General features: G+C 32.0%; 4 protein-coding genes across 9 annotated transcripts; 2 read left to right on the forward strand and 2 right to left on the reverse strand.

Annotated features, from left to right (window-relative positions):
- Window positions 1–6620: 6620 nt before the first annotated feature.
- On the forward strand, window positions 6621–14744 carry LOC139529877 (2'-5'-oligoadenylate synthase 1A-like). Of its 3 annotated transcripts, none has more exons than XM_071325823.1 (6): window positions 6621–6748; window positions 9859–10044; window positions 12043–12307; window positions 13121–13290; window positions 13829–14013; window positions 14417–14744. In XM_071325823.1, the coding sequence occupies exons 1-6, from the start codon at window positions 6665–6667 to the stop codon at window positions 14541–14543; spliced, it is 1017 nt and encodes a 338-aa protein (XP_071181924.1). In that variant the 5' UTR covers window positions 6621–6664; the 3' UTR covers window positions 14544–14744. The 3 variants fall into 3 exon arrangements, with proteins under 3 accessions (XP_071181924.1, XP_071181939.1, XP_071181934.1); XM_071325838.1 differs by lacking the exon at window positions 6621–6748 and adding an exon at window positions 6888–7090; XM_071325833.1 differs by lacking the exon at window positions 6621–6748 and adding an exon at window positions 8743–8873.
- A 3206-nt stretch (window positions 14745–17950) lies between these two features.
- On the reverse strand, window positions 17951–37065 carry LOC139529893 (2'-5'-oligoadenylate synthase 1-like). The gene is made up of 7 exons (XM_071325851.1): window positions 37010–37065; window positions 33015–33183; window positions 31231–31370; window positions 30292–30410; window positions 22965–23146; window positions 20072–20259; window positions 17951–19386 (listed from the first exon to the last, which is right to left on the reverse strand). Exons 1-7 carry the CDS (start codon window positions 37024–37026, stop codon window positions 19218–19220), a joined length of 984 nt encoding a protein of 327 aa, XP_071181952.1. The 5' UTR covers window positions 37027–37065; the 3' UTR covers window positions 17951–19217.
- A 13617-nt stretch (window positions 37066–50682) lies between these two features.
- On the forward strand, window positions 50683–100362 carry LOC139529900 (uncharacterized). Of its 2 annotated transcripts, none has more exons than XM_071325863.1 (15): window positions 50683–50802; window positions 51781–51887; window positions 53039–53614; window positions 54468–55046; window positions 55500–55598; window positions 72038–72334; window positions 74322–74525; window positions 75143–75198; window positions 81852–81920; window positions 83007–83036; window positions 94610–94780; window positions 95587–95851; window positions 98028–98197; window positions 99440–99624; window positions 100041–100362. In XM_071325863.1, the coding sequence occupies exons 3-15, from the start codon at window positions 53074–53076 to the stop codon at window positions 100165–100167; spliced, it is 2793 nt and encodes a 930-aa protein (XP_071181964.1). In that variant the 5' UTR covers window positions 50683–50802; window positions 51781–51887; window positions 53039–53073; the 3' UTR covers window positions 100168–100362. The 2 variants fall into 2 exon arrangements, with proteins under 2 accessions (XP_071181964.1, XP_071181971.1); XM_071325870.1 differs by lacking the exon at window positions 50683–50802 and adding an exon at window positions 51103–51237.
- A 1549-nt stretch (window positions 100363–101911) lies between these two features.
- Window positions 101912–117637, reverse strand: LOC139529914 (2'-5'-oligoadenylate synthase 1A-like). Of its 3 annotated transcripts, XR_011665918.1 has the most exons (8): window positions 117516–117624; window positions 112637–112805; window positions 111382–111521; window positions 109125–109243; window positions 108327–108511; window positions 103954–104138; window positions 102719–103096; window positions 101912–102644 (listed from the first exon to the last, which is right to left on the reverse strand). XR_011665918.1 is itself a non-coding variant. In XM_071325884.1 (7 exons), exons 2-7 carry the CDS (start codon window positions 112799–112801, stop codon window positions 102928–102930), a joined length of 963 nt encoding a protein of 320 aa, XP_071181985.1. In that variant the 5' UTR covers window positions 112802–112805; window positions 117516–117637; the 3' UTR covers window positions 101912–102927. The 3 variants fall into 3 exon arrangements, 2 of the variants coding, with proteins under 2 accessions (XP_071181985.1, XP_071181998.1); XM_071325884.1 differs by having other exon boundaries at window positions 101912–103096; window positions 117516–117637; XM_071325897.1 differs by lacking the exon at window positions 117516–117624 and adding an exon at window positions 113577–113667 and having other exon boundaries at window positions 101912–103096.
- Between the last annotated feature and the right edge of the window lie 26542 nt (window positions 117638–144179).

A 144179-nucleotide genomic window follows, 5' to 3' on the forward strand; every position in this document is an offset into this window, starting at 1 on the left:
TTCTATTTCAAAGATGACGACGGACACAAATACGTCCCTGTTTTCAGAAATGTGACCTACAAAATAAGACTTATCACCGGGTTTGTAATTTCATAAGCAACACGAAGGGTGCCGCATTTAGGCGAAGTATCTGATTATCTTTCCAGAGCACATGAGATCACTACCGGTTTTTGGTTGGGTTCATGATGCTTAGTTTTTAGTTTTGTATGTTGTGTTTGTGAACTGTTGTCTATTTTTTGGTTTTTTTTTTCCTTTTTTTTTTGCCATTGCATTGCAATTATGTTTTCTATTTAAGAGTTTGAATATCCTTAAAAGTATCTTTCGCCTCTTTTTTATGTGATTTAGGTATAAAGTGAGTGGTATAAGTAGCCGTTATTGTTTGTCTTGAATAAATGGACCAAGCGAATCATGACATTTGAAACGAAATGAAAAAACCCATGAATTTTGATGTAGCCTATTCCATGTCATGTATAATAATAGATGTGACTTATAACTATAAACAGTTGCAAATTCACTGCATCAGACTAAAAGAAATTAGGACATGGATTTAACGCTGGTATTTTGATTGTCACAATCTTATCTTCTACATCGTTTTATGAACACAGCTCTAACTTATAACAATAACAACTAATAGGTTAGGGTTGTATTCAACACTCAATAGACAACTTTCGAGTTCGATGCATTTCCGTCAAAAACTCTGGTTTTAGTGAACGTCATTTGTGCGTTTAGGGGCGTCGTCACTTACATTCCAATGTTGAGCGAGTGGTTGGAAAACTATAATTCTATATTGTACGAATTATTCGGCAAATTTAATTCTCAAAATTGACAATCAGCATTGCTGTCATTAGGGAATTTTTATTAAGTACCTAACGTGGCGGTACCCAAATTGCACCTATTTTGACAGTTTTTTCACCTACGTTTTTTTATGATCAAGAAAAAAATGTCCATACTGTGATAATTTTGTAGCCCTATCCTTCTTTATTGTATAGGTACACCAATTTAATTTTGAATCCATATTGAGTCATAAAAAAATGGGTTTGAATCAACCTCCAAACTATCCATGATTCTGTCACGAGGAGTACCCAAATTGCATCCATGCTTAAATTCACATCGTCAAAAGTCTAATAACCGAGCTTTTGTTTAATTTCTTCAAATATTTTGAACAATTGGATATTAGTCCATGCTTACTCTTCTCATTTTACGAAATGGATACTTATAATATATTGTATTTGCTAATTTTAAAAAGATGACGTTTTGATGACGTCACATGGTGACGTTTTCGTACATTTTACTTTTTCAGTAAACAGTCCATCTGTTGATAAATACTGTGAACGTTTTGTGTATATCTAAATATGTTTACCTATGTTGAAAGACGTGCATAGTATCAAATCATAAAAATACAAATTGTTTAGTCTCTAGGAAATCTTGTAAGAATTCCGTTGCTATTTTTATCTAAATAGGTGCAATTTGGGTACTCGGTGCAATTTGGGTACCCTTACGTTACAGAACAACCATTATTTCTAGTTTATCCTGCACAATGACGATCACTAAGACGCTTAATTGATGAACGTAAATAGTGCAAGGATACAGGCGACCCCCTCTATCTGGTAAATGACGTCATAAAGGCGCGTATAATTAAAGAGTTTTTTTCCGGTGACGAATGAACTCCAAAGTGGTCTATTGGTATGATCAAAGCTTAACATAAAATTATTTTTTATAAATTAAAGTTCAAAATGAATTTACTTCATCTTTTAACTTACATGATTGTGTCTTTTATTTTTATCTACATTTTATTTATACAGTTTATTGTTACCAAATTATTGTAGTCAATGTATTCATGTAAATATTATTCTGTTTTAATGGGATCTCCCTTACAGGCAAAATATATTTGAACTTTATTTGAATCTTTTAATTTAAGAATAAATTGTACGGTAACAATTACGCATCTATTCGATGTTTCAAAAAATCTACCTGCATGTGTACGTGTATCATCGGTTTAAAGAAATGTAACATGACGTAAATTACTGAAATGTTCAAAATTCTATCATTTTAGTTAAATTTTAGACAGTTTCCTTGTAAAACGAAAGTGGCTGCATTCGTGTTCATCCTTAATATTGAAATGTAAGTTGTATTTTATGATAATACATAACATATATAAAGGTTGTGGATGAACACGGATGCGGCCACTTTCATTTTTGACAAAAACCATCTGAAAAGTGACGTTTTTTGGAATATTTGAGAGATTTTTTATATTTGAGCTTGAATCGGATCGTTTTTAATGACTAAATCAGTTAAAATCTTTCACTTGTACTAATTAAATCAAGTGAAATAGACACTTAAGTCTTTAAAAGGTGGTCAAAATCTTTCGTCAGATATAACTGAAATTTGAGGCCAAAATGAATCCTTACCGGACCTACTCCTTTAATTAAAATGCTAAAATTGTAAAGATTTCAGTAATTTAGCATGACTTGATGATGATAGTACCCGATATATGTGCATTGTATTGTCAAAAAATAGTCCATATTTATGTATTAGAAGCATATTACCTTCCATTAAATAACTAACTTGAAAAGATTTCATTTTAACATTTTTTTTTAACTGCTATATTTTGGGGCCAAAAGGATTCTTACTGGACCTACTACTTTTATAATACGAACCACCATTTTATCGCCAATATCGGTGAAATAATAAGGACCATCTTATCTTATCCTTGACGTTAAACAATTAGTTTAGTTTTTTTGTTGTAAAATTAATTTATCTCAACATAATCCCCTTTACTTCACTTAGCCATGGAATCTCAGCCTTCTCTGTCGAAACATTGTGTGTGTCTCAGTATTGATATCCATTTTACTTGAGGCACTTCATTTCACATACCACATTTTATTTTTATATTGACAATGCGGTGACAAAAAAAACCAACCATATTCTTTGCATAAATTGATTTATATTTGCATCATTCATTGAATTAGCAAAAGTAACAGCTGGAATAATGTTCATTAATTTAAATTTGAATAAGATTTATTCGATTATTGTAATTCTGTATAAATATAATACTCTCGGTCGTCCCAGTGCAATTCATAATCTATCACTAATTCTTCTTTTGAAAATAGTCTCAATTTTATCAATTTTTATAGACTCCAAGCCCCCCTACCCCCAAACAAAAACCCATCCTGTCAACCAACATTGTTGAGGTAAATATGAGTCGATATGTTTGTTCGTTGTTTGTCAGTCTATGGGATTTGTAAGTACAACTACTTGTGAACGGCTTTCTATTGGTGAAACTTTGCACAGTTGTATAACACTACCCATGAGGCCAACATATTTAATAATATGTATGATGAGTTAATGGTAAAGGGGAGACAATTGAAATTTCTTTCTGCAATTATGCATTATGTGGTAATAGTTTTTTAAACGGGAGTCTCCTCCGTTATAACTTGACAACTTCCAATAAGATTACTTATCGAAATTCACAGGAACGATTCTACACAGCAAAATATTTCTTCTGCAGTACCAATGTTCTGAGAATATGTCAGATTGGTAAATAGCAACCTCCTTGAAATGAATAACATGCAATGTCGTTACTGATGTGACCACTCTGATCGACCAAGGCTATTGTAACGGTACTTGTCGCTATGAAGTATTTCACGTATTGTTTCTGATGGCAACGTCAATTATTCAATCTTATAAATCATGGTTATCTGGTGACACTCGTGTTAAAGAATATATGGGAAAATATTATACAAAGCATTCAATAAACACACATTGTCATACAGTTGAAGTGCATTCCGTAAAATAACAACACAAATCATTGAAGAATCGTAGAGTGTCTACCTGCAAACAGGAGCGCTAAATTGCCAACTGTCGTCAGCAAATTTGATCAATTACGTTTATTCCTTCCAACAGCAAAGAAAAATATGGAACTGAAACAAACATATTTTATAACACGCAAGGTACAGTACAAAAAAGTAGCAAGAAAGGAACAAAAAAACCTGTCTATACGATAAGTAAATAAGTTGAAGATAATAACAGATTAAAGTGGCAGATGAGGAACATGAACTGCAGAGGAGACTTTAACAAACGCGACCAGACTGAATGATTAGTGAAAATAGCTATTCTAAATATGGGTTTTGGCTAATACTAGAGCGATTTTTAATGATACATAGAAAGAAAGACCATTTACCACTTGAAAATGTCCAGGAATGTAGGCGTCAAGAATGTTAAAAGAAAATATATTCAAAGATACGGAAAATTACATTTGTTTCAATACAGACGCCATGAAGATACGGTGTCGTCTGGCATACCAGTTGTCGCATTATCTTCAGATTTGATAAACAGCTTAGGATATCTTTCTATATCTATAGGATATTTCAATAGATCTAGCTGTATCATCACGGACGAAAAAGCTAATCTGCATACGAACAATTCAGCACCAACACATTTGGAACTTTAATGGCCCTGAACAGCACTGCACTATTTTTTAATGCAACCTCAAAAATGTTAAACTTTGTTTACCAATACTCAATTTACCATCAATTGAACTAAAAAAAACTACTTCTTCTGGAGTTACGATAAGCTGAGTTTTAAAGATGAATTCCGAGGAAAATTGAAAACGGAAAGTCCCTTATCAAATGGCAAAATCAAAAGGTCAAATACATCAAACAAATGGACAACAACTGTCATATTTCTGACTTGTAATATAGAGAGTGAACCTTTTCGAATTGAATAAAATATCTTTGACAGCAATGCAAATGACACTGTTTTAATATAAACATTTATTTCTTTCGTTGAGAGTTCGAATCTTCAAACATATATGAAACATGACTTACATGCTCACCTCCACACTACTCAATCAACAAAAAAGAAAGCAGATGGATTCTTGAATGCGATAACAAATGCTTAATTGTATAAAATCTGAATATTGTCCGTCATGCAGAACTGAGACTGCAATGCATAATTTAAACTAGTGTCCTTGACACAGACGCAATCATCGTCATCATCATTCGAGATTATGTAATCGTCATTCAAGATTATGTACTCGTCATGATATCTTTATTAATGAACTTGTTTCATTATTACAGAAGTCTGAAGTATACACCATAACCACACGAAACTATATATTAACCTTTTTTGTAAAAATTAATTTTTTTTAGAAACCTCATGTTACTGATACCAGCTCTTACTTTTACAAACTACAAATATGATCTCGTGTATTGCTTATTACAGACGTTCCGGACCATTTACACGAGTAAATGAATTTGAGTCTTTAACGGTTATAATGATCTTATTTATAACATCATCTTATAAGCATAAACAATAGTTTATTCAGTCATATTCTATCATTCTTCGGTCAATTTTCAGACTTACATTGTATTTACTGCGGTAAATTCAATACGGTTTAAAAAACTCGATTGTGGTCAAATCAGGAATATAATATTTTGGACAATGGTGACAATAACACTTTGTGAACTCAACTCCTCTGAGACTATTGACAGAAAACTCTGACTTTTAGTGCAAAATAGAATATATATCTTCCAAGCGATAAATTTGTTTAGGTCTAGTATTTCCTCTGTAGATGGCTGAACAAGATATATAATCTATTACATTAGAACTTTTCATGGAAACAATAATGATTTGGTTGACCGTTATGGCTAAATGAGTCACACATTACCTCGGATATGTTCCATTTTTCACAATCATGTCATATTATTAAAGATTGGGAATTATAAACGGAATGCTTCTCATCACTAAGTTTTTAAACTCCACTAAACTATTAAGTAACACGATTCACATAAGTTGATTAGATACTGCTTATCCTCCTAAAGCATCGAATCAGCCCTGGTTTCAGTGGCGAATCCAGGGGGGTCCGGGGTCGGAACCTCTCCTTTTTTGGACGTTTAATGCATTTGACGGGGAGAATATAGTTGAACCCCCTTTACTCTGGGTTGGAAACCCCCTTTTTAAAATGGCATGATCCGCCCCTTGGTTTTGTTTCAAATGGTTAGTTGTTGAATTTGCCTCAATTTTCAGTGTTGTTTTTAATTTTCATAATTTTCAGTTATTTCTACCTGCAACAGTTTTGCCCTTTGAACATGTGTATTTTATTTAAAACTTTTATATTCGTTCAAGTGATAGGGGTTTCAAATGTAGGTGTACTAATGGTGCATACTATCCATGATCTTTGAGTAAGACTAGAGTCAATCCGTAATTTTATGAAATATAATCGCCTTGTTTGACCTATAAATATATCTAATCACGAACAAAACGACGGTTGTCACCAGATTTGAACATGCATGAAACATTTGCCAAATGCCGATTAACACTAATCTGTAAAAACAAAAAGGTTATTGAACTGTTTAAAATTTCTCACTATATTGAAATCGGAGCTATGTAAATGTGATTTAAATAAAATCCGTGCAATGTCCACATCTAGTTAATAAATAAACATATTAGTCTATAATTATAGTGATTTAGATCGCTTAAAGTACGTGGCAAATGCATTTTTTAATTCCTCCATTGCAATTGTCTAGACGTGAAACATGTGGATGGTTTCAAACAGTTAATCGAGACAAAAATATTGATGCTTTAATCTAAATATAAAACAGCGAGAAAATACAAACTCTTTTTTTAGATTTTGTGCCATGGAAATTTTCAAATCGATGCTTGAATGATTACGTGTAATATAGGAAAATACAAAACGAAATCAGACTATATAACTGTTATTTTTAGACACGTACCTATATTCAAACAGGTAAGTTGACATTTTAATGTTATACTAATATGCTTTAAAAAAAATGTTGCTAAACTGTTTTCGCTACAAGAAATTAAATGTACATCATGGTGTTTAATATTAATATCTCAACTTGTACGATTCGCTCGTGTATATGTATAGTACAGATATTTGTTAAGGGGCCAGCTGAAGGAGGCATCCGGGTGCGGGAGTTTCTCACAGGCAATTGATTCTATCTATTGGAAGGTCGACTATTCATATAAATAGAAGAAGGTGGCTAATTATATAACAAAATTACCATGAAGAGGAACACTGTGGGGGAATTAAAATTTGTTTAGTGTTAAAGGAAAATATTGATAACAGGTATTGCTGCGACTTTTTTTTAATTGGCATCGATTTTATATATATCCTTATTGGTCAATCAATTTTTCCCAAATTAAGTTAAGAGGGAGGTATTGGGTAAGTGAAAAAACTAATACACAGGCAAAATTTGCTCACATGAATTTCACATAAATCTCACATGAAATTCACATGAAAAATTTCACGTGAGATTCACCTTAATCGAGCTTATACATGAAACTCACATGAAAATTTTCATGTGAATTTCACTCGAATTGAGTTTCACGTGAATCTGATGTGTATTTTTTCACATGAGTTTCATGTGAAATTTACTACCAAAAAAAATTATATTTTTCAGGATTTTAATTAAATTTGAAAATTTAGATGTTATTTGAATTACTCTATTTTGAAAATTCATGTGAATTTCACATTAAAACTTTTACGTGATTTTAATGTGAAATTCACACGAGTTTCACATTAGATTCACATGAAACTCACAAAAACTGATTTCACGTGAGTTTCACGTATAAGCTCGTTTGAGGTGAAATTCACGTGAATTTCACGTGAGATTCACATGAATTTAAATTCACGTGAAATTGATGTGAGTGAAATTTGCCTGCCGTGTGTATCTTAATTTTTTTTTTTATTCTACATTGAACTTTTAATGTCCCGAAGATGTATTTATGAAAGAAATCTCTTTAAAAGACTACAAAATACGAGTTTTTAGGTCACGTAGCCCGAAGGGCTTCGTGATATTTTCTCATCATTTTGCGTACGTCGTCTGTCGTTCGTTGCCGTCGTCCGTTGACTTTTACAAAACATTTCTCCTCTGAAACTCTTTGTCAAAATTTAACCAAACTTGGCTACAATCATCTTTAGGGTATCTTGTTTTAAAAATGTGTCCGATGACCCCATCTAACAGCCAAGATGGCCGACATGGCTAAAAATAGAACATAGGAGTAAAATGCAGTGTTTGGCTTATACATATGAAACTAAAGCTTTTATGGTTTAATAGAATATATATCTGCCAGGCAATATATTTGTTTAGGTCTAGTGTTTCCTCGGTAGATGGCTACTGATCACAAAATATATATTATATTACGAGTTTCTAATAGTTGAGCTGAACTTTTTTATGGACACCATAATAATTATGGAATATATTAGTCACAGATTACCTCGGATATGTTCCATTTTTCACAATCATGTCATATTTGTTTTACGATTGGGAGTTTTAAACCTCAAAAAGCACCTGAATCGTCCCTGGTTTTCTTTTAAATGGTTTGTTGTTGCATTTATATTTTATTTTCTTAATCTTCAGTTATATCTACTTGTTACAGTTATGCCCTTGAAAACTTTGTATTTCATTTCAAACTTTTATATTCGTTCAAGTATTAGGGTTTCAAAATAAACGTGTGATAATGGTGCATACAGTCCATAAAGTCTTTGAGTAAGACAAGTGACAGTTATCAATCCGATATTGTATGATATATTTTATCACGAACAGGACGTCAGTTGTAAAAGGGTTTGAATATACACGATCAATTTTGTGAAATGCCGCTAACAAACACTAATCTGTGGGGAAAAAAATCATTGAACTGTTAAAATCTCTCACAGTGTTGAAAATCGGACTAGATACAGCTCAACTGAGACAAACATCTTGATGTTAAACAGCAAGAAAATTCCCACTATATTTTTAGATTCTCCGTCAAGAAACTTTCCAAATCGATGTGTAATTAATATATGAATATACAAAACGAAAGTAGATTATATAACTATTATTGAAAGACACGTACCTATATTCAAACAGGTAATTTGACATTTTAATGTTATGATAATTTACTTAAAAAACAAATATTATTTAAACAATTTCGCTGCAAATAATTAAATTTCCATGTTTATTTTAAATAGTGAATCGAATAAAGCTTCAATTTGCTGCGCATAACAAATTAAAAGACGACATGTACGAGTTTTCTCTTCTTATTGCTAATCTTATGATCAGGAGGTAAAGTAGGATTATATTCTAGATATTACATCTTAGAAATATCTGCGTCGGCATACCTTTATATCCTTGTTGGTACATACAAATGTATTTGACAATTACTAGTACATCCGATAAACTATATTGGGCGAAAACTTTGCGCAGGAATGAACTAACAACGATTTCTCTCTCCGATATGCAAATATAATAAAACGATTGATTTACAACCTGTAAAACAGGAAAGAGAACTGGAAACATGAATCATGCTGAAATGCATTAAAACAATAATTAATTTTGTAGAAAAGAATGTGTTAACCTAAATTCTGTATCGAAACATTATTGTTACATTCCATATCCGCTGACTTCATTAATTTTCCTTGACTTTCTTCTTGACTATGGATATCATAAAAAAGAGGGGCAAAATATACCGATGAGATATATAAACTCATAAGACGAAAAAAAACTAACAGTTCCATGACAAGAACAAAAAAACGATGAGAGTACAAACAAAAGTATGCAAAATCTGTCTCTACATAAATGTGTGTGAGTTATTATTTGAATAGACGGTTATATTAGATGTATTGCGTTTGTACGGAATGTTTAATGTCAAATTTGATCCATCTTTTCGGTTGGTGTCATGCTCGGTCAAGGATATTTTAATCAGTCTTGGGAAAGGGTCTGTGTTTGTAGATATCTTTCCCACGATTTTCAGTGATGTTCGAACATACATTTTTGTAATACAGGAAAGGTGATCAATATTGATTATTATATATTCAATCAATCATTTACATTTAAACTATATGTATCATTGTAGGCAAGCAGTTTTAATAAAATGGTAGATTTCGTAGGACGAAATCCAGGGGAATCCCTTGAGAGCTTCATAGACAGGGTTGTAAATCCTGATTCATCTTATGTTAGTCAGACAAAGTCGGTTATACACACTGTGGCAGAGCTAATGAAATCCAAAAGTGTGGATCACAAAATAGGCTCTACTGTAAAGGTAAAGAATCAGACCTCATAGTTTTCGTATATTAGACCGATATTTATGTGTTAACCGTATCACTGAGCTGCGATTCAAATTTCTGGCATTACTGTTTCTTTAGGTATAGTTTGTGTCACTTTAATTCTATGAAGTTTATAGTCCTGGGACTCGTGCTTCGTTAATGTAAATAACTATCATGTTATTGTCACTTTTTGTTCTTAATTTTTTTAACTCCAAATGTATATGAAAAGATCCAGATGAATTGCAATTTAGTTAATTTTGTTTGCGACCAAATAAGATATTGATGAATATTTGTTATAGAACTAACAAATCCATTGTTTTACAAATTGAACTCTGGAAATAAGACCTTTTTGCACCAGTTACATAGAGATGTTTCACGGAAATCCGCTGAAATCATGAAAATTGTGGTAGGGTTAAAATGTATCTAATTGTGATTGAGTTTACTAGTTTTCATATTTTTAGTGCCATAAATGGCATTTATATTACCTTTTCATAATATGTACAGTTTTTATACGACCGAAAAAATTGAAAATTGTTTGGTCGTATATTGGTATCACGTTGGCGTCGTCGTCGTCCGTAGTCGTCGTCGTCGTCGTCCGAAAACATTTGGTTTTTGCACTCTAACTTTAGTAAAAGTAAATAGAAATCTATGAAATTTAAACACAAGGTTTGTGACCATACAAGGAAGGTTGGGATTGATTTTGGGTATTTTGTTCCAACTGTTTAGGAGCTAGGGGCAAAGAAGGGCCCAAAATAAGCATTCTTCTTGGTTTTCGCACAATAACTTTAGAATAACTAAACAGAAATTTATGAAATTTCAACATAAGGTATATGACCGCAAAAGGAAGGTTTGGATTGATTTTGGGAGTTTAAGTCCCAACAGTTTAGGAATTAGGAACTTGGGGTTCTTTGATATGCTGAATCTAAACATGTACTTAGTTTTTTTATTATGAGCCCAATTTTCAAGTTGGTCCAAATCGGGGTCCAAAATTAAACTTTGTTTGATTTCAACAAAAATTCAATATATGGGGTTCTTCAATATGCTGAATCAAACCATGTTTTTAGAGTTTTAATATTAAGGAACGGTTATCAAATTGGTCCACATTGAGGTCTAAAGGGTCCAAAATTGAACTTTATTAGATTTAATCAAAAATTGATTTCTTGGGGTTCTTTGATATGATGAATCTAACTAACCATGTATTTAGATTTTGGATATTGGAATACCACAAAGGGATGGTAAGAATTGTCTTTGGGAGTTATGGCTCCAACCATTATTGGATAAGGTGCAAAAAAGGGAGGAAAACGGTTTCCAGGTTAATGGACAATTACTTAAGTACAAAACATAATTTAAAAGCAGTGTAAGGTTGGTAATTGAAACTCATTTTAATACCTCACCTAAACTGCTCTTAAATTATGTATATTGGAAATTTGCCAAAAACTTTGTTATTAATAAATTCCATTGGAAATTTGCTAAAACTTTTAGTTTAATAAACTTCATTGGAAATTCGCCAATATAAAATGTTGCATTGGAGTTATCTGTCTTTGTCCAGAATAGTAGTCAAATCAACTTAAATCATGACTGTATGATATTTTATATTTTATGATGTATTTAAATGAGTAGTTATTGTTGAAAACTCCATTAGAAATTATAATTGAGATCATTTTTGGAATAAGGGAAAGGGAGAGGTGAAAAAAAAATTGGTGGGGTTCAATTTTTCTTATTTCAATTTTCAGAAATGAAAAAGAAAATTTCTTCAAATATCAAGGATTAATATTCAACAGCATAGTGAATTGCTCAAAAGCAAAAAAAACAACATTTTAAGTTCATTAGACCACATTCATTCTGTGTCAGAAACCTATGCTGTGTCAACTATTTAATCACAATCCAAATTCAGAGCTGTATCCAGTTTGAATGTTGTGTCCATTTATTTATGCTGTGTCGTTATAGCTATGGTTTTCATGCTAACTGTATTAAAAATCTTTTCATTTTTAAAGGGTGGATCACTTGGAAAAGGAACAGCTGTCAGAGGTCGTTCGGATGCAGATTTATTATTTGTTTACACAGATATACCATCTATTGAAATACTTAAGTCCAAATTACCAGAACTACTGAAGGAACTACAGTCTGTACTAGCGCGTTCTCCACACACGATAAAATCGGTAAAACGCACACCGTTCACGATACAGTTTGACATTGAAGTTAAGGGCCAGCTCAACGAGGTCGACCTTCTTCCTATCATTCAATTAGATACAGGAGATCGTAAGTAAATATTATCTGGGATCTATTAGATAGTAAGAGTGAATTGAAATATTCAAAAGATGGTCTTCAACTAAAGAGAAGTGTTTATACAATACATAATATTCTAATTTACAAGGTGTCTATAAATAGTTGACATCATGTTATATGCTGTCGACACTAAATTTTATGAAGTTGAATTTAAAAATTTGTGTTTGCTTAACATCAATTTGTATGTCGTTCATTTTTAGTACGATTTGAAAATACATTGCATTTTCTGTAATTAGGTTCTGCAAGGTAGGACGGCATTTGTTCATTTTTCCTCATGTCCGTCTTTCTTAATCTCAGAACTTTCTGTTATATTTAGGATAAAGTTGATTTAGGATGATTCTGGCTGTTAAGATCGTTTACTGCTCCCATGCAAACATAATGTTCATTTTGTTTCACAAACCTAGACTCAGCCTTAGACTCTGGCACACCGGGTAGAGATTAATTCAGAAGAAATGTCGTGTGCTATGATTTTTGTTTTTCTTCCTTTAATCGTCGCAAGTTTAAGTATTCTATTCTGGATTTAAATGATAATAATTCAGCCTCGTTTCTACATGTAATAATGATAATTTCTCTAAATGAGAAGAAATTGATAGATATTCAATGAAACTTTATATGATGACAGATAATTATGTCCTATGACATGTAGACCGTTATCAAAATACTTTGCCTTGACGCTTATTATACGATTTCATGTTATCAAGTATAATATTTTTAAGTTATACTATGTTAATAAGCGCATCATTGATACTTTATTGTTTTCTAATTTATAAATGAAAATCTTCAAAGGTTCAAGAGCAAAGATGAATCCAATTTACCAACAAATGAGGGCAAGAGAGGACATGAGAGAATATTACTTCAAATGTTTAGCCCCATTGCAAGTGGACTTCGTAAGCAGGGAGGATGAAAAAATCAAGAGATCAATAAGACTTCTGAAGTACTGGATAAAAACTCGTGCGGTACAGATATGATTCATTCTCTTGCAGTTTTACTCTAAATATTCATATTAAAGATTATATGTTGTACTCATGACACGCGTTTCGTCTACAAAAAGTCTATTTTTTTGGGGTCGTCATTCAGGCTGTGAATAGTTAAGAAAATTGGGGTTTTTTTATTTTCTTTTTTTGTGTCATTCAGGGTAATGATAAACACACCGTATTCTGATATATCGTTGTCTCTCCGCAGTCTGTGCACGTGGTATAAAACTATTTTTAGAAATTTTAAGGTTTGTCGTTCCAGAGTTAGAATTAAACCTATTGGTCAATATCTTATATTCATTACATCTTTATCGACTTCTGATTAAACGCCATTTACCAATTCATAACATTTTTAGTAACAAATTTAATTTGCATGAAATTAGCAAATCATGCGCTCACCAGGCAGCACTGGTTTATTTCATGCCAACTATTACAAATATTAATCAAGATGCTGTGTATAATACTGCAAATATTTTACTATAAATAGAACTATTTAAATGTGAAACATGTTATTTTTCAGCATGTGCTAAAGTCATATGCAGCAGAACTGTTGGTTATAAAGGCATATGAAGAAATGGGTAAACCACCAACTGGTAAAATGAAGACCCTTGATTTGATGAAAGCTGTCTTTGCGAAACTTTCAGACCTTAAAAATTTGAAAGTGTCCTGGGACAAATATTATACACCATCAAGTTTTTATCTACCGTAAGTTTAATATCATCGTTGTACGATGATACAATTTTGTTATGACCAAAAATGTAATTACCTCTATACATCTACGTATGATATTCCCTCTTATTTCCTTGATTCAGTTTAAATGTAACTGTATGCCATATTTTCTTTCAATTACGTGTTGCTTTCTTAGTTAGTGTCATTTATACTAACGATTTTGATATGTCGTGTATTTGTAGTAGTTATGAACCTGATCATTTTCCTTCCGTGTGCCATACACATTTATGTGTGTATAAGGGACAATAATAAATATTAAACGAATGTAATGTCATTATACAAATGGGGATTGAAGTTATGGTAAGCTACTAGTCCTGATCATGTCAGTCTAATTATCATTTAAAACAATTGCCGATAATATCTTGAATTGCATTTTCAGGTCTCCGCCTTACATACTAGATCCAGCCTTTCCATATCATAACCTAACCAGGCAGAAGTCGGGAATTGATGAAAAATACGTCCATCTTGAAAGAGATGCTAAAAAATTCTTAGCAAATTTGAAATAAAAACTTAAAATAAAACTTAACCTTATTTACATGCTTACATGTACATGTGTCAACTGTAAATACTCCTTGAGTTACCTAACGCAATGTGTGCAATATGGCATTACCTTGCATTGACGTTGCTTTTTCAAGGCAAAAACATATCAAGCGCTAGAGATTATGTACTTGTCTGTTGATCTTATAATAAAACACACCTGAGAGGTATATTCGTTGTTCTGTCTATATTTCAATATGACCAAACATTGGTTGATCCGGATGTGTCAATCAGAAAACACAATATTGTTTTCGAAATATGTGTCTCAATCGAGCAAGCAATAGTTAACGATACTACATTTATTTACGTTTACAAGTTGTATGTAAAGTTTTTTAACTCTTGGTTTTTGAGCCATATGGAGTACTGTGAGTATCGGGTATTGATATCAATGATTTTAAGTGCACCTGTTATATAATTACTATTGCAATTGTATATAAACTCATCATATATATCAAGATTGAAATTTTGTATTTGCACCGGACGCTCGTTTCGTCTGCAAAAGACTCATCAGTGATGCTCAAATAAAAACAAGGTTAACAGGGTTGAATAAAGAACGAAGTTGAAGAGTAGATAAAGGCCACAGTAGTATACCCCTGTTCGAAAGTCATAAATCGATTGAGAGAAAACAAAATCCGGTTTACACACTTAAAGTGAGGGAAACACATCAAATATTAGAGGAAAACAACGAAACAACAGAAACACATAAGTGCAACAAAAAAATACGACAACGCAACACAAACATACAGAGAAATGATGAGTTGAACCTGGTTTTGTGGCGAACCAAACCACCCGCTTTAATGGCAATGTTGAATATAACACTAAAATGACAATATTGAATGACGGGACTATAAAACAAATAAATTGAAGAACATACAGAACATACAGAACAGAGAAATACACAAATAAACAATATAATAGAACATTATGACATGCTCTTTGTTATGAAAGGTACCAGGCTTATAATTTAATACACCAGACGCATTTTTCGTCCACACAAGTCGCATCAGTGACGCTCAGGTTAAAAAAGTAAAGAAAGCCAGAAAAAGAGCATTGAGGACCAAACATTTTGAATTCTTAAGTTTGGATAAATACAGCTAAGGTACCTATTCCTTTTTTATTTGTTTATTTATATATGGCCACATCATGCTGTGATAGACAAAGCTGTGGTTAAGAAAGGGATTGTAAATGGTATACAGTTGTATAGAGGTCTTGCTCTTGTTTGATATCGCCATACCAAGAGTGCATATATCTCATATTGTTTTCAAGTTACCCTTCTTATGCATAGTTCTATTTATATGATACCACTGATTTAAATAAAAGCATATTACCAAACTAACATGTTTCTCGTTATTCGTTTTTTTATATAGATAAGACCGTTGGTTTTCCCGTTTGAATGGTTTTACACTAGTAATTTTGGGGCCCTGCATAGCTTGTTGTTCGGTAGGAGCCAAGGCTCCGTGTTGAAGGCCGTATATTGGCCTATAATGGTTTGCTTTTATAAATTGTTTTTTTGGATGGAGAGTTGTCTCATAGGCACTCACACCTTCTTATATCTATTTTAATATGAATAAACAATAGGTGGTTCACGACCAGTGGAATATAACTTGCATATCAACGAAGTGATTGGTTTTTTTAAATCATTATATAAGTAGATTGAATAATAGTTAAAGGTACCAGGATAATAATTTAATACGCCAGACATGCGTTTCGTCTACATAAGACTCAGTAGTGTCGCCAAGATCGAAACAGTTAAAAAGTCAAACAATTACAAAGATGAAGAGCATTAAGGACCAAAAATTCCAAAACGTTGTACCAAATACGGCTAAGTAATCTACTCCTGTGATAAGAAAACTTACAGGAAATTTATAAAAATTACTATATAATTAATTTGCATGTCAACACCGAAGTGCTGACTACTGGGTTGGTGATACCCTCTGGGACGAAACGTCCACCAGCAGTGGCATCGACCCAGTGGTGCAAATAGTTATCAATGGTACCAGGAGTATAATATAGTACGCCAGACGCGCGTTTCGTCTACATAAGACTCATCAGTGACGCTCAGATCAAAATATTAATAAAGCCAAACAAGTACAAAGTTGAAGACCATTCAGGATAAAAAATTCCAAAAATGTGTGCCAAAATACAGCTAAGGTTATCTATGTCTGGGATCAGAAAATCCTTAGTTTTAGAAAATTTAAAGTTTTGTAAATAGGAAATTTATAAAATTGACCACATTATTGATATTCCTGTCAACACGGAAGTTTTGACTACTGGGCTGGTGATACCCTCGGGGACGAAACGTCCACAAGCAGTGGCAGTAGACATTTTTCATTTGTACAGACAGAACCCTAAAACTTTCACAATTCACCTATATGCAGACAAATTGTTGATTCGACATTGTCGGAATTGTAATATTGGCATTTATATTAAGGGAGCATACATAATTATATTGTATAATGGCTGTCGTCATGATAAGGCAAAATGGCCACTATGCAAATTAGCAAAGTACCCCAAATTTCGCCATATGCTATGGTCGTTGATTTTACTCCTAAATTATACACTCTTTAATACTGCGTGTTTTGTGCAGAAGAAACAAATAGAAGTTGATTTATTTTGTTAATTATGTCTAGTAGACCATACTATACCATCCTTTGGATTTTACAATTAAAAGAGGAGGAATAAGTCTGAATCTCCTTTCATATATCAAATTAAAATGACTCTATGTGAACTAAACACGGGAATGTAATTTCTTTGAGACCAAGCGTTAGATGGAAATCGTCCATACTTGGAAGGACTGCCTATAACAGTGTGTAGTTGACCGCACTTTACCGGCATTTTGATAGGGAATTTTTGCAAATTTATGGTTGGTCTTTTACATATTTTATCATATTTATTATATATAAACTCATCATAGATACCAGGACTAAATTTAGTATATACGCCAGACGCGCGTTTCGTCTACAAAAGACTCATCAGTGACGCTCGAATCCAAAAAAGTTCAAAAGGCCAAATAATTTACGAAGTTGAAGAGCATTGAGGACCAAAATTCCTAAACGTTTTGCCAAATACAGCTCAGGTAATCTATGCCTGAGGTAGAAAAGCCTTAGTATTTCAAAAAATTCAAAAATTTGTAAACAGTAATTTTATAAATATAACCATATCAATGACAATTCATGTCAGCACAAAAAGTGCTGACAACTGGGCTTGTGATACCCTCGGGGAAATAAATCTCCACCAGCAGTGGCATCGACCCAGTAGTTGTAAATAAACTCATCATAGATACCAGGACTAAATTTAGTATAAACGCCAGACGCGCGTTTCATCTACAAAAGACTCACCAGTGACGCTCGAATCCAAAAAAGTTAAAAAGGCCAAATAAAGTACGAAGTTTTTTATTTTTTCATAATGATAATTTTGGAACAGAACTCATCTACGATTATTTCACAAAAAGTATGATTGTTTGTCAACTTCTGTAATTACCGACATTTTTCACAATTTGTTACAGTTAACCCTTTTGAATAAAATCATCATAAATACCAGGGTTGAAATTTTGTATTTGCACTAGACGCGCGTTTCGCTTACAAAAGACTCATCAGTGATGCTCGAATTAAACAATATTAAAAATCATAAATGAAGTATGAAGTTGAAAAGCATTGAAGACCTAACATTTCTAAAAGTTTTGCCAAATACAGCTATGGTAATCTATTCCTGAGGTAGAGAATCCTTAGTATTTCAAAAATTCAAAAGTTTTGTAAACAGTTTATTTATAATTATGAACAAATCAATGATAACTCAAGTCAACACAGTGCCATCCTGTGATCATAACTTCCCTAACACCGTTTAACAGAAAGCTTCCAATACTCGTACACACATAGAATTGTTTGAGATTATTTGTAATAGCCTATTATTTACTAAGAACTATTTGAATTCGACTATTTTTTGCTTACGTTTTGTACCATATTTTACCGACATTGTAGACCATATACCATTGTACACTGCAGCGTCGGACATTTTGCTAAAAAGCATTAGTCACATTATACTAACGATGATTGAAAAATTGTTCAATATTCTTAAATCAGGTACATGTTCATATACATGATATAGAAACACAAAATAATATGTAACTGATATCTTTTTCATTCCCGATCATATTAGTTACACAGTGCAGTTGTCCTAATACGAGAATTTTCCGGGTGAATAAAATTCATTTCGATTGAGGCGAAGCCCAAACTATTATGAAATTTACTGACCCGAATAATTCCGTATAAGGACAATTGCACACTGTGTAAAGAATTTATCCTGATTTTGTTATATTGCATTTTATCATAATCAAATTCAATTGTAAGGACAATATCAACCAAACATATTTAGATATTTAATCTAAAACTGTGAAAAATGAAAAATATTAGAACTATAAAACACCTAAAAAATCTTATAATTAGGTCAATGGTTTAAGGGAGATAATTCCAATTGACATAATAAAAAGTACTAAAGATAAGGACAAAATCAGCCAATCGAATTGTGAGAAATTGCTCTAAATCCGGTTAATATCTGATCTATATCAACAAGTTAAAAATTGGAAATAATAAATTGTACAATAATGTTATATTAAACTGTTATGTATGACTGACACTACCACATAACTATTTAAAACTGTTAAAAGCCCGTTCTGCATCACTTTGAAGTCGATTAACTTGCTTCATTACTGCCTTGTCAGCTTCCGGAACATGTGAACCTCCACAATAATGATTTGTTATCTCACTAATTACGTTATTGTAAGGGTCCACTGGATCAAGTATGTATGGTTTTGATCTAAAACAAATAAAAAAGTATTCATAATAGTTATTTATTGTTTTCTATTGCATACTAGTAGCTTAAACATTTAATCATATTGTGTCATTATTATACTATATAGTATTTAAAATGACTTTAGACTAGTTACATTGTGTGTATCTAGTGTAGAGATAAAAGGAATAAAAAGCATACACCTAAGAAAGGGAAAAAAGATATCATGACAAAAAGAGGTACTAAGGAAAGGAACAAAACAAGCCACACAGTTCTACAACAATAGACCGAAAACTAAAGGTTCAGTATCTCGAATGTAAACTTGGAGTGATACAGGTACACTGGAAAGGTCTGCAATTCTTGTTCAAATACCAACTGTCCGTCATAGTCCTGTTAAAATATGTTGTTGAAAAATTGCGATAAGTGTCTCTTGTCTTATCCTTGAAAATCAAAAGATCATATTTCTAAACAATCGCTCTTGTAAATTTTCTTTAACTCTAAGATGAGGAAATATGTGGACCGTTTTTGAATGGTTTTTTATCTTGCGTTGGTCGTTCTTTTGTCAATGTGATTTTCGACTGTTCCTCCAATTTTGTTTTTCATTAACACTTAACTATTCCTATAATGACGGGTTTTTTTACACAAAACACCATTTCTATTTCATGGTTGATTCCAACACTTCAAATGTTACAGTTGCAATACATATACTTACGAAATATCATGTAGATAATCTGCTGGTTCATAATACGTGGACCAGGATACACGTATTTTTCCGAAGTTTCTTAGGTGTTCGAAGACCTTCTTTGATATTTTTTCTTCTGAATCAGAATCTGGTTTTTCGAGATCTTCCCAGGATCGAATAACAAGCAGTTCAACTGCAATCGACTTAATGATTGTGTGCTGTAAATAAAAAAAAAAATTTCAAGTACACACCTGCATTAAGAGTATGATAATTTATTGACGAAAAGCCAAGACGAAAAAAGGACAACTTTATAAACTTTCGAAGATCCACATACAAAACTTTTGATGACCTTAGATGTTCTAGAAGGAAAAGCAAATACTAACAGAACAAGCCCTTGTTTTACAAAAACAATATCGTTCTATACTAGATTTGATAGTAAGACATGAACAGTATAGTAGTGTAACTACGAGCCGTACAGGCATAAACACATAATATATAATGTGACGTTACTGAAGTTCCAAAAATGACTAGAAATTTTAAAGTCAAAAATGTTACCGAAGGAAAGCTGCACTCGTGTGTTGCTAACCACTTACATGTATATATCCCGTGGCTTCGTATTTTTTCAAACGGACAATTTCAGTGACATTCTGAAAGACAATTTACCACAATCTCGTATTATAATGATTGGTCAGTTTTAATTATTAATTAAAAAAATTTGGATGTCCATAGAAAAATTACTGATATTACGAAGGGGCAATGTCCTGGTAGGAAACCTATTATTTTAGTATTAATTTGGTATTTGATACTCTGTACCATATCGAGAGATACTCATATATCGATGACATCCCTACTTTTAACCATTTAATCCTCCAGTATTAACTCCTTCTATCATTTTGAACAAATTGTAAAGAGATTGAATTCCGATAGTTCAGACGTTTTTGGTCTTAATTTATTCTGTTGACCTGCACATTAAAATATATTGTCCTCTTCAACAAAACAATCGAATGCAATTGAAGAGTATGCAAACCTACTTGCATAACATAGCTTGCATGGCTACTAGTACTGTGAGGAAGTAACGAGATATCGCAATATCTTGCTCAGTAGAAAAATATGACGCTGACATCAATGGTTTGATGGGGACAAATTTAGGGTATAGGGGATAAGTACTAGTATGTCAAATTGTCAATCAATCATTTACCAGCAGTAACGTACCCTCTTACAATTTGTTTCAGGTTTACCTATCCTAATTGATACGTTACGCTCACAGTATAGTACTCATGACACAAAAACAAAATGCTCTTTTTTCCTTTTCATTTTTAGCTATGGCGTTGTCAGTTTATTTTCGATTTATGAGTTTGACTGTCCCTCTGGTATCTTTCGTCCTTCATTTAGCAATTAAACGGAAAACATAGTGGAATCGACATTTCATATTAAGCTTTATGGTTTACACCACAAATTTGTTGATCGATAAAAGATAGCTGTGTCTCAAATTTAAAGCGAAATAATTTCGCATTTTTTAAAAGATCTTTTGATACCAGATTAGGCTAGCTGTCTAATCCATCATTCTACCGATTATTTCCTATTCCAGATTGAGACGTTTTCGCATTTCGAATGTTATATGCATAGCAAAGGTTATTCAATGTAGGGTACAGTCCGAAAAACAAAAGAACGATTGGCTTATATAAAAAAGTGTATTGCATCTAGAATCTAATTAATAAATACATAAATCTACATGTAAAATTGAGAATGGAAATGGGGAATGTACCAAAGAGACAACAACCCGACCATAGAAAAAAACAACAGCAGAATGTCACCAACAGGTCTTCAATGTAGCTAGAAATTCCCGCACCCGGAGGCGTCCTTCAGCTGGCCCCTAAACAAATATATACTAGTTCAGTGATAATGAACGCCATACTAATTTCCAAATTGTACACAAGAAACTAAAATTAAAATAATACAAGACTAACAAAGGCCAGAGGCTCCTGACTTGGGACAGGCGCAAAAATGCGGCGGGGTTAAACATGTTTGTGAGATCTCAACCCTCCCCCTATACCTCTAGCCAATGTAGAAAAGTAAACACATAACAATACGCACATTAAAATTCAGTTCAAGAGAAGTCCGAGTTTGATGTCAGAAGATGTAACCAAAGAAAATAAACAAAATGACAATAAAACATAAATAACAACAGACTACTAGCAGTTAACTGACATGCCAGCTCCAGACTTCAATTAAACTGACTGAAAGATTATGATTCCATCATATGAACATCAGGCACAATCCTTCCTGTTAGGGGTTTAGTATCATACCATCATAACATATACATTGTATTAGAAGAACATAACCCGTGTCATGCCAAGAACTGGTTTTTGAATAAATGTATTTAGTTCCGATGCAAAGACCCTATAAGTGAATCAATATTAACGCCAAAATATGCAATCTTTAATGACCTGACAACAGTATCGAAAATATATCCCTTCTTAATAAGTCTATTCAAAGGTTTTGTTAGTTTTTGAGGTGAAAACTGACACCTTTGTGCTTTATAAAGAATATTTTATGTGATATATAAATGTGCTTTTTGGTTTTTGCTAATTGTGTGCTTATAAACTTTATAAACCTGTAAACACCTGCAGCAACTCACACTTAGATCAACTATAAATCATTTTAAGACGTTGTCTTATACTAAATATGATGATTACTATGATGATTATTTTCATTTTTCAGCAATTGCATTTACATATTTTTTGGTAAAAGTCGGTATACCAACATAACAACACAAAATCGGGCCAGACAAGAAGACATTATGATTTACTTATGTAAAAGTGTGCAATTGTATTTACTTTGATTTTTTTTTCTTTATTGTGCTTCAAAAATCTACCTGCATATACCAGAAAATGTTTAGAAAGCTGTTCACTATATAACTTACATCATTCGTTTTAATCCAGTACTTAATCAGCCTTATAACTCTTTTTATTTTCTCCTTGTGGTTTCCAATAAATTTTATTTGAAGTGGTCTCAAGCATCTGTTGTAATATCCTCTTTCTGTATCACCAGTTTTACTCATTTCAGCATGTATCGACTTAATTTCATCATCATTTAAATTGCTGGCTATGAAATTGACAAACAAAATATCTTTACTCCGGCAAAATATACAGGGGTTGATTAAAATGCATAGGACAGTATGAAGTAATACATGTCTGAATATTTTTTACATTTGAATAACATTCTATATTTGAGATCGTGTAACCCATAGTAATTGTTTATTTTCGAGTTTATTAACATAATGTTACTTTAATACAACTTTACATTGGTGGATACATGTAAGCAGAATTAAGAATGGAAATAGGGAATGTGTCAAAGAGACAACAACCTGACCAAAGAGCAGAACACAGCCGAAGGCTACAAAAGGGTCTTCAACAAAGCAACCCGCACCCAGAGGCGTGCTTCATCAGACCCTTTAATAAAAATGTGTACTATTTCAGTGATAATGGTCTTCATACTTAATTCTGAGATATATAAATGAACAAAAATCAAAAATCATACAAGCCTAACAAGGCAAGAGGCAACTGACCTTGGACAGGCACAGAATGCTGCGGGTTAAACATGTTTTGTGAGATCGTAACCCCTCCCCATATACCTCTTGCCAATGTAGAAAAACTAACACACAGCAGTACGCATAGTAAAAAATAGTTCAAAAGAAGATGTCCGATGTCAGAATAGGTAACAAAAGAAACTAAGCAAAATGACTATCAAACCCTAAAATTCTTCAATTCATCACTCATGTTTTATAATTTGAGTTTATTTTAAGTTATACATGAATATGTAACAATTACTTCTTTAAAATGAAAGGAATACCCTACAATTTCGCAAATAACGCTAGTAGGAAACAATGTTGTGGCCTTTTTTTTTTGCTTTTGTTTTCATGTTCAAGACCGGCTATTTAGTTGGTTGTTTTTAAATTTTTTATTTAAGGTCACAACTTTTTTTGAATTTTGGGTCAACAATGCCCTTTAACTTTGTATTTGTTTAGCTTTATAACTAATTTGATCTGAGCGTCACTGATGAGTCTTATGTAGACGAAACTCGCGTTTGGCGTATCAAATTATAAGACTGATACCTTTGATAACTATTTACACCACTGGGTCGATGCCACCAGCCTCATAGTCAGCACTTCGGTGTGGACATGAATAACAAATATTTGGTTAATTTTATAAATTTCCTGTTTACAGGAATATGGTTTTTAGCACACCTGGCCCTCTCATCACTTCGCGTCCGTCGTCGTCCGTAGTCTGTCGTCTGTCGTCCGTCGTATGTCGTCCGTTGTTAACTTTTACGAAAATCTTCCTCTCTGAAAATACTGGGCCAAATTTGATAAAACATGGCCACAATCATCATTGTGGTATCTTGTTTACAAAATGTGTGTGGTGATCAGGCCAACCAACCAAGATGGCCGCCATGACTAAAAATAGAACATAGGGGTAAAAAGTAGATTTTGGCTTATAACTCTTAAACCAAAGCATTTAGAGTAAATCTGACAGTGGTAAAATTGTTAAGCAAGTCAGCATCTATCTGCTCTGAACTTTTCAGATGAATCGGACAACCGGTTGTTGGGTTGCTGCCCCTGAATTGGTAATTTTAAGGACATTTTGCTGTTTTAGGTTATTATCTTGAATATAATAAAGATAGAGATGACATTTAACAGCAATAATGTTCATGAAAGTAAGATCTACAAATAAGTAAACATGACCAAAATGGTCAGTTGACCCTTTAAGAGCTTTTAACGCTGAAACCAAAGCATTTAGAGCAAATCCTACATGTACTACTAATTTTTTTGTTAAGAAATTTTGCCGTTTTTTGTTAATATCTTGAATACTATTATAAATAGAGATAAACTGTGAACAGCAATAATGTTCAGCAAAGTAAGATCTAAAAATAAGTCAACATGTTCAAAATGTTTAATTGACCCCTTAAGGAGTTATTGCCCTTGATAGTCAATTTTTAACAATTTTCATTAATTTGGTAAATTTTTGTAAATTTTTACAAAATATTTTTCTCTGTATATAAAAGGCCAAGTTTATTATAGATAGAGAAAATTGTAAGTAGCTAGATTGTTCAGTAAAGTAAGATCTACAAACACATCACCATCTCCAAAACACAATTTTGTCATGAATACATCTGTGCCCTTTGTTTAATATGCACATAGACCAAGGTGAGTAACACAGGCTCTTTAGAGCCTCTAGTTTTGAAATACTAAGGATGTTCTTATCCAAGGCACAGATTACCTTAGCCGTATTTGGCACAACTTTTTTGGAATTTTGGTTCCTCAATGCTCTTCAACTTTGTACTTGTTTGGCTTTATAACTTTTTTGATCTGGGCGTCACTGATGAGTCTTATGCAAAAGAAGCGCGCATCTGGCGTATTACATTATAAGCCTGGTACCTTTGATAACTATTCTATCTACTGAGGACGCAATTTCATTAGCGTTGATATTTGTTTAATATACCAATCCCCGGATGCGAAAAGTGCAAGTATTCTATATTCGCTGTTTAAAACGTCAAAAGTATATCCAAATTGTGTTGGGTTTAATATAAACTAATGCGACATTTTCTCGTTCTCGGTCTTGTCCATCTAATAGTGGAGTGACAAATCAGAAAAAGTCGCTTATTTAAACAGTTAAATGGACCGATATACCTCACGGAGTAAACATTATACTTTTGAGCTCAGTCGTAGAGTTTTACCACGGTGCATTTTTTTGTTGAATTGCGAATGTATATTTTTTCATTTTCAAACATTGGAACGCTTTTAATCAATTCTCACGAATGAAGATATCATTACAAGGTTGTTATCAGATGAAAGAGTAGTGTATCAACTTTTATTGACATCAGACTTTCCTATCGTATGATCATATACAATAAGTGAATTGGACGATTTTAAATATGTGTGACATGTTCTTCTACTCTTTGTCATGTTTGCCTTTCTGTAAACCTAAAGAAGGTCCGCCTAGATGTACCGAACCATGCAGTCAACCAATATATGTGACGTTGCTGATATGGCTCGGGTATTGCTACGATCACTTACACGCGACATTGTAAAGCAACCAGTGTTTTCAAAATGATCAAACAAGTAATTCCTTTTTGGACAAGCTTCCGTAAAAGACATTCCGTAAAAGACATTCCGACCGAAAAACAGTTCATGTCGCCGATGTATATCGGCCAATCATAGACGCAAAACCTGCTGACATGGCCACAGTGTATACGACAATGCTGAAATGCCTAGAAATGTCAAAGGCCGTATGCCAGAATAACCAAATGCAGACTTTTGATCAATAGCTTCATGCCATTACCCATCAAGTAAAGTTATCTTTGCCTCAGATTTTTCACTCGCACGATGTGAGACTAGGCAGATCCAACATGGTTTCGTGTAACATTTAAGCAATAGGCAAAATATGGGTTTCGTGATTTGTTGACCGATTCAGGTGCATACGCAGGATGTACTGTAGATCAGATACCTTTAGGCAAATAGTTAAACCACGGTGTTAGAGCTTACACACTAGCGAATAAAACTGTAATGGCACTATGGTTTATGATTTTTTTCAGTGGTGTTAACATAGACAAATAATTCTGGGAAACAATGCTGAATTGTCATGATGCATGCAGTGACCTTAATACAAACGTAGTAGATCTCTCTGAATTTTTAAGTCTTTTTAGGGAACAGATTTTGAGTTTTGAGAGTTTTTTTAATATAGCAACTTCAACTTTAAAATTTTGGGAAATGTTTTTATGATCCGTAGAAGTTATGCTTATGAATGCCAGAGCAGAACGGGATGGAGATGGGACTACACATCTCCAATCCGTGTCTTTTATGTTGCCATATTTCTTTATTGCAAACAAGACAAATTATGTCAGGTTGACACCATGGCATATGGAGTGATATGGCAACAGAAAAGTCTATAATAAAGGATTCGAAGGGAAGTGGCGGTAGAGAAGGGCTGATCACGCTAAAATCTGCTCTTCTGTGATGTACTTTTACTAGGCACACTCTTGCAAGGTGCGCTTCTGAGATGAGGAAAAGGTCTGGTGTTGCTCTGGGCTCATAAGAAAATCTAGAAGAGAATAGATCGACAGTGACGAAACGCAACGAGCAGCAAGTGAATGATCTCATTGTGCATGTTCAAAATAATATGACAGATCCATTCAACATTAAAGAATATCCCAAATCACTAATTAACATTGTGGCAGATTTTGCAAGGCTCAATCAGTACATGGTGATGGTCAGAGCTATCTAAGGATACTTCCGTAGTTAGACTTCTTCCTTCAGATGCGTCTTTTAGAAAACCCATGTTTAGAGTTTCCTTCCAAGTGTACGTTTGGGTGAATGCCAATATCGCCAAACCACCAAACCACCACCCAGATCACCTCTAGAATATGGATAGACAATGGGGAATAGCTCCATAGTTCCAGTATATTTTGAAGGGCCAATATCTTCTGATTATTTACAGGACCTTGTTTTCAGATGTAAAGGCAAAACTATGTGTGACAAATCGTGTGTATGTTTTCAACAAAACTTGTCATGCACAAACATTTGTGGTTTTCAGCCCAGTGTTGATTGTAAAATCCAGCTTACTCGTGGACTGTTTTAGGAGATTGCAACGATGAGTATGAGGATTTAAGTATGTATTCTTAAGCCCAATATTTCAAGTATTGGCTACTAGTGTCTTTTTTCTCTCTTGAAAATTCCGATTAAAATAATTTAAAAAAAAAAAAAAAAAAAAAAAAAAAAAATTTAAATAATATAAAAACAAATACCAGTGATCTCCGACCTTGACGTGGTTGGTAGGCTTGTACCAACTGGATACTTTATCGAATATTTTAGAAGTATAACATGACACCGAATCGATACATTTTTGTGTTAACTTTCCAGTACTTTTCAAATGGACAATGCATAATGATGTCAAATAATACTGAAATATACACAAATATCTTCATTTTTATCATAATCTCTGTGTATCGTGTTGTTACGGTATATATCGGGCTTAAAGATCGGTAAAGGTCAGAGGTCTGTTCTTGATTTTATTGTTTGCGTTGTTTAATAAAAATGGGGACACACATTTTCAAAACGCTTTTCTAATATGATGTGTTTCTTTCGCTTTGTGAATAAACCCATGCTCTAAATCCAAAAAAAAATATTCTATTCATGCGTATATTGACTACTGCAGAATAATGAATTTTATCAAATTCAAATGTTGCACATGTTGTTACTAATTCATTTATCATGACTGTTATGAGTTGCAATTCGAAGTTGACATATTTGACCTAGATACGACAACCGTTTATGCTGGCTGTTCATGTTCATGATGGCTGTTCATTACTCCTCCCTTTAAAAAAAATCACATTGCCAGTCGTTTGTTTGTTTACAAACAAAAAGGGAGGTTCATGGAAGAGCCTTCATATACGCTTTACACATTGGACATATAAATTACCTTACTTGTCCTAATCAGAATCGAAATAATTGATACAAGCTATATTTTTTTGTAGTTTTAACATGGGAAGGCATTATATTCGTGTTATTTTAGCCCTCACTATTGCTCGGGCAAAGATAATCACGAATATAATGCCTACCCATGTTAAATCTACAATAAAGTAACGCTCGCACCAATTATTTTTTAATTACTCTCGCACTGGTTGACTTATTATCATAAGCTATCGTGATCATGCTATCATTTATACATCAAGACTATTTTTTATAGCTACATTCTTTTGGGTTTAAAAAAGTAATAATGAAATTCATCATTTGTTTCCATCGAACCATTGATTTGGTGTTAACTATACGGTACTTACATCTCCCTTGTTCTTTATGGCTTGTTTACAAAACTTTCCAAAAAAGGATCTTTATATGTTGTCATATATTATTGCAAAGCAGAATTTTAAATATAATTGTTTTTTATCGATAAATTGTATAGATAAAAATAATCTTAATCATTTTCTTCCATGTTTGATGTTGGGGTACACATCACTAATGTTTGTCAAAATGGCATAAATATTTACAAGCTGAATTTATGCAAAATCCTAAGAGCATGCTTGTGTACTTATGTAGACGAAACGCGCGTCTGGCGTACTAAATTATAATCCTGGTACCTTTGATAACTACTTCCATAGAATAGGGAGCATCGAGAAATTGTCCAAAATGTCAAAAAATTGCGATTTTTTAAAATTCTACCTTTTGACTTTTGACCACAGTTATAAAAAAAAATCTACACCCCTTTGGCATTCTACAACATGCCTTAATCAAGGGTATTATATCTATCTTCAAAATAAGACCAAAATTAGACGTGAAGTATTTCGGTCGATTAAATTTTTGATTTATCTTACTTGTGAGCTATTGATATATATTTCAAAACAAAACTTTGTATACACGGAACAACTTATTTACGCCATAACCATCTTACGGTTAGGTCTATATTAGATTTCAAGGTCATTTATTATAAAAGTTGAATTTTTTTTAGTAAGGTGATATTTACAATTTGTATGTATGACTTCATATGTATAGTGAAACATAAGTGGTGCTATTGTTTATAAATCGTGCATAAAACTAGTTATCTCTAGAATCAAACTTTTCTGAAATTTATAATGAAATAAAAATAAAGTGCAGTTTGAACATAATAAAAACATTTCTATTTTCACTGCACAAAAAAAAAAACCAAGGAATGTAGGGTATGTTATCTCTTTAAATCAGGTATTTATTCTAAAATCATTATGATCATTCTACTTTTGGTAACAAACAGCTTAATCTGCATAACTAGATTACTACTCGTGTGTCATGGTAACGTAATGTAGGACTACCTCAAAAATATAAAATGGTCAAGTGACAGTAAACAAGCTGTCGCAGATTTTCTGCAATGTACAATTTTGTCTCATTTAACTAGGTTCATCAACTTTGTTATCGGTAAATCGACCATTCTATAATATAGTAAAAAGCGTTCAAAATCGACACCTTTATGATGCGATGACGTTACCCTTATTTCGACATGTTGTGGTATTATAAATGTATAAAGCGACACATTAAAGAACAATTGACCCTTTTTAAAACGCTTTTCTTTATTTAATCGGTAATATTTCAGAAAATATCGACTTTCAGTTAAAGATCAACGAACCAAAGTATGTAAAACATTTACCAAAATCTGCGACAGAGCCCTTTTTCTGTAACTTGACCTTGAACACGTGTATGGTATAGATAATATGCAGAAAATACCTACGATCTTTTGTAATATTGAGAATTGGCATAATATCAACCTCTTGCAATGACCCATCAATTAAAATATGAGTGTTGTGAGCCCATGTCGTGTTTTGCCATCTTTTAACCGTGAACTTGGACCTAGAAGAAGAACGGGAAAACATAGAAAATTTACGAAGATCAACCATTTATTGTATAGTATAAAAATATTTGTAACTAAGAATATGTTGAAATTTTCTGTTTGTGATCTGATGGTGTTTTCTTTGGAAGTTTATTTGAATAAATACATAAATTTGGAGTATGACACAATATGAAGATAATTTGCAATAGTATTAAAATTAATTTTAAAAAATTGTCTTAAGGTCAACAACTAATATTGAAACTAAACAAACAGATATCAATCATATGTTTTGTAAAACCTAATTTATTAGGAACTATGACTCTTAAAATACGACATTAGTTACGGAATAAACAATTTCAAACATTCATAAAGTAGTACCATACATCACCTCTAGGTTTTGGTGGGGTTGGTGTTGCTAAGTCTGTAGTTTCTGTGTTGTGTATTGTTGACGTTTTCAGCATTAGGGTGTTAATTGTATTCATATATAAATAAATTTTGTGTATTTACTGTCTTCTGATTGGTTAAAATTATTAGTTCTATTTTCAATGTTGTCAATTTTGATGGCGACACGCCCACTCTGACGTTGTGTATTCATACGCCAACATGTGTGTACGTTGTTATTGTCAAGATAAATAATATAAAAAGTTCTTTGAGCCTTATTTTTGATAGAAATTTATTTATAATGAATGGCAATAATTTATTTTGATTTTATTGAACCATAAAACTAATTTTTGACTCTTCACATTTTACATAATCCGCTTCGCGGATTATTCAATGTAAAGAGTCAAAAATTAGTTTTATTATTACTTTAATTAAACAGTATAGCTTAATTATGCTCACTTAAGAAGACTCTGAATTGCATCTTTCATTCCGGCCATTTTCTGCTTAAGAGCTTCTACAGTGGTGATGTCGGATATTGGAAATATAAGATCCACATCTGAAAGCCCACGAACTGCAGTTCCTTTCCCGATGGATCCTCCCTTAAAGATTAAAATGAACATTGTGCAAAAAACTGGAAATTACAAAAACGCAAGCTTGATTGATCTACAGACATAAAACTGTTTACAAAACTTTTCAACCTTTTGAAATACTCAGGCTTTTCTATCTCAGAATATATTACCTTAGCTTTATTGGCAAAACTTTTCCGAATTTTTGTTCCTCAGTGCTCTTCAACTTCATACTTTATTTGGCCTTTTCAACTTTGTTGGATTCGATCGTCACTGATGAGTCTTTTGTAGACGAATCGCGCATTTGGAGTAGGTGCACAATTTAATCCTGGTATCTATGATGAGCTTATTTTGTTATAGAACTGTAACACATACTTTATTTAAAAATAAATCTGTTATAAAATGCGTTCTTTTCCCAACGAGTACAGCTTGTTAGATCCACATACTGCTTGTTAAAAGCACCGATTTTAGGACTGATCTTGCCGGATACTATTTATTTGAGAAATGTGAACTAACTTTTTAGTTTTTTCTATAATTCACAAATTGTATTGCAGATGTGATATTCTATGATGAGCTTATTTAGTAATAGAACTGTAACATATACTTTATTTGAAAATAAATCTGTTATAAAATACGTTCTTTTCCCAACGAGTACAGCTTGTTAGATCGACATATTGCTTGTTAAAAGCACCGATTTTAGGACTGATCTTGCCGGATACTATTTATTTGAGAAATGTGAACTAACTTTTTAGTTTTTTCTATAATTCACAAATTGTATTGCAGATGTGATATTCTATGATGAGCTTATTTAGTAATAGAACTGTAACATATACTTTATTTAAAAATAAATCTGTTATGAAATGCGTTCTTTTCCCAACGAGTACAGCTTGTTAGATCCACATATTGCTTGTTAAAAGCACCGATTTTAGGACTGATCTTGCCGGATACTATTTATTTGAGAAATGAGAACTAACTTTTTAGTTTTTTCTATAATTCACAAATTGCATTGCAGATGTGATATTCTATGATGAGCTTATTTAGTAATAGAACTGTAACATATACTTTATTTAAAAATAAATCTGTTATGAAATGCGTTCTTTTCCCAACGAGTACAGCTTGTTAGATCCACATATTGCTTGTTAAAAGCACCGATTGTAGGACTGATCTTGCCGGATACTATTTATTTGAGAAATGAGAACTAACTTTTTAGTTTTTTCTATAATTCACAAATTGTATTGCAGATGTGATATTTTAAGCAACACGACGGGTGCCACATATGGAGCAGGGTCTGCTTACCCTTCCGGAGCACCTGAGATCACCCCTAGTTTTTGGTGGGGTTCGTGTTGTTTATTCTTTAGTTTTTTATGTTGTGTCATGTTTACTATTGTTTTTCTGTTTGTTTTTTTTCATTTTTAGCCATGGCGTTGTCAGTTTGTTTAGATTTATGAGTTTGACTGTCCCTTTGGTATCTTTCGTCCCTCTTTAGGATAAGTTTTATTTATCTTCCTTGATTGAAAGTATTGCAATGATTAATTATCATGTAACGACGCATAACATTTCTTGATGAGTTGTTTCAAAAAACAACTGGGACATTAGTATAATTTAATTAATGAAAACATTCGGTTTACATTTTTTTCTACGAAGATTTCAACAGAAAACTAAATTATTAGACTATACCTTGATGGTACGCATCACTTTATAATCAAATTCACTAGACTTCAAGACCTTTGCTACTTCATCAATAGTCTTTCCACATTGTGTAAGATATTCGGCATCCGGATTCACAACGCGATCGATAAAACAAGAGAGGGATTCATCTGGTTCGATTCCTTTGAAATCCATTGGTCTGCAAAAAAAGCAAAACTGATTAATATACTGATTTTATCAACATGTCAGCATTGCAATTTAAGTATAAATTATGGTTTCAAATTATATGGGTTCGAATCCCGGCGAGGGAAGAACCAAAAATTTGCGAAAGCAAATGTACAGATCTAACATTGTTGGGTTGATTTTTAGACGAGTTGTATATACATTATGTACACAGCCATGTATCACCATCATTGATGGCGATCTGATGGATACATCTGTTGTATAGTTGTCACTGACTCAGACGTACTTATAAATATAATTATTTTCTGTGACTGTATATTACATTAATTTGTAGGATCCTTTACTACAGATAATTTAGCTGATCTGTAACAATAACATCTTCATGCCTTATATATCATGTACTGTAGTACGCCGCTAGATTAAAACTGACGAAGAAAGGTAACACACGGCCAGCGAAAGCTCTTTTTTTGAGAGCCCAGGTGGTCGTGTGGTTTAGCGGGACGGCTGCCGTGCAGGCGATTTGGTGTCACGATATCACAGTAGCATGGGTTCGAATCCCGGCGAGGGAAGAACCAAAAATTTGCAAAAGCAAATTTACAGATCTAACATTGTTGTGATGATGTTTAGACGAGTTGTATATATTTTTACTTATACAGATAACATATACCACATAAAACTTATACTACTGTAAAAGCAGGCGTCTTTATCAAATCTCATTGATTTTGAAACAAGAGTCAAATTGAAATTTGAAATCTGTATTGCTTATTTAGATTTGTATTTTGCATATGTTTCCCTAAAATTTACATGTCTTGCAATGAAATTAACATTGAACAGCCGCTTATCAATAAATGTTAATAACTCAAAGAGATCCAAAAATGCGTAGCTTCATACTTAACCACATTTAAAAATAAACGATAAACTATTTTTTATCAAATGCTTCCATCAAAATACTTCGTGTATTGTTAAGAGGTCAACAAAAAATTCTAGAAACTGTTGTATGTCTATTTTTTAACGTATGAGACGATATACTAACAACAGAACAAACAACCCACGCATTAAATTTTAGCAACCCGTACTCCTGAAAATTAGACAAATTAATTCCTTCAGTTCAAAGATTAATATAGATAAGATTGAGAATGGAAATGAGGAATGTGTCAAAGAGACAACAACCCGACCAAATAAAAAACAACAACAGAGGGTCACCAACAGGTCTTCAATGTAGCGAGAAACTCCCGCACCCGGAGGCGTCCCTCAGCTGGCCCCTAAACAAATATATACTAGTCCAGTGAAAATGAACACCATACTAATTTCCAAATTGTACACAAGAAACTAAAATTAAAATAATACAAGACTAACAAAGGCTAGAGTCTCCTGACTTGGGACAGGCGCAAAAATGCGGCGGGGTTAAACATGTTTGTGAGATCTCAACCCTCCCCCTATACCTCTAACCAATGTAGAAAAGTAAACGCATAACAATACGCACATTAGAATTCAGTTCAAGAGAAGTCCGAGTCTGATGTCAGAAGATGTAACCAAAGAAAATAAACAAAATGACAATAATACATAAATAACAACAGACTACTAGCAGTTAACTGACATGCCAGCTCCAGACTTCAATTAAACTGACTGAAAGATTATGATTTCATCATATGAACATCAGGCACAATCCTTCCCGTTAGGGGTTTAGTATCATACCATCATAACATATATGAGAAGAACATAACCCGTGTCATGCCAACAACTGTTTTTAGAATAAATGTGTTTAGTTCCGATGCAAAGACCTTATCAGTGACTCAATATTAACGCCAAAATATGCAATCTTTAATGACTTGACAACAGTATCGTAATTATATCCCTTCTTAATAAGTCTATTCAAAGGTTTTGTAAGTTTCTGAGGTGAATACTGACACCTTTGTGCTTTATAAAGAATATTTCCATAAAAAATTGGATGTGAAATACCTGAACGTATTAGAAGTCTGCATGTTGAGCTATATTTACGAATGATGTCTTTATACCGATGATAAAATTTAGTAAATGTTTTGACTAGTTTGTGATATCGAAAACCCTGGTGTAATAATTTTTCAGTAATACATAAATTTCTCTCGTTAAAATCTAAAACATTGTTACATACACGAGCGAATCGTACAAGTTGAGATATATATATATCCATAAACACATTTAAGGTGGCTCGGTTGTCTTCCTCCATCTTGGATTTTGAAGAAGCATATAACTTTGGTCTAGATATTTAATGAAATGTGCCAATTTTGAGAGTTGTATGTAGTTTATGTAAAAGACTTTCGAAATAAATATATAGAATTGTGTGTTTTATCATAATTACAGCTGTAATTTCTCCAAAACACCTTGTGTGTGTTTGATTAGATTTTTTAACTTTGCCAAATAAAGGGAGATAACTTAGATAAAGTAATTTTTATAATAGAAAGTGTAAGGATTTACCTGTTTTGATATGTAGCAAAAAAATAAGTTCGGTGACCCCACTTTTTTCTTTTTCTTATCTGAAAGCATGTTATACGAGCAATTTTCTCACATTTTATCTTAAAGTTCTAACAGTACGCTTTCTTTTTATCACACAAAATTTGATTTTCCATGCATAATCTGTACAAAATCTGACTTTTTTGCACAACCTGTAGCGTTAAAAAAAAGTCCGGTGACCCATACTTTTTAATATAATTTTGAAAACAAGCACGATAAAACATCATTTTGACAAGCTTTTAAAAAATTCTATCAATTCTAATTAAGACACCCTAGCCACCTTAAGATAGATAGATTTAATATTTAAGTCTTGGAATCTAGTTGAAGAAAATCAAGGAAATGTGAAAAAGTCAAAAACTCTACCATATTGTTGAAAAAAGGGACGATTATGTGCTTTTACTCAAAATTCTTAGCTAGTAAGATAAAAGAAATTTGCCTTCACTATCTGTTTTATGACTGTATCATTTAAATGACACTTGCTTTTAATCCTTATCCTAGCTTACCTGTTCGGATGCAATGGAAAATGTCCACGTCACTTTTAAAAAAATCCAATTAATGTCACATCAATATTTCTGTGAATTTCAGAAAATCTACTTTCATTATCGTATTTATCAATAAAACCAAAAAAAGTTACTCCCCGTATCATTTCCCCAAAAAGTGAATATGATCGGAACATCTTATAATTGAAAATACACTTTTGATAGTAATTCAATTAAAATAACTTGACACAAGATGAACATGCATATTTCATCAACCTTTGAAAAAAAAACATTTGCAAATGATAAAGAGATTTTTAACGAATGATGCATCTGTCCTTGTTTGTTATGAACTACAAGAAGTCCTCAATTCGTGCCAAAATTTGACGTCAGATTTAAGTTTAAGAAACAGCTTCAATTTCGAAATTCTGCCGTTTAGAATATGATATCAGCATATGGCAGCAAAATATGATTAAAAAGATACGATATAAAACACAAATCAATATAACACGTAATGGGCAATATACATTTTTCAACAATAGTCCGTTGTATATTTAATCATGTTTGAGCACATGAAATGATAAACCTTGTTTCAATACAGGATATCAGAACTTTGTCTTATATCTTAATCTATCTGAGCAATTGAAATGAATAACTCTTTGCTTAGTGATGTATATGATGTATAAAGTTAAATCACAAAAAATCTGAACTGCGAGGAAAATTCAAAACGGAAAGTCCCTAATCAAAGGCAAAATCAAAAGTTCAAACAAATCACATTAATTGTTAACAACTGTCATGTTCTTGACTTGGTAAAATGATGTTTTTTGTAGAAATTGGTGGAATAAACCTTGTTTCATAACTAAATTAACCACTCACTTGTATGACAGTCGCATCAAATTCGATTATTTTGACAATGATGTGTAATCGATACAAACAGACATAACAGGTAAAATTGTCAAACCTAGGTGTATGTCAGATGTAACACTAGACTTCAATTGTACATTAAAACATCGATATCGAGTTACAAATCAGATATTTGATAGAAAATTATAGAGTAATACTTTACATGATCAATCTTATTATCTAAGACTTAAAATTTAAACAATAACTTGCCATTCAATTTCCAATCATAACGGGGGAGATGATATAGTATTTCAATAACAATTCATTAAATAAGCTTTGTCATGAATACATTTAGACTAACATCCTCGTAACTATTTATTTACTCTATGAAGCGCAGCAATTGTTTTTACTAAATTATAAGATTTATGAAAAAATAAAGTAAGTACAATACATGGACCAGAGACTTTTTTTTCAATATTTGAAATGAAATGAAAAGCAAATTATTTAATGATAGCTAATTGCTGCTTACCTGGTAAAATTTAGGAAAATGTATGTCACCGTTTCATTTACTTCTTGATATTTAAAGTCTAATTTCATTTTGTACCTACCACTACAGTATCAATTTGAGAAGTTCCTTGACATTCAATTAAAAATTCACTAGGTATTTTTTTGGGCAACAAAATCATAAATCCAAACTATTATGATTAATTGCTCACTTCCTTTTTTAAAAATAATTGTTAAAGAGTAGCACGTGATACAAATTCACTCGACCAGTATTTGATGTATTAGAAAATCACACAACAAAAGAACGGATTGAAGTGCTATAAATTGAAACTGCTTGAAAAACACAGATAGCTCTTGTGAGAACAAAAATATACAGATATAAGCCATACTGTATTCAAATGATTATATTTGGTGTGATGTATTAATATATAAATAGATAGATGATAGTATTAAATCGAGACAATGTATACGTTTAACGGTCAATCAACGCAAAACGCTGCATGTGTTTCCGGATTACGGAATAGCCGTCTTTATAAATGTAAATGAACCAATTTTGTTCGATATCAAAGTGTAACATTTTAGGTTTGGCGTACTCTGTTGATGCACCAGGTATAACTTCTTACAGAGATTATACGATTCTCGTATATATAATTTAACTTTGATTTATACTGTTATTCAACGCCCCGATTCTTTGTTAGTTTTTTTTTATTAGTTATTTTTTTTTTTGCTTTATCAGTTGTGTCATGTTTGATAACCATTTATTTCTAGTTGACCATAATGTACCATCAATTCATTTTGATTTGACAATTTGTAGAGCAGGTACTGGTCTTTTAGTATTTTCATAATCCTATCAAAATCACTACTTGTGAACTCATTACCGGAACTATTTTGAGACTTTGATAGAAAATATTCACAATTGATAGGAATGATGTTAGTGTCTAGTTGACCAAGCTTCACCAGCATGTTGTTAAATAATTTGTGCAAACTTATTATGGGACTTTGATCTAAGTTGTGTTTTTGACTATATGCACAATATAACTTCGGGAACACCACTCTTCTACGATCATACGGCACACAGTGACATATAAGACAGGATATTTTGTCGTCAAATATGTCGTTTCAGCATTTGTTTTACCTATCTTACGAACACAATAATACTCTGTGAACACAATTCCTCTGATAATATTTCAGAAAGCCTTCATACTCATAATTATGATAGAATTGCTTGAAATAATGTGTAGTTGTCCTTTTGAACTGATTTTCTGCAAAAGTTATTTGGATTTCACTGTTTTTGTCACTATTGTTTTATTACATATTTTATAGTATACTGCATCGGATATTTCACTACGGTAGTATCAGTTTTATTATATTAAATGTTGATTTAAGGTGGTAGACCTTGGTTCAGGGAGATAACTCTTTAAATCAGTTATGTGTTTGTTAAAGTCAAGTTTCATCAATGTTTTTCAAGCATTTACCTGAAACAGATTGGGAATAATCTATGTAACCTAGAAGCTTAGAATATATTTATGAAAACGGTTGACACAAACGTACTGATGATTTTAAGAGTTATTTCCCTTTACCTAGGTCTACCTCCTTAAATAATTGTTCAGCATTCTTTAATAAAGTTTATACAAAACAAACATACAAATGTATATATGTATTTGATACTTTGTATTTGTCTGTTTTATCTGTTTGTATAACAGCAGAATAACTATTAAAAGAAACAAGAAATCACAGTGCTTTAAGCTAATTAGATGTGTGTGCTTTGCACCATAACATTCTTATTCAAAACTTTTATCGTTACTGATGTGGCCACTCTGATCGACCAAGGCTACTGAAACGGTAGCTGTCGCTATGAAGTATTGTCACGTATTGTATCTGATGGCAACGTCAGTTATTCAATCTTATAAATCATGGTTATCTGGTGACACTCTTGATAAAGAATATATGGGAAAATATTAGACAAAGCATTCAACAAACACGCATTGTCATACAGTTGAAGTGCATTCCGTAAAAGTCAATAAAATAACAACAACAATGTGTCCTAAGTACACGGATGCCCCATCCGCACTTTCATTTTCTATGTTCAGTAGACCGTGAAAATGGGATAAATCTCTAATTTGGCATTAAAATTGAAAAGATTATATCATAGGGAACATGTTTACTAAGTTTCAAGTTGATTGGACTTCAACTTCATCAAAAACTAACTCGACCAAACACTTTAACCTGAAGCGGGACAGACGGACGGACGAACGAACGAACGAACAGACGGACGAACGGACGGACGCACAGACCAGAGAGAATAATGCGCATAAATTGGGCATAATAAAATAACTGAAGAATCGCAGATTGTTTACCTGCAGACATGAGCGCTCAATTGCAACTGTCGTCGTCAGCAAATTTGATCAATTACGTATGTGCCTTCAAGACAGCAAAGAAAATAATGGAACTGAAACAAACAGATTTGTAACACTTAAGGTACAGTACCAAAAATAAAAAACGTGTGTATGCATAAATGTTACAAGAAAAGAACAAACAAACCTGTCTATGTGATAAGTGAATAAGTTGAAGAAAATAACAGATTAAAGTGACAGGTGAGGAACATTAACTACAGAGGAGACTTTAACAAACGCGACAAGACTGAATGATTATGGAAAAAAGCTATACTGAATCAGGGTTTTGGCTAAGGAACGCAATACAAGGGCGATTTTTAATGAAATAACATAATAAAGACCATTTACCATCGGAAAATATCCAGGAATGTAGGCGTCAAGAATGTTAAAAGAAAATATTTTCAAAGATAGGAAAAATTGCATTTCTTTCAATACAGACACCATGATGATACGTTGTCGTCTGGTATACCAGTTGTCGCATGATCTTCAGATTTGGTAAACAGCTTAGAATATCGTCCTATATCTATAGGATACTTCGATAGATCTAGCTGTTTCATCACGGACGATAAAGCTCATCTGCATACAATTACGATACTGTTGTCAAGTCATTAAAGATTGCATATTTTGGCGTTAATATTGAGTCACTGATAAGGTCTTTGCATCGGAACTAAACACATTTATTCTAAAATACAGTTGTTGGCATGACACGGGTTATGTTCTTCTCATATATGTTATGATGGTATGATACTAAACCCCTAACGGGAAGGATTGTGCCTGATGTTCATATGATGAAATCATAATCTTTCAGTCAGTTTAATTGAAGTCTGGAGCTGGCATGTCAGTTAACAGCTAGTAGTCTGTTGTTATTTATGTATTATTGTCATTTTGTTTATTTTCTTTGGTTACATCTTCTGACATCAGACTCGGATTTCTCTTGAACTGAATTTTAATGTGCGTATTGTTATGCGTTTACTTTACTACATTGGTTAGAGGTATAGGGGGAGGGTTGAGATCTCACAAACATGTTTAACCCCGCCGCATTTTTGCGCCTGTCCCAAGTCAGGAGCCTCTGGCCTTTGTTAGTCTTGTATTATTTTAATTTTAGTTTCTTGTGTACAATTTGGAAATTAGTATGGCGTTCATTATCACTGGACTAGTATATATTTGTTTAGGGGCCAGCTGAAGAACGCCTCCGGGTGCGGGAATTTCTCGCTACATTGAAGACCTGTTGGTGACCCTCTGCTGTTGTTGTTTTTTATTTGGTCGGGTTGTTGTCTCTTTGACACATTCCCCATTTCCATTCTCAATTTTATACGAACAATTCAGCACTAACACATTTAGAACTTTCATTTCTTTGAACAGCACTGCACTATTTTTTAAATATAACTTCAAAAAATATTAAACTATGTTTACCAATACTCATTTTTCCAGTAATTGAACTTAAAACCATACTCCTTCTGGAGTTACGATGAGCTTTGAGTTTTTAATCAAATGATGATCTCCGAGGAAAATTCAAAACGGAAAGTCACTTATCAAATGGAAAAACTAAAAGATAAAACACATCAAACAAATGCATAAATACTGTCATATTTCTGACTTGTATTATAGAAAAAAGTAAAATCACAAAAATACTGAACTTAGAGGAAGATCAATTGGGAAAGTCCATAATCACATGGCAAAATCAAATAACAAAAAATGAACCTTTGCGGATTGAATAAAATAGCATTTCACAGCAATGACATTGTTTTATTATCAACATTTATTTCTTTCGTTAAGAGTTCAAACATATATCAGATATGACTAGCATTTTCACCTCCAACACTAGTCAATCAACAACACAAAAATACAAATGGATTCTTGAATGCGACAACCAATGCTTAATTGTATATTATCTGTATATTTTTCGTCATGCAGAACGGAGAATGCAATGCATTGTTTTAACTAGTGTCCTTGGCATAGACGCAATCATCGTCATCATCATTCGAGATTATGTAATCATCATTCAAGATTATGTACTCGTCATGATATCTTTATTAATGAATTTATTCCATTATTACAGAAGTCTTAAGTATACACCATAACCACACGAAACTATTTAAGAAACCGTTTTTGTAAAAACAAATATTTTCAGAGACCTCATGTTACTGATACGTACTCTTACCTTTACAAACTACAAATAGGATCTCGTGTATTGCTTATTACATACGTTCGGGACCATTTACACATGTTACACGAGTAAATGAATTTGAGTCTTAAACGGTTATATTGATCTTCACATCATCTTGTAAGCATAAACAATAGATTAATTAGTCATATTTTATCAGTCTTTGGTCAATTTTAAAACTTACATTGTATTTACTGCGGTAAATTCAATACTGTTCAGACAACTCGATTGTGGTCAAATCAGGAATGAAATATTTTGGACAAATGTGACAATAACAATTTGACTTTTTAGTGTATAATAGAATATATATCTCCCAAGCGATAAATTTGTTTAGATCTAGTGTTTCCTCTGTAGATGACAGCTGCTAACAAGATATCTATTACATCAAGAGTTTCAAAATTTTGAACTCAAATTATCCCTTTGAACTTTTAACGTACACCATAATGTTTACGTTGACCGTTATGGACTACACATGTCACACATTACCTCGGAAATATTCCATTTTTCCCAATCATGTCATATTTTGTACGAGTGGGAATTATAAACGGAATATATACTACTCATCATCAAATTTTTAAATAGTTTAAGTAACACGACGGTTAACACAAGTCTAGCATGAACTGCGTATCTTCACAAAGCTCCTGAATCGCCCCTGGTTTTCATTTAAATGGTTTGTTGTTGCATTTGTAATGTAGGTGTACTCACGGTGCATACAATCCATGAAGACTTTGATTAAGACAAGAGTCAATCCGTAGTTGCATGGAATGTGATCGCGTTGTTTGACCTATAAATATATCTATTCACGAACAAAACGACAGTTGTCTCAAGATTTGAACATGCATGAAAAATTTGCCAAATGCCGCTAAAACACTAATCTGTAAAAACGAAAAGGCTATTGAACTCACTGTACTGAAATCGGAGCTATGTAAATGTGATTTAAATAAAATCTGTGCAATATCCACATATAGTTAATAAATAAAACATATTATCAAATTTATTCGGTAATAACTGTCCTTTATTGGATTTAGATATTTCGGTTTTAAACGGGAAACTCCACACTAAAATTTACGACAAAAGAGACGATTTTTCGTTCCCTATTGTTAATTTTCCATTTTTAGATGGTGATGTTCCTTTGACACCATCTTACGGTGTTTATATTTCACAACTTGTTTGCTATGCCCGTGTCTGTTGTGACGTTTTTGATTTAAACGAACGCAACCTATGTATTACTGGTAAATTGTTAAACCAGTGATATCGTTACCATAAATTACTTAAAACCTTTACTTAATTTTTCCATAGATAACCAATTTTTTTTGCTAATTGAAAATTAAGCGGAATAAAAAAATTTAAGACAGCAGAGAAGATAATTCTGTTTTAATTGGTTTACTAACATAGATGTATTACATCTATGTTATTACTAACCGACTTAAATAAAAGAGTGAGCTATTAATACTCTGAATGTATAATGTCTCTAGTCTGGTCAAAGGGTCAGAGTGTCCTACTTAATTAAACTATAAATTGTAGAAATTAGATAACATGTTTCCACGTGCAGAGAAATTTCACTTATGACCAATGCATGATTGGATTTCATCTTTCTTATTGGTCAATGATCTTGCGGGTCAGCACGAGTTCACGTGTAAGTGCATTATGGTCACTTCCTTTTATCATCAGCATTTGATGTGTTAAATTGTGATTCTTATCAAACAATTTGTTCAAAATTATATGTGATTTTGTTTTTTGTTTTATTGATAATTTTGGACTGGAGTGATTTCATTTTAGCTATTTCAGGTATAATCGAACTATACTTTTATTTTTAAGCTATTCTATGTTTACATTTTGAACAAACGTACAGTTAATTTTTTTTAACCATTCTTCCATTCGGATATATAGAACTCACGATTTAGATTAATGTCAAACATGAGCAGTTGGTCAAATTCATTTCTTTGTCAAAGAGAAAGTGGGTCAAATTGATTTTTATGTGGGTGGCGACACTGTGCGTTTGCGATCAAAATGTAATTATTTATCATTTATCTGATGATTAACCTGATGCTGTAATTTTACAAGTTACTGAATCCTTCACAGCATCATTATGTTTGCAGAACGTATATCCGCCTTATGTATTTGATACATGATTCGTTTGCATTTATTAAACTACAATTAAAAATTGGATTATTGCATAACGATAATAATACCATACATGATAGAATGCAAAGTTATACACTTATAATTTATACGATGTTGATAATGATTCCATACATTTTAAGTACTCTTATATGAAAGAGCAAGACAGTTTAAGTTTTAATGCTAAGCTATTGTCATTGTGTTACAAACCCATTTGCCTTACTTGTTTGGGTAAGGTTGACGATATTTCAATTGGTGCAGTGAACTTGACTGCGTGTACGGATGACCTCTGTGTATGTGCTGTTTCAATTACGTTTTATGCAGAGTTCATTGTTCTATGCTATGTCACGAGGTTGTGGTAGCTTGGTCTATGACCTCTGTGTATTTACTTTTGCAAATATTGTAGTATGTAGTGGGTATTGTTTTATGCTTCGTCATGAAACTCATGCTGCTTTGGTTTTGCAGAGGTCGTAGTAGATTGGTCTATGATCTCTGCATTGTTTTATGCTTCGTCATGAAACTCATGCTACTCTTTCAGAGGTCGTAGTAGCTTGTTCTATGACCTCTGTGTATTTGCTTTTGTAAAGTTAATCTGTAGTGGGTTTTGTTTTATGCTTCGTCATGAAACGCATGTTATATTTTTGCAGAGGTCGTAGTAGCTTGGTCTATGATCTCTGTATTGTTTTATGCTTCGTCATGAAACTAATGCTAAACTACTTTTAATTATTATTTCGTCATGGTGATTGGTTTGGAATAAATTAATTTTGTAATCAATTCTTTAGCTAAATACAAAATTGCCAGTATTTTGAGACATGTAGCCAGATTTACATGTTTTTCAGTTTGTAATACATGTTTTTAATGTATTATTTTATTCATCTTTACTAGTATAATTCATGTACATGATATAGTTTGGGATGCGAGTAACGTTATTGATAATTTTTATGCCGATACTTATGCACTGTAAGGTCGTTGCTTTTTTCTATACACTCGATTTATTAATAAAAATAACATTGGACAAGACATATATATATACTGATGATATTTTAAAGTTCATACTCTTCATTTAATACATGATAAAAACATCTTTTCTGTTTAATGGTTGATTATTAAAGAAGCGCAACTATGATAATTTAATTATCGCATATTATTCCTTAACATGTGTTATGTTTGTGGTCCTTATGTAAGATCAAGTTTGTTTTTTAATAGGAATTTAATTTTCTCCATTATTTATATTCTTATTTTGTTTATTTCATGCTTTAACTATGGACAAAGAGCGCTCAGTATGGCAAATATTGATGGGTTGCTGTTTCACTGACATTAATGACACATACCTAATTTCGAGATTAGAATTTTGATCCACAAGTGCGAGTCGTATCAACATGACTAACCGAAGCCTAATCTGACTGTTTTACAAATTTACAAAATACGACTTCGATCAGCATTTTGATACACAACTGGACCCAAGTTACAATGAAAGATCAAAGCACCTATTGTTATTCCATCATCTCTTTAAAGTTGACTATGTCGTTAATTGTCAAGGACTCTCGTAACTAAAATACAGCACTTAGTTTTAGAGGAAGGAAAATAAATCAAATAAAGACTTCTGCCGCAGTTCTTGGATGGAATGGTCCTAATAATATCCGTGATTCAAGGATTGAAGGCATATGCGTTTATGGATTTTTACAGCTTAAAAGAACAAATTTAATATCAGAACTTTATACTTCAGCTGTTGCGGGTCAGTATTACCCGACAAAACATTTATGATCTTTATTGCATACACTACAAACCATTAAAAGTCTGAAATGACCTATATCTGTACTCGACTGTACTGATTTTTACTCGACCAGTCTGCATTCTTTTGAGATTTACTTGATAATACTCGACTGTAGTCTGAACCATACTTAACAGTTTGAATGTGTACTTGACCAGTACTTAACCATTTTATACCAGTCTGAACCGTACTCGACCTAGTCTGAACCGTACTCGACCTATTCTGAACCGTACTCGACCTAGTCTGAACCATACTCGACCTAGTCTGAACCATACTCGACCAAGTCTTAACCAACCTAGACCTATTCTCTATACTATTCTCTATATTCTCTATCTATCAACTGAATTTTATCAATTTAGGAATTATTTTAATAAAAAAGAAATTTGAACAAAAACTTGAAATTTAAAATGTATTCAATACAGTATTGAAATTAAAATTTCACAATAATCAATCATAATATAACTTCAACTAAATATTAATCAACACTTACATAATAATATATATCAACTTTTAGAATATAAATAAAACAAGCTGATCAAATAATCTAAAAAAATGAATTGTGATTAATATTTTCAATATTATTCAAAATTTTATGAATATTTCGGAAGTATTTTATGGTAACTGGACTATTTTCACTATTAACTTAAGCCTAGTATAGATTTATGGTGTCAGTTGAGTTCAGGTAATAATGCAGTGAATGTTTTTTTTTATTAAGATAATTATTATAAAATAGTATATAAAACAACTTAATAAATTATAAAAAGATGAGAGCTTAATTGTTTTGTTTTATTAAACCAAGAATTTAATATAATCATGATAATAGAATTTCCATAGCATTCTTGATAACCTTTTTAAAAAAGGAAATGTATTCCAAAGTAACAGTAAAAAATATTTTCAATTAATTTAAGTATTTTTTGTCAAATTAACATGGCATACATAAAGCACTTTAATATGTTCTAATTACCTCAGTACAGGTGTGTTTTAAGGTAAAAAGAAAGCCCTACTTTCTTAGATTCGTGTATTACTTATCTAGTACATACATGTATATTCGAAAGGCCTTGTTATTTAATTTAAACAGGATGTTGCAATTTTGAATCAATGTTATTTAGAATTTAATACCTCTGACCAGGTGTGATCTTATGTATGAGTTTGCCCCCAAGCAGAGGTTATACTTTATATTTCACCACTAATTAGAAAAACAATTCTATTTATTTATTTAATTTTATCCCTTTTTGATATAAGTTATATATAATATATTTGTTTCTATCCTAAATATAATCAGAGATATATTTCTTTTATAAGGTTAACATTCTTTATAAATTTTGTTGGCTGTTGTTATATATGTCAGTTAAAAAGAAATTTATTTTAACAGTTAAAAAAGTAGAGGTTTTTTGGTATAGTATGGTTCAGACTGGTCGAGTATTGTTCAGACCTTTGGTTAAGTATGGTTTAGGCTGGAAAAATAGGTCGAGTACATGTCGAGAATGGGTTAAGACTGTTTCAGACTAGTCGAGTAATAGTTCGGACTATTTTCAACGGCAAAGATAAGGGTCAAGTACGATTCAGTACAGTCAAGTATGGTTCAGACTGGGGTCGAGTAATGTCAAGTAAAAGTCAGACCAATTCAGACTGGTCGAGTAAAAATCAGTACAGTCGAGTACAGATATAGGCCATTTCAAAATTTAATGGTTTGTAGTGATACAATAACAACTGTCTTGTTTTGGGTCAGCATTGCCTGCCAAAACATTTTATGATTTTTTATTTCTAATAATTACAACTGTCTTGTTTTTGGGCCAGCATTGCCTGCCAAAACATTTTATGATTTTTATTTCTTATAATTACAACTGTCTTGTTTTGGGTCAGCATTGCCTGCCAAAACATTTTATGATTTTTATTTCTTATAATTACAACTGTCTTGTTTTGGGTCAGCATTGCCTGCCAAAACGTTTTATGATCTTTATTTCAAATAATTACACCTGTCCTGTTATGGGTCAGCATTGCCTGCAAAACGGTTATTATCTTTATTTCACACATTTTCGCTGTATCTTGTTTTGGGTCAGTATTGCCTGCTAAAACGTTTAGGATCTTTATTTAATACGATTGTGTCTTTATTGCCGTCATCCTGTCGGTGCTGTCTTTACACATTGTTCAGACTGTCAATGCGATCATTCGATAGGCTACCTTTAAATTGTGTTTTAATTTTATGGCCTGTTTGTATTCATGCATTGTTCGTAAATCATGATATGGTTTTTAATGTTGCCTATCTAATTCATATTAATTATTCAAATTATATATATAAAAAGACTTGATGGTTTATTCCATTGTTGTACTAAATGCTATGGTCTTTAGAGGTAAATCCATCACAAACCAAAGTTTTATATTTAACTTGACTGGTTATTATTTACTAAATTGTTTTTTTCCTTTCTTTTCTTTTGGCATGTTTGGTTTAATGTTTAACGTATGTGTCAAAAGCTATAAATATTTTCTCGGTTAAACTTACATCTTTTAACTTTCATCGCAATTAAGGTACAGTTTAATTATATGAAACAATATTATATTTTTCATTTTACAACTTTATTTACTACCATACAATATAAACCTTTTAAATGTATAACGAAAATTATTTCTATAGTCTCTATCAATTCGGATCACAACAAATACAACTGAGAGTTTCGTTGGTATATATGTTACATTTTGTTTATCGTTCATTTTTTATATGCATACGGCCGTTTATTTTCTCGTTTAAATTGTTTTACATGGTCATCTTGGGGCCTTTTAAAGCTGACTGTGCGATATGGGCTTTGTTCATTGTTGAAGGCCGTGCGGAGACCTATAGTTGTTAATTTCTGTGTCATTTGGGTTTCCTGTGGTGAACTGTCTCATTGGCAATCATACCACATCTTCTTTTTTATATTTATACAATTTCGATTGAAAAATGTCAAGTGTAGTATGAGAATCATTTGCTCATGATTCCATACAGAAATAGTCAGATACAAAGCTTCGTTTTAGAAAGGATCCAGGGCTTCGTAAAATGTACTTTAGTTTTGTTTGAATTTTTTAGATTAAATTTTAGGATACAGTTTCGATTAATTAATGTACTAGTTGTTTGTACTAAATTATATAGAGGATTTTATTCTTAAATGTCTGGATGTACGAAGAAATATGAATTCTGGAACATACTTAACGACGATTCTATTGTAATTTTATTGCTGTGATCCTGACCGGAATAAAATTTACACCTTTAATCACTTTTTACCAGTAAGAGAAAATTGAAAAGTAATATCTTGGTATATGTTATTATAAAGTTTTAATATTTCTGCTAAATGTGGAAACGTTTTACATAATAAAATGATATTTGTTTGGTGAACATGTATGTGACTGTCATGCTTGTAAATTTTTTCAAGACATCAAAAATTATTTCAGGATAAAAAAAACTTTATTCAAATAGTTTGGGGTGGGGTCAAAATTGCTGCAACTTTTGTTCAATGGACATCAATTTTATATTTGACTTTTACAAAACATTTCTCCCCTGTAACTCTTTGTCAAAATTTTACCAAACTTGGCTACAATCATAATTGGGGCATCTTGTTTAAAAAATGTGTCCGATGACCCCATCTGACAGCCAAGATGGTCGACATGGCTAAACATAGAACATTGGAGTAAAATGCAGTTTTTGGCTTATACATATAAAAGGAAAGCTTTTATGGTTTAATAGAATATATATCTGCCAAGCGATATATTTGTTTAGGTCTAATATTTCCTCGGTAGATGGCTGCTGCTTACAAGATATATATTACATTAAGAGTTTCTAATAGTTGAGCTGAAATTATCCCTTTGAAGTTTTTACGGACACCATAATATTTATAGAACATATTAGTCACAGATTACCTCGGATATGTTCCATTTTTCACAATCATGTCATATTTTTTTAACGATTGGGTGTATTAAACAGAATACTACTCATCACCAATTTTTTTATAAACTTCACTTAAATATTAAGAGCAAATCCGCCAGAAAACCATGCAATATTCAGAAAATCGACCAAATCGACAATCACAACTTGACAAATTTTTATACATCATCTTAATCCTTGACAAAAAATAAAAGACTTATTTTTTCCCAGAATCCTATCTATTTTTAGTAACAGCCTCATTTGCATAATTCTCTAAATTAATAATGAAACCAAGGAAAAATCCAACGTTTTTATACCTTTTAAGAATTACCTAGCAGCATATTAAATGGAGTAGTTGAGTTTTTAGAGTAATGTAAGCTAGAACCCATCCATTTTACTATGTTATGGTCAATACAAATGAAAATTTAAACAATTTGGCACATTGCCAGTAGCACGGACACAAAAACGGGATTTTTCATACATGAATTTACATGGTTTTTATTTCCTTCTAACTTGCAAGATCCATTCCAGATATGTTTGCAACCTAAAACGGTTTTAATTTTAGGGTATTTTTTTTATATTAAAACAAAAAATTAAGCTTGGCAAATGACTATTACATATTAATTCATGCCTTGGAAGAGTGGTGATTTTAGTCCAGAATTGACACATTTTGATTTTTATATTAATTAAATTCTAAACACAATTAGTAATAAAATGGCTCATAAAATCATTTAAAATGTAAAATAAATTTGTATAAAGAATGAAATAAGACTTTTTTGTACTGCAAGTGCAAAAATCAATAAATTGTCTGAAACCAGGGAGTACATCTTTTATGCTCTTCCATTGACTTATCTCCCTTGGGCAACATGTCAGCTCCCAGTGATGGTTTGGCAGACAAATGTTTACAATGAAGTTTGTGACTTGAATTATCTAGGAGGAGCATGTTGGCTATTCCATCATTATACAACTACATATAACAAAGTATTTAAGATATCTGAATGCACTAAAGACTAAATAGCATAACAACTGCCAAGAAATTTGACAATAATAAAAATAATTTACCAGACAATAATTTAGTGAATAAACATGATAAATATTGATTGGAAAAAACAAGCCAATGAACTGCAAAAGGTGTTCTTAGATTTCAACTAGCAAAACAAAAATATTCTAAATCATTCTTAGTAAAATAAAGTGAGCGAATGGAACCATCTTGAAGACATTGCTTATGCTTGCACTAAAATGGAGATTGAGAGTGTCAAAACTGTCTGGCTTTACAAGATCTTACAACAGTCTGGTACACCAAAAATAAATCAAAGACACTCTCTCTACCGTTGTAACACAACGGTTAACACACGTTGAGTGGAAACTGCGTATGCTCAAAAAGCACTTGAATTGCCCCTGGTTTTCTTTTAAATGGTTTGTTGTTTCATTTGTATTTTATTTTCTTAATCTTCAGTTATATCTATTTGTAACAGTTATGCCCTTGAGAACTTTGTATTTCATTTCAAACTTTTATATTCGTTCAAGTATTAGGGTTTTAAAATATACGTGTGATAATGGTGCATACAATCCATAAAGTCTATGAGTAAGACAAAAGACAGTTATCAACCCATTAGTGTATGGGATGTTTTTGCCTTGTTTGACATATCAATATATTTCATCACGAACAGGACGACAGTTGTCACCAGATTTGAACATGCATGAACAATTTGCAAAATGTCGCTTACAAACACTAATCTTTGAAAAAGATCATTGAACTGTATAAAATTCCTCACTGTATTGAAATCGGAGCTATGTAAATGTATTTTAATAAAACCCGTACAATTTCCACATATATTTCATAAATCTGAAGTGATTTAGATCGCTAGTAGTGGTAATTGCATTATGTAATTTATTCATTGTCTTTTGATGTCTTATTTTGATTATTAAACATCAAGAAAATTCCCACTGTATTTTTAGATTCTGCGTCAAAGGAACTTTTCAAATCGATGTGTGATTAATGTAATAATAAAACGAAAGTAGACTATATACTTATTATTGAAAGACACGTACCTATATTCAAACAGGTAAGTTGCCATTTTCATGTATCATGCTTAAAAACAAAAAGAATTTAAAGTGTTTTCGCTGCAAGTTATTAAATGATCATGTTTATTTAAAATAATGAATCAAATAAAGCTTCAATTTTGCAGCGCATTTGCAATTAACTGAATCCTGGAAATAGTTGATATTAATGTCAGTCTGCCAGATGTCGATATGATGTATTTACGACAGAAATCTCTTTAAAAGACGACAAGATACGAGTTTTTTCTCTTCATATTTCTAACCTTATGATCAGAAGGTAAGGGATGATAATTCGAGATGATACATCTTAAAAATTCTTTTGTCGGCATACCTTATCGTGGTTGGTACATACAAATGTGTTTGACTATTAAATGGTTATGGCATATATACATCAATGTCCCCATATATGTCTCCTGTGTTTACCAACATGGACAAAAATGTATCAATGGTTAGTGCCAAGACTAGTCCAGTGACTACTTTGCCAATAAGTAAAAGGAGTAGGGGCATTAAGTCCTTGTTTTGACTGAGAAAAATAAAACATTTGATAACTATTTCAAATTGACACATCATGTTTAGAAATGCATAGGGTCAAGAAATATAAATGAAAAACATAAAGATTTTAATCTGATGACGTCACATGTATTGTTTTCACAAAAACGATGAAAAATACATAATTTATGCATTTTTATATCTTTACTTCCGTTGTGGAAACAACATGCACAGGCAAGAAACAAAATGATTTAACAGAAGCTTTATTATAACATCATTTAGACGTGCATTTGATAAACCTAGAACGATTGTAGAGAATTTAACAACTCACAACCAATACTAGCAATATATGTATTTATAATCAACGATTTTATACAAATATCACTTCCTGTTTTGTTATATATATGTCATTGGTCCTACATCGTACTTCATATTAGATGATGTTGAGTCGAAGAAAATTTTACCAGGGTAGCTTAGACACAGCGGAGTGCAAGTTCCAATAGTGTTGTAATTGTCCGGATACATTTCTCAATAGTCGTAAGCTGCTTTACTGTCCATCAAACAAAGTAAAATTGTTGAAACTTTATACAGTTTTGTCCTGTCATTGTTTTTTGGTGCTTTTATTTATTTGTGTAATGTAAAACTGAAGTCAATGTTTTACTTACAGTGGAGGTCAAGTAAAAGCCGACAAGGAACAGAAGGATGGATAGTGCTAAGAAAATACATGCCACATTAGGGGTTTTTGTTCTGAGACTGTTTCCAACGATGATACAAATGATTTTAAAAGATAATATTACACCAGGAAAACTTCACAGAATGTTTATAAACAAAACATTGAATACAGTGCTAACGGATGCCGATATTGATTTAATGAAAATGCTTCCAAATATGGATAATTTCACGATAGATATTTGCTATAAAATACTTCGGTTTGAAAATTTAATTGACGAACCTAAGTGTAAATGGGGCAATAGTCCGCATGACACAGACGTTGAAATTTCTGATGATATTCAAAGGATACTTAATTTTTCGAATGAAATTGTAAGTAAATCTTCAGAGGAAATTACAAAGATTTTTCCTACTACATTTGAGGAAAATGTAAAAAGGATAATAGAAAGAGTGGATGGATACCTAAAAGGTGATAATTGTCAACAATTATATAAGAATCTACATATTCAGCACATAGATACATCTGAGCTCCTTGACATCCTAGAGCATTTATTACAGAAACATCCAATAACAGGTAGGGTTAGAAGACAAATTAATGTGTCTACTGTTTTTCTGTTTGTTAGTTTATTTGTGCTTCGTAACGATTAACTGAGATAAGCAGCTTAATTTTATAATGTGCTCTTATGTTCTGATGTACCATCATTGTCCCAGGGTAAGGGGCGGTGGACCACTCACAATCATTTTTAACTCTGCCACATTCTGTAAAACACCTGTCCCAAGTAAAGAACCTAAAATTCAATAGATGTCTTGAGTTCATGTTTGATTTTCCGAAAATGTTTTTGTAAAAATTATAGGCCGTTACTTTTCTCGTTTGAATTGGTTATATTTTTCTCGTCGGATCCGTCTATAGTTGAATATACGGTATAAATTTTCCCGACTGTTTCCCGACTGATGATAGCTTTAAGGTGACGTATAATTGTTTTTCTTGGTCATTTTAATCTGATTAGTTGTGATCACTGACAAAATGTTTCATTCTCTAACTCAGTATTGTCGTGTCATGTTGTTAGCTATGAAAAAAACTTTAGATAAAGTATATAAAAAAAATGTTATTAAAATATCAAAACTCTAAGGACAATGCCTACTAGCAGAAAAAACAGTCTTCGGAAACAGAGCATACGTATGCCTATATGTAATAAGTACCAATCACATGGTTAACTGTGTGTCACTAAAAGAGACAAGTTATAATTTGCCAGAAAGAGAGAGAAGGTACTTTAGATCGATTTCAAAGGAGCCAATAGAAAAGAATAAGCATTCAGCAAGTTAAATATATATACATGCAATTGAACATTTTTTGCATATTGTATATCATTGAAGCTTTTTATTCTAACTTGTCTAAATATATGTTGTTTTCTTTTGCTTTTCACTAGTGATTCCATCCATTTTGAAAACTGATGGTAAAACCATGATGAGGGAATTGTACTCAAGAATTGCAATTGTGATCACTGACATTTTTCCAGATATTCTTAGAGAACTAATTTTGTCAAGAATTACTCCCCAAAACTTGTATAAGAGTTTCGACAACGCCTTTCTCAGTTCATGTTATTTAAAACAACAAACTGATTTGAAGACATCTAATTTGACGAATTCTTTTTCTTGCTTGGATATACCTCTTATTTATAAGCTTTTAAGATATTTTTCATTAATAGCGTCTCCTTCAAAAGGATGGGGAAAGGATCCTCATCCAACTGATCTGCTTATTGCGGATGATGTGGAACGTATCCGAATGTTTCGAAATGAAATAGCGCATAGATGTGATGCAAACATTAACAAGAATGATTTTGATGCCTATTTTGTAACATTTAGTGAAATAGGTGAAAGAATTGATAATCATTTGACCGGACAAAATAGTTATAAACAAAACGTGATTTACTGCAAGACCTGTGTGATGGATACACAAATGCAAACAAAGTACGAAAATGCTGCAAAAGAATTGGAGAATCTTAAACGTAAGATATGAGAGAAAGTATTGGAATACAAATCTTAATAAATTTTATCTGATTTCAAAAAATGATAAAATTTACAGAGTGATAAGAAAAGGGTAATATTATTTTCTTCAGGAAGATGACATGTTTTAGATAAAATGAGAACTTAATCATATTGAAGAACTGAAAAAAAGAAAAACGATACGAACAAAAATACATCAGATGGATTTATATACTATCATGTCTGCCAAAAAAAATATAACATGCAGTTTGTATAAGATTTGTTTTTTGTTTTTGTTAAAAAGAATATTTGAATATCAAACTTTTACTAGTTACTAGAACGAAGATTCCGATTTGATTTGAAAATGCGAATATTTATAAGGGCTTACACAATTGAATTGTCAAATACAACTATTACCTTTTTATATTTTATAATACAACATTAACTTGACCTTAAAATATCTTTCGATCTTTTAGTGCATTATGAACGTAAGCCAGTTAAATTCTACTGGGGTGACTCTTTTGAACAAAGTCTTATGGATCTTCGAATGATGATACAGAACAAAGAATTAGAAGGTAAGATTATATATATCCTATCCTTTAAATTCGCCATTTCTTGATGAGAACGGATTACATACATTTTTTTTCAGATATAATGAACCCCAGAAATGACAATATATAGAAAAAAAAATTACGACTTTCATCACAACAAAGGCAAATTCTTAAATGTTCTCCATCATAAATATACGAGATCACCATGTAATTACTTCTCCAAATTACACTCTGTTCGTCATAACACACTGGTTTTTGTAAGTAAACCAAACTATTAAAAAGGTAATTTCAATAGCGTTGATATGTTTTCGTTATAAAACATTGTTACATACAAAGGTCATAAAAACAAGGACTGTATTTAGTTTTTATTCAATCTTTTGAAATATTTGAACTGATTGATATTTTATACTTAGAAATCATGTTTATTCATTAACAGAAATTTTAATAATTTTTGGATCAGAGCGTTTTTGTTTGTCTCTTTGTTAGTTTTGTTGGTGTTGTGCACACTTTCAGTTTTACGAATCAAATCCTTTCAAACTGATATTTACAGCTTTTCTAGTGTATGCTGTCCCATTGTCCCAGATTAGGAGGAGGGTTGAGTGTGTAAAATTATGTTTAACTCCGCAGCATGCGATATGTGGCTGTCTAAAGCAATAAAAAATCTTAAATTTACAGTAGTTGATGGATAATGCCTGCCATACTGTATTTGTTTTTTAATCGTTTTACACACAATCATTATTTTTGCTTTCCTTTTTGCATAATTGATTTTTCGTCATGCCTGTATTAATGATGCTCATTCTTGAAGACAATACGGTGACCGATATTTTTTTATAGCCACGTCCATTTTGTGTCAGATAGAGAGTTCTTTTATTTGAAATATTCAAAATAAACAGATTGAAACGAATAGATAAACAAACCATGAGGAACATTTAAAAATATCGATATCGAATCCATATTGTCGATATTGTGACATATTCAATGGTTGCAAAACGGCAAAATTATATTGTCTACATGCACAACTGCAGCATCTTAACATTAGAAACATAAAGTTTCGATATCGACTTCATGTCTTTGACCACTGCAGAATAAGAAAATAGAACGATTTCATTAACAGAACAAATCAGATGATGAAAAAAATAAATGCCGATACTAAATTAATATCTTTAATATCGGCAATTGAAACGGATGAACCAGGATAACCTGAAATGTCTATATAGACAGTCGTTGATATTTGGAACACAAATTGTTAATATCGAGAATTTGAGCATATGCATCAACTTAAAAAAAAACAGTTGAGAAAGAAATTTAATGCGATATCGAATCGTTGTTGTCCATATGAAGTATGGAAAAGAATAATTTAGAGTAAACTAAATTTGAAAAGCAAATCTCGAGGCATAACATAATCCTTTTTGTCTCTTTCCGGTTATCATTATTGCTTGCAATTTTTTTCCTATTCCAATCTGCAAAAAATGTGCATCACCTACCGTCATGTCCTACGCTATCTATTGGATCAAATTTATAACATAGAACCTATTGGTCACAATATATCACTAAGTTTTTCAACACACAATATTAAAATCAATGTTATATCAAACATATATGTGTTTTAGCGGCAACCGTAGTTTAATAATGTTCAGATCTCAGTAATCCCTTTAAAATATGTATCCTGCAATTTGGTGTCTTTAATATACACCAACAGCCCAACATTTATCGCTAGTCTGTATATGTATACTATTCAGTTATCGTTTGAAAGCTCCGCCCAATGCCGGACTACGTTTGTATATTACTGTTGACGAGTGTTGTACGAAGCTAAGACCCCAGAATGTGTATTGCAGACGCATTCCAATGACATATTGCTTGACCTTGTGCGAAATAAAGATTAATTTACCTTCTGCTTGCTTTCAAACATTTCGCTAGAGCAATATGAAATAAACCCATTTTCGTTATCAGAAAAAAACACGAACAGCTGGATTATCTCCATATCTTCAAGTTCAAATCTTGAATGTGTACATGTGTTCAAAACAAAATCAACCATGCAACAATGTCAATTTCAGCATGTTAAGAAAATTTAACGTTTAGTTTAAATTTCTTGAGCGTAGGACAAATCATACACTTTTGTTAAATAGGACAAAGTTTTGATATTTGTTTTTGCTCTTGAAATTAATTGTTATGTTATAATAAATATTTATTTACTATGAATTGCGTAGTATTGTTGAACATGCGAGATTCATTTCGCTGTACCCATCAATTATTTTGCGAATTTGTTTTTAATATAACTTTGCCTAAAAGGTAAAATAGACAGAAATTGATATATTGTAAGTTGAAAATAAATGCAATAAATGTGAGCTTTTCTGTCTGGTAATTGCAGGATAAAGACAATACATGTAGAGTGTCTTTGAATATCAGCTGTATTTGTACTTATAACACCTATTTCCTAGCCTTGTGCAAATAAAGGTGATAATTAAATTCCCTTAACAGTTTTGTAAATATAAATTAAAGCACACATAAACTTAGGGAATACCATTGACATACAGAATATAAAAGAGCGATAGCATGTGCGTCGACAGTGTAAGCGTTGCTCGTTTTTTATACGTCACCAACCGTTCGAATCTACGAAATCAATGAATTATACAGATATCACGAATATTCTGGTATCTAATGGTCTAATACAAGGAAAACATTCAATTGAGAATCAGGCATATTGAATCGGTAAACCAGTTTGTTATTATGATTGTCAAATATAAAGTATATGGATTTCAATCGTTCTTTGTTTTAACTTTTTATATGAATATAAAAAAGAAATAAGGAAATTTGTTTTTAATGTCTGGCAGATTTATTCGATACTTTGTGACCTTAAACTATTATTGTATCAAGTATATAATAATTTTACGATTAATTCAAGATAAATGATTATCAAAAAGTAGGTTTCCTGTTAAAAAAAGCATTACTTCGTTTATCATGAAACAATTTGCAAAAATGTATATTTCAATTGATGAACATTAAAGGCCAGGGCTGACCTAGATAGAAATCCGGTTGGAGAGCAATTAAGCCAATAAGGAAATGGGAGGGGCCTAACTATCTTATCAATTATTTATAGAAGTCAGCATGGTTAAAGAAAACAAACACATGTGGAATTTACCTTTGTGTAGAAATTTATAATCCAGACTAAAACGAATAACTAACAAATAACAAGATTAAGATGATCAAAAATATTTGCATGATAATAGTTAACCCTTGTAAATTCAATGCATTAGTGTAATTATTCTGTTTTTAATAGAAACTAGAAATGTAGCGGTTCCAAATGTTTATCCTGTAATTATATGTTAGTTTTTTGTAAATTTTCTTTCCTTTCTGTGAAGATGGTGCATTGGGATTCCTTGATTTCCATACTGATGTAAAGCCTCTGTCCACATTCTCATTCCAATGGCATACTGCCAAATTTGATCTCAATTTATATTGATCATCACCAAAGCAAATTCTTTTGTCTTGAAATATGTTCACAACATTATTGAAACTTTCAACATAAAATGTGTCTTTAGCAAGAATGTAATCTTGAGGATATTTATAAATAGTTGAACTTTTTATAGCAATCTCTAACATTTTTCTGGCTTTTAAATTTGTAAGTACAGTCCTAGATGGTTCATAGTTTGAATCAAATCTGCACCTTGATGAATGATGACAATTTTCATGGTTATCACAATAATGGTTAACAATGTTATCCAAACTTTCCTTCAGTTTTAGAGAATTTTGCTCACAGTTACGGACAGCCCAGTTAATGTGTGTTGCTATGGGTTCAACTTTATCTCCTAGCTGTACACTCCAACTTATACCCTCTGAACGTTTGGTACCTTTGGAAATCTTGGTGACAGCTTTTTTTACAGCCTTGACAGCATGCCATAAGTCATTCTGATTGACAGTAAATTGAGTGTCCCTCACAAATTTATTTACAGCCAAATTTCTATCATGTGCATGAATTTTTATGGACACATTTTTATTCTCCAAATTTTCATAAATAATTTGTGTTCCAAGTCTTTCATGTCGTTGGGCAACTTTATCCTGTGACTTTGTAATATGTTCACAGTCCATCACTTTGTGAGTTTTTTCTCCTAATGCTACAACTGTAGTATCTTTCGCATTTTTCCTCCAATCGTGCCTAGCATCTGTCATGATGTTGATGCCATCTAGGTCGTCATATGAAGAAATTTCATCATTTATGGCATTGTCAACTGATTGAACACTTTCATTTTCAGCATGTTCTTTATATGTTCTAAAGAATTTTGATCTTCTCTCTTTAGTGATGCAGCCAATTCCTGCCCCATTAACAAATCTAGTGTAATGTACTGGCAAAAGTCCACTGCTATAAAATGCATGACAAATCCTGTGATTGACCAAGAACTCATCATTCGGAAGGTATGATGATGACGACCATAAATAGGAATGTGATTTCTCCTTGGTACACATCCGTCTTACACATGCTACATGTCCTTTCATAGTTCTTTTCCATACTTTTAGCTTTCCATTACAAATACTGGTATGTGCCTCATAGAGTTCTCCATATGTATCCAAAGATTTTTCTGCAGTAACAAACAGTCCTTGGTCTACATCCTGGCTTCTTGTTTGGGAATAGGTGGATGGAAAAGGATGAAGTTCTTTCAAATTGTCACTTCCAAGTTGTTGTTTAATCCAAAAGTCTAAAAGTTCCTCTATAATTAAACTATTGTTAACTGGCTTATTCAAAGTTGAAGTCAAAAAAACCCTTTACTTTTTGAAGTTTTTCCAAAATTCTACTTTTGACAGTTTCGTCACCAGGAATTTAAGAAGCTTAAGCTTGAAGCTAAGACCCCAGAATGTGTATTGCAGACGCATTCCAATGACATATTGCTTGACCTTGTGCGAAATAAAGATTAATTTACCTTCTGCTTGTTTTCAAACATTTCGCTAGAGCAATATGAAATAAACCCATTTTCTGCTATCAGAAAAAACACGAACAGCTGGATTATCTCCATATCTTCAAGTTCAAATCTTGAATGTGTACATGTGTTCAAAACAAAATCAACCATGCAACAATGTCAATTTCAGCATGTTAAGAAAATTTAACGTTTAGTTTAAATTTCTTGAGCGTAGGACAAATCATACACTTTTGTTAAATAGGACAAAGTTTTGATATTTGTTTTTGCTCTTGAAATTAATTGTTATGTTATAATAAATATTTATTTACTATGAATTGCGTAGTATTGTTGAACATGCGAGATTCATTTCGCTGTACCCATCAATTATTTTGCGAATTTGTTTTTAATATAACTTTGCCTAAAAGGTAAAATAGACAGAAATTGATATATTGTAAGTTGAAAATAAATGCAATAAATGTGAGCTTTTCTGTCTGGCAATTGCAAGATAAAGACAATACATGTAGAGTGTCTTTGAATATCAGCTGTATTTGTACTTATAACACCTATTTCCTAGCCTTGTGCAAATAAAGGTGATAATTAAATTCCCTTAACAGTTTTGTAAATATAAATTAAAGCACACATAAACTTAGGGAATACCATTGACATACAGAATATAAAAGAGCGATAGCATGTGCGTCGACAGTGTAAGCGTTGCTCGTTTTTTATACGTCACCAACCGTTCGAATCTACGAAATCAATGAATTATACAGATATCACGAATATTCTGGTATCTAATGGTCTAATACAAGGAAAACATTCAATTGAGAATCAGGCATATTGAATCGGTAAACCAGTTTGTTATTATGATTGTCAAATATAAAGTATATGGATTTCAATCGTTCTTTGTTTTAACTTTTTATATGAATATAAAAAAGAAATAAGGAAATTTGTTTTTAATGTCTGGCAGATTTATTCGATACTTTGTGACCTTAAACTATTATTGTATCAAGTATATAATAATTTTACGATTAATTCAAGATAAATGATTATCAAAAAGTAGGTTTCCTGTTAAAAAAAGCATTACTTCGTTTATCATGAAACAATTTGCAAAAATGTATATTTCAATTGATGAACATTAAAGGCCAGGGCTGACCTAGATAGAAATCCGGTTGGAGAGCAATTAAGCCAATAAGGAAATGGGAGGGGCCTAACTATCTTATCAATTATTTATAGAAGTCAGCATGGTTAAAGAAAACAAACACATGTGGAATTTACCTTTGTGTAGAAATTTATAATCCAGACTAAAACGAATAACTAACAAATAACAAGATTAAGATGATCAAAAATATTTGCATGATAATAGTTAACCCTTGTAAATTCAATGCATTAGTGTAATTATTCTGTTTTTAATAGAAACTAGAAATGTAGCGGTTCCAAATGTTTATCCTGTAATTATATGTTAGTTTTTTGTAAATTTTCTTTCCTTTCTGTGAAGATGGTGCATTGGGATTCCTTGATTTCCATACTGATGTAAAGCCTCTGTCCACATTCTCATTCCAATGGCATACTGCCAAATTTGATCTCAATTTATATTGATCATCACCAAAGCAAATTCTTTTGTCTTGAAATATGTTCACAACATTATTGAAACTTTCAACATAAAATGTGTCTTTAGCAAGAATGTAATCTTGAGGATATTTATAAATAGTTGAACTTTTTATAGCAATCTCTAACATTTTTCTGGCTTTTAAATTTGTAAGTACAGTCCTAGATGGTTCATAGTTTGAATCAAATCTGCACCTTGATGAATGATGACAATTTTCATGGTTATCACAATAATGGTTAACAATGTTATCCAAACTTTCCTTCAGTTTTAGAGAATTTTGCTCACAGTTACGGACAGCCCAGTTAATGTGTGTTGCTATGGGTTCAACTTTATCTCCTAGCTGTACACTCCAACTTATACCCTCTGAACGTTTGGTACCTTTGGAAATCTTGGTGACAGCTTTTTTTACAGCCTTGACAGCATGCCATAAGTCATTCTGATTGACAGTAAATTGAGTGTCCCTCACAAATTTATTTACAGCCAAATTTCTATCATGTGCATGAATTTTTATGGACACATTTTTATTCTCCAAATTTTCATAAATAATTTGTGTTCCAAGTCTTTCATGTCGTTGGGCAACTTTATCCTGTGACTTTGTAATATGTTCACAGTCCATCACTTTGTGAGTTTTTTCTCCTAATGCTACAACTGTAGTATCTTTCGCATTTTTCCTCCAATCGTGCCTAGCATCTGTCATGATGTTGATGCCATCTAGGTCGTCATATGAAGAAATTTCATCATTTATGGCATTGTCAACTGATTGAACACTTTCATTTTCAGCATGTTCTTTATATGTTCTAAAGAATTTTGATCTTCTCTCTTTAGTGATGCAGCCAATTCCTGCCCCATTAACAAATCTAGTGTAATGTACTGGCAAAAGTCCACTGCTATAAAATGCATGACAAATCCTGTGATTGACCAAGAACTCATCATTCGGAAGGTATGATGATGACGACCATAAATAGGAATGTGATTTCTCCTTGGTACACATCCGTCTTACACATGCTACATGTCCTTTCATAGTTCTTTTCCATACTTTTAGCTTTCCATTACAAATACTGGTATGTGCCTCATAGAGTTCTCCATATGTATCCAAAGATTTTTCTGCAGTAACAAACAGTCCTTGGTCTACATCCTGGCTTCTTGTTTGGGAATAGGTGGATGGAAAAGGATGAAGTTCTTTCAAATTGTCACTTCCAAGTTGTTGTTTAATCCAAAAGTCTAAAAGTTCCTCTATAATTAAACTATTGTTAACTGGCTTATTCAAAGTTGAAGTCAAAAAAACCCTTTACTTTTTGAAGTTTTTCCAAAATTCTACTTTTGACAGTTTCGTCACCAGGAATTTAAGAAGCTTAAGCTTGAAGCTAAGACCCCAGAATGTGTATTGCAGACGCATTCCAATGACATATTGCTTGACCTTGTGCGAAATAAAGATTAATTTACCTTCTGCTTGTTTTCAAACATTTCGCTAGAGCAATATGAAATAAACCCATTTTCTGCTATCAGAAAAAACACGAACAGCTGGATTATCTCCATATCTTCAAGTTCAAATCTTGAATGTGTACATGTGTTCAAAACAAAATCAACCATGCAACAATGTCAATTTCAGCATGTTAAGAAAATTTAACGTTTAGTTTAAATTTCTTGAGCGTAGGACAAATCATACACTTTTGTTAAATAGGACAAAGTTTTGATATTTGTTTTTGCTCTTGAAATTAATTGTTATGTTATAATAAATATTTATTTACTATGAATTGCGTAGTATTGTTGAACATGCGAGATTCATTTCGCTGTACCCATCAATTATTTTGCGAATTTGTTTTTAATATAACTTTGCCTAAAAGGTAAAATAGACAGAAATTGATATATTGTAAGTTGAAAATAAATGCAATAAATGTGAGCTTTTCTGTCTGGCAATTGCAAGATAAAGACAATACATGTAGAGTGTCTTTGAATATCAGCTGTATTTGTACTTATAACACCTATTTCCTAGCCTTGTGCAAATAAAGGTGATAATTAAATTCCCTTAACAGTTTTGTAAATATAAATTAAAGCACACATAAACTTAGGGAATACCATTGACATACAGAATATAAAAGAGCGATAGCATGTGCGTCGACAGTGTAAGCGTTGCTCGTTTTTTATACGTCACCAACCGTTCGAATCTACGAAATCAATGAATTATACAGATATCACGAATATTCTGGTATCTAATGGTCTAATACAAGGAAAACATTCAATTGAGAATCAGGCATATTGAATCGGTAAACCAGTTTGTTATTATGATTGTCAAATATAAAGTATATGGATTTCAATCGTTCTTTGTTTTAACTTTTTATATGAATATAAAAAAGAAATAAGGAAATTTGTTTTAAATGTCTGGCAGATTTATTCGATACTTTGTGACCTTAAACTATTATTGTATCAAGTATATAATAATTTTACGATTAATTCAAGATAAATGATTATCAAAAAGTAGGTTTCCTGTTAAAAAAAGCATTACTTCGTTTATCATGAAACAATTTGCAAAAATGTATATTTCAATTGATGAACATTAAAGGCCAGGGCTGACCTAGATAGAAATCCGGTTGGAGAGCAATTAAGCCAATAAGGAAATGGGAGGGGCCTAACTATCTTATCAATTATTTATAGAAGTCAGCATGGTTAAAGAAAACAAACACATGTGGAATTTACCTTTGTGTAGAAATTTATAATCCAGACTAAAACGAATAACTAACAAATAACAAGATTAAGATGATCAAAAATATTTGCATGATAATAGTTAACCCTTGTAAATTCAATGCATTAGTGTAATTATTCTGTTTTTAATAGAAACTAGAAATGTAGCGGTTCCAAATGTTTATCCTGTAATTATATGTTAGTTTTTTGTAAATTTTCTTTCCTTTCTGTGAAGATGGTGCATTGGGATTCCTTGATTTCCATACTGATGTAAAGCCTCTGTCCACATTCTCATTCCAATGGCATACTGCCAAATTTGATCTCAATTTATATTGATCATCACCAAAGCAAATTCTTTTGTCTTGAAATATGTTCACAACATTATTGAAACTTTCAACATAAAATGTGTCTTTAGCAAGAATGTAATCTTGAGGATATTTATAAATAGTTGAACTTTTTATAGCAATCTCTAACATTTTTCTGGCTTTTAAATTTGTAAGTACAGTCCTAGATGGTTCATAGTTTGAATCAAATCTGCACCTTGATGAATGATGACAATTTTCATGGTTATCACAATAATGGTTAACAATGTTATCCAAACTTTCCTTCAGTTTTAGAGAATTTTGCTCACAGTTACGGACAGCCCAGTTAATGTGTGTTGCTATGGGTTCAACTTTATCTCCTAGCTGTACACTCCAACTTATACCCTCTGAACGTTTGGTACCTTTGGAAATCTTGGTGACAGCTTTTTTTACAGCCTTGACAGCATGCCATAAGTCATTCTGATTGACAGTAAATTGAGTGTCCCTCACAAATTTATTTACAGCCAAATTTCTATCATGTGCATGAATTTTTATGGACACATTTTTATTCTCCAAATTTTCATAAATAATTTGTGTTCCAAGTCTTTCATGTCGTTGGGCAACTTTATCCTGTGACTTTGTAATATGTTCACAGTCCATCACTTTGTGAGTTTTTTCTCCTAATGCTACAACTGTAGTATCTTTCGCATTTTTCCTCCAATCGTGCCTAGCATCTGTCATGATGTTGATGCCATCTAGGTCGTCATATGAAGAAATTTCATCATTTATGGCATTGTCAACTGATTGAACACTTTCATTTTCAGCATGTTCTTTATATGTTCTAAAGAATTTTGATCTTCTCTCCTTAGTGATGCAGCCAATTCCTGCCCCATTAACAAATCTAGTGTAATGTACTGGCAAAAGTCCACTGCTATAAAATGCATGACAAATCCTGTGATTGACCAAGAACTCATCATTCGGAAGGTATGATGATGACGACCATAAATAGGAATGTGATTTCTCCTTGGTACACATCCGTCTTACACATGCTACATGTCCTTTCATAGTTCTTTTCCATACTTTTAGCTTTCCATTACAAATACTGGTATGTGCCTCATAGAGTTCTCCATATGTATCCAAAGATTTTTCTGCAGTAACAAACAGTCCTTGGTCTACATCCTGGCTTCTTGTTTGGGAATAGGTGGATGGAAAAGGATGAAGTTCTTTCAAATTGTCACTTCCAAGTTGTTGTTTAATCCAAAAGTCTAAAAGTTCCTCTATAATTAAACTATTGTTAACTGGCTTATTCAAAGTTGAAGTCAAAAAAACCCTTTACTTTTTGAAGTTTTTCCAAAATTCTACTTTTGACAGTTTCGTCACCAGGAATTTAAGAAGCTTAAGCTTGAAGCTAAGACCCCAGAATGTGTATTGCAGACGCATTCCAATGACATATTGCTTGACCTTGTGCGAAATAAAGATTAATTTACCTTCTGCTTGTTTTCAAACATTTCGCTAGAGCAATATGAAATAAACCCATTTTCTGCTATCAGAAAAAACACGAACAGCTGGATTATCTCCATATCTTCAAGTTCAAATCTTGAATGTGTACATGTGTTCAAAACAAAATCAACCATGCAACAATGTCAATTTCAGCATGTTAAGAAAATTTAACGTTTAGTTTAAATTTCTTGAGCGTAGGACAAATCATACACTTTTGTTAAATAGGACAAAGTTTTGATATTTGTTTTTGCTCTTGAAATTAATTGTTATGTTATAATAAATATTTATTTACTATGAATTGCGTAGTATTGTTGAACATGCGAGATTCATTTCGCTGTACCCATCAATTATTTTGCGAATTTGTTTTTAATATAACTTTGCCTAAAAGGTAAAATAGACAGAAATTGATATATTGTAAGTTGAAAATAAATGCAATAAATGTGAGCTTTTCTGTCTGGCAATTGCAAGATAAAGACAATACATGTAGAGTGTCTTTGAATATCAGCTGTATTTGTACTTATAACACCTATTTCCTAGCCTTGTGCAAATAAAGGTGATAATTAAATTCCCTTAACAGTTTTGTAAATATAAATTAAAGCACACATAAACTTAGGGAATACCATTGACATACAGAATATAAAAGAGCGATAGCATGTGCGTCGACAGTGTAAGCGTTGCTCGTTTTTTATACGTCACCAACCGTTCGAATCTACGAAATCAATGAATTATACAGATATCACGAATATTCTGGTATCTAATGGTCTAATACAAGGAAAACATTCAATTGAGAATCAGGCATATTGAATCGGTAAACCAGTTTGTTATTATGATTGTCAAATATAAAGTATATGGATTTCAATCGTTCTTTGTTTTAACTTTTTATATGAATATAAAAAAGAAATAAGGAAATTTGTTTTAAATGTCTGGCAGATTTATTCGATACTTTGTGACCTTAAACTATTATTGTATCAAGTATATAATAATTTTACGATTAATTCAAGATAAATGATTATCAAAAAGTAGGTTTCCTGTTAAAAAAAGCATTACTTCGTTTATCATGAAACAATTTGCAAAAATGTATATTTCAATTGATGAACATTAAAGGCCAGGGCTGACCTAGATAGAAATCCGGTTGGAGAGCAATTAAGCCAATAAGGAAATGGGAGGGGCCTAACTATCTTATCAATTATTTATAGAAGTCAGCATGGTTAAAGAAAACAAACACATGTGGAATTTACCTTTGTGTAGAAATTTATAATCCAGACTAAAACGAATAACTAACAAATAACAAGATTAAGATGATCAAAAATATTTGCATGATAATAGTTAACCCTTGTAAATTCAATGCATTAGTGTAATTATTCTGTTTTTAATAGAAACTAGAAATGTAGCGGTTCCAAATGTTTATCCTGTAATTATATGTTAGTTTTTTGTAAATTTTCTTTCCTTTCTGTGAAGATGGTGCATTGGGATTCCTTGATTTCCATACTGATGTAAAGCCTCTGTCCACATTCTCATTCCAATGGCATACTGCCAAATTTGATCTCAATTTATATTGATCATCACCAAAGCAAATTCTTTTGTCTTGAAATATGTTCACAACATTATTGAAACTTTCAACATAAAATGTGTCTTTAGCAAGAATGTAATCTTGAGGATATTTATAAATAGTTGAACTTTTTATAGCAATCTCTAACATTTTTCTGGCTTTTAAATTTGTAAGTACAGTCCTAGATGGTTCATAGTTTGAATCAAATCTGCACCTTGATGAATGATGACAATTTTCATGGTTATCACAATAATGGTTAACAATGTTATCCAAACTTTCCTTCAGTTTTAGAGAATTTTGCTCACAGTTACGGACAGCCCAGTTAATGTGTGTTGCTATGGGTTCAACTTTATCTCCTAGCTGTACACTCCAACTTATACCCTCTGAACGTTTGGTACCTTTGGAAATCTTGGTGACAGCTTTTTTTACAGCCTTGACAGCATGCCATAAGTCATTCTGATTGACAGTAAATTGAGTGTCCCTCACAAATTTATTTACAGCCAAATTTCTATCATGTGCATGAATTTTTATGGACACATTTTTATTCTCCAAATTTTCATAAATAATTTGTGTTCCAAGTCTTTCATGTCGTTGGGCAACTTTATCCTGTGACTTTGTAATATGTTCACAGTCCATCACTTTGTGAGTTTTTTCTCCTAATGCTACAACTGTAGTATCTTTCGCATTTTTCCTCCAACCGTGCCTAGCATCTGTAATGATGTTGATGCCATCTAGGTCGTCATATGAAGAAATTTCATCATTTATGGCATTGTCAACTGATTGAACACTTTCATTTTCAGCATGTTCTTTATATGTTCTAAAGAATTTTGATCTTCTCTCTTTAGTGATGCAGCCAATTCCTGCCCCATTAACAAATCTAGTGTAATGTACTGGCAAAAGTCTACTGCTATAAAATGCATGACAAATCCTGTGATTGACCAAGAACTCATCATTCGGAAGGTATGATGATGACGACCATAAATAGGAATGTGATTTCTCCTTGGTACACATCCGTCTTACACATGCTACATGTCCTTTCATAGTTCTTTTCCATACTTTTAGCTTTCCATTACAAATACTGGTATGTGCCTCATAGAGTTCTCCATATGTATCCAAAGATTTTTCTGCAGTAACAAACAGTCCTTGGTCTACATCCTGGCTTCTTGTTTGGGAATAGGTGGATGGAAAAGGATGAAGTTCTTTCAAATTGTCACTTCCAAGTTGTTGTTTAATCCAAAAGTCTAAAAGTTCCTCTATAATTAAACTATTGTTAACTGGCTTATTCAAAGTTGAAGTCAAAAAACCCTTTACTTTTTGAAGTTTTTCCAAAATTCTACTTTTGACAGTTTCGTCACCAGGAATTTCTATTCTAAAATTGGGTGGACGTTTTCGTGAAGAATCTTGTTTTTCAGTAGCCATGACTGACCATGAAAGAAACTGAAGGAATGAGCAGAAATTGGATATGAAATAATCAGGAGGTTATGTTTCATGATATTCAGTTTCAATTTAGAAAAATGTGTCTCAAGGGTTCATGATAATTAATTTTTATATAAATAAAAGTGATCTATGCAAATTTCTTTGATCGTTACATGGCTTTTTCAATGATTTTTTTTTTTTTTTTTTTTTTTAATTTCTGTGATTTGTTTTAAAAAAAAATAGTATTTCATTTCTTGCTAAATGAATAACTACATGTAATCCCCTAATTGCCTCTGGAATTGACATGCAATCCCCTAATTGCCTCTGGACTTGTTTACAACTATTGAACAAATTTATGAGGTCACCTGCAGAGTCAGCAACTTTCTGTACACATAACCTGGTGATAAAATCCAGACCAGATTATCTTTGAAGTCAGTATAAATATTTTGTTTGTGTGCCTTCTAAATAATCCTAAAAATGAGTGATAAGAAAGTTACTATGGAATTAAGTGATCTTCAATTAGAAACTATAAAACATTTGTTTGGGCATAATGATTGGGAAATTAAAATTCTTGATGACTCTGCTGTTGCTATTGAAAATGGCGGGAATGCACAAAATCTACAGATGACCACAGAACAGAGTACTCAAACAGACAATAATGATGAGGATGAAGATGATGAAGACAATGACCAGCCTGAATTTGTTATACAGCAAGACCCGTCTAAAGAAGAATGCAGATATTGCTCTTGTAGGCCATGCATTACTGATGATCAAAACAGACAAATGTGGTGGCATGGTCAGTCAGAAGTAGCCCATCAAAGAAACTCAAGTTTGAGAAAGGAACACTACAAAAGATTTTGGACTATGCTTCTCCATCGTGGAGCCTGGAATGATGATAGATATATGCTTATGAAAGCAGATGCCATGACCAGGGACCACAGAAGCCAAAGATTTGACTGGCACAAGAGAGACATTATGCAAAAATGTGTTGTGACACTTGTGCGTTGTTGGTTTCCTAATCCTGGTGGGTTTCCATATATGGGACACATGTGGGAATAGTTTTTTTGTATTCTCCTGTAGGATTTTTCAATTATTATATCGAAATCCTTTGTTCTGTATATAACACAGTTTTGGAGGGAAAATGATTGTGACTGGATAAAATTCAATATTATGACTGTAATTACATTTTTGGGCAAATTAGCTGCATATTTATTTGGTTCTTTGAATTATGAAAGAAATATAAAATGGATATGAGGATTAAATAGGAATGGAATGAATTTATCACAACAGGTAAGGTGTTTGTTGATATTTTGCATGGAAGCATGGCTGCATGCATGGCAACATCTACTTCCTATGTAAACAAAAACAATGTATATATCCGCCCAGCTATCAAAGTATATTTCAAATGAAAAGTACCTCTGCTTCATGATTTGTTTTAGGAATATAAAAAAATAGCATTAGTTAATAAATTTTATTTTTCTTGCAACAGATAATATAGTTCAGTTCTAGGTTTGGACAATTTTTTTTCTAAAAATCACTCTTTGAACAAGCTAGGTTATTCTAAAAAAATATGTCCCTGATATGAATGTGGCAAAGAAATTTGAATTTACCACTATTTCGTTCATTGGCTGCTATTTATACTCTTTCCCTGGCCTTTAAATTAAAGGTAAATTTTCAACAACTCCTCCTTACTAGATTTCCTAACGTTACTAATTATCTATACAGTCATTGATTTCAAACACTTAGGAAAGTCCGCTCTCCATGAGGTCAAATTTAGAAGCGTACATTTGACGTACAAAATTAACAACGTGTACTATTCATTCCTTATTACTGCGTTGATACCATATCTGATGAACTGCTTTAATACTGACATGATTTTAAAAATACATCTAAAATTGCCTGTTTAAAAAAATATATAAATTACTATAAACCAAAGTTTCTAAATCCCTCAATTATAGTTGGCTTTATCTGAATTTAACTATTGCTTTTAAGTTCCTTTTGGTCATATAATATTTTACGATTCTATTTTTGTATACAGCACTGGCTTTTTAATGTTTGACGGTTTGACCGTTCCTGATGTTGGTTTAACCAAAAAAGCGCTTCCTTCTTTAGCACGGTAATTTTTAATTAGAAAGTGCTGTTTTCATTTAGGACAAGTCAATTTTATATTTGTTTATATCCTGACAATTTATATATCTCTTCGTCCGTTTAATCAAACAACGTTAAATAGTCATACATTCATTTTTCCATAATCAGCAAAATCATTATTAACATAATATATTATAACATATAATGGACAAATATCGTGCTGAGCTGCTTTCAGATATTGAATATTGTATGTACTTTTAAACACATTTTTGAATGTTAATCAATGTTCAGACACACCCTTTAAATGAGGGAGGAAAAGATGTAAGTTGTCCCATTCCCTCTGCATGTCAAACGTATTAATTTATTTACTGAAGTGGTTGAATAACTTGCAAAGCTTTTTATAACCAAACGAATGAAATTTTTCTTTTTTTAAGGTGATGAAAAATTTCGTGTACAAATTATCATGCAAATCGAGAGTGACGCGAATAACAGAACAGTTAACATCTTGAACTCCCTAAGGGATGAAATTAATCGGGGATTAAAAGGAATAGACTTTGTGTTTGCCTTTACTGGAAGTGTAGTCCTTTGTGTTGATATACTGGTTGAGGAAATGGAAACAGATGAAAATCTGCACCTTTTATTATTTTCGTTTATGGAAAAAATAATTCAAACTGAAGGTATTAGAGTTCCATCAACTGAATATGTGAATGTCGTCTTGACACATTCTGAAGGTATACAGGTTTAATTATTATAATATAATTTTTTCTATATTACTATATATTATGTATAATAGTTATAGGAAGATGTAGTGTGAGTGCCAATGAGACAACTCTCCATCCAAATAACAATTCAGAAAAAGTAAACAATTATAGGTCAATGTACGGCCTTCAACACGGAGCCTTGGCCTACACCGAATAACAAGCTATAAAGGGCCCCAAAAATTACTAGTGTAAAACCAATCAAACGGGAAAACCAACAGTATAATCTATATATATGTTACTCAAAGTAATCATTACGCAGTTTAATTAAAAACGTATGTGGTGATAACCTGAAAACAGTTGTCTATCAGACTCTGTTGTGACTCCATGGATCACCTTCATTAATTCTTAAAATCCGGACATTTTCCAAGATGATATTTTGACTTTAGAAATGTTAGCGTAATATAATTCCCCTTGCATTAAGTTTGATAAAAATTATAAGCAACGACCATATTTTACATGGACTTCAGTTAATCTTAGAAACCTGCGAGCAAAGGACGGAAAATGGGCAAAAGTACAGAAAATTATGAAATTAAGTCTGATATTCAGATAAAATCAAAGCTATTTTTATATTCAGAACGGTGCATTTATATGAGTTTTCAAGATAAGCTGCATAAATTGAAGTTTCAGCAAACATAACTTCAAAACTTCAAAATCAAATTGTAGTTACATTCTCATTCCAGAGAATTGATAGCTTATTCAAAATTCGCAAGTCGCTGACGATCCATTGGTCTATTTTAAAAAATGGACGTCCTTTTCAGTTCAAAGAAAAACTATAACTCAGAACTCAAAAACATTGCGATGCAAGAATTTTATACATGCATTTTTTTCATGATATAGCAATACACATCACAAATTTATGAAGGTGTCTTTTGTTTAAGAATATTATAATGGTATTTATCGTAATAACCTGAAAAATAAACGGGATTCATGTGGAGTCTGATCAAAAGGAAACACAACCTACACTGACCAAGAAGAAAATATGAGAATAATTTGATTGACCAGGCACATAAGTTCCAGAGGTAGTTTGCTCAAAATATGTCGCCATGACCAATCAGTCCGTCCAGACGTATTATTTGGGCAAATATTTATGAGCTGCTATCGCATTGAGCTAATCCACATATCTCCTGATTTAGACCTAGGTATTGACTGTTAAGTCTCCATCAATTTAATGGACTGCTAACACTGTTAAAATAAGGGTTATAGATTAACTGTCTTCACGTTAAGACCACAATATTTTTTCGGGATTATATTTAATGAGCAATATCTTATCTTCAGTTTGATTGATATTAATGTATTTTCTTAAAAGTGTGTTTCATAACCATTATTTTTCAAACAATATTCCTACAATTGTCTAGTCTGAGATTTTCTACCATCAAAGTAATATACTGTTATACTGGAATGTTATAGTATTGTTATACTGGAATGTTATAGTATTGTTATACTGGAATGTTATAGTATTGTTATACTGGAATGTTATAGTATTGTCATACTGGAATGTTAATGTTTTGTCATACTGAAATGTTAATGTTTTGTTATACTGAAATGTTAATGTTTTGTTATACTGAAATGTTAATGTTTTGTTATACTGAAATGTTAATGTTTTGTTATACTGAAATGTTAATGTTTTGTTATACTGAAATGTTAATGTTTTGTTATACTGAAATGATAATGGTATACTGTAATATTTATGTATTGTTATACTTCTACATGTTATACCCAGCTTTAATACATTCACCAGGTCTATACAAGTTTAGTTTAACTCCTATATCATACCGTTAAGGCAGCCACTATCAATCAAATGTTTGAACTAGTTTTACGACAATGACAAAAGTTATATATTTCAGGCTGATAACTGGATAATGTTTTGTTTACATATTCCACGATAATTAAAGAGGATATTTAAAGGTTGCCTTCCAGAAATCCTGGATTATAATACAAACATTATACTCTATTTCAGAAAACACATTATTCGAGATGGCGAAAAAGAAAACAAATACTTCGTCTGTAGTTTATCTGAATTTCGATATTGATGCTTGCCATTTTGAAACTGATAAAAAAATGGAAGAAGCACTGAGTGACATTGTTGAAAACGTTTATATAAAATCAAACGGTAGTGAAATAAAAGGCGATATCAAAGCAACAGTTTTGCCGTTGGAATTCGGTAACTAGTAAAATAAAAACAATCTTCGCTCATTTATTATATAAAATATAAACAGTGTTACTGCTGAAATTAACAAAATCCGAAATAAAAACAATACACACAAAACGCCAACAGATTCCCATGATTATGTGATAAGTAAAGCTTGAAGTGCATGTTTATAAACATTTAATTAACAAAACTAAATGATATGGGAAAAAGTAGAATCACAAAAGTACTGAACTCCGAGGAAAATTCAAAACGGAAGGTCCCTAAACAAACGGCAAAATCGAAAGCTCAAACACATCAAACGAACTACTATATGAATACAGCTACAGTCAAAGAAGTTTCTTTCATAGTTCAAGTTTATTGCAGTTATTCTGTTTGCACTTTGCACTCTGTACTTAGCAGTTATTCTGTGAATTATTTTCAGCCGATGACTGGTTTTGTTCCATTATTAAAGAAAAGTCGTATTGCTACCTACATATATGTCGTAGATTTACATCATACGATTTATTTCAAAGAATAATATGCTATGATAGCATAGTCAAACATTTATTTGGTTCCTATATCTGTCAATGGCAATAACAATAAGGAAAGCATATCCGTTCAGATTCAATATATGTAATTTCTACTTGCAGATTCCAATACTGACATTATTATATCCGAACATAAAGAAGTCGGTAAATCGATTCAGGTAAATATTATATAGATTATACTTATTAGCAGAATGTAATGTCATATTCCTAATTGATTGAAAATCTCAGTGCATGATTTAAAGATAAGTTCAATCCCGCATTACATGTCCTTTTTCCAAGAAGGGATGAATCATGAATATTCCTATTTATGGAATAACTAATTACCTTTTCGAATTGAAGTATATACAACACATGGAAGTTTTTAACGACCTTGACTGGCTATACAGCCCTTGCACGGTTAAAGTTTATAACTTGTCGTCTTATAGTCCGACTATCTGGAAAGATATCGCAGACTTACATCTATGTATTGTACGGTTACATATCTCTTGACCGTTTTGCTTTCACCTTGCATAGAAGTATATTTGTTCAGCTATTAAAATCAATTTTGCTTATGAGTGCCTGTTTCGAAAAGAAAATTAGCATGATATCGTAGACATATAAAGAATGATGAAACTAACACTGTGTAAATTTGTTTCTGGATTTTCTTTCATCAGTATCGTTCACGGATGAAGAGCGTTACTGGTGACCTAAGATAATAACAGATGTTGGATAAACATAATACAAACATTTATAAAGTCAACGTAAAAATAATGCAACCAAGATGGTCACAGCACAAATATCCAATTAATTAATCTCCGACAAACCATTTATAGCATACAACTTGTCATGATACCGCGTGAAAAGATGACAAAGAATTTCAATGATAATTCACCTTCATAATTCACTTATGATCAAGCCATAGGAATGACATGAACATTTTGACATTAATGGCCAAGGGTGAATTGCTAGTGTGATGTGCAATTCATATTTTCACTTTCCATGCTAAGCAGTTTTAAATAACTCAAATTCAATTCGTCTTTAAGTTTATGGCCTTGGCGCATGCCAAAATCTCGAATAACGTTTGGCACAAGTAAAGCCTGTCGTTGTTATACCACACATTTCTTCACCTCTTATTAAATTATTATTAAATTTGATACGATGACTTTGAAGACCGTCGATAGTTTCCCTTAGGACCATGATTAAAGGTTCGCATGCAAAATTTCAATAACTTTGGTTATAAGATTGCAAAGATAATGTGTCCTTGGATTCTAGTTTCAATTTATATCCTAATGAGTTAAATGTCACTGATATTACTTTTCGTCCAAGATTCTGCCAATAGAAAAGGGGAGAAAGATACCAGAGGGACATTTAAAGTCATAGATATGTTACTAGAATATATATTTAAACCCGGAGAAATGTATGGTCGATAGACTTATTTTTCCATAAAGCATCACTGACGTTAATTGTCGAGATGCGCATCTAGTGCAGTACCTTTTGTACCTTTGTAATTAATTATAGTGTTTACATTGTGCCAAACTTCAATATCCTCCAATTTGTTTTGTGGGTTATCCTGGACGTATGGAATAAACGTACGACAAATTGTAAACATTATCTCATCCTCTTTGTAAATCTCTCCGAGATCAATTCTTAAAAATTCTTATTTTTCCGGGTCTTTTTTATATATAAATGAGAAAAATTGCTATGTGAACTAATGTCAAAGTACGGCCATTACCACAGAGTTTTGACTCACACCTAACAGCAAGTTATAAAGAGCCCCACAATGACTAGTGTAAAACAATTAGTTTATGCATGTCATAATTAATGTAAGTTAAAATAATGATTAATCATTATAATGAAGTATTTACGAACAGTTTGCATACTAAATGACTTGAGTTATTTCCTACTGAACAACAATAGCCAGGTGCCACTTTATAGTCAAAAGTAAAATAACAAAAATACCGAACTCCAATATTCAGTTTGAATTGCATAAATACATTTTGAAAAAAATCTTCAGCTGTCTATAAGACATAAACTCCATACATACGTATATATGTCATGATAGAGCGATAATTTGGCTTCGAATTTCAAAGTTATGCATTTTACAGGATTTGGTATCTCACAGACATGACACATGCAGTTTGAAGCATTTCATTGAAGGTGTTTATCATTACTTTACATCAATTGTATCCAACCAACTGTTGCAAGCTTTTTAGCACGTAAAACAGTTTGTCTTCTAAATAGTTTCTTTCGTGGTTATAATTCATTTGCCAAACGCAGTTTGAGAGTGGAACTAGCCTTTACTCCATTTGTTATTTTGGTCTGTCACGGTTACGTTTTGCATTTAGGTCTAAATAGAAATAAGCTGCCAGTCAAAGAGGAATGCTTTACTATAAGTGTGCACATCTTGGATAGTATGACAATGAAAAAATGGGTCACTCGACCTACATTTTACACATATTTAATTCTGGTTATGTTTTGCATTACAATACAGAATCTAAGAAACTACAAGTCATAGAGGAATGATATATTTTCAGGGAACACATCTTTCATAATAACAAATTTAAGATGTTTAAGGACCTTGAAAAAAAGTTGGTATTTTCGACCAATCGTTTACGCACGGATGATTCCGATTAAATTTTGTGTTAGAGTCAAGATGAAAGCAACTACAAGTAAAAGAGGAAGAATAAACGTTACTCCGCACTTCTGTGATATTAATGAAGGTCCGCACAAAAAATTGGTTATCTGAACACAAAGGCGCTAGGTTTGTTTTAACTATATACATGTATACGCTGCAATAAAAGAAACTTTCAAATCGTTATTATATATTTTAATATAGATTTCCAATAAAAATGACATACGTACCTAACTCGACGTATGCACGTAACAAGACCGGTTATTGCTAACCTATTGATTTTGTTAAATGCGTCACTCAAGTTTTAACTAAGTATTCCTAAACTATTAAACCCAGTCATGATAAATTTTATTAATATCAAGTATTTCTAAGATCATCATCATCATCATCATCATCATCATCATCATCATCATCATACTCATCATCATCATCATCATCATCATCATCATCATCATCATCATCATCATCATCATCATCATCATCATCATCATCATCATCATCATCATCATCATCATCATCATCATCATCATCATCATCATCATCATCATCATCATCATCATCATCATCATCATCATCATCATCATCATCATCATCATCATCATCATCATCATCATCATCATCATCATCATCATCATCATCATCATCATCATCATCATCATCATCATCATCATCATCATCATCATCATCATCATCATCATCCTCCTCCTCCTCCTCCTCCTCCTCCTCCTCCTCCTCCTCCTCCTCCTCCTCCTCCTCCTCCTCCTCCTCCTCCTCCTCCTCCTCCTCATCATCATCATCATCATCATCATCATCATCATCATCATCATCATCATCATCATCATCATCATCATCATCATCATCATCATCATCATCATCATCCTCATCATCATCATCATCATCTTCCTCATCATCATCATCATCATCATCATCCTCCTCCTCCTCCTCCTCCTCCTCCTCATCATCATCATCATCATCATCATCATCATCATCATCATCATCATCATCATCATCATCATCATCATCATCATCATCATCATCATCATCATCATCATCATCATCATCATCATCATCATCATCATCATCATCATCATCATCATCATCATCATCATCATCATCATCATCATCATCATCATCATCATCATCATCATCATCATCATCATCATCATCATCATCATCATCATCGTCATCATCATCATCATCATTAAAGCTGAAACAAGCTTATTTGTCCATTAGATTGCACGCCAGTATCCCATTTTCGTGTTAAGTGAGCTCTAAATCCAGGAAATAATCCAATTCAGTATATTGTCTTAAACTTTTAAATCTCATGCGAGATGTCAAATGTTCAAACTTTGTTGTTTTTAAAACGTATTTATCAAAGTCAAACGACAATCATTATATATTGTTTGGGCTATACAATTTGTGATTAAGGCTGGATCCAAGATGTTTGAAAGAAGCCGTAGTTCCCGATAATTGAATTCATACTGCCCAGCTTAGCGATGCCAAAAAAAAATTGGACGATTTTATACTAAAAATATCTATAGATAACGTGGAAAGCGTGAGATTTTCAAAATTATTTGGCTATCGAAAGGGGGAAGTACCCCTTACTCCTTTAACCCCGAATGCATTTTTAGGTATACATGGACAAAAACCTCGTCCTATGCATTATTATAGTTAAAGACGAAAAAGTACTATTTGCTAAATGTATAAATGATATAAATTTCTGCCCACGTCAAATTATCTTGAATTAAATTATACAAAAATTACTAAAAACAAAATTTGTCGGTACACCTTTTTCATTCGGGTGTGTTGGAATCTACTTTTAAACGTTAAAACTTATATAAAAAAAATAACCCTCTCGCTTCGGATTTCTTAACTTTAACATTTTCATGCTTAATTTTTACTTTTTCAAAATGCATATTTTGAGAAGATCTGAAATATGGGTCAAGTGAAATGACAAAAAATGATGGGTGCATTTGATTACAAGTTGCTATCTTACTTATTCCATTATAATATTTGTTTCAATAAAATTATTCAAATTTAATAACAAAATATTTAAAGATTTAAAAAACTAGTTAGGGTTAATTTTTACATTTAGTCTATATCAGCAAAAAATGCCTGTTCAAAGAGCAAAAAATGCATGCAGTGTATGTTATTTTTTCTAACACAACTGTTGTATATCCCATATTAGGATCCTCGACAAAAGTTGTAAAATTTCATATCTAAATATATTTCTTTATATCGAAATTTTAATCAAATTTTATGGTAGTTCTTCAAAGACGCAGGGATTCTTTCTCCTGTAAAAGTTTAATCCACGGGGTATAAATCTGACATTTGTCGGAACTTAATGGATTTTAATATACTGCATAGTCCGAATTATAAAAAATTCATTCATGAAATAGTTATATTGGACTAAAAACTGCTGTTTCATGCCTTTTTAAAACAATTTTGCAAATCTGATATTTTTAAGTCAAAATTTTTCGAATGACATCGCTGACCATCATACCTGAATTAATTTGCTTTTAAAATACAACACATATTTTACTTCTAGCAGATGTTTGGTGCGTCTTGAAAAATAGTTATCTAAAGTGCAGTCCCGAGTATTCTGAAAATGAGTATTTGCGGTTAAATATTCAGAAATGCACAATTATATTTGTTTTTAAATACTTAGGAGTATGAAGTATAAACATATTTAGCTATGTGTATGGTTATACTGATCATCAAATTAAGATTAAAATACATTAAAAATATCCCTGGCGTTAATAAGTTCTGGGTAATTGGTCCTACTTCAAAATTTCCTAATTTCAATTCAGAGTTTTGTGTTTTGTATAAAGAGCTGTCTATTGTTGCCGACTGCATGACTCCAGTAATGTACGGTTATCTTTGTCGTTTGGTAGCTGTTTCATTGACGCATATCCACATCTCCTTTTTCATCTTGATATACACGGAATTAGACATAACATGTTGATTGAGTGTATCAACGTGTTTCATCTACGCAAAATATTACTGTCCATAGAATCTGCTGTCGATTTTTGTCTTGTCATTTATCCATATTCGTTTCATTTATTTTGTTTTAGTTCATTCTTTGCGACGGAATGCTTTATCCTTTGTTGTTCGTTTACATAAGTCATGTATATGCATAAAATAGTTATAAATCAATTAGTATATTTGGATAGCATTTACACGAGAAAAAAAAAGATAACAAAAAATCAAATCATTTATGACATTGAAAAGTGGATACTTCGAGTAATTGTTTAGGTCTACAGCCATGACAAGACATTGGGTGTCGATTATATAAAGAGGGTTAATATGTTAGACCTTAATTTGAGGAACTGACTTCAATTATAGGTTCCCGGTGGACGTTGATCTGCTTCTTACATATATATTATGAAATATGGCACTCGTTTTTGATGTAACAAAGCGTTTGGTTGTTCAATAAGAATTGAAATCTAGGCATATAGTAAAAAAATACTATTCAATGTTTTGGTATTATTATTCATTATTTTTTACTTACATTATGCCAGGCGCATTTCTTAAGACGAATAGAAATATAATTAATGCATCTAACTCTTAACTTTGTCATTTCCTCGAAATAAATTACCCCTTAATGTATAAATTAATGTGTGTTCTATTGGCAGACAAAAGCAGGCATTATTTTTTGCTGATACAGTTTTCAATCGACTTTCCAAAATTAGACGACTTCAATAACTGTTTTGTTTGCGACTTGATTCGGCAATTCCGATAAAAGTTACTAAATTTACCGAATTTAAATTGTCATTTTTTTTTACCTCGGAAAGCTGAGGTTATAAGTTTTTCTAATCATAAGGACTACACATTTTGCTGTTAAGACAATTGAAGTTTTATTTGTTTGATATATATAAAGAGCGAGCTATCGACTATGATAAGAACTTTATATGTCTTTTATAAATATATACAACATTAATAATATTGACTCTCTAAAACCACTTCCTTTGTAACTCTTTTTTTTATATAAATACTAGTATTCAAGTACAAAATGGGCAAACTTTAACCTATAATGGTTTACTTTTTAAATTGTTATTTGTATGGAGAGTTGTCTCATTGGCACTCACACCACATCTTCCTATATCTAAACATATGTTTCCTCCTATTTAAAAAAAAATATCATCAAATCATATACATGTATCATGCTAGCACATATGCATATTTTTTGTTTTATTTCAGCAAAATATAAATACCAGAGGTGATCCTGAAAATTCCGAAGTGCATGTAAAATACGAAAAGGAAGAACAGGTACTGCTATTTTATACAGCTCATCTCTCTTATTCATTTGAATTACTTATTTCTTAATAAAACCCTTAGAAGTTCTGTTGCTACTGCTCCTGATCTATGCGTCATTTTTTCCGTTTGGTATCCTATAATTTGGATTGTAAAACGTAAGTGTATATGAACGAAAAAGTAGAGAATAGAACTTGACTTACGAACTATAAATGCAATGTGTCATGAAAGGCAAACATGTACATGTAAAATAATGTTTCCACAGAGTGTCAAATGGTTGAAGGCAAATTAGTATCCCAAATAAATGTCGTTTTTTTATGTTTGTCTTTCCGACATTTTTTCTCTTGATTATTTTCTCTTTTTGTATGTTCTCTCTTTGTAGAAAAGTATAGTGTCTATTTCTTTTTTTCGTTGTGAAAGAGATGGTATTCTTCTTTTTGCATTCAATAAATATAGAATTGTAGGCAGTTATTGTACAACGACGGCTAAAACGACTGGTGCATTTTGGCATGGTGTTACGACGACTAGTCAACCCTTGACAATAAAAATTCTAGGAATTGACTTTGGAAGTCACAGGCAGAATTTGAATATATAATTAATAATATTCTTGATGTTATAAATGATTCCAAATGTCATCTTTTCTCCGCAGAAATGTGACAAGAATATCAAGTACGTTTGCTGATACGATTTACGGTCGTTACGGACTTTTTGAAAACGATTTTGGGGATTTATAGACAGTACTGAATGACAAATAGGAAGATTTTAGGAAAATAAACGACTTGTATTAAACGGCACCAGATGATTCCATGCCTTGACATCTCATATTGGATAGTCTCGAACTTGTCTGGGCCTATAGAGAGTAGGCGTTTATGGTCGTTTATAAAGAAGTTCTATAATACAAAAACTCATCACTTTCCCGTTCATTTTGATGTTTTTAATGTTTTCGGTTCTTGTCCCCTTAATGACGATTTCATATTTCTGATAGGGTTACATTTCGAGAAACGTCTTTGACGTTATTTACTTTGCATGAATTGAAATTGATAACAGAATGCACGTATGATACATGTTTTAACTACTGACAAGTTATTACATTTTTTTCAGGAACACATACGAGCAGCACAAGTTGCACAGGTATGTCTTTCTTATACAGCTTATATTTACAGTCTACTTATAGTTATAACCGACTTATTAACCTTTCGATCCTTTTTTTAACATAATAATGTATTACATGAGTAGATATAAAAAGCTGACGTAATCGCATGAACTTTAAACGGAGCAGGAGTAGGTTTTTCGACATAATAAATATATCCTGCTAAAGTACTTGTACTTGTTGTAATCGTAGCTTTTACCGTATAGGCAATCAGTCGACCGTCATTAATCAGTCAACAATCAGTTAACGGCCAGTCATCGATCAGTCAGGATTTATATAATAGTTTTTGAAAAACTGGTCATTATCGTGATATATGGACTGCCCACAGGACAGTGGTATTGACTAAGATAGTGATAATGACTGAGCCAAAGGCGGGGTCATTATCGCTGTCGCAGTCAATACTTCTGTCCTACGGGCAGTCCATGTATCACGATAATGACCAGTTTTTCAAGAACTATTATGTTTATTTCATTGAGAAACCATGTTTTGGAAAATTCGAATAAATTCTAAATGCCTAAAGCAAACTCGAGTAGTTTTACGATTTATATGGCACAGAGTGGAGACCAGTCGTAGTAATACTGCCATTCATTTTAGTGCATTTTTTCAGTATATAATACTTAATCAAGTTCTCTTTAATTTTATAGTTAACGAAAACATATAATAAACAATTCAACAACTTAAATATAATATTAAAATCAGGAAAATGTCTTATTAAAGATACATCTATCTAAACAGAGTAACCACGCCCCAGCAGTCATTAACAAAGAAACTACGCCCCAACGGTCATTATCAGACGGAAACCACACCCCAACGGTCATTATCAGACGGAAACCACGCCACACCGGTCATTATCACGTAAAAGTTTGTTAACGACCGGTTTTCTGGTCCGTTTTGTTCTGTTAATGACCGATGGAATTTATTGCTGAAGAATAATGAATATAATGTGACCCCTTTTTATCCAATAAGAGCATCTTATTCTCAACCGATATGAAATAATTTAAGTTATTTCTATTGCCGGATGACGGACCTGAATGTTTGACTTATCGGATGTATTATGTCATAAAAATAGTTGCTCTTGTATATTTCGGATTAAATCGATACGAAATGAACTTGTGTCTCAGATCGTTGATGTTATAATCTGCTGAATTTTTAATAGAACTTCTATTACTCTTAACACGCTAAAGTCTTCAATAGTATCGAATTTAATGTTTTCTGTTCAAATGAAACATCATAGATACTATATATTATATGCTTGAAATGAATTAAATAGTCTTTTTGGAAATCTGGGAAACGAACTTCATATGTAAATTTTATATTTTCAACGGGCTGAAATGATATGTCGAAATATAAAATCAATTGAAAAGAAATAAACATAATTTTATCACATTTGTTGTGAATTTGTTTGTTTTATATTTATGTTTTGTTTAATAACAATATGGGTTATAGTTTGCTCGTATGATACATTTTTTAACTTCTGATAAGTTAATAAAGGAGTAGGTTCAGTAAGACCCCGTTTTGGCCCCAAAATATAGCAGTTTTAGAAAATTGTGAAAATGTAATCTTTAAGCTATATTTTGGAAAGTAAAATGCTTCTGCTACATAAATATGAGCTGTTTTTTGACAATACAATGCACAAATATCGCGTTCTTGAGTCATTAAGTCATGCTAAATTACCGAAATCTTCAAAATTTTAGCAGTTTGGTTAATTTTTAGACGGTTTCCGTCTAAAATGAAAGTGGCCGCATTCGTGTTCATTCATAATATTGAAATGTAAGTTGTATTTGATGATAATACAAAACATATATAAAGGTTGAGGATGAACACGGATGCGGCCACTTTCTTTTTGACAAAAACGATCTGAAAAGTGACGTATTTTGCATATTTGATAGATTTTTCATATTTAAGCTTAAATCAGAGCGTTTTTAATGACTAAATCAGTTAAAATCTTTCACATAAACTAATCGAATCAATTGAACTAGACACTTAAGTGTTTAAAAATTGTCCAAAAACTGTCGTTAGATGAATTTGAAATTTGAGGCCAAAATCGGCCCTTACCGGACCTACTCCTTTTATTCCTGAACACGTTAGAGCACAAGTTGCACAAGTATGTCTTTCTCATACAACTTACATTTATAGTCTACTTATAGTTATATCCGATTTATTATTCTCACGATATGTTTTAACATAACAATGTATATCAGCCAGTATATATAAAAGGTTGATATAATCGTATTAACTCCAAAATGAGCAGGATTAGATTAGTCGACAGGATAAATATATCCTGCTACAGTACTTGTAACCGTAGCTTTTACTGTATTAGCGATTAGTCCGTCTTTACAAATCATTCCACAATCAGTTTACAGTCAGTAATCGATCAGTCAGGAGTTAAAATCCTTTCTTTTGACGGACGAATGATCTGTATGTTCGACTGATCAAACGTATTACGTCACAAATGAAAGTTCAAGTATAGTTCGGATTTAAATTGATGATAAATGAACGCATATCTCTGATGGTGATTAGCTGGCGAGCTTTAACATAATAGAACTGATTTAATGTCTTTCAGTATCTCTCCCCTTTCCCTTCACACCTCTCACCTAACTACTATTATATATAGGTCAGACATTCATTTATTAAAATAAATGTTTTTACGAGTTTGAGGAAGGAGGATATGTTGTGTTTTCGAATAAGAACGGAAACATATTTATATTTTAGAGAACTAAATAATTAGAACATTTGAAAATGAATTTACGAAAATAAATCAGAGTAACACATATCGATTTATGATGTAAAAATCCCCTTACTTTATTGAAACTGATTGGTCGGTAAGGAAAATGAATAGTTTTAACATTCGGTCTGGTGTGTTGTAAATAATTTAACATTTAATGTAGAATGTGACGCTAACTTATATAACAAGCTGAAATTTCTTTATTATATTGAAATTGATAGACTGTTTAATAAACCCTTAAAAAATGATTTGCTTCCAAGGACTTGTGTTTTTTTTTTGTTTTTTTTTTCATGTACCGGTACTACTCGTTCTGTTTCCTTAGTCGAATTAATATGCTTGAAGTGTACTTTTTTTTATTCTTTTGTTTAATCAATGCAGAACTCATGTATGTACCTTTTGTCTTTTCAATACACATATATATAGTGCTCATTATGTACCTATGTTCAATCAACGTACTTGAACTAGTGCGCATTATGATCGGTTTGTCCATTCAATGTATAAATAGTTCACATAATGTTCCCTTTGGTCAATCAATGTACATGTAGTGATCATTATGTTCTAAACGTAGTGTTGGTTCTGTACATTTGTCAAATTATTGCACATGTTCCAGTGCTCACTCTGTCAACTTTGTCCAAATATAATGGCGTGATTATTCAGTCCCTTTGCCCAACCAATTTACACGTTGTTTGATGCACGATGATCTTTACTATCAAGAAGACCAATTAATATTTAATTGTAGTGGCTAACAGTGCAGACTGGAAAACTCTTCCTTATTTGGAATTTTCACATCTTTTTTTAAATTATTTTAATAGCAACTTAAATTGTATTAATTTTAAAAAAAAATGGGTTGAGAATAACTCCATAAGAAATAAAATGAGTAAATTAGTAAAAATGTTGAATAATTAACTCAGTATTACTCTTGTAACAGAAAGCCAATTTGCTGTTGCATTTAAAATTGAATATTACAAATCTGGCAATCAACTTGCAGTTATAATGCCTAAAAGTTTGACCCTTTATTATATGAAAATGAAGTTAAGAATGAATTATGGGAGGTAACTCTCATTATGGGCATCATTATTTCAAAAATTGCCAGATTTTAAAAATCAACATACCTGTGAACTTTACTTGTTACTCTACATTGAGCAACTTTGAAAAGAAGCTCAGTTTTCAAACAAAACTGGTATAAAATATAAATCATGTTGAACAATTTATTTTGTCCAGCATTTCTATTGAAAATAAGTAGTTAGTCTATATCATTGTATATGACTACGAAGGTAACTCGTTATTTCATACAAAGACTGAATATATTTTGAAGCTTTTTTTAGACAAATTTGGTTCTTAATTTAACAATATATTTACTACATGTACAATGTTTTATTTGCAAGCACATATTGATTGAGTAATAATCTATCTTTACTATTGTCTGCCATATTGTTACAGTTATTTTTGAAACAATCTTAATTATTTTAAGATAAACAACTGCTTTGTGAGAAATTGCACAGTAATATTCGATTTTGGAATTACTTTTAGATAATGGTCAAAATTTTAAGCGGGGAACAATTTCAATATTGGTCAATAAAGCCGTCAACAAATATTATAAAAATGAATGATAAAACCAATATTGTATTAGCAATATTGGTTTTATCATTCATTTTTATAACATTTTTTTAACAAATCAAATAAGAAATGTTAGAATGTTATATATGCACCTTTTAAAAATAGGAAAGTAATTTTTGATGAAAAATAATATCTCACAAATCATATTAAAAATATACTAAGAATAATTAGCAAAGTATACTAATTTATTAACATTTTACCTAATTGGAAATTACATTAACTTTGTAACAGCTGAATTATATTGAAAAAAGATCTAACTTTTTATCCCCATATCATTGAAAAATATTGTATTTTACATATCTATATTATCTACAAATCCATGTCTTTTTCTTTGAATCAGTTTTTGTGAACTTGACACAAGGAAAATGATACCACATTTCACATTGATCACATCTAACACTTCTTTCATTGTATTTAGAGACATTTTCAGTATCTTTTATTACATTTTTACAAATAGGACAGAATTAAGTTTGTGTGTTTCATACAAATGTTTCAGCCTCCATTGATTCTGGTGACTGTTCTACAGAGTTTAATATAGGAATCAGTAGTTCTGGTAAAATACAATTTATAAAGAAATACTTCAAATTAGGAAATAACACATTATAAAAGCTTTCCACATCTAACACAATTCTTTGTTGTAAGTAGCCATTTACAGTAAAAGACAAACAAATTACACCATTTTCTGCCATTTATGGCTAACTTGCGTATAAAAAGAATGATTATGTTTAACAGAAAATGTATTATTTTTATAAACACTATATCCTGGAAGATGACAGGAACAAAAACCAGTACAGTCTGAACATAAAGGTACACCAGGGCATTTTGATTCGATTTCTAACAATCCATCACCACAACAAGAACAAGATACTAAGAGGTCTGGTGTGGCAGATAAAAAACATTTATTTTGGTCTACAAACATTCAACATTTTCTGAAAGTCACATTTCTACGGGGTTTTTTTATAAATTGAAATATAGTTATCAACAGAAATAGGTTCTGTTTCACGACAATGTTTTAAAGATTTAATATTTGGGTGAACACTTGTGTATCCAATCACAATTTTAATTAAAGAATTGCAATCAACTGAAGATTTAGATTTAATAGAGTTAACTTTAGTAAAAATTTGATAAAATTTGGATGCTGTTAGTACAGCGTCCCTTTCTGAGTGAAAACTAATTACAATTATCATGTTGACCTACAGTAGATTTTTCAATAATAAAAAACACCTTATCATCTGTTAGTTTAGGTAAAAAAAATTAAAAAATCATAACATGATGTCTTTGATTGAAATTAGAAGTTATAAAATGCAATGTATAATTAGAAATAGGTAAATTATATGTTTCTGTTCTGGTGGGATCTTCTGTTTCGGGTCCAGTGGGATATTCTGTTTCTTTATGATCTTCTGTAATTTCTTCTGTATGATGTTCATCATGTTCATTAACATCATCTTTTGGGTAATCCTGCATTAGAAAATATAAAGAGTTTCATTTATTACTTACTAACATGCTATTTGTATTTTTTATTTAAAAAAACCCTGCTACAAAAATATCATAAATATATTAGAGCACAAAAATTTCAATAAAAATAAATTCTTTGGGTTCTTCGATTTGTTCATTCGTGTCATTCTAATAGTGTATAAGATTTTTAATTTTTAGACCTGCGTTTCAAATTGGTTTACAATGTGGTCCAAAGGGTCCAATTTTTATACGACCGCAAAAAAATTGGGATTTTGGGGGTTATGGTCCCAACAGTTTGGGAATTAAGGGCCTAAAAGGGGTCAAAGTAAGAATTTTCTAGTTTCCAGAAAACAACTTGTGTGTAAGTGTATGGATCTTTCTGAAATTGTACCACAAGGTTCCATAGCAAAAAATTAAGGTTAGGGTTGATTTTTTGGGTTATGGCCAACTGTTTATGAATTAGAGGATTTTGGGCCCCGTTTTTAAATTTGTCCATATTGAGGTTCAAAGGTCCAAAATTAAACTTTATTTGATTTCAACAAAAAATGAATTTATGGGGTTCTTTGATATGCTGAATCTAACTATGTATTTAAATTTTTGATTTTTTGCCCCTTTATCAAATTGGTCAACATTGAGGTCAAAAGAGTCCAAATTTAAACTTTTTTTGATTTCATCCAAAATTGAATTGGGGTTCTTTAATATGCCGAATCTAAATGTGTATTAACATGATTAAGATTTTTAATTTTGGGTCCCGTTTCCAAACTGGTTTACATTCAGGTCAAAGGGTTCAAAATTTAGCTTAGTTTCATTTTAACAAACATTGAATTATTTAGGTTCTTTGACATGCTGAATTCAAACATGTATTGAAATTGTTGATCATGGGCCCAATTTTCAAGTTTGTCCAAATTTTGGGTCCAAAAATTTCACTTTGTTTGATTTCAACAAAAAATTGAATATATGGGGTTCTTTGATATGCTAAATCTAACCATGTATTTTTTTTTTGGGCCCCTTTATCAAATTAGTCCACATTGAGGTCAAAGGGTCCAAAATTAAAGTTTGTTTGATTTCATCAAAAATTGAATTCTTGGGATTCTTTGATATGCTGAATCTTTTCATAGATTTAGATTTTGGATATTGAACCATAATAGCTAAATTTAGAATTTTCAAGTTCAATTTGACTATATCCATTCTGTGTCAGAAACCTATGCTGTGTCAAATATTTGATCACAATCCAAATTCAGAGCTGTATCAAGCTGGAATGCTGTGTTCATACTTGCCCCAACTGTTCTGAGTTTGAACTCTGCGGTCGTATCAAGCTACACCGTGCGGATCATTTTTCTTTTTTAATTTCACAAAAAAGTGATATCTACGGTATCTTTGCTATGATATATCTAACCATGTATTTAGATTTTTTTATATTGGACCATGTTCTATCCAATTTGACCATTCATTCAATGTCAAATATTCAATCACCATCCAATTTCAGTCTGAATCAAATTTTTTATGTTTAGTCAATTTTGTGTCAATACTTGCCCTATCTGTTAAGGGTTTGACCTCTGAATTCGTATCAAGTTGCAGAGAATTTATATATTATTTAGATATAACCTTATACCAAGTTACGGATTAAGGGGGGTGGCGCAAACCGTGTCTCTATCCCCCCTCCCATTTTGATGAAATATCCTATTCTAATGTACCACAATTTTGAGGTTAATACATATGCAAAACCAACGTATTCGTAACAAATATGTGATAATATTGTTTATCATATACTTAGACTAAAGAACATATGATTTTTATTATATCATAATAGCATTAAATTAACGTAACTTCCATATTTTTCGAATTGGTGCTTAGCGGGCTGATATGAAAAGTTTATCACATACTTCGTTTGTTATCACATGCCTTTCCGTAACGTTATCGCATGGCATTCCGGTGATACTCGGCAAATTCCGGAAAATATACCTCAATGCTACGAAAAACATTACAAAATAGTGTACAAAACAATTATTTGGATACTGGAAAGTATATTGTGTAAAATAATAATAAAAAATTAAAAAAATTAAAAAATATTAAATAAATGCAGTTTTATAAGTTTCAAACGTAATTTAGAAAGTTATTTTAAAAAAGGTGACTTTTCCAAACAGTGTTCATTACGCATATTTTTGTCGATTCGTTTGATATTTTTCTTCTTTGTTGAGGCATATTATAGAAAGATTTCATATCGAATGTACTAAATTTGGGGTCTGACGTCCGTGAACTTTTCACTCTTTGAACTTCTATTTGGGAACCACGAAAAAGAATAAATATATATGAATCTGTTATTTTTTCTCCATTGTTGAAGCATATGATAAAAAGATCATAACATGTCATTTTTCATATCGCATGTATTATCAGCCCTCGGTCTATAAATGCCCTCGAGCCAGGCGGCTCTTGGGCTGATATTGAACCTAGGGCTGATAATACATGCGATATGAAAAAATGTCATGTAATAATCTGATATTATTGTTTAACCATAAATTCTGTAAAACATTAAATAAAAGCATTTTGTTGAATCTCGTTGGTTATGACAAAGGTTTTTAAGAGTTACAAATGTATGCAGTTAAATTCTTTTTATTTAATTCGTTTCTTGTGTATGCCTGGTTGATACTAAATGATTTGCCAGACAAAATGTTTTAAATTTAACACAATACAATAATATATTTAACTGGAACATGTTTTGTAATTTGTCTTTGTATGTATGTGGATTATTTAAGTAGTTTATCCCTTTGATGTGTTATTCAAGAGGATGTAAAACGAACCTGACTTTTATCTGTTTTATTTCTTTGGATGCATGCTGGCAAGCAGTTTGGGTTTCATATCTTTCATTTTTTTGGCAACTACCCAACTGCATGCTGATGATGTGCATGCCCCCATACTATATCTGTTGGATGATTCCAATTTGAAAAGCAGGCTGGCAACATAATTGCATGTTTGTCCAAGTCTGAAATATCAATAAGTTGATCTTTAAGGCTATTTACATACATGTATATGAGAATTCTGAAATTGTCATATTGGTTATTTTATTGATAAATTAGAGCTTTGACTCCAATTTCACGGTCCACTGAACATAGAAAATGATAGTATGATTGGGGCATCACTGCATCAGTGTACTATTGATACTTTCTTATTTTATTTATATCATATTTTTTCTTTGTTTGTTGTGTTGTGTTCACTAGTTCGACTTTTTCTACATTTGTCATTTGTGAGTTTTTATAGTTCGACTTGTTGTATTGATTAGAATCATTTTTGAAGGCCATATAGCTTGTCCTATATATGTGTATCTCTACATCCTGTCATCTCCCGTGTACACCGCATCTTCTTATTTCTTATTTTAATACAAATGTGTGTGTATATCTTAGACTTGTTTATATATATATATATACAAGTCTTAATTGAATACTACGTTCAAACCTATGATCGCTTTAGAGAAAAACTGCAATTTTTATACGTTTGCATGTAAAACAAATTTCGTTGCAGAAGGGTCTAAATACAGCACAAACAACATTTTCAAAAAGACCAAAAAAGTGAAAATAGTATATAGTAATATGGGTTCGAATTCCTGCGAGGGAAGAACAAAAAATTTGCGAAAGCAAATTTACAGATCTAACATTGTTGGGTTCATGTTTAGACGAGTTGTATATACATAATGTACAAAGTCATGTATCACCATCACTGCTGGTGATCCGATGGATAAATCTGTTGTAGAGTTGTCACTGGCTCAGACGTACTTATTAATATAATTATTTTTTGTGACTGTCTCTTACATTAATTTGTAGGATCCTTTATTATGGTAATTTAGCTGATCTGTAAAAATAACATCTCCATGCCTTATATATCATGTATTGTAGTACGACGCTAGATTAAAACTGACGTTGAAAGGTAACAACCGGCCACCAAAAGTTTCATTTTTATGAAGCCGAGATGTTCGTGTGGTCTAATGGGACGGCTACAGTGCAGGCGATTTGGTGTCACGATATCTCAGTAGCATGGGTTCGAATCCCGACCAGGGAAGAACAAAAAATGTGCGAAAGCAAATTTACAGATCTAATATTGTTGGGTTGATGTTTAGACGAGTTGTATATACATGATGTACACATCCATGTATCATCATCACTGCTGGTGATCCGCTGGATAAATCTGCTGTAGAGTTGATACTGGCTCAGACGTACTTATAAATATAATTACTTTCTGTGACTGTATCTAACATTAATTTGTAAGACCTTTACTATAGATAACTTAGCTGATCTGTAACAATAACATCTCCATGCCTTATATATCATGTTTTGTAGTACGACGCTAGATTAAAACTGACGTGGAAAGGTAACACCCGGCCACTAAAAGCTTCTTTTTTTATGAAGCCCAGGTGGTCGTGTGGTCTAGCGGGACGGCTACAGGTGTAGGCGATTTGGTGTCACGATATCTTAGTTGCATGGATTCGAATCCCGACGAGGGTAGAACAAAAAATTTGCAAAAGCAAATTTACAGATCTAACATTGTTGGGTTGATGTTTAGACGAGTTGTATATACATAATGTACACAGCCATGTATCACATTCACTGCTGGGGATCCGATGAATAAATCTGTTGTGGAGTTGTCACTGGCTCAGACGTACTTATAAATATAATTATTTTCTTTGACTGTATCTTACATTAATTTGTAGGATCCTTTACTATAGATAATTTAGCTGATCTGTAACAATAACATCTCCATGCCTTATATATCATGTTTTGTAGTACGACGCTAGATTAAAACTGACGTTGAAAGGTAACATCCGGCCACTGAAAGCTTCTTTTTTTTATGATGCCCAGCTGGTTGTGTGGTCTAGCGGGACGGCTACAGTGTAGGCGATTTGGTGTCACGATATTTCAGTAGCATGGGTTCGAATCCCGACGAGGGTAGAACAAAAAATTTGCAAAAGCAAATTTACAGATCTAACATTGTTGGGTTGATGTTTAGACGAGTTGTATATACATAATGTACACAGCCATGTATCACATTCACTGCTGGTGATCCGATGGATAAATCTGTTGTGGAGTTGTCACTGGCTCAGACGTACTTATAAATATAATTATTTTCTGTGACTGTATCTTACATTAATTTGTAGGATCCTTTACTATAGATAATTTAGCTGATCTGTAAAAATAACAATTCCATGCCCAAGCTGATCTTACAAAACTTACCATCACATTCATAGATCACAACGAGGGTAGGTCAAAGGCCGACAGACTTGTTCAGGAATTTTTGAATTATACTAGTTTTAATTACAGTTGGCATGGATGTGTAAATACGCAGCCACGTTCTGTCATAAAAAAGAGAGGCAAAAGATACCGAGGAGATATATAAACTCATAAGACGAAAAAAACTAACAGTTACATGACAAGAACCAAAAAACGACGAGAGGACAAACAAAAGTATGCAAAATTTGTATCCATATAAATGTGTGTGAGTTTTTGTTTGAATAGACGGTTTAATTAGATGTATTGCGTTTGTTCGGAATGTTTTATATCAAATTTGATCCAATTTTCGTTAGTGTCATGCTCAGTCAAGGATATTTCAATCAGTCTTGTGGAAGGGTGTGTGTTCGTAGATATCTTTCCCTCGATTTTCAATGATGTTCGAACATTCATTTGTTATCTTTGTAATACAAGAAAGGTGAACAATATTGATTATTATATATTTAATCAATCATTTTCATTTAAACTATATGTATCATTGTAGGCAAGCAGTTTTAATGAAATGTTAGATTCAGGGGAATCCCTTGAGAGCTTCATAGACAGGATTGTAAACCCTGATTCATCTTATGTTAGTCAGACAAAGTCGGTTATAAACACTGTGGCAGAGCTAATGAAATCTAAAAGTGTGGATCACAAAATAGGCTCTACTGTAAAGGTAAAGTATCAGACCTCATAGTTTTCTTACATTAGACCCATATTTATAGTTGAACCGTATCACTGTGCTGCGATTCAATTTTCTTGCATACCCGTTTGTGTTTGTTATATTGTATGCCACTTTAATTCTATCAAGTAAATAGTACATGTACTTATGCTTCTTTAGAGCAAAGAACTGTGATGTAATTGTCGCTTACTGTTCTCAATGTTTACACTCCAAATTTATATGACTTGATCCAGATAACTTACCAATCAGTTGATTTTGGTTGCGACCCAATTAGATATTGATAAATAGCTTTTATAATATTATCAAATCCATTGTTTTACAAATTTAACTCAGGAAATAACTTTTGTTTGCACAAATTACAAAGAGATATAAAACGGAAATCAGCTGAAATCATGATTATTATGGTAGGATTGAAATTTATCTAATTATGATTGAGTTTAGTTGTTTTCATATGTCCAGTGCAAAAAATGGCATTTATACTACCTTTGAATATGTAATATGTATATGTATTTATTTATAATTATAACATCTATCTATAAAGTTATGTTTCGGTTGCCTTCAAAGAGCTCGCAGAATGTTGACTTCTGTATCCCTATTTTTGACATTTTAACTTTTTATGTCTGTATGTTTTGTTCACACCTAGGTGTCAATATAATGAACTTTTATGCGTCAGCCATAAAATTGAGAAAATTCAGCTACCTACAAAACCAGGTTAATCCACCATTTTCTACATAAGAAAACTGAATCGGTACTAAGTCAGGAATATGTCAGTTGATAACCATAGTTGTTAATTTTTAAAGGGTGGATCACTTGGCAAAGGAACAGCTGTCAGAGGTAGTTCGGATGCAGATTTATTATTTGTTTACACAGATATATCATCTATTGAAATGCTTAAATCCAAATTACCAGATCTACTAAAGGAACTACAGTCTGTTCTGGTTCATTCTCCACATACGATCAAATCTGTTAAACGCAAACCGTTCACGATACAGTTTGACATTGAAGTTAAAGGCCAGCTCAACGAGGTCGACCTTCTTCCAATCATTCAATTAGATACTGGAAATCGTAAGTAAATACTATTTAGGATCGATGGAAATGTAAGAAGGAATAACATAGAGAAGTATATATGCAATACAAAATTTTCTAATTTGCGAGGTGTCTATAAATAATTGACATCATGTATAAATTATATAAATTTGTGTTTGCTTAACATCAATCTGCAAGTATGTCGTTCATTTTTATTACGATTAAAAAAATACATTGTTATTTTCTGTATTTAGGTTCTGCAAGATTTGACGGCCCTGAATCATTTTTCCCCATGTCCGTCAGATTTTTTGTAGTCTTTCTTGATCTGAACACTTTTTTTGATAACTGGGATACATAAATGCAACAGTAGTGTATCGCTGTTCGAAATTCATAAATCGATTGAGAAAAAAACAAATCTGGGTTAGAAACTAAAACTGAGTGAAACGCATCAAATATAAGAGGAAAACTACGACACAACATAAACACAACATTAAAATGTAACAAACACAGAAACGAAGTATAATATAACAATGGCCATTTTCCTGACTTTGCACAGGACATTTTAAGAAACAAATGATAGGTTTGACCAGGTTTTGTGGCATGCCAAACTTCCCGCTTTAATGGCAATGTTAAATATAACGTTAAAATGACAACAATACATGACAGGATAAAATACAAATAAATGGGAGAAAATATAGGACATAAAGTTGATTTAGGATGATTTTGGCAGTACTCAATTTGTTTCACAAACCTTGACTGCTGAAAACTCTAACACACCGGGTAGAGATTAATTGATAAAACATGTCGTGTGTAATGATTTTGTTTTTCTTTCTTAAAACCGTCGCAAGTATTTTTTTTGCTGGTTAAATGATAATAATCCAGCCTCGTTTTTTGTCGAGCCTGCAACTTTTGTTGCAGAAAGCTCGACATAGGGATAGTGATCCGGCGGCGGCGGCGGCGGCGGCGGTGTTAGCTCACTTCTTAAAAGCTTTATATTTTAGAAGGTGGAAGACCTGGATGCTTCATACTTTGTATATAGATGCCTCATGTTACGAAGTTTCCGTCAGTCACATGTCCAATGTCCTTGACCTCATTTTCATGGTTCAGTGACCACTTGAAAAAAAAGTTCATATTTTTTGTAATGTTGAGTTCTCTCTTATTATAAGTAATAGAATAACTATATTTGGTATGTGCGTACCTTGCAAGGTCCTCTTGCCCGTCAGACAGTTTTCACTTGACCTCGACCTCATTTCATGGCTCAGTGAACAAGGTTAAGTTTTGGTGGTCAAGTCCATGTCTCAGATACTATAAGCAATAGGGCTAGTATATTCGGTGTATGGCAGAACTGTAAGGTGTACATGACCAACTGGCAGATGTCATCTGACCTTGGCCTCATTTTCATGGTTCGGTGGTTCTAGTTAAGTTTTTGTGTTTTGGTCTGTTTTTCTCATACTTTATGCAATAGGTCTACTATATTTGTTGTATGGAATGATTGTAAGGTAAACATGTCTAGCGGACAGATGTCAACTGACCTTGACCTCATTTTCATGGTTCAGTGGTCAAAGTTAAGTTTTTCAGTTTTGGTCTTTTTATCTGATACTATACGCCATAGGTGAACTATATTTAGTGTATGGAAATATTTTATGATTTATATATTAGTCGCGCAGGTTTTATTTGACCTTGACCTCATTTTCACGGTTCATTGCTCAGTGTTAAGTTTTTGTGTTTTAGTCTATTTTTCTTAAACTATAAGTATTAGGTCAACTATATTTGTTTTATGGAAACATTGTTAGCTGTACATGTCAGCCTGGCATGGTTCATCTGACCTTGACCTCATTTTCATGGTTCATTGGTCTTTGTTTAGTTATCTTGGTTAATGTAACGTTTATGTGACAGTTGTAATAAAGCTTTATACTTAGGACTATCAACATAATATCAATGATTAGTAAAGAAGGCGAGACATTTCAGTGTGTGCACTCTTGTTACATATAATAATGATAATTCTTTAAGTGAGAAGAATTTTATAGTTTTTCAATGAAACTTTATATGATGACAGATAATGTCCTATGCCATATTGACCGTTATCAAAATACTTTACTTTAACGCATATATCACGAATTCATTTTATCAAGTATAATATTGAGGTTTTATTATGTAAATAAACTCACCATAGATATTTTATTGTTTTCAAATTTATAAATGAAAATCTTCAAAGGTTCAAGAGCAAAGATGAATCAAATTTACCAACAAATGAAAGCAAGAGCGGACCTGAGAGAATATTACTTTAAATGTTTAGCCCCATTGCAAGTGGACTTCGTAAGCAAGGAGGATGAAAAAATCAAGAGATCAATAAGACTTCTGAAGTACTGGATAAAAACTCGTGAGGTACACATGTGATTCATTCTCTTGCAGTATTACTATACATAATTTCATCAAAGATAAAATGTTGTACTCCAGACACGCGTTTCGTCTACAAAAAGTCTATTTTTTTATTCGTTATTCAAACTAGAAAAAAATTAAGAATGTAGGATTTTTCAGGGTAATGATAAACCCACCGTATTCTGATATGCCGTTGCCACTCCGCCGTATTTACACGTGGTACCAAATTATTTTTTGAAATTTTAAGGTTTGTCGTAATTCCAGAATTAGATTTAAACCAATTGGTAAATACTTTATCTGCATTACAACTTTACCGACTTTTGATTTAAGGTAGCACAATCCAACTCCAAGTTTTAAAATGCTGTAACTTTCTTAATAATGCTTGAAAATTTATAAAAGTGGTAGTTATGGATAGCTAACAGATTACTCTTCCAAATTAATGCAATGTTAGTATTATTCAACAATTATGTAACCAATTATCATGTTAACTGAGTCTAAAATATTTTTCACCAAATTTCCACTTTCAATTTAAATTAGCTTCTGCATAGGTATTCCTAGAGGGTTGATTTTATTATATGTTGTTCCTATGACCATTATCTACAAAAGAGTGTCTCAGATTTCAGATAGAATGTATAGAACAAATTTTTCACCTAATTAAACATTATCTTCTTGTATGTGGTTAGGATGTTTACACTAATTAGAGATTTGTGAGAGAATGAAATACCATAGGGACAATTTAAGACACCCTTTTGAAGCCCATATTGTGTTGATTAAGATTTCGTTAAATTTTTCTGTATAGTTAAAAAGATATTAGAGCTAAATTCATTCAAGTGAAGTGACCGAGATTTTGCCACTAATTACATAATAATTGATTACATAATAATTGCGTAATAAAAATATTGCATTCATTTAAAAGATTAATCTTTTATCTATCTATATATACCTCTTTAATTATTTATTATGCATTCATAAGAAAGTTACAGCCTTTTAAAGGTTGGTGATTGGAAGTAAAAAACTCTTTGTATTGTGCTACCTTAAATGTCATTTACAAATTCAAAATTAATTTTGTAACAATTTAAATTTGCATGAAATTACCAAATCATGGGCTCATCGGACAGCACCGGTTTATTACATGCAAACTCAAATATTTATTAAGATGCGGTGTTGACTATTCCTTTGGTATCTTTCGTCCCTCTTTTGCAAATATGTTACCATAATATAGTCAATGTGAAACATATTATTTTTCAGCATGTGCTGAAGTCATATGCGGCAGAACTGTTGGTTATAAAGGCATATGAAGAAATGGGTAAACCGCCAACTGGTAAAATGAAGACCCTTGATTTGATGAAAGCTGTCTTTACGAAACTTTCAGACCTTAAAAATTTGAAAGTGTCCTGGGACAAATATTATACACCATCAAGTTTTTATCTACCGTAAGTTTATTATCATCTTTATACGGTGATACGATTTTGTAATGACCAAAAGTGTAGTTAGCTCTTTACATCTACTTATGATATTCCTTCTTATATTCCTGGTTCAGTTTAAATGTATCTGTATGCCATCTTTTCTTTCAAATCACGTGTTGCTTTCATAGTTTATGTCATTTATATTAACGATTATGATATGTCGTGTATTTGTAGTAGCTATGTCATTAACCTGATCATTTTCCTTCCGTGTGCCATACACATTTATGTTTGTATTAGAGAAAATAATAATTATTAAACGAATGCATTGTCATAATGATGACTATAAATAGGGATTGAAGTTATGGTAAGCTACTAGTCCTGATCATGTCAGTCTAATTATCATTTAAAACAATTGCCGATACTATCTTGAATTGCATTTTCAGGTCTCCGCCTTACATACTAGATCCAGCCTTTCCATATCATAATCTAACCAGGCAGAAGTCGGGGATTGATGAAAAGTATGTCCATCTTGAAAGAGATGCTAAAAAATTCTTAGCAAATTTGAAATAAAAACTTGAAATAAAACTTAACCCTATTTACATGCTTACACAAACATGTGTCAACTGTAAATACTCTTTGAGTTACCTAATGCAATATGTGCAATATGGCATTACCTTGACGTTGCTTTTTCTATTCAAACACATATCGAGTGATAAAGATAATGTATTTGTTCTAGTGAACTAATAATAAAACTCACCCATAGGGTATATTCATTGTGTTGTCTATAATTTGAATACGGCCACACATCGGTTGAATCAGGGTTGTCAATCAGAAAACCCAATCTTTTGGTCGAAATATGTGTCTACGGTCGAGTAAGCAATAGTTAAAGATACTACATTTATTTACGTTTACAAGTTGTATGTAAAGTTGTATAACTCTTAGTTTTTTAGCCATAAGGTGTACTGTTAGTATTGGGTATTGATATCACTGTTTTTGAGTGCACCTGTATATATTATATATATATATAAAATTATAATTGCAATTGTATATAAACTTATCATAGATATCAATATTGAAATTTTGTATTTGCGCCGGATGCGCGTTTCGTCTACAAAAGACTCATCAGTGATGCTCGAATAAGAAAAAACGTTGAAAGGGTTGAATAAAGTACGAAGTTAAAGAGTAAATAAAGACAACTATAATATACCGTTGTTCGAAAGTCATACATCAATTGAGAGAAAAAGATCCGGTTTACAAACTAAAAGTGAGGGAAACACATCAAATATAAGAGGAAAACAACGAAACAAAAAAAAAGCAAACGACAACGCAAGACACACAGACACGAACTATACCATAATAATTGACTTGGTTCAGGACATTTTAAGAAAACAGTGGGTTGAACCTGGTTTTATGGCTAGCCAAACCTCAAATTTTAATGGCAATATTAAATATAATACTAAAATGACAACATTACATGACGGGACTACAATAAAATTAAATGGAAGAATATACAGGACAGAGAAATACACAAATAATCAATACAATAGAACATTACGACATGATAATAGTTAATGGTACCAGGCTTATGATTTAATATGCCAGACGCATGTTTCGTCCACACAAGTCTCATCAGTGACGCTCAGGTTAACAAAGTAAAGAAGCCAAACAAAGAGCATTGAGGACCAACTATTCCTAAAGTTTGGACAAAAACAGCTAAGGTAATCTATTTCTTAGGTAGAAAAAAACGTAGTATTTCAAAAATGTAAAGTTTTGAAAACAGTTATTTATTTAATTGTGCCCATATCATGCTGTGATAAACCAAGCTGTGGTTAAGAAATGGAATGTAAATGGTTTGCAGTTGTAAGAGATGTTGCTCTTGTTTGATATCGCCATACCAAGAGTGTATATTGTTTCTAAGATACTATAATTATTATGGTCAGTTCTATTTATATGATACCACTGACTCAAATAAAAACATATTACCAAACTATTTTAATTTGAATAAACAATAGGCGGTTCATGTCCAGTGGAATATAACTTGCATATCCAGTAATACATTCAAAGGGACCGTTTGACTCTCTTTGGGTTGTAAAAAATATTTACACTTTTGGCTTCCCCAATTTTTAGCCTCTAGAGTGCCTGCTGAAAGTTCTTCCAAATAATTGAAACTCATTGAGATGGAACTGATGTTGGTGAATTACATGTAATCATCCTCAGGGGTAACAGTAGTCCGGCAGTGGTACGAATTAAATGATGCTTTATAAATATTTGTTCAGATAAACCTTCAGTTAGCAATTACATAAATCAAAATAAATGCCATTTTCATTTTTATATTCAAAATTTTCATATGCATAGCTTTCCACTCTTTTTTCTACAGTTTAAGTAATGACGGTTTCCCAGAAACATTTCTTGTAAACACTGATATCTTATTTTCTTATTTTGGTGGCCACATGCATGTATTCACACTGACTCTGGATCGAAAACTATGGTCGTTGCTTTTACTCCTAAATACTACACTCTTTAATGTTGCGTGAAGAAGAAACAAATAGAAGTTGACAGTTTTTTTTATTTATTATGTCTAGTTGACCATACTATACCATCCTTTGGATTTTACAATTTTGAGAGGAGGAATTGGTCTGAATCTCCTTTTAATTATCAAATCAAAATGTCTCTATGTGAACTAAACATCGGAATGAAATTTCTTCGAGACCATCCGTTCGATGGAAATCGTCCATACTTGGAAGGACTGCCTGTAACAGTATGTAGTGACCATAGTTTACCAGCATTTTGCTTGGAAATTTTTGCAAATTTATGGTAAGACTTTTGATTAAATATTTTTACTATTGTTACACAATGATAGTTTGGAAACACAACTCATTTCGCAAAATGCTGACGTACTAGGTATAATTGTGTGTCGTCATCTGTTATTTTAAGTTTCACAATGAAATCCTGTGATCAAAACTCCTCTAAGGCCGCTTAACAGAAACCTTTCATACTCGTAAATACATAGAACTGTTTAAAACATTTGTAGTTACTGTCCTTTAAATCTGAAGTTTTAAAAAGCTTTTTTAAATTTGACTTTTGTCTGCGTATTGCACACTAATCGACATAAATTTCAGACCATAATCTAGCGTACACTGCAATGTCGGACATTTTGCTATGGATCTTCCGAAATTCCGAACTTAAACACAAAAAAAGTATTTAAATGCTACTTTTTGTAATCACAATCATATCTGTTCTTATATCAGCAGGGTAATTAATATGAAATAATAAATTAGTGTACATTAATGTTATAATAAGAAATTGTGTATAACTGGCACCACCAAAACACTAATCAAAACTGTTAAGAGCCCGTTTTGCATCACGTTGAAGTCGATCAACTTGCTGCATTACTGCTATGTCAGCTTTTGGAACATTTGGACCTCGATGATAATGACGTGTTATCTCACCAATTACGTTATTATAAGGGTCCACTGGGTCAAGTATGTATGGTTTTGATCTATGAAAATAAAATATATTCATCACTGTTATCTTGTGTGTTGTATACATATCAAGGCCTGCATGTTCCTTCTGATATGTTAAATAGAAATTTACAATATTATGATAGGCAGTATTATTTTGATACTGTATTCAAAATAGATTTCCGTGATTTTAAATTCTTCAATCTTGAAAAATTACGTTATTCTCAGGGTCCACTGGGTCAAGTATGTATGGTTTTTATCTATGAAAATAAAATATATTCTTCACTGTTATCTTGTGTGTTGTATACATATCAAGGCCTGCATGTTCCTTCTGATATGTTAAAATAGAAATTTACAATATTATGATAGGCAGTATTATTTTGATACTGTATTCAAAATAGATTTTCGTGATTTTAAATTCTTCAATCTTGAAAAATATTTTGTAATAATGACCTAAAACGAATGTAACGAAAAGGGAAAAAAACACTCAATACAAACATAGAGCACTCACACTTAATTTATACCAATGAGATCTGTTTCATTACTGTCTGTCTAATGTTTTGGTATTACACAGACACGGATTAGAAATGGTCTACTCCTTTAACTACAAAAAGTAATATTTATAAACTATCGCTCATAACAATTTCTTGAACGAATGTGTGGTTTTGCTACGCATACTTAACCTTTTTAACACTTTTTTGGATGGTTGTTTATCTTGCTTTTTTTCTGATTTCAATGATATTGATTGCGGTTCATCCAATTTAAAAAAAAACAATTGACTATTTTGACATGTCCAAGTAGTGGTTAGGTCGAAGTTTTCACAAAAAAAAACATTAATTACTTATACATTTGAAGCCCATACATCAAATGGGACAAATGCGAAAACTATACTTACGGCACAGAATAATCTGCTGGTTGATAATAATCCGTCCATGATAATTTGATATCTCCAAAGTTTTTTAGTTTGTCAAATACCAACTTTGCTATGGCTTCTTCCGGTATACCTGGGTGTGGTTTCCCGAGATCTTCCCAGGCTCCGATCACAAGCAGTTCAACTGCAATCGATTTTATTATCGTGTGCTATAAAAATAGAAAATATTTTTAATGATTATATTTCAAGCTCGAACCTGTATAAAGAATACGTCAATGTCATCAGGGAACTATAATACATATGATGTACTACTTCATATATGACGTGCAATCTTTAAAGTTATGCTCGTTAAACATTTGTACAGACGGAAAGTCCCCAATCAAATGGCAAAATTAAAAGCTCAAACACATCAAACGAATGGATAACAACTGTCACATTCCTGACTTGGTACAGGCACTTTCTTATGCAGAAAATAATGGATTAATTCTGGGTTTACAAATAGCAAAAATCTCACTTGTTCGGCAGTCGTATCAAATTTCATTATATTGACCAGGATATGTGAACAAAACAAACAAACATTATACGTACAAATGTCAAAATTAGGGGTAAAACAGTCCATTAATGTGTAATAATCTTAATCACTATAAAAACAAACAAATATGTAACTAAGAAGCACAATAAGGCAGATAGATAATTGACATTAACAAAAATCAAAGACAAGAATACAAAAATTTACAATAGCACAATAAACAATGACAGGATGTGTAAGAACAGAGCCAATTCAAATATATCAAAGACGCACACCAAGGCATATAGACAAATACGAATACAAAAACTATATAACACGTTTAATAACTCGTGGTTCAGAAAACAACGAATTTCCTCACAAAATCATATCACAGATGTAATAGTTCATATTATGATGACATTAATACTTGACAAGGGCTTTAACCATGAGAAATTTAATGGAAAAAAAGTGATTATTTTTCATGGTTAAGACGCCCTTTCCTGGATTTAGCTTCATCAGGAACGCTCGCAGCCGAATATTTGAAAACCAAGGATGTATCAGAAGCAAAACAGCTGAAGAGCTGTATAACCAAAAAGGACCATAAAAATGTCAAATTCACTTTATTGCCTAATGGTGTTGAAACCTACGTCTCTCTGTAATTTCCCAATTTATAAACGGACAATTTTTAGAAAGGTTTGTTACAAAGCATTTCATTACAGAAGTACTGACTTTTGCGATGATGGTACCCTCGTTGACTAATAGTCCACCAGCAGTCATAAACTTCATGCATAAGATGCATGCATTTTAAAACTTTCTGCACTATGAAAAAAAATCTTTCACATTTAATGTTAAATTAAATAATACCTTCAAGAATATTTGATCTCTGTTGAACGTTTGCCAATAAACTTATCATACTTATTACTTTAACTGTAAATTGACCTGTGGAAGTTGTCGTACACTACATATAAATAAAAAATTGTTGACTCTGTCGGAAAATACGCGAAGTACAAACATTACGCTATGGTAACGTTATGACCAAACGCTTTACTCTGTGACGTTATATTATATGCATTAGCTATCACGACGAATAAAAGTATAGAAAACACGACGCATGATTTATTAACGAGTTCTGTGCCACAGGGCCGATGATCGGCCCAAAGTCATACTCCTTTCAGTGCCAAAGGGATGATTGAAATGATGTTATGAACTACGTAATGTTCTATGACGTCGCCGTTTTTGTGATAAATTTAATTCCTCCGTCTTGAAACATTCGCGCGGTTTCTTACCAAGATTAAAGATATGAAAGGGGAGCTTTTTTATGAAATTTATGAAAATAAAATTTTGTAAGGATGCGCTTATAAATATATATATAATATTTAGAACTATAGAGTCTCAAATCCACTCTTTTTTTCCGACGTTTTTTCAGTTGGCCATTTAGTTTATTTATGTATTCTAGGCTTACTTTCCTAAACTGCCTAAAGTTTTACATACATAAAATATAGAAGTTATTCAAATACCTTTACAAAGAACGAATTAGAAAAAGCGCAAAAAAACTCAAAAACTTAAAAAGTACGCAAAAAGTGCACTGCACGTTAATGACGTAATTAATCTAATGACGTGATTTGTTAACGCATCCATCGGATTATGGCTAATCCTCGAGTTTATTCTCCTGAGTGAGGGATCCACACATAATTAAACCAGGACAGTGCAGGGAAATTTCAAAACCATTGTCTATTTCGTGCTGATTTTCACAAATCATTCAACGAAGAAGTTTGTCTTGATAACATACAGTTATGCTCATGTTCCATTAAAACGCCACCAGAGAATTTTAATGCATGAAATAAATTTCGATAATTTTTCTATTTATTTTGCTGCGTGTATTTTTCTAGGCTTTATACGGCATACGTTTATAGAAATTTCAAAGGCAAAACAGTTAAACATGAATAAAACAAGAGATACAAGGAACAATATTTAATATTGTATTTATCGTGTAAAAATGTAATGTCCTGTATAGCATCGTAAAACACGATTCTTGCTGGATTGTGCCGGCCAAATTAACATTCCAGGTCAACATGACACGTTTAATTGATACCTGTAACATGTCTCCCAGTAAAATACATGTTATTTGATCAGTGCATGTCTGTACTCGTTTATTATTTGTCCTTCTTCCAAAATAAAAGAAAGCAAAACCGCAAACAACCTGAAAACTTTGTGAATAATTATAGATTTCAAATTACAATCACAGTGACTTATCATTGTATGGTTGTCATGAATTAATGAACACATTATTTTTCATATCAAGATACGATAGAAAATTCCTATTAAACGAACTCTGAAAATGTTCGATCAGGTCTTCATTTTATACAATTAATTATTTGGTGACATTTCCGAAGATCATATAATATTAAAACGACATTTGAGAAAATAACCGGGTCGAAAAGAAGAGAGTGTTCTGTGTGTTCTGGACGAAATGTCCCCGATAGCAGGAAAAGGCAGAAAAATGTATATGCATGTGTGCTCTCTGTCGTAAAATTGCCCATAAACCATGCAGTAAATACAAGAAACACGGCAGACGATGTAATACCGACGAATTAAATATTTTTCTTGAGTAATGATTATATGAATCTTGAATTTTGTATCCCAAGCTCATATAATGAAGTTGTTCACCAAAAATAATGACAAACTTTCTTTAATTTATAAGTAGTGACAAATTAATTTGCATTATTTCTTTTCGTATTACCGAATTTTGACTCGGGAGTACAGTATATGATTTTAGACAGGTTATCTTCTCTATAATTTCTGGTATTAGTTCAAGTGGGGGCAACTTAAAGAAGTAAAGTGAAACTTTAAATCGGTCCAATTATTTTGTAATGTTTCATGAAACACATAAAATAGTTACCCCTTCCTCAAAAAAAAATATTTTACCTTATCTTGGTGCTATTACTAGAACCGGGACCAGAATATCTTATTACACGTAACTTGTCTAAATATTATAACTTCAGAGTCAAAAATCGGTATTATATGTAAGAAAATGGACTATTAGTAAAAAAAGTTTAATTTTCCCGCCACTTACAGTTAACATCTTTTTGAGCTTTCATACCTATACTATGACGTCGACATTTTTTGCGTTATCGTAAAGACAATCAAAAAAGACATTGGCACTGAAGGGGTTTTGTTTAAATTTGTTTGGCAGTTCAACAGATCCAGTAAAAAAAAATGAGGCTACGTTATGGACTGTGTTTGTAGTGTGTTTTAAATCCAACTACCGTAGATTTTTATGCGACTATAATACACTACAGAATAAATTAAATAAATTAGCTAAACAGAAATTTGTCATCATTAATCTAACTTCAAATTTTAAAGAAATTCGTTAAGCTTGCCATTGTAAAAACAGTTGTTTACAAACTCCGCCTCATGTGGGGCGATAAATGATATTCGTATTTATTTAATTTTTTTTAACTTTCTGGTTCTCAGATATGATCTCAATGTTTCATTTCATAGATACATAACTGAGGAATGTTAGCAGTAAAAGTACAAATTGTAGCGGAGTAATTTTAATTATAGGGGAAGACCCAAAATGAAAGGAGATGTAGTATAGAATTTTACTTATGCTTTTAAATTCTAAGTGGCACAGTTTTATCCGTAACGGAAATTAAATTGCATTGTCTGTAATTAAAACTATATATAAGTGCAACCCCAATAATGGTTAAATGTCAGGATATATAAAAAACAAAACAATACAACAGTTAATGTTCTGTGAGACATTTTCGGTATATCAGTTTGTATTTCTATTTTGTAAGCATAAATTAGCAATTGTTTTGAATGGTTTCCAGAAAGCTACTGGCATCTACCTTAAAATGGTTGCACAGATGTATACTATATAACTTACTTCATTCGTTTTGATCCAGTACTTGATCAGCCTTATGACTCTTTTAATTTTTTCTAGATGCTTTCCAATGAATTCTGTTTGAAGTGGTCTCAAACATCGGTTGTAATATCCTCTTTCCGTACTACCAACTTCTTTCCTCATTTTGGTGTGTATCGATTTTATTTCCTCATCCGTTAAGTTGCTGGCTAAGAAATGTACACACAAAAAAAACCAATTACTCCGAACAGATTTACATGGGTGCTTTTTTTTCTTTCTCTTTTACATTTTTAAAGGGTATTTTACCATAAAAGTATCATTTCTCATTGTTTTTGGGACTAAACGAAATAGTTTTACTATATTATTGATAATTTCAACATTGATATTTGAATACATTTTGATAAGGTTATGTTATGTGCTCCGTGACTGCATATATGCTTTTTTTCTTCAAATTCCATCTACCTTGTAGTTAAACTAGGGCTTACCGGTTATCTTTGATGAGTTTATTTATTCCCTTTTGTATGTACCAAGTCAGGAATATGACAGTTGTTGTCCATTCGTTTGATGTGTTTTGTCATTTGATTTTGCCATTTGTTTAGGGACTTTACGATTGGATTTTCCTTGGAGTTCAGTATTTTTTTGATTTTACTTTTTACTATCTAACTTAGCAACCAGAATTGAAATACTTTTCACTACTTCTTATTATTGTTCCAGACCATTGCGAACTCATCTATATTAACAAGATTGCACTTTTTTGTCTCATGGCTATACTCCGATAATCTAATGAATGATCAAAATGCTAAAGATTCTATAAATACTTACGATCCTGTGTTATATTGAGAATTGGCATTATGTCAACCTCTTGCCAATCCCCGTCAATAAAAATATGAGTGTTATAAGCCCATGTCGTGTTTGTTGAGTCTTTAATCCTGAATTTTAAACTAGAAGGAGAGAGTGAAAATAACAAAAAGTCAGCTTAATTCCGTTGATTAGAAAAAAATATACTTGTTCTAAGAAATATATTCTAGATTCTAAACATTGCTAATTAAACCTAGATATTTCTACTGCAATCAGTTTTAAATGATATATATGTTACATTAAACCATTGTGGTGACGTCAGCCTATTCATTTACCGTGGATTCTTTTTCTAGAATCAACGCTTCCTAAATCTTCCTAAATCTGTCGCTGAAATGGGCTCAACATATTAGATTCTTTTGTTTCCTTTGTGTGCCTAATTTCATTAAGTTTGAATTGACTAATTAACTGATTTCTGTTCACTAATGGAATTGTTTTAAAAACTTAGCTTTCATGTTTGTGATTTCTATATGCTTTCACCGGGATTCGAACCCGTCCATGAATTCTAATACGTGTTACTGACATCAACATATCGACGAAACCTCTGGGTTAACAATCGGTTACGATTTAATTGTCTATTTTATATATATAAATGAATGTATGAAATACATCGGAACAACAGACACACAGGGCTTCTACCTTTATATATACATAATAGGCAAACGAATAGTATGAATTGGTAACCACGAGGTTTCATGGTTAAGATAAATGAGTTCAAGGTACGGACTTGTATTTTTAGGTTCGAATCCCTGAATTATCTTTGTTGTCCCTATTCTCTACTTTTCAATTTTTGTTCTTGTTTTGTATGTTATTGTGGATAATTTGTGTAATAAAAGCGAGTTTGGTCTTTTTTTTTTTTTTGGATTATTGTTGGCTATTCCACATGTTTGAAACAAAACTGATTACATTCTCATGATTTTTCCACGTTTGTTTTATAAATTTATATTAATATGATTTCATTTGTTTTACTACACAATTTTACAACTGTTAATTCGTAAATTCCTTTGCTAGAAAATCGTGATGTTCCTAGCATTAGAATGTTCTTTGTCGGGTTGTATTGCCTTTGAAACATTCTCCATTTCTATTTTCAATTTTAATAGAAATAAGTTCGAATATATCTTATTTTGTAAAGAACAGACAATATTCAGATGCCTGATAGTATGAAGATCTTTAAGGACAGACGTGTTGTGTTATAATATATTTTTATTTTTGTTTTAACCATTTAATTGTGATATTCAATTTATTGTAATGAATTGTTTGACACGATAACATGGTTATTTAAACTCACTTACAATACCTTCTAATTAAGAATAGGCGTTAATTTTTAAAAGACATTAACATAATAGTTTAAGTTATAGATACAATGGATAAGCGTTGATTCATGAAAAACAAACCATTCGCCCTTCGGGCTCATGGTTTCTTTTTCAAGAATCAACGCTTATCCATTGTATCTATATCACATAATTGTGAGGGGGTAAAGATCTACCTACGTCAACGAAATGTTAATCTTAAGGACAAACATAAAATGTTTATGGATGAATGTTAAAATTGAGAAAGGAAATGGGGAATGTGTCAAAGCGACAACAACCCGACCATCGAGCAGACAACAATAGTTTGAATTCGTGAGAACAATTTACTGGTTTAATCATTACAATTGAATTCAATTAAACATATAGCAAGATTGAACAATTCATCCATTATTTTCTATAGATATAAGAACATGTGCTATGAGTACAAATGAGACAACTCTCTATACAAGTTACAATTTGTAAAAGAAAACCATAATAGGTCAAATATTTGTTTTTTGAATAACTGCCCAATGATAGTGTTTGTTATATGATATAAACTCTTAGTAAGTTTAAGCTTAACAGTTGACATATTGATGTAAGTAACGCGTAGATAGTACAGGCTAGGGGAATAGTGTTTTTTCCAAATTGGTATGAAAATCGTGCAATTTAAAATTAGTAATTAACTTGTTGTCAAGGTAAATACTGTAAACCAATTAATTTTCGTGAGCAACTTATTTTCGCGACTTTGGCGAGTAGAAAAATAATGTAAATATGAACCTTGGCAAATATGTAAAATATGGATTTTCTAACTGCATAAAGTAAATTTGAAAATCGCCTTGTTAAATTGCTTCGAAATGGATTAAAAAGGCCTTAACGCGAAATAAAGTATCCGCGAAAATAGGTTCGTTTAATGTATATAACCCTAAACTGCTTACCTAAGAAGACTGTGAATGGCATCTTTGATTCCGCTCATTTTCTGTTTAAGAGTTTCTACAGTGGTGATGTCGTATATCGGAAATATAAGATCTACATCTGATAGATCACGAACTGCAGTTCCTTTCCCGATAGATCCTCCCTTTAAGTCAAAAGTGAACATTATGCAAGAACACAGAACAGAAATGATCAAATCAAACAAGTTTATATGATAGATATACATAAAACATTAGTTAGTATTCGTAAATGCCTCTTGGTTAATTATATACATTATATTTAAGTAACAGTGACTGATCATTTCATTTTGTATTGGGTTTATTTTTCGATTCGTTTCAATTTTCTTCCCTTTCGCACTTTACAGGTACCCCTCTCTTCACCCCTTTTAGTTTTTATCATTTGGTGAAATCAACTTCACAAATATATTATATAATATATTCATATAATAAATGACACGTTTTAAACTCTTGACTTGTCTTATTCGGTCCTATTTAATAAAGAGTTACGACCATCACAATTTTAAGTTACGACCATCCTGAACATTTTTGTTGTTTTAGTTACGACCATCATGCTCGAATTATTGAATGACTATTTTACGAAAATTGGAATGTTTTTATGTATCAAATTTTGTTTTAATAGCAACGCACTGACGATTAGTATGTATGAGACAAGCGGTTTGGCTCAAATAAAACATCTTTTACTGCACGAAAATCGGAAAAGAAAAGTTTATCCGTAGAGTTGTCTCCCATTTTCGGATGGTCGTAACTTTAATCCGCTTACCACCAGTGATCCTAATGTAATGGTTGTGGCATTTTCAATGGTTAACTGAGTATTTTCAAGTTGCTATGGACAAAGTTAACCTTAGTTGACTTTGCTCATGCATGCATAGAATAAGCTTAGTTTTCAAGTTTTCATGATTACATAATATGAAAAGGTTTAGTCATACTATCAAGTGTTTGCAATTTATTTCTTAATGTAAGTTATAACGCACAATATGTCTTAAAATCGTTATAGATAGGTTAAATATGAAACAATTCACTAAGAAGAAGAAAATGATAGTAACATCAAATTGAAAAATAATCTTACTAACATCATTAAAGTAATCGGTAAGAAAAACAGAAGGTTTCTAAACTTGATGTTGATTTCCAGTTTTATTTAATATCTTTTTTGTAGCCTCATTATACTGTTTCTAATGAATAAATTGTTTAACATTTTTCAACGAAGATGTCAGAACAAAACAACAAAACTTTTAAACCATACCTTAATAGTACGCATTACTCTATAATTAAACTGACTAGATTTCAAGACCTCTGCTACTTCGTCAATAGTCTTTCCACATTGTTTAAGATAGCTTGTATCCGGATTAACAACGCGATCAATAAAACAAGCAAGAGATTCTCCGGGTTTGATTCCTCGGAAGTCCATAGTTCTGCAATGGAGTAAACAAAATGATCATGCTTTGACATCTAAACAATTTTAGGTACATAGAAATACTAAATAATAGCAACAGTAATATACCGCTGTTTGCAAGTCATAAAACGATTCAAAGAAAACAAATCCGGTTTCCAAACTCAAAACGAAGGAAAACACATTAACTATATCAGGGAAAACAACGGAACAGCAGAAACACTGAATAATAGTTCAAGAATTTTTTATTTACTGAAAAAAAACTGATTAAAAGACATATCATAAAACATATTTTGAAGATACACTTGAATCTCATTCTATTAATAAATATGTTGTTAAATTATATTTACATGTATCAGCTGTATAATTCAATTATAATTTGATATCAATAAGATTGAAATAATTACAGAGTACATATATTAGTCGTTTGGTTCTAAATTGGTCTTCGTATATTCTGGAAAATGCTGGCAAATATTACGTCATGAAACTCTAAAAGAGACTTGCTATATTTGTTTTGTTTTGTGATCATATCATTTTATTTTACGGCACTTGCTATCTTCAAAGATTACCTGCTTATGTATTGGACAAAATTTACACGTTTCTTTCAATATATAAATGTATGTCAGATTTATGTACTTTGAATTTCTGAAAATCTACTTTCATTATCATATTCATATTTTCGATAAGAAAATGTATTTCACGTATCATAGAGTGCATAGTTTCATAACTTTTTATTATTCGTAATTGACTCTGCATAGTAGTTCATTTCAAATAGATTCTTTTAATTACCTACCACGAGATGACCTATTTTTTATCCATCTTTTAAAATATATTTATGTAGCTCGGAGAATAACGAATGATTCGTTTGGCTTTTTATCTATGAACTACAAAAAAAGTCGTTTATTCGTGCTTACATAAAAGGTTAGATTTAAATTGAAGAAACAGCTAAGATTTTCAAATTTTTCATTTAAAACAAATGTAAGCTTATTTCTTCAACATATGAATAAAAGTATACAAAAGTATCTAAAACACTTATGTTAAGGGGGTACAAACAGTTTTCAACAAATGACAGGTGTCTATATAACTATTTTTAAGCACAGGATATAATAACTATGTTTAAACACGTCGCCAGAACCATGTCTTAAATTTTAAGAATTGTTCGAGCAGTGGAAATTTTGCTTCCGTATTGATGTATTGTTAGATGTAACGCTAATCATGAGTTCCACTTCAAGTCTACATGACAACCTCAAAATCGAGTTACAAATTGGAGATATTATGAAAAAATTTTGGATGTAATCATATATGTATGAGACTTTGAAACTTAAAAATAACTACCCATTCAATTTGCAATTAAAGGTCGTTTTTTAATAGCATTTCATTATGCCCGCGTCACACTGTCCCGATTTTTACGCCGATGGCAACACGATTATGGAAATTTTCAAAATCGGGACTGATCGTATCCAGATCGGGCTATTCGTAGTGCCATCTTTAACCATCGTAAAACCATCGGCTACTTTTTCTAGCCCTCGGGGACAACTTCGGGAAGGGTTCTAAATTTTTTAACATGTTAAAAAATCCCCGAAGGTGCGTCCGATGTTGAGGGTTCGTATTGAGTTCGTATCACCATCCTCACCATCGTAATGTCACCGGGGATGCATCTTTGAACATCGTATTGCATTCGTGTTTCCATCGTTTCCATCGGGCAGTTTTGACATTACGATGTCTACACGAATGAATCACGAAGCTACCCGAATGTCTTACGATGGCAACACGACTTCGTGAAGACCTCGTGATCTCGTCGTGATGCCATCGAATGAAAGTACGAAGGTGACAGGATGGAACTACGACGGCAATAAATCCAGCTAAATGTAAGTTAATTTTCGCTCTTAAATACATTTAAAGTGCCATGCGCGATATGCACTGGTCAGTCTAATACGACAGTTAAGAAAGACGTTCACAAAACATGGAGCTCATATCATATGATTCTATGAGAACAAGAAAGGCAACAGCGTTGTTTCTATTAATTCAAATGGAAGAGCAGGTATTACAGGCTCATGATTTACTTTTACAAATAAAATATTATTTTTTGTCAATTTTTCATATCAAATAACATAATGAAAATCATAAACGCGCCTCGTATTCTTAAACTGCAGGTACACGTATATAGGGAAACCAACTTTTTCTTCATTATTCTGATTTTTTATGTATCGTCTGAGTTATTGTCACACGAATGTTTACGGACATTTTTGTTTTCTATATGTCATATTTTGCCGACTTTCCCCACATCCTTCCTTTAGTCTATATTATTATGATATTATCCTGGAAAGAGCTCTTCGTACGAACTTACAATTTTCGCATTCGGGTGTCCATCGTATATAAAAATCGGGACAGTGTGACGCGGGCATTAATGTATATATATATATAAATCGGGACAGTGTGACGCGGGCATTAATGTATATATATATATAAATCGGGACAGTGTGACGCGGGCATTCATGCCCGCGTCACACTGTCCCGATTTTTATATACGATGGACACCCGAATGCGAAAATTGTAAGTTCGTACGAAGTTGGTCCCGATCTCGTTAAAATACCAAAAAGTGACCGAAGCAAGTACGATGAATAACGAAGTCTATACGATGGTGCCGCAATTATATACGATAGCAAAAGATGGACATACGAAGGTTAACCGAAGACGGGTATTTAGCTTCATATTTCAGCCGAAGCCTACACGATGGATCATGAAGGCTACACGATGGATTACGATGATGGCGCGATGGCCATACGATGTCTAAAAGATACGAACAGAATTTCGACAACATATCGTTTCTGTACAAGTCTGCCATGCATGGCGGAAAATCGATCTTTTTGTCTAATTCTTATAAAACTTAGTTTATTATCCCCTCGCCTACTACATGTAAGTTGCGTGTAGATAAAATTGTTATGGACACTCTAGAACAAAATGCTCAAAACTTGGTATGGTGTTACTCGTTAAGAATATCTTAAGGCTATTGACTTTAAAGTTCAAAGGTCAAGGTCACAGTGGAAGTTGTAATACAAGGCAATATCACCCTTGTGGACACTCTAAAACAAATATGCTTCAAAAGATTTTAACCACATTTGGTATATTGTTCCTCCTTGTAATGATCTGACATTTTTTACGTTCACGGCCAAAAGTCAAGGTCATGCAGATGGACTTGTTTTTTCTCCTTGAAATAGCATAATACACAGGAAATTGGTTGCTCATTTTTTTACCTGCTGGTTCTAAAGACAATATTAAAAGTATTTCCAGTTACTGAATGTTTTGGTTGATTTCTAAAAAAATAGTTTATGTATCAAATATGCATATTCAATTTACCATTTTCTGCATGTGTCATATACAAATATAGTGTCCATATTTGTCCCCAATATGTTACATACGAGGGGATGCCACGCTCGGCATTACCTTGTTTGAACTGTAAAATGTGTGCACTAGTCTGAATAATCACCCATAATTATGCCCATGTTTACTGATCTATCTTAAAGGTAAGGTAATGGGTTCGTTGATCCCTTTTATTCAAAAAGAGCTCTTTCCAGGAGAATATCATAATAATATAGACAAAAGGAAGGATGTGGGGAAAGCAACAAATGCGGCAAAATATGACATATAGAAAACAAAATGGTTATGGAGTAAACATTCGTGTGACAACAACTCAGACGATACATAAAAAATCAGAATAATGAAGAAAAAGTTGGTTTCCCTATATACGTGTACCTGCAGTGTTGGTGTACGAGGCGCGTTTATGATTTTCATTATGTTACTTGATATGAAAAATTGACAAAAATAATATTTTACTTGTAAAAGTAAATCCTGAGCCTGTAATAGCTGCTCTTCTTGTTCCATTTGAATTAATAGAAACAACGCTGTCGCCTTTCTTGTTCTCATAGAATCATATGATATGAGCTCCATGTTTTGTGAACGTCTTTCTTAACTGTCGTATTAGACTGACCAGTGCATATCGCGCATGGCACTTTAAATGTATTTTAGCGCGAAAATTAACTAAAATTTAGCTGGATTTATTGCCGTCTTAGTTCCATCTTGTCGCCTTCTTACTTTTATTCGATGGCAACACGACCGGATTACGAGGTCTTCACGAAGTCGTGTTGCCATCGTAAGACCTTCGGGTATCTACGTGATTCATTCGTGTAGACATCGTAATGTCAAAACTGCCCGATGGAAACGATTAAATCACGAATGCAATACGATGTGCACAGATGCATTCCCGGTGACATTACGATGGTGAGGAGGGTGATACGAACTCAATACGAACCCTCAACATCGGACGCACCTTCGGGGATTTTTTAGCATGTTAAAAAATTTAGAACCCTTCCCAATGTTGTCCCCGAAGGCTAGAAAAAATGGCCGATGGTTCTACGATGGTTAAAGAAGTCACTACGAATAGCCCGATCTGGATACGATCAGTCCCGATTTAGAAAATTTCCATAATCGTGTTGCCATCGGCGTAAAAATCGGGACAGTGTGACGCGGGCAACAAAATGGATACGTTTAGACTTATATCCTCGTAATGAGTTTTGAATTTGATCTTCTCAGTAATGCGAAACAAAATTAATGTGATACTTAATTGTGATAACTTGTGAATGCAAAAATTAACTAAAATACATGAAGTGGAGAATTTCTTGTTCAGTATTTGTGATAAACAGAAAATTATTAATTGATAACGTTTGCAGCTTACCTGATAGAATATAGAAACTAATTCAACGTTTCGTGCGATGTTTGATAAGTCTACTTTGATTTCCAAAGCCAGTAACAATTTGAAAAGTTCCTTGATATTAAATTAAAAATAAACTGGGAATCTTTAATTTCTAAAAATAAACCATTGGTAACTTTCTGGAAATTTCCATACGTTTCACTTCCGGACAAATCTAAACCTGTGCACGTGTACTATAACAACAAAATACGAATGCAATCGATGCTTCATTCATGTTTTACGGTTAATCGACAACAAACTTTGTAAAATTGTAAAGTTTTGAGTGTGGCTTTCCATGTCGATGCACACAGTATCATTATTTTTGGGTTTATTATATTCACGGATATATTACTTAACTTTGATCAGTATTTTCTAATTGCCAATGGATTAATAACATTTGAACGGTAATCTACTGTTGCTGTAATAATATTTTTAAAACTATTAAAATAAAGGAATATATCTGCTTCATGCAAAGCTCCGATCTTTTGTCTGGTTTAGACTTTTTTGTTTTTTTTCCTATGGTTTTTTTAAGGTATACATGTTATATCAGCTGTTCAACGTTTGAATTAAATTTTGAATTACTTCAGTGTCGAGTATCATTGAAAGGAGATTAATTGTCGAATTGTGTCTATGATGCAGTGGAAATCCCTAAATTCAAGAAAATAAATGCCATAACGATCACCATATTCAATATAGAGATCGTAGAACTTTTGGAGCGGTTTTTTTCATCACCTTCCACAAAAACAGAAAATAAGGAAAGTTAGCTTGATTGCTTGAGATGTTCGAGCAAGTAGACAACTGTATTGCACTGGACCAACACCATAATCACTATACTGTAACACCGTGAGGCTTTTCATATGAGATGAAATATGTAAAATCTATAGAATGGTGTAGATGTTAATTTTGAAGTACCCAACAGTTAATTCAATGACAAAAACATTAATTTACCAATGTTGAATGGTTCAGGATACATTTTAAGATAAAAAAAAAAAAAAAAAAAAAAAAAAAAAACCAGAAAGTATAAAATTATTATTTCTTGTTTCTTCTCAAAACGAATGGCAACCAGTTGTGTCGATATGATATACGTATCCTTTTACTCATCATTCAACATCCTCCATCTCAATCCAGATAGGTATCTTATGACGCACTGTAATGTATTGCTTTAAGTTGTAAATGCATTGTCTAAATTATTAGTTTACATGATGATAAACACCATGATCACTTCTCAAAACTTGAAGAAAAACACCTCATTTGTAAACAATCTTCCTTGAATGCCTTTGCTTTTTGTAGTTATACTTACATGTATAGTTGACGACGATTTGATTAGTTTAATAAACAGATTTGTTAATCGTCAAAAGTACTGTATAATATTACAATCATTTCAATCATTTGCTATACATAATACACGGCCGACACTCGGCTAACCGAGAGATTGGTCGGTTAATCTATATAGAGTATGCGGCAATATCGGCGATTAGTCTGTTAATCGGGTTGGTTATACTTCTGTTAAGAATAAAACGCTTAATTTAATGTTAAACTCTATTATATATACAGATTTTTGGCATGTTATAAGAACCAAATCAAAAAAAGACAAATGTCTGACAAAATGATATCTATCATAGAACATTTTGCACTTGTAAAAACATTTCATAGTCTGCGCAGTTTTCAGTAAAACTAAAAGGCGTCGCGCAAGTATGTAGTATTTATGCTTATACGCATAGCATTTTTTTTTTTTATAAAAGGCCAAACAAACAAATTTAGATATCATTTAAAGGACAAAAAATGGTACGGTGGTTCTAAAAAATAAATTGACATAAGTAAATATTTTATAATTGGAAAATAACGTGAATAATACCACGTTTAAGTAAAAATTATTGGAATAAAGTCGGTTAAGGATGTTCGCTGCTCAGTTTCAAAATAAATAATTTTTTTATAAAACTGGTATGTATTGATAGGGAATAAATTGAGGAATCAAAAAAGCAACAAAAAAAATATAGGAGTCAATGTGCTTGTTTTCGAGATATCACCCATTGGAATTGTGGCGGAAAAATGTTCTCTCTTGATTTTTCGTAGCTTTATTATTGACCAGTTAAAGTTCTCAAATACTATTAAAAAATCAATAAAATTTAATAAAATTTTTACAAATGACTTATAATTATACATGTAAAAGATTTATAAAAAGAAAAATGGGGGTTCATGGGGATTTTTTTAAAGCATTCAAATGGTTAAAACCAGAGGATTCCGAAAATCTGACAAAAATTCCAAAAAATGACAAGCAGACATCCTTAATTGGTTGGACAATTGAAATTGTGTCAGTTAAGAGTTATTTAGCCACGACAATAATTTTGCTACCTTTATATTTTCCCCTTGAAAAATTTAAGAATGAGATGTTCCTGAGTAAACAAAAATGACAATACGGTGCCACAGTATCCTAGAAAGAGCATTTTTATTTTGACTTTCTTTGCATTTTATTGAAGGGTGTGTCACTTCAATATAGCGTAATATGGCCTCTGGAATATGCATGATTTTTTTATTGACGTTTTCAATCAGCCTTAATTTTTGTGTCTGTTCGAAGTAGCACGTTCTCAATTCCGACTGAAAGTGTCTTTCTAATACAACACAGGGTACATATAACGTGTTCTCGTTCTCATATGAACATGATATTTGTCACTGGACGTTCAACCCTAATTTGTCAGCATCATCCAATTTGTTCTTTTCTTATATTACTTAATCATATCTTGTTTACAAATCACTCTAAAGAAGTAAACGGAAAGGATCGAATGCAACTACATTTGGTCATTTTAAGTTTAAATTCATTTTATTCCGTTTAGTTCCTTTCTACATAAGAGCAAAGGAGAGCTACAGTTGTCTATGGTGGCCGGTGAAGTTCATTTTGCGTTTTCGCGATTTCGTCTTTCTTATTCTATAGGGCGAAAACGCGAAAACGCGAAAAGGCGAAATCGCGAAGTCGAAAACGAGAAATCGATTTCGCGTTTTCGATTTCGCAATTTCGCGTTTTCGCCATATAAAATATGTAAGGCGAAAACGCTAAAGCGCTAAAACGCAAAATGGAATTAACCTGCCACCATAGTTGTCCGCATGTAAACTTCTAGAATTTGTCACCATTATAAGTACATCGCAATCCGTTACTATTACAACAGCCATCGGTGTTTCATGTGTGTATATTCTTAAACAAGTATTATTTTTCTCTCGTTTTTAGCAATGTATCACTCTCTACTGTCCTTATATATTATTCTATATTCTGCGTTTCCATCCAAATTCACGTGTATACCATGAGGGTCCGGATTGGGGGTATCGTTTATTTAAATTGTCATGTCATTTTTTTCTACATTTTATTTATCTTACTCATTATTCTTTCTTTTTTTTCATATTTTGTCATCCCAATATATTTTACTTACTGATGTTTAGTTACATTACTACGTTTATCTCTGATTTATATACTGGTTACCAATGTAGATGATAATTAAACAGAATCAACATGATATATGCGATCATTCTTGGATGAAATTTATTTTACTTTAATATTACACTTTTTGAAACCATTTTTATCAATTTTCAATTTCATGTGTTGTTTCCGTATATGTTATGTTTCATTGCTCATGTGTTGTTTTCGTATATTTTACCTGCTCGTCTGGAGCCTACTCATTTGATCCGATAACACCCCATATAGCAATAAAATTATACTTTTATCACCATTCATAACTCTTAACAGACCAATTAACAGACCGAGTTTTATACATCCGACCCATTAACAGACCAGGTTTTAAAAAAAGATTGATTAATGTCACCAAAATACAGATTTTCGTGTAGATTTTTCACACAATGATATCAATATGGTTAACAAACATAATGCCTTTCATTTATCGATGTTTAAAATATTGAATGCAAGTAAATTTAACCAATGTGTCATTCTGTGTACATTTTATGTGTGTAAAATGTGTATAGATTTATTGATGAGTATAAACCCGCCTTTTCATTTTTTAGATCGTACATCGAATCTAGAAAAATAATGATTACACCACTGAATTCAGTACATTGAATTGTTTTGTTAGACATGAATACTTTTTATGATGAAAATATATTTAGAAAGTTATACAATGAAACATGCTGAATTTTCAATGATTTTCTCGATAACACCTGATTACAAACTTTAGCCAACCCGATTAACAGACCAACCGCCGATATAGCCGCATACTCAATATAGATTAACCGACCAATCTCTCGGTTAGCCGAGTGTCGGCCGTGTAATACTTGGTATGATATTTGAAATGTTTTAAACGTTCAAATATTGTTTTTATTATTTTAAAACTGCAGTTGAGTTGTCTTTCGTTGGACAAGAATATACTGATGAATATAACATTTGACTATAAATCAAGCATATAGAAAAATTTGAAAATGCCTGTACCAAGTCAGAAATATGACTGTCACAGTTGTTGTCCATTCGTTTGATGTGTGTTATCATTTGATTTTGCCATTTGATCAAGGACTTTCCGTTTTGAATTTTCCTCGGAGTTAGTATTTTTGTGATTTTTTCCACAAGCATATAGTCAAAAGTATAGAAAAAACACCATTTCAAACTTAGATTTCTCCATGACCATGCAGACAAATAATCATCATTCCCTTTAACGTGCATCCAATTGGGTAATCTTAATGATATAATATGTCAAATTTACGATTGTGTCAAAAGTATTTGATTAGTAGTACGTTTATTCCAAATTGTCTTATAAACATTTTTGGTTTTTCTTTAGAAACATACTTTCATGACTTTGCCATTAAACTCTAAAAAGGTAAATTTTATTGTTTTCACAACCACTTTTCAATAGAATGGCTGTTTTTATCACCTTTAATTTGCAATTTCCCAAAGATCTCTTGCAATTTATTTTATTTCCCTTTTTTTAATATCTTTTGTGGTTATTTTTGTTAATGTATTTTTTTTTATATACCAATAAATGAACGAAAACATTTCTATTTTGAATCCCTACTAATTTTCAGTCTACAAATTTAATCCTGAAATAAAGTTAATGATTAAAATAATAATTTAAAATTTGTATCCAATTGTTTGAACTATATATTTGGGAACGGTGATCTTTGTCCCATTTCCAATATCGAGTACACAACACAATTTTAGATATGCTTATTAGTAAAACATGAAAAAACGGCTTCGTCGTATTGTATTAAAACTTGTTTACAAATGCAAAACTTGATCAGCAACAACTTAGAATAAAAACAATGTATAAGACATAATATTGCAATCCGTTTAAATGAGGTCTGGTGCTGGTACTCAGTTACTGCTTGTAGTCATTTGTTAATTTAAGTGTCATTGTCATTTTGCTTAGTTTCTTATGTGATCTATTCTGACATCGGATTCGGAATCTTTTTGATTCAATTCTACTGTTCGTATTGATGTTTGTTTGTTTATAAAACATAAGCTAGTGGTATAGGGGGAGGGTTTAGACCTAAAAACAAATGTTTAACCGCGTCGTATATGTGGACAAGTTTGAAGTCACGAGCCTCTAGCAATTGATAGTCTTTCGGTTAATTTATGTTCTGCTAAGTTTGGGCGAGTTGTAATTCGTCTCATCATTTTCCATTCTATCCGTTGGTTGGTATAGTCTATCTGTTAATTTTGTCTGATTTCTTTTACTTCTGCGTTCTTGAATTTACCGAGAGGTTCAGTTTTTTCAACAGTTTTTTCAATAGTCATCATTTAGTTTATCGATTACGTAATCTGTTCGTCTGGGTTTGTGTTCTCGAAGGTATTTTATCGAATGACACTCTTTAGTTGTGTCTCCAAGCTATCTCAGTCGCATCTTATGTTAGGACGTCTTAAACGTATTCTAAGTGAGAAATTTTTGATAAAACATTTATTAATGACAAAAACAATTGATCTATTTGCTAACAAATTTTATAATTACATGTATGCATTTAATAAATTAATATTAAAGAAATTGTAATTTTTAACTGGAACACAATTTGGTTTGAAATGAGAATTCAACTTGCAGTGTCATCGTATCGTGAAAAAAGTTCAAAGTTTAAAAGCATGCACAATTTCTTTATCTACGAGTAAAAAAACGATGGTGCGTTTCATGTCTTGTCACGTAAAATTATGAGAAAAAAGCGAAATCCTAACTTTACTGAGGAGGAATTTAACATTATGTTGGATCAAGTGGGGAGTCAGCAGGGAATTTTAATAATCAGTAAGGAAAGCACTGTAGCCACAAACAACGATAAAAAAAAAGCATGGGAAGCCATTTGCAGTTGGGGAAATGCGTGCAACTCGACACAAAAACACACAGCTGAGGAAATAAAAAAAAATGGCGAAGACGCGGGCAGCATTTGTAGGACTAGAGGATACAAAAGGATGGTTTGGACCTGCCTTCAGATGGATTGATAGCACTTCAAGATAAGGTTGCAGGGATCACCAGAAATACAATAATTGACAGATTGCAGGTGGGATCGACACCTGCCAGATGGCTGACAACCCTATGGATCAGAGCAGAGACGAGTTTGAATCCTCATTCGAAACAGGTAACTTTACATATTCTATAAAAGAGGGACGAAAGATACCAAAAGGACAGTCAAACTCATAAATCTAAAAAAAACTGACAACGCCATGGCTAAAAATGAAAAAGACATACAGCAAAACACTAGTAAACATGACACAACATAGAAAACTAAAGAATAAACGACATTTATTCATTACTTAAATAGATTATGGCATAGATTACCTTAGCCGTATTTGGCACAATTTTTTGGAATTTTGGATCCTCAATGCTCTTCAACTTTTTACTTGTTTGGCTTTATAAATATTTTGATATGAGCGTCACTGATGAGTCTTATGTAGACGAAACGCGCGTCTTGCGTACTAAATTATAATCCTGGTACCTTTGATAACTAATTAAAAGAGGAAGGAGTCACAATGTTTCTTGTTCCTCTATAACGAAATAGATTTACCATTGTCCGTCTGGTCTGTTTGACCATACGTCAGTCTTGGTTAGGTGTTTGCATATAGATTCATTTCTAAGGTACTAGATATGCCGGTTGGTATGGCAACGATACTTATCAGTAATAAAATAGATTGTTTAATGTAACTTGGTTCATTATCAACGAGTTAGTTTGAGCGACTTGATTAAGTTCGATCGATATGATACGAGTTTCAAAATATAACAATAAGTCTGTCTTCTAAGGTGGCTTTAAAGAATGCCTAATTAACAAAGACAGGGATTTATAATGATTGAACGAGGTGCAGGTACATTAATATATGGGTTTAAACATTATTTACAAACCATTCTCAAACATGTAAACTGTCCATTGACGAAACGACTGGTGCAAATACAAAATTTCAATCGTGGTACATGTATCCATAATGAGTTTATTTACAACTACTAGGTGTATGCCACTGTTATTGGAGTCTTTATTCCCCGAGGGTATAACCACCCCTTCTGTGTTGACATGAATAATTATTGATATGGTCATGATTAAAAATTAACTGTTTACAAAACTTTTTTTGGAAATACTAAGACTTATTTTACCTCAGGTATAGATTATCTTAGCTGTATTTGACCAAACTTTAAGGAATGTTTGGTGCTATGCTCCTCAACTTTGTACTCTATTCAGCCTTTTTAACTTTTTTTTATTCGAGCGTCCCTGATGAGTTTTTTGTAGACAAAACGCGCGTCTTGTGCAAATTCATAATTTCAATCCTGTTATCTGTGATGATATAAAAAAGAAGATGTGGTATGATTCCAATGATACAACTATCCACAAAAGACCAAAATGACACAGACATTACCAACTATAGGTCACTGTACGGCCTTCAACAATGAGCAAAGACCATACTGCATAGTCAGCTATAAAAGGCCCCGATAAGACAATGTAAACAATTCAAACGAGAAAACTAACGGCCTTATTTATGTAAACAAAATGAACGAAAAAGAAATATGTAACACATAAACAAGCGACAACCACTGAATTACAGGCTCCTGACTTGGGATAGGCACATACATACATAATGTGTCGGGGTTAAACATGTTAGCGGGATCCCAACCCTCCCTTAACCTGGTACAGTGGTATAACAGTACAACATAAGAACGAACTATAAAAATCAGTTGAAAAAGGCTTAACTCATCAGATAGCCAAAAAATAAGTTTATTTGAAATCTATATTCCATCACATGTATTTTAATACGTTTTGATTAAATATTTTTCAGCTTTAAAGTTACATTCTATTTAGTGGCCGGAGACGATCATCACCGCTCACAGAATCATATGAAGAAACACTGGTAGAGATTAAAAGAGAAAGATTGGCCGTAGAAAAAGACCACATATTCATTGAATAAGAAGGAATAGCAACCAAGAAGTAGAGGCTACAGACTGACAGAAATTCCCTTTTCATCATACAACAGAATTACCAATCGTATATGAAAAAACTTAAATTTGAAGCAATGGGTATTTCCGTGAATAGCGTACATGTACCTCCATCTTCTGACACTCCGGTCATAAAAAATAAAACGATGGGTTTTTTTCTGGAAATGTACAATCTGTTTGGTGTATAAACATTTTGAAAATGAAAATGACAATGACATGTAATGTAAGTGATGGTTTGTTTACTCATTTTCCCATTCAAATCAGTATTAGGGTGGGTTCTTTTAGGGAAAAGAGCATTACACTTGTCACTCGGTACATATTTTACTGTACGGCAACAGTTTAATGTGTTATCCCTTTATAGGACCAGTCTTAATACCTATTTTCGGTACAAGCCCTACATACTTAATTAATAAATAATCAATCTATCAATCAATTAAAAATATAGAAAAATACATCTGAAATCATTATTTATAACATTTATCAACTTTGTAATTGTTTGGCTTTTTAAATATTTTGATATGAGCGTCACTGATTAGTCTTATGTAAGAAAAACACGCGTCTGGCGTACTAAATTATAATCCTGGTACCTTTGATAACTATTATTAAGTCAAAAACTTCCATTTATCAGTCTTATACTAACACTTGCTTCGTCGTTCAAATGTCCATAATAGGCTAATCCGGCTATGTGTCCATGGTCAGGAAAATCATTTCTGTTTGGTGGTAAATGTGTTCCGTTTTCTTTATATACAGTGTGTCAGACAGCAACAACAATGCGACAATGCATACAAGCACAATATAAGAAAGTTCCAGCACGCATACAAATCAAGTCCGTCTGATATTGTTCGATTCTCGAATAAGTCAATCACAGTTAAAAGTAAATTAGACCAAATAAAAGCGTCTTTGGTTGCTCCGGGCCGCTGTGAGAATATGTTCGACAATTTTAGATTAGAGTCACAAACTCCCGGTATATCATAAGAAGGTCTTAGGACATGTCCTAATCCTGAGATAATTTCGAGAGCACTTCGCCTGGTTTAAATAAGTTTGTAAAGTATATTGATCCTTTATGATCATAATGTCGAGGATAAAAAAAACACCTTTTAATTGATATTACATTTATTTTAATAAGACACTTTTGTTTGAAAAATTTAGTTGTTCAAGTTATGTCCCTTGCAATTTCCTTAAATTACCGTTTTATTGTTTTGAAATTAATTTGACATCTTAGATTGAAAAATTTTGATGATCTTTTTATAAAACATAAAATCACATATATCTACAAATGCTGTTCATATACCCAATCACCTGAGAGAGAAAAAACGGTGATTTCAATGTATAATTATAATACTTGAATTTTATTGACCCAATCAACATTCCACAGTGATAACTTAGTTTATATAATAGAATTAGTAATGCATAACATTTCCCCATTCGACCATTCTCCAAATTATGAAATATGCTTTTAAATGAGGGGCGAAAGAAACAATAAATCTCAGAGATAGATAAAAAAAATGACAAGGCCCTAGCCAAAATACGAAAATACAAAAAGGTCAATAATAAGTATACTAGGCTAATGAAACATTCAAAACGGGAGGTAATTTATCAAAAGACAAAAGCTCAAAACACATCAAACGAATAGAAATAAAACACTATAACAATACCGACGATCAGTCCGATGAACGAAAGTCAACTTATACAGGTTTAAACAATGCGTTTGAAGGCGTCCTTAAATCATGCCAAAGCAGAATCACTGGCTTCATAGCGAGCGGTATCTTCCAGAACTGACACTGTCGCCAACATCAATGACATAGTAGTTCAAATGTCAATGTTCTGTCATAATTGTGTCTTTTTGGTCCGGCAACAACAAAAATAAGCGATATGACTTTGTCTTAACGAGTTGAAGCATAAGAACATCAATATTTGTGCAGTTCAACAGTTTTATGCAATTTAAATAGTAGCAATCAAACATATTTTTGTTTTTCTTAAATATGAGACTGAAATTTAAAAAGCCGACTGTAAAGTATTTAACTGTGATTATTGCCAAAGACAAAAAGATGGTAAAACTTATTAAGTTCTGGTTAATAACCTAATATATTTGAAATAAATTACTTCCTACAATAGAGTAGCGATATTTAAATCTTTGAAATGGCCATTTTAGCTTATGGTGTACGTAAAAACCTTTAATAGGAGCTATATGACAAAAAAGGAAAATCACCTTTTTTTTTAAATAGACCTCGTTTTATACAGCTTTAACATGATATGAGTTCTATTCTGACGATACTTTTGATGTTTTTATGATTTCTACAGATGGTTTTGTGATATCACATCCTACAAATAAGCTACTTAACTTCTTTTTTACCCTTATATTGTGGTTTTTAATTAACCTGTAAGATCTTATTAACTTTTACTACTCTAAAGAATTGATGAGAGAGGTTTGAGATCCCAAATTTATTGTGAACCCGCTACGTCATGAAACTGAAACTTATCATACGTCATCCTTTGACATATCTTGATATTTATTTATCTCTAATAAAATACTGAAATAACTCAACTTTTCTTAATGCTATTACAAGTAATTATTCATTTGATCCTTTTTGGCAGATAAAATTTATCAAAGTACAATTTCAAGAGTATGAGTTTCTTTAAAATTGCTAATATTCGCATGTACAGACTACTTGCTTTTATATTTTACAAAATAAGTAAACACAATGTCCGTCTGGAACATTACTAGTCGAGACTAATAAAGTTCTTTTAACACTTTGCATAAAAGTGTGAACAACTTAACACGTTTCTGTCGAACGGCGTCATTAATGTTCTTACGTCACACAACAATCATTACAAATGACAACAGCTCAGTCGATGTTGATATCAAAGAAGTATCTTCAATCTCTTTTCATATACGGGAATAATTTCAATAAACGTCTTGTCTGTGTATGTGAAGATCTAATCAACACGACTTCTTTGATCCGACAGTAACACTTGTGCTTAAAAGATGAAAACAGTACGTTATATATTTAATGAGTCCTAAGCGCTTTTCTAGATTTAACTTCACCAGGAACGAACAAAACTGAATATTTGAATGCCAAGAATGTATAAGATCCGACAAAGCTAAGATTTTATTTACCATCTTCATTAGAGCTGCTGTCCTGGCTGTCAGGGTGGCTGTCATTGTGATCTAATTGTCAATCTTTTACTTTGGTCCATTGTTTATAGAAATAAAGTTTGATATAAAGAAAACAAAAGAAGAAGCACTTTCAATCGATCACCTTTTTGAAAATGATTTCTCCCACCCTCAAATCTATTATCTAGAGCTCTGTTTACATTGTTTTATTTATAGTACTCTAAAAATCTTTATTAACTGGTATGCATCTGACATTAATCCAAAAGTTTATATAAAATAAATATTCAAGTAAAACATTCCCGAACAGAAGGAAATTTCAAGAATGAGGAGTTAAACAGAGATATAACAAATTACCTCCCTTTGCCATACATTTCACCCTGTTGGGATTCCACAGTATTTCTATATCTTACACAAATACAAAAATGGTATAGCTAAAACTAAAAGATAATCAGATATAAAAAAAGCCAAACATTTTTATAACATATTTAGTACATCAATTTTCACCTAGAGGCTATGGTGGTTCTCTCCCTTTAGTCTGACTCCCTCGACCAGTTGAAAAATGATAACCAATCTTGCTGAAAGTAGAGTGAAGGATTGTGCCTGATGTTCATATGATGAAATCATAATCTTTCAGTCAGTTTAATTGAAGTCTGGAGCTGGCATGTCAGTTAACTGCTAGTAGTCTGTTGTTATTTATGTATTATTGTCATTTTGTTTATTTTCTTTGGTTACATCTTCTGACATCAGACTCGGACTTATCTTGAACTGAATTTTAATGTGCGTATTGTTATGCGTTTACTTTTCTACATTGGTTAGAGGTATAGGGGGAGGGTTGAGATCTCACAAACATGTTTAACCCCGCCGCATTTTTACACCTGTCCAAAGTCAGGAGCCTCTGGCCTTTGTTAGTCTTGTATTATTTTAATTTTAGTTTCTTGTGTACAATTTGGAAATTAGTATGGCGTTCATTATCACTGGACTAGTATATTTTTGTTTAGGGGCCAGCTGAAGGATGCCTCCGGGTGCGGAAATTTCTCGCTACATTGAAGACCTGTTGGTGACCCTCTGCTGTTGTCTTTTATTTGGTCGGGTTATTGTCTCTTTGACACATTCCCCATTTCCATTCTCAATTTTATTTCAATAAAATAACTGTTTTCTCTTTAGTAGGTCTACTAGTAAATTGTAAAATTCTAAACTATTAAGTTAAAGAGCTGTATGACCAGAAAGACCTAAAAATTAAGCCAAATTCATCTAAAGTTAACATTTCCTGATTGGTGTCTGGTTGACATGCAGAATGTATGAATTTTAGAAAAAATTCAATTGAAATCAAGAAGATCTATTTGTTTTCGAATATCTTGCTTAATCTTTTTTTATTGTTAAGTAGGTGACCTTACTTTTATTAAATAAACCAATTTTCTCGGAATTATCAAACAAAAAGATTTTTTTATGAAGAACACAGAACCAATAAAACTTTAATTCAAGCATTTTATAAATACTTGAATGAGTGAGGAGATAAATGACCAAAAAGAACTTTGAAGAATATCCAAACAAACAAATGTCAACCTTGTCTGTTTAATTTCAACCCTAAGTTTCTTAATGATATATGTATATTGTGTATTTGAAATCTGAATGTAAAGAAAAGATCAATTACTAGAACAACATCACGTAGGCATTGGGGTTGTATACAAACTCTTTGGTTGAAAACTTGCTGAAAAAGGACTTGCAGTAAAAGTGATTTTTTTGGTTTAATCATTCATGAAAGTAAATATTGAAATTATAACTCGCTTTTAGCCATATTTTGACTATTTTATTTATTGTGTCTGTTTAGTTAACGCATCAATGTAAATATAACGGAATTTGATGAGACTGTTATCAAAGTGAGAGGGTTAGCGCTATAAAACCGTTTTCTACATTTGAAAATGCCTGTACCAAGTCAGGAATATGACAGTTCTGGTCCATTCGTTTTTGATGCGTTTTGTTATTTGATTTTGCCATTTGATTATTGATTTTCCTCTAAGTTCAGTATTTTTGTGATTTTACTTTTTAGCAGACAGTATGGTTCATTTTTTTCAAATTAAAAAAACAATCGCTGATAAATCATTCACATGCAATAGAAAATTCGACCTCTTTAAATCCGTATTAAAGTGAACTTCGATTTAACCCCTTATCAAGAGATGATAACGCGAAAACTAAGCTATCAGCTATCAACAAAACATAATGTCAAAATGAAAGTGAAACAAGTGTAAACCATTTGATTGTCTGGTTAGATCCACAAAAAAATGTTCTTATACAGGTAAAAACGGTGCTTAAAATATATTCTTAACCTATAAAGTGAAGTCAAACAGACCTAGAAAATTTAAAATGCACGAGTTTGCTATCTATTTATGTGTATATTTATATTTATATCGGGTTATATGACTGCTGGTCGTCTCCGGATGTCACCTCGATGGTTCATTAGATGGTGTCTAGACTAAAATTGCAACGAAATGCTGACACATATTATCGAGCTAATGCATTGCAAATTCTTTATTTTAGACTTTTTAGAATTTGTATATATATGTTTCACTATGTTATAAATAAAAAATGAGAATTTAAGTCATATTGGTGAACATGAATTTGACAGGTTACCCCCTTTTTTATTGTAATCCCTATAATAACCTATAAAAACACAATAAAGACGTAATATGTTTCTTAAATTTCTGCGAGAAGATTCAAATTCTACAATTTATATTTAATGCATATCGCATTGCATAGTTTTAACATGATTTACATGTTAGTAAAAAAAATTAACGAATTCAACAGATACAGTTAATGATAAACGCTTAAGGTAAGTATTAGTTCAAACAATATAACATGTATATGGGATAGAGTAGTGCCAATAATAAATGTTTCTTATTAAGTTTATTATACTGTCTTTATATTGTTGTTAGCGGCCTTGTATTGTTCCTGTAATTCATTGATTTAGTTCCTGTGCAAGTAGTATATCAGATATTAAGCCCTTTTAGCAAGATATGTATTTGTCCGATTAAATAGTTTATTAACATTGATTGCTATTTTGAAATGCATTCTGTATAGCCTTTATGTGATTACATGTGTAAATGGTGTTAATGGTATGTTACATGAATTGAATAATATTAAAAGTAGAATAAAAAATTACACCTTAAAGAAAATTTGATTTCAGCCTTTACTTGATGCAAACATAAGCTTATTAAAGTTAATATCATTTTCATTACTAATTTACGCGCTGCAAACACATTTCATATTGGTAGAAATAAGAAAGACGATGAAACCTTTCATTTTTCAAAGGAAAGAAAAAAAGAAAAAGCTTTGAAATACTTACGTTTTAAATCTAGCTCTTACTATAAGACGTTTAAACAATGGTACCTGCAAAATCATGACATATTCTAGACGTCAACGAGGGTAACTTTAAAAAAAAAAAAAAAAGAAAAGGTCAATGTGCATTTCACTGCATTTGCAGTCCTAAAGTAAAAAAAAACTTTCTCAATTTGGGGAATGATTCGATTCTTGAATAAATAGTTAAGTCAAAGATAAAATTGAGAATGGAATGTGCCAAAGAGACAACAACCCGACCATAGAAAAAAAACAACAGCAGAAGGTCACCAAAAGGTCTTCAATGTAGCGAGAAATTCCCGCACCCGGAGGCGTCCTTCAGCTGGCCCCTAAACAAAGATATACTAGTTCTGTGATAATGAACGCCATACTAATTTCCAAATTGTACACAAGAAACTAAAATTAAAATAATACAAGACTAACAAAGGCCAGAGGCTCCTGACTTGGGACAGGCGCAAAAATGGGCGGGGTTAAACATGTTTGTGAGATCTCAACCCTCCCCCTATACCTTTAGCCAATGTAGAAAAGTAAACGTATAACAATACGTACATTAAAATTCAGTTCAAGAGAGGTCCGAGTCTGATGTCAGAAGATGTAACCAAAGAAAATAAACAAAATGACAATAATACATAAATAACAACAGACTACTAGCAGTTAACTGACATGCCAGCTCCAGACTTCAATTAAACTGACTGAAAGATTATGATTTCATCATATGAACATCAGGCACAATCCTTCCTTTTAGGGGTTTAGTATCAAACCATCATAACATATATGAGAAGAACATAACCCGTGTCATGCCAACTACTGGTTTTTGAATAAATGTGTTTAGTTCCGATGCAAAGACCCTATAAGTGAATCAATATTAACGCCAAAATATGCAATATTTAATGACCTGACAACAGTATCGTAACTCTATCCCTTCTTAATAAGTCTATTCAAAGGTTTTGTTAGTTTTTGAGGTGAATACTGACACCTTTGTGCTTTATAAAGAATATTTCAATAAAAAGTTGAATGTGAAATACCTGAACGTATAAGAAGTCTGCATGTTGAGCTATATTTACGAATAATGTCCTTATACCGATGATAAAATTTAGTAAACGTTTTGACTAGTTTCTTCGTTTCTCACAACAAAAAAGTCACAAAGTACAGATCAGAGTTAATGAAAGCTAGTTTAAAGCCAAACATAGCTCATAAAAATTCTTGCATCTAAGATTTAATTCGTTTATGTATAAAAGTAAATGAATCATAATCAGGTATATAAATAGGTAACAATATGTGAAATTATGTACATAAAATGAAATAATAGGTATCTTGTTTGCTAACAAAAGTGTCAAATGTACCTTTCATTTTAAGTTTTATCACTAAATGGACTGTAGGACTTCAACAGATAAGGTTAAACACCTCCAGATTAATTAAAATACCATTTTCAAGAAAAAGGATCATTTCCTTTTATATAGTTTTGTATACAAACTAGAGGCTCTCAAGAGCCTGTGTCGCTCACCTTGGTCTATGTGCATATTAACAATGGACACAGATAAATTCATGACAAAATGGTGTTTTGGTGATGGTGATGTGTAAGTAGATCTTTCTTTACTGAACATTCTTGTTGCTACAATTATCTTTATCTATAATGAACTTGGACCAGTAATTACAGTGGAAAATATTTTGTAAAAATTTACAAAAATTTACAAAAAATTATGAAAATTGTTAACAATTGACTATAAAGGGCAATAACTCCTTCAAGGATCAATTGACAATTTTGGTCATGTTGAATTATTTGTAGATTTTATTTTGCTGAACATTATTGCTGTTTACGGTTTGTCTCTATCTATAATAGTATTCAAGATAATAACCAAAATCAGCAAAATTTCCTTAAAATTACTAATTCGGGGGCAGCAACCAAACAACAGGTTGTCCGATTTGTCTGAACATTTCAGGGCAGATACATCTTGACCTGATAAACAATTTTACTCTGTCAGATTTGCTCTAAATGCTTTGGTTTCAGAGATGTAAGCCAAAATCTACATTTCACCTCTATGTTCTATTTTTAGCCACGGTGGCCATCTTGGTTGGTTGGCGGGATCACGCCACACATTTTTTAAACTAAAAACTCCAATGATGATTGTGGCAAAGTTTGGTTTAATTTGACCCAGTAGTTTCAAAGGAAAAGATTTTTTTTGTAAAAGTTAACCACGACGACGACGGATGACGGACGCCAAGTGATGGGAAAAGCTCACTTGACCCTTCGGGCCAGGTGAGGTTAAAATGGAAATTGTGATAACAATATTAATGTCATCACATAATTGGAATCATCAGCCACTTTGTATTTTATTTTTTATTGGAACAAGGGGAATAGGACTTGCGTAAACGGTCAATGATTGCATGCGATATCTTCAATTCTGGCTTGGTTCGTTTTCATTAAATACATCTGTTTTCGAAGTAGTGTTTGGGGTTTTTTTTCGTCGTCGTGGGTGGGTTTTTTTTCGTGTGTTGTAAGTTAATTTCTACATTTAGATGTGTTGATCTCTACTTGATATATTCCGGGTTTTTTTTATATACATTTAGGATTAAATCTTGTTTCACCATCTTAAAGAACTTTCGTACGAATTCTTTTACACTTGTAAGTTGCTTATATCTATGTCATTTTGGCATTTAGTTGACTCATTTGGCACTCATACCACACCTCCTTATAAATATAGTTGTAAAGGACAAACATGACAGTAGTTCAGTCTTTACCTGATGCATACATACACAAAAATGATGCATGATATATTTTCAACTGATCTTTAGTAATTCAAAAATCAATATCATTAAAAGTAGAAGGATTTTTTTAACAATTTTAATAAACTATGATTGAATCAGTAGGAGGATATACTAATAGTGACACATAGTTTCTCCCCTTTTTTATTATACGCCTTATTTTTAAGTTCTATCTCTTTTCTCCTTGTACTATAGTGTTCGAGGTAGTGCATTTTTTTCTCGCAATGGTTGTTTTTATTTCTTCAGCTAAAATATAATAAAGTTTCTGTAGCAAGTTATTTATTTGTTTCTGTATGAGTTATTTATTAACAAAGACTATTTAATTAGATTATATACAGTGAAGGTGCTAGTTTGAAATATATTCTGGACATGTTTTATTTGATTACTGTATGTATGGTGTTTATGATATGTTACATTAATGGAATTCATATTAATAAGAGAATGAACATTCCACCTTGAAGAAAATTTATCAAGCACATTAACACTTACACTATTTCAATTAATGACTTAAATGTTGCACATTCATTAGTGAATGTCAATTATGACTCCTACACGTCTTGAACACATAAATTAGTATGGTTCAACTGGCGATACAACCTAACGTTACTGTACTATTAGATACATATAAACGGTTATCAAAAATTTCGTGTACAAGTTGTTTATGATACAATTCCGTTATTATATTCCAAATTAGTTCTACGATACCTTTGTCTTGAAATTCACTTAGTCCAGTTTCAATGTAACGAGGTACTTCAACAAATATGATTTGAATTGGTTATAGAGTAAAATGGAAAATTAGACAAGATAATATTTATGTCTTCTTCCTTGTCAACATTTTTAGCATTTACGCATGAAATCCTACGATTGGTTGATACGTAATTGACATTACAATTAATTATTTTTTCAAATTATGAATAAATATCCAACGTTTCATTCTATCTTTTCAAAAAAAGTTTTGAAGCAAAATTCTATTGATGAGGTTCAATTTTGTTGTTTGTTTTTTTTTTCAATAGGAAGAGATGACGCATTTTTGTTCTAATTGAAGCATTAAAACAAATAATGCGTTGTTTATTTATAAATGTATTATCTTATAAAATATTTAAATTATTATTTTAACTGACTGGTTTCGTATTTTAATGACAGCAATTTATATACAATTATCACTAAATAGAATTCCACTGTTCACATATTTTGCTGTTATGCAAAACATGTTTTTGTCCTTATGAAAGTAAAGATCATATTTATGAAATGCTTTTTCAGAAATGTTTTATTGAACCCGGTTCAACCCACCATTTTTTCTTAAAATGTCCTGTACTAAGTCAGAAAAATGGCAATTGTTATCTTATAGTTCGTTGTTGTGTGTGTTACATTGTTTTTTTGGTTTTTTTTGTTACACTTTAGTGGGGTTTTTTTTGTTCCGTTGTTTTCCTTTATATTTGAAGTATTTCCCTCAGTTTTAGTTTGTAATCCAGATTGGTTTTCTCTAAATCGACTTTCGAACAGCGGTATACTACTGTTGCCATTATTTATTGCTACAAAGATGAAAAAGATTAACGTTATGTGTTCCTTTTTGTTTATAGGTCTTCATATTTTTAATAATCTTTAAATTTCTAATTATTTTGGCGTCGAGCATCTTTGAATAGAAATTCTTTGTCGAAATGCGCATCAGTTCCTTTTATATGATTTTTACAAATGGATCAATGTCTCTGCTGGTGACCTGATAGTCCCAGCGGGTTTCACCAGCCCAGCTTGTACTTTTTTACTGGCCTAAAAATAAATGATTTTTGTTATTAAAATTTGCTGTTCCAAATTTTGGAAATTATTTAAGATTAAGAAATGTATCTCCCTCATGCAAAGCTCTGATTCCTTGCCCAGATTCGGCTATACTCTTTAGTTCTTTTTTTGTTTATAAATATTCGTATTTTTGAAAAGCTTTGGATTTTAAGATATTTTGTCCGCGAGTCTCACTTAAGTGACAAAGATTATCGAAATCCACATCTGTACCGTTTATAATATTAGTAGTACCATGATAATGGACCGATCTGTGTGATGAGTTGTTGTGTATGAACTACTTCAAAACGTAAAAATATGTATGAAGACGTGAACCCTAAGCGGACACATAACTTTGACTGCGAATCGCCCATCTCCTAAATGCCGCGTTTTACCAGAGAAATACCAATTACAAAATACAAATTATAAAATTGATTTGATCCGTTTGGAGATCAAACCATCAACGTTTTGCACTGAAATGAGCACTAGACCAACGAGGCTTTACGTGCCACAAACGTAGCATTTTTTTTTTATAAGTAGCTGTATAGCAAAATGCATTACAGTAGTATCTTTATAGTCTATTTTCAAATAATTCAGCAATATTTTTAAAACTGCAATTACATTTTGAAGTGATTTAATCATTTCTTTTAACTCGTGTATGTGCTTAATCATAATTATTAAAATGCAAGAATTAGTTTATTGAAGTTACCAAAAGACTTATATGTGTAAAAACAAAATGGAAATCTGAGTTACTACAAAAGTATCATACGTTTTAAAAGGTAAAAGTATTTTCAAAATAAATTAAATCTAAATTGTTCATAGCAATCAAAATACTATCCAACATAATTGTTTAATTTGTTGCTTATTTACAATTTTACCCTTTTATTGTTTCATTATGAATCATTAAAATTCCATTCTTATTTATTAAAATTGCTTTCTGATTTAATTCAATGAATTACTTTTCACAACAGTACGTGTTTATGAAACATAAGTTGCGATTTGAATTAGTTCACACATTGTGTTACATGCAAGTGCTTTTTCATGTTAGCACTATCGCCCTTCTATCACGTTTTGAATAGTGATCGTGTTGCATTTACGCTGCTGAAGAGATGATGCCATTTTATTACAGTATTGATGCTTCGCAGACCTCACGACGCTTTCAGATAATAACACATGGGAATTTGTTCGTCTGCTATTCTGACAGAATAAGGAAGAAATTACCATAAAGTGTATTAATGTCTTTAACACACTGCAGATTGGAGTGGGAGTGAAAAGTGTGAATGTAACACTAAAGAATGGACTTGGGAATAATTGGATTGTCTAAATTATTTGTCTTATAGCTTATTATTGTACTATATAAACGATTTGTTGTCATCAAGATTTGTCGAACCTGGGATAATTTTGTAAACGGTTCATTTAATATCGCATGTTAAAACATATATACAATACCTTAACTATCTTGTATCCACAATAAGACAGATAAAACAAATAATAAATGTATTTGAGTGCTGTACCGACTGTCAAGATAGCTAGATATACAAGTGGGTCACTGCAGTTTAATATATCATTGTCAATACTTTTAACATACATTAACATTCATATGAAGGGAAAATATATAGAAAACTACATAGTAAAAACTATTTTTAAACAAATCATCAAAGATACCAGAAAACAATCCAACTGAAAATTAAACAAAAAATCAAAACGAACTTGCGATAGCGCAGTTCATTGTACTTCTATATATTTTCGATTTATGAGTTTGACTGTCCCTTTTGGTATATTTCGTCCCTCTTTTGAAATACATTGGAATCTTACAATGTATATTTCAAGTCGCAATGCTCGTTAGACATTTGGACAGAAATGCTTCGGGTCGAATTTTTCGTTTAAACTGAATTTCCAAATCTACACATTGAAATAAGAAAATTGCATGTTTCTATAGAAGATATATAAGATCAAAATTATTCAGTTCTCTGTCATTTGGTCTCTTACAGAGAGTTGTCGCATTGAAAATCGTACCAATTCTCTTTTTTATATTGACGCTGTAAATGTTAGACAGAAAGTGACAACAATCGTAGCGTACTTGTCCACCATTATCTACATTTGAAAATGCCTGTACCAAGTCCGGAATATGACAATTAATGTCCATTCGTTTGATGTGTTTTATAATTTGATTTTGCCATTCGATTAAGGACTTTCCGTTTTGAATTTTTCTCGGAGTTCAGTATTTTTGTGATTTTACTTTTTGCAATGATAGTTTATAGAGATAAAGGATACACCAGTTACAGTTAAGTTTGTCTCAAGTTTTGACTTACATCTAGACATTGACATTATGGGTCCGTTGAAAAGACAACTTTACGACAAAAGAGATGATTTCAGCTTTCCAATTGTGAATTTTCAATTTCTACGTAGCAACATTCATGCAGGGTTTATAATAACATGAGCAACACGACGGGTGCCACATGTGGAGCAGAATCTGCTTACCCTTCCGGAGCACCTGATATCACCCCCAGATTTTGGTTGGGATCATGTAGCTTAGTTTTTAATTATCTATGTTGTGTCTTTTGTACTATTGTTTGTCAGTAATTTTCTGTTTAAGCCATGGCGTTGTCAGTTTATTTTCGATCTATAAGTTTGATTGCCCCTCTGGTATCTTTCGTCCCTCTTATATATTCAAGTAAGATGTTCGATTATTTACTCTTTTTTTCTGTTAGCAGCATTTCGTATTGTATCTCGTAAAATAAATCGATTCGTTTTCTTAACGAACAATATAAAAAAAGAAGATGTGGTATGATTGCCAATGAGACGATTGTCCACAAGAGACCAAAATGACACAGACAGTAACAACTATAGGTCACCGCACGGCCTTTAACAATGAGCAAAGCCCATACCACATAGTCAACTATAAAAGGCCCCGATATGACAATGTAAAACAATTCAAACGAGAAAACTAACGCTCTTATTTATATAAAAGAATGAACGAAAAACAAATATGTCACACATAAACAAACGACAACCACTGAATTACAGGCTCCTGACTTGGGACAGGCATATTCATAAATAATGTGGCGGGTTTAATTAACGAACAAGCATATTATTATTATTTGTATTTTGATAATTTAAGAATTTATTATTGATATCAACTACTTATGTTTTTTATACTTAGAAAAATCGTTGTTCCGAATTTACAGGTCTTTTTTGTCTGAAGGAGTTGGTACCATAGCTTCATAATAATTTTATAAATGATAAATACATAGTAAATATGTACTGTGTGTGCACAGTCAAAACTATACATGGATATAAAAGCAAAGAAAAAGGATTTTTTTCTGTGATATTTTAATTGGAATAAAAACTTAGAGATTCTATGAAATTCTCGAGTGTTTTATTAGGTAATTATTAAATTGAAAAATAATCCTTTTAAATATAATTTACCGGGGTACTTTTTAACAAGAACTATCTTTAAAAAAGATATCCGACGTATTTAAATTTGAGTATATGTTTAAAACTATCATTTCGATAACCTTTAGAAGCACAAAGATACCATTAAAATAACGGTTTTTTTTTCTGTTTGTGTTCAGTATTCTCGGTCCTCGTATCTTTCTGTTTACACTCACAAAAAATCCGCGGAAATCTCACATGCGTATATAGGTGCGTTCTAAAAGTCATGAACGTTCGTACAACACAGTTCACATTAAAAATTATATAATTGTCCCGAATAAACAGCTGTCACGGATGCAAAGAGCTATTGGAGAAACAATTATTTTAATAAAAATATAAATCTTTGTAAGATCTAGTTCAAATATTTATAGTTTTTTCACTTGCTTTCCATCACAATATAACAAACGAGACGTGTTTTCAAACACAACCAAATCACCCACCATGACAGCATTTTTTCCAATCACAGAAAGAATGCGTATTCTTTTTCCGTAGTTAAGCGTCCTTAAGTTCAAAGGGCACAAACCGAAACTATACCGACTACGTCGGAAAAAAAGAATAAGACATTAAAAAACAATACTATAAGAAGATAACATTTGAGTGCATAAATAAAATATGCAGCAAACAGTAATCAATACTGTAACCGCTACAAAAAGTATTTCGTTCTGTGGCAGTTTTGTTAAGAAGATACAATGTAAAAGGACTTCCTGTTGGATTTACAGAAGGGGTATATGCATTCAGAAGAGGAATATGTGTTTGCAAACGCTAAAAATAAGAAAATATTACATTAGAACGGAATGTAATCATAAACATCGATTTATAATGAGTCTTATATTTGTAGACGAAATGCGCGTCTGGGGTATCAAATTTTAGCCTGTTAGCATTTACTATTACTGTTAATTAAGAAATTATTGCGATTTCTATAAAATGGACAAGAATGCGAGGTTTAATTATTGCGATTTTAGAAAAATCTACATACAGATCTATGGTTTAGTTATGAAAATGCGAGTTCTAATTCTTGCGACACTCACCGAGTCGCATTATTTGCGCATTAATAAAAACCTCATAATAATTTCTGATTTTACAGTATATTGTTTAAAGACTTTTTCTAAACATTCAACTGTATCTACATATCTGTAGGTTGCAGTCTTGTAATTGAATGCTCCATAGGCTTACATGCAAAACAGCTAATCTTTGAAAATAAAAAAATAAAAAATGCTACATAGAAATTTTTTTTCATGTCCATATCATGTATGTACTAATGTGAAATTGTGATTTAATCGAAAAAAAAGTGGGTCTTGCCACGAAGAATAAAAAGTTACGTAATCCTGAAGTGAAAACATTTTTTTTTGTTTTTTTTACTAGGCCACACCACTTCCAGTAAACATGATATCCTTCCACTTTCCTGGATTGATATCCTCCAAAAGATGCAAGATTTTTTTTAAGTCTATATATATGTTTCAATTCAGCATAAACCTATAATCAAGCAGAAAAAAATGCACTATTTTGTTTCCCTCCATGTTTTAACATGCACCGGAAACTGGAGTTGTAATACAAGACTGGTACCTGTATGTTTCATTTACAGTGCTCTAAGACTTCAACTTTTGTTTGACCTTCCCACTGTTTTGATTCATGTACTAATCATGCGTCCTATGTAGAGAAAACGTTCGTCAGACGATCAAATTAAGCTGAAATGAAAATTATCCTAAAAATTATTATCGAACAGAAAATATTACAACATTTGGTAAAACCAATTATTAACAGCAAAACATTAATATGCTGACTGCAATTTTTGAAGTTTAGTTAGAAAAAAAAAGGAATTATTGTATTTCTAATTAGATGTAATGTTTAAAGTATTTAACTACAACTATATAAAGTGATAAATGCCTACGCATATACGATTTATTACGATTGACTATTATATATTGGAAATCTGATATTTGTCATACAAAAATAAACTTAAATTGTTATCGTATTATAAGCAGTTAATCATACAATGGATTAAGAACGTATTTTTTAGATGATAAAACTAACTACTAGTAATACAAAACTTCCTACTTGGACAGTGTTGCAACAACGGCGGCTGCACTACTATAGTATAATGTCAGAAACATGTGATCCACATTGACTAAAATGAAAAAATAAGGAAACTACATAATTCATAATAAAAACATTCGGAACACAAGAGAGGCGTACAAACGTATCGTACTACACGACTACTATATTTTTCTGTCAAATATAAAAAAACAGTTTTGACCTATAGTTGTTTATTTCTTTGTTATTTGGTTTCTTGTGGAGAGTTGTCGCGTTGGCAATCATATCACATCTTTTTTTAATACTTGGACAGTACAAGAGGATACCTACCGCCTGCGGTTCTTTCTTAGCTTCGTGGGTTTATAATATCTTTTCCTCGTTTAACTTTGTCTGACTGCTTCAAGCTTAAAATAACTTTTACAAGTTGACAAAAAATAGAATGTCTTACTTCCAATTTTTGTTTTCAAAGTGTTATGGTGTATTTCCATATCTTGAATTATACTATACTGCGTGTCGACTTTGCCTCCTTTAATAGTTCATGTGTTTGTATAATTATGTCTAATTATAAATACAAATGTGATATTTGATCAACCTTTTAGTAACGACGATACACATTCTTGTCCAGTACCACTATGTTGTAATTGAACGCTAAGGCGACTAGATTTAGTTCATATCGAGTGTACAGAGAGTTTATAATTCGATTGTTAGCTGTTTGCGCTTTCAATTATAATGTCATTTAAACGTCAAGGCAAACAGCCAGTATTCCTATGATATGTCTGAAGACAGAAAGGTGCACAATCTTACATTAGACGATTGCCATAATGTTTAACCTTGTGAACACCTAATCGAACAAAGGTATTAACAGTCAATTATTAAAATGAATTTTCATAAATGGAGCTAAACAGTTTATGCATTTTGCACTTTATGATTATTTATTGCTTAACATTGTAACTCTCATCAAATGGTTTATTTAACTTACAAACAGGCAAATAATATTGCATATAATCTAAAACAATCTGATTTGATTAGACACATTTTTCCAACTTTTCACTTATATGGACCTATATTTCAAATGCAAGAGTGTTACTTTACATTTTCTGCCATTTGCACTATCAGTGAAGATTCAAATAGGAAACGTTTTGTAAGAGTAGAACACAAGAAAACAGAAACATATTTAAAAGAAATCTTTATAGCATAACTAATTTCAATATTGAATAAAATATGAATACTTGCCAACACAATGCATTCTCCTTTTCATTATCAAAAGCAATTCATAATAAAATTAGCCATATTTATTTTCGTAACACAATATATACAAAATACAACATTAAGGAGTGTTTAAATACCCTACAATGGGATGGTTGTTAAATAATGTATCTCCTGGGAAGCATTTATCCTTGTAAGTAAAATATCACGATGGAAAGAAATGTTACATGGTTAATTAGATTCTGTAATAGTACTGTTTTCCTTCCACTTCAGTTAACCGATATTTGTAACAAAAAAAATCATGAATGAAATAAATATCAATTCAATAATTGCTTATACAATCCTACTGGGATATTTTTTGAATGGATAGGTGGACAAGTTAAGTTAATTGTAGGAATAGTCTGATCTAAGTAATAATTTGAAACCATGTAGGGTTGTGTCGGGATGAACAAATATATGTTTTATGTTAATTGTGTAAATGTACTCCTTTAATTTTATTAAATAAATAGAAAGTGTTACATAATGCATACATACCGTACTGTTCACAATTAAAAAACACATTGTCTGTTGTATCACATCGCTAAAACGAGG

This window comes from Mytilus edulis, chromosome 1 (assembly GCF_963676685.1).
Source record: "Mytilus edulis chromosome 1, xbMytEdul2.2, whole genome shotgun sequence".
In the NCBI taxonomy this organism is placed as follows: Eukaryota; Metazoa; Mollusca; class Bivalvia; order Mytilida; family Mytilidae; genus Mytilus; species Mytilus edulis.

Bases quoted from the DNA above. Each gene is read 5' to 3' on its own strand.
- LOC139529900 (XM_071325863.1), top strand. From the start codon at position 53,074: ATGGATAGTGCTAAGAAAATACATGCCACATTAGGGGTTTTTGTTCTG. The intron at 72,335-74,321 runs GTATACAGGTTT...ACTCTATTTCAG, and splicing joins CGTCTTGACACATTCTGAAG to AAAACACATTATTCGAGATG. The intron at 98,198-99,439 runs GTACACATGTGA...ATTATTTTTCAG, and splicing joins ACTGGATAAAAACTCGTGAG to CATGTGCTGAAGTCATATGC.
- LOC139529877 (XM_071325823.1), top strand. From the start codon at position 6,665: ATGATTACGTGTAATATAGGAAAATACAAAACGAAATCAGACTATATA. The intron at 6,749-9,858 runs GTAAGTTGACAT...GTATCATTGTAG, and splicing joins ACGTACCTATATTCAAACAG to GCAAGCAGTTTTAATAAAAT. The intron at 10,045-12,042 runs GTAAAGAATCAG...TCATTTTTAAAG, and splicing joins AAATAGGCTCTACTGTAAAG to GGTGGATCACTTGGAAAAGG.
- LOC139529914 (XM_071325884.1), bottom strand. From the start codon at position 112,801: ATGGACTTCCGAGGAATCAAACCCGGAGAATCTCTTGCTTGTTTTATT. The intron at 111,522-112,636 runs GTATGGTTTAAA...TTTGACTTAAAG, and splicing joins GAGTAATGCGTACTATTAAG to GGAGGATCTATCGGGAAAGG. The intron at 109,244-111,381 runs GTAAGCAGTTTA...CTCTCCTTCTAG, and splicing joins GCCATTCACAGTCTTCTTAG to TTTAAAATTCAGGATTAAAG.
- LOC139529893 (XM_071325851.1), bottom strand. The intron at 31,371-33,014 runs GTATAGTCTAAT...TTAATCTTTAAG, and splicing joins AAGTGATGCGTACCATCAAG to GGAGGATCCATCGGGAAAGG. The intron at 30,411-31,230 runs GTGAGCATAATT...TTCTTCTTCTAG, and splicing joins GCAATTCAGAGTCTTCTTAA to GTCCAAGTTCACGGTTAAAA.